Here is a 144,179-nt window from a genome sequence, read left to right on the forward strand (position 1 = left end):
CTAGAGGGGTAGGGGTAGTAGGGGGGGGGGTGTAAAAATAATTTTTTTGATATGGGTATCAATCGATAGCTAATCAAAAGATCTATTCAACTGGAGGTCAATCCCTGCCCCATAATTGGCGGTCAAAGGGGGTGGGGGTGGGGGGATGTGTAAAAAATATTTTTTTTTGATATGGGTATCAATCGATAGCTAATCAAAAGATCTATTCAACCTAAGGTCAATTTCTGCCCCATAAAGGGCGGTCTGGGAGGTGTGAATGGAGGGGGGGGTGTAAAAAATAATTTTTTTTGACATGGGTATTATCGATAGCTAATCAAAAAATCTATTCAACTGAAAGTCATTTTCTACCCAATAATGGGCGGTCTGGGGGGGGGGGGGTGGTGGTGGTGGGGGGAGGTGTAAAAGATAATTTTTTTTGATATGCGTATCAATCGATAGCTAATCAAAAGATTTATTCAACTGGAAGTCAATGTCTGCCCCATGATAGGTGGTCTAGGGGGTAAGGGTAGGGGGGGGGTGTAAAAATAATTTTTTGGATATGGGTATCAAATAAAAGGTAATTTTAATATGGTTTGACTGAAAGTCTTCATTCTTGGTCTTGATAGGTATGACTTGGTCTGGGGGGGGTCAACATATTAACAAAATGTCTAGTTGGATAGAATTTACAGTAATAAAAGTGAATGAAGATAAAACAATTTTTTAAATCTTTTTTCGGTTCCAATCCTGGACTTGAAATATATAATATGCAGTGTTCTATATTAGCACGATATTCCATAGCTATTTTTTTAGTATCGATATCTTTAGCGTGCAACATTTTTTTAAAAAGAGAGATAACGGTAACTCGTTACTAAGTAAATAGCAAAAATTATTATAACAATTTTATAATTAATTCTAAAATCATAATCTTTTAATTTAATTTTATTTTAAAATTTAAATTTACATTTAAAAATATGCAAAATATATTTTTCAATAAATTAAATTTTTTAAATGTCTACAGTATGGAATGATAATGAAAATAATTTTGGTACAGATCATATCGATAAAGGAATATCCCTTGAAAATGATGATGATATAAAATTTCCTTTTCCTTAATTCACAAATCATTTTAATATCGATAAAAAAATTAACACATTATATAAATTTTGCTGTAAGATGTGGCCGTGGTTTTATCATCAAACAAAACTAGTTGCTTCAACTTGAGAAAACATGGTAATATATCAACCAAAAATTAATATCAATGTATAGCTCAATTCTTAATCTTTAAAAAAAATAGAGCATCTATAATAGTTTTTGAGTTAGATGAGTTTAGGTGAAAGTTGATTTTCTAGCTTAGTCTAAACATACTATATTTCAACTGGCCATAAGATAGTGAATTTTTATGGGTAGACTTCATTATTAAATACAATTATAAGCAGAGGTTTAAATATAGTCACTGCTATTTATAAACGCATTGTAGCCTAATGATAAAATTATTGGCTAGCAACTTACTAATTTGTAATATTTTTAAATCTCAAAATTTCGGCTATATTTGAGACCATCGATTCACAAATTTTAAAATGACATTATAAATTTTTCTTATTGCAGTTATAAATTATTGCACTTCTTTATAAGCAAATCATCTATATTATAATATTTTTTTTCAAGCCATATTCGATAATTAATTTAAAATATATGAACAATTATTTATTATTTACACAAATAATATTTAAGTGACATTTTGTGGAACAATTAATGCCATTTTTAAAACATTGACACCTCTTATTGTTGCAACTTTTTTGGCAATTGCAAATTGATTTAAACTACCATAAGATGTTATTCTTGATGCTGTTATTATGGAGATCTTCTTATTAGGAATGGTAAAATTGGTAAATTTTATTGATTTATGAATGTTCGTTTTTAAAAATGGGGAATCAATTTTTCCCAAATTAGTTCTAACCCATAATTTCTCACCCTCCATTTGTATAATTTCGGTCTCAATATTTTTGGGGCATAGATTATATCTATCATTTTTATTTATTGGGATCAGTACGTGATCCCCAATGCAAAATTTTAACTTTTTAATTTTTTTCTTATAAGCATTCTCTTGCTTCTTCCTATCTATTGAATATGAAATGAACGAAGGTAGTCTGGTTAAAATATTTTCGATGCTGTTGCCAATTGAGTTTGTAGTATAATTATCTTTCCATAATATTATATTTTCAAATACCTCGCAATTTTTTATATAATCTTTGAGCTTATTCACTGGGACAGTTGCATATATTGTTTCAATCTATTTGATAGTTGTGTTCACTCCTAAATATTTGGGAAAAAAGATTACTAGTTTTTCTTAAAAAATAATAGGCCCGGCTGAAGCCCGTTCGGACCGGACACATAATATATATATATTTTTTAAATTAAAGCATAAACTAATATTTTATAGGGCCTAATATTTTTAAAAATAATTCTCCCTGGGTCGGGCTGTTATTATTCAATTTTATTAAATAAATTAATATATTTTAAAACTTGCAAGAAATAGGACGTAATATTTTTATTTGTAAATTTATTTTTTACAATTAAAAAATTATTAATTTCTTCTATATTTAAATAAATTAGGACCAAGCCGGGCGGGCTAATAATTTTTATATGGGGTTGCGTTTTTCTGGACAAATATATGAAAAAATTGAGGATAGGGCAGAGCCTAACAAATTTTTAAAAAAATGGATCATGCTTAAAATATTAATCCCGAAGCAGATCACTAATTGATATCATTCATTAAATTTAAATTCGATGAAAAACCCATATGGAAAAATAAATTTCAGACAAACCGAAATAAAATAATCACAATTTGACGGGTTGGGTCGGGTTTAACTAACATCAAATAAACTACAATATGAAAATAAAATAATATTCTAATATTTTTCAACTATGCTAATAATTAGTGTTGTTAAACGGCTCATTTTGAGCCGATTTTTTAAAACGGCTAACTCAATATTTAGCCAGAAAAATATTGCCTAAGTCTCGAGATTTCGATAATATATGCCTAGACCTTTATTCCTTCTATGAGCAAATTCTTGAGGCTTGCGTAATATTTTTCTGGACAAAATATTGAGTTAGCCGTTTTTAAAAATCGGCTCAAAACGAGCCATTTAACAACACTACTAATAATATACTAGTGAATATTTATTTAATCAATCAAATTATTCGAATACAAATAAAAAGTAATTCAATAAACATTTACCTGTATGATTCTTATCATTGTGATGTGTCTTAAATATTTCACCCAATTCGGACAATATAATAATAGGCTTGTTTTTCTTCGAACACATTATAGTATTATTTTTTAAATAAAAAAGTCCTTTAATTTTAGATTTTAGTTTGGCATCTATTCCATCAATATTTATATAATTTTTCGTCATGAGAATTTGTTTAAAAATATTATATTCAGTAAGATTTTTAGGTAACTAATTGGGGCATTATTAAAAATATTAATATTTTGAATTATAAATATATAAAAAAGAAATTTGAAATTAAGCATTAACTTGAAAAAAAATTCTAAATCTTAACTTTTTTATTTCCTTTTATAAAAATTTTTTTTCTTTTCCTTTTATTATAGGAAAAAAAATTGAAAGAAATTTTTGTTTGTAGTATTTTTATCATTAATCATTTCCTAAAAAATAAATCTTACTATATAATGAACATTATATTAAATGAAATAAAATGGAAAAAAATTATGACATTAACATTACTGAAAATTAAATATTTTAAAATTGAGAAGGAGAAAGAGTGAGATAAGAAGAAAGGAAGCATTTTATAATGTTGTTAAAAGCTAATTTAAAAATAGCGTCCTTTACCGCTATTTTATAAAAAGGTGCGTTATCGCTATATTTTCAAAAATGTAGCACACTATCTTATGGCCAGTTGAAATATAGCTTGTTTAGACTAGGTCATAAAATCACATAAACTCATCTAACTCAAAAACATTATAGATGCTCTAATTTTTTTTAAAGATATATTTTTCTTTAATATATTACCTTTAAATGTTTTCTCAAGTTGAAGCAACTTTTGATGATAAAACCTCGGCCACATCTTACAGCAAAATTTATATCCTGTGTTAATTTTTTTATCGAGATTAAAATAATTTGTGAATTAAGGAAAAGGAAATTCCATATCATCATCATTTTCAAGGGATATTCCTTTGTCGATATGATCTGTACCAAAATTATTTTAATTATCATTCTCTATTGTCGACATTTAAAAATTTTTTTTCTTTTGAAAAATATATTTACAATGCATATTTTTAAATGTAAATTTAAAATTTAAAATAAAATAAAAATATTATGATTTTAGAATTAATTATAAAATTATTATAATAATTTTTGCTATTTATTTAGAAACGAGCTACCGTTATCTCTTTTTAAAAAAAATGTTGCACGCTAAAGATATCGATACTAAATAAATAGGTATGGAATATCGTGCTAATATAGAACACTGCAAATTATATATTTCAAGTTCAGGATTGGAACCGAAAAAAGATTAAAAAAATTGTTTTATCTTCATTCTCTTTTATTTCTGTAAATTCTATCCAACTATACATTTTGTTAATATGTTGAGGGCCTGGCAGTCATACCCATCAAGGCAAAAAATAAATACTTTTTTCTAAAGATATTTAAATGAGCTTTTATTTGATACCCATATCTATTATGTTGATAAAAATATTCGTAACCCTCCAAGACCTAGACCCGCCCTCTATAGTGATTATTATTATTACTATAAAAAAAATATTATAATTACCTTTTATATAATACCTATATCAAAAAAATTATTTTTTACACCCCCCCCCCACCCCCCAGACCAAAAGACTTTCAGTCAAACCATATTAAAATTTTATTTAATACCCATATCAAAAAAATATTTTTAAGACCCCCCCCCTTTCCCCCGCATACCCACCCCCTTAGACCGCCCATTATGGGGCAAAGATTGACCTCCAATTGAATAGATCTTTTGATTAGCTATCGATTGATACCCATGTCAAAAAAAAATATTTTTTACACCCCCCCCCCACCCATACCCCCTTAGACCGCCCATTAAGGGGCAGAGATTCACCTCCAGTTGAATAGATCTTTTGATTAGCTATCGATTGATATCCATATCAAAAAAAATTATTTTTTACACCCACCCCCCACCCCTACTAGACCGCCCATTAGGGGCAGAGATTCACCTCCAGTTGAATAGATCTTTTAATTAGCTATCGATTGATACCCATATCAAAAAAAAATATTTTTACACCCTCACCCATACCCCCTAGATCGCCCATTAGGGGGCAGAGATTTATCTCCAGTTTAATAGATCTTTTGATTAGCTATCGATTGATACCCATATCAAAAAAAATTATTTTTACACCCCCTACCCCTTCCCCACCTAGACCGCCCATTAGGGGACAGAGATTCACCTCCAGTTTAATAGATCTTTTGATTAGCTATCGATTGATACCCATATCAAAAAAAATTATTTTTTACACCCCCCCCCCCAACCCATACCCCCTTAGACCGCCCATTATGGGGCAGAGATTGACCTCCAGTTGAATAGATCTTTTGATTAGCTATCGATTGATACCCATATCAAAAAAAATATTTTTTACACCCCCCCACCCCCCCCCCCCACCCCTACCCTCCTAGACCGCCCATTAGGGGGCAGAGATTTACCTCCAGTTGAATAGATCTTTTGATTGGCTATCGATTGATACCCATATCAAAAAAATTATTATTTATACCCCCCCCCCCCACCCCTACCCCCCTACATTAAACCACCCATTAGGAGGCAGACCTCCAGTTGAATAGCTATCGATTGATACCTTATACTTGACATATCTTATATCATAAGGCCAAAGAAAACAAATTGAAAATTAAAAACGCAACGAAACTCGTGGAAAAGCTTTCGTGATACCGTATTATCATTCCTTAATTGAAAACCCTAATTTTTTAGTTATCTCTTTAAATCTCGTGAAGATCCCGGATAGTTCTGATCCCTTTAAAAATTACGACATATATATGGTGATGTTTAAGATGGTAATGGTTTTATGTTAATTCTAATATATATGCTTATGATAATATATGGTATAATGGAAGATGAATTGATTCTATGGTGATTTTTATTGGACGAATATTTTTTAAAAGATAAAAATTTTTAAATATAAGAATACCTATTTAATATTTTTAATTTTAAAGTAGCAACAAACTTTGATTCGTATCTTATATTTATAATTTTGCCAGATTAAAAAAAAAATAATTAATTTTGCCAGATTAAGAAAAAAAAAAATTTGCTGGGATTCGAACCTAAGTCTATCATATTTGTAAGCGACGTTCTTGACGATTGGGCCATAGACACTTTTCATAGTTAACGATTTTTTAAATATATATTATAAATTGTGACAGTGTGACTATGACATTGTGACAAGGCTTTTATATTTATTATTATAGATATTGCATTTAAAAATAAGACTAATATTTATAAAAATGGAATAAATAAAATTTTGAGAATATACTATATTATATTTTGCATTATAAAATAAAACTTTTATTTATAAAAGGAAGTAAATTATAATCATTAACCATATTTAATTGTCAAATATAATAATTCATGATGTATAAATTAAAAAAAAAAATTGACGGCCCGGCCTGAGTATATTCTAAAAATTTAAAATACGGCCCAATATTATATCATATAGAAAAATATTATGTATTTAAAAAAATTATGAACATGGAATTAATCAGCTCTGGAAAAAAATTATTAGACATCTATGTTTTTATAAATGATTATAAGTTATTTAGAAATTGAAAAATGTTATAGAGCCTTGAAAATTTATTCTAATTTAATTTATCATTTCTTCAATTTTTCTTCATATTAAAATTGAAATTAAATTAAAAATAAATAGCAAAATACATTTCTGAAAACTAGAGGTCTGCAATGGGTGGGTTTTTAGCCTAATAGCCCGCCCACTCATTGTTTTAAATTTTTTAATCCGCCCGCTCGCCCATTTATAATTTTTTTAAAAAAATTTACCCGCCCTACCTCTCATTTATCTATAAAAAAATATGGGTGGGCGTGGGTTAGAGGGCTAAAAATTCACCCAATGCCGACAACTGAAAACATTACTTAATTAATGTATCTATGTTACTTTTAGATTACTATCTAAAAATAGGAATGACCTAACTAGTTACTCTTCAGAAACTTCGTGACATGAGTTCACGATTCGAACACAGCTCGTAAAAATGTAACGACTTGAATCTATTATGACTATGGGGGCTTGTAGATTTGAAACACTATAAATTTTATATAATACAAAATAATTATGGGTAAAAAAACTCGTTTAATCTGCAGAAAAAATACTCAGTATAACCTATATTCTAAGATAAAATCTCATTTCTCTGTATAACCAACGTTCAAAAATGTCATTTTCTTGTAAAATTGGTTTAAAAAAAACAAATATTAATATTGTGGCAAAATTTACAAATCTGGTAAAATTTTACATTTAATACAAAAATATTATTTTTTTCGTTGGCTATGTTTTTTTAATAATTATGACAAGAAAACAAATACTATAAGAAGGTTAAACTTTTCTATATACAATCCTCACAAAACATCAATTAATTTATCCAATAGTATTTTTAGGAATATTCATTCAATGGTATTCTTTATACCAATATTTATCCAATGATTAATTCAATAATATTTATTTTTCATCATGTGACTATGTATTAATCAATTTTTTATGTATATTTGGAGATGGTTTTGGTATTATCAATAATGGATTATATTGGTTTTATTTTTGCCAGAGTTGGGCAGGTTCTCAAAAAATCTAGATACAATTACAAATTCTTTGTAAAATAAAAAATCTTAGGTACATATGCTAGTATCTTATTAAAAATATCAAAAAGATACATGATATAAGATACCTGTATCATTTAATAGGATCATTACCTAATTGGAATAGTTAAGTATAATTAAACATTTTATGTAATTTATTTGTGAAGAATAAACATATATATATGATTAGGGAATAGATTAATTTAATCGAGATTTTTTTATATAAATATTTAATTATTAATTATTAGTTTTTATATTTTATTCTATAAATCAAATTATTTTATTTTTTTAAATAATCAATTTTCAAATAATTTATCATTAAGCCTTTACTGTTTCAGAGTATTTAATATCGTGACAAAACTGAATAACCTTTCAAATGGAGCTGATAAAGGTATTGCAGTATTATATTTTAAAAAAATCTTTATAGAAGGATAATAATTAAGTGTTTCTAGTGCATTTCAAATAATATAACCCCTATAGCTAATCTATTTATTAAATTCAGAAACATTTGTATCACTGTAAAGCAATCTGTTTATTAGACGTTAAAATGGATTATGATTATGTACTATAATTCAATTTAGAGCTCCTCTGTCTGTTTTATGATTGGTATTTAGGATTTATGCTAAGAAATCATAATCTCTCCTTAAGATCCTTATTTTTTTATGTCCAGAATGTTTATTAAATTAACCAAAATTAAGTTTTAATTTATATATATAATTGGATTCAATATATAAGTATTATGATATTTTGAACAATAAAACAATAAAATTATTCTATACGAATTTTAAATATTTAAAATTTCAAAAATGATTGATAAATATTGATATATCTATAAAAAAAAATATATACACTAGTTTTCATCGAAATAATTTCATAATATGCTCGTGAGATCACTTAGAAGACTTTGCATTTTAGACCTCATAAATTCGCCATGTTTAGGGTTTCTCAGGGACATAAAAAAAATTTTTTCATATTTTTCTTTTCCAGTTTTGAGGTACAATGTCTAAACTATATAAAAACCCTTTTTATTACTTTTTAAAAAAAAATTACTATGTTTAAAAAGGATATATATGAGGTGGTGTATATATGCACCGTTAACCAGTAATGGGTAATATCATTTTAAATAATTTATTAGTTGTAGACTTGATTCGCCACTCGATTTCAAGATTCGAATTTATAAATTGAGTTTACGACTAGAGTTCATAACTTGAGGACAAGACTCAAGTTCATAACTTAAGTTAATAACTTGAGTTGTAAAAATGAGTAGAGCAAATTTACTACTGACTCTGAGTAGAAGTTAGATAAACTCGAATATTTATCAACACTACCGTCGACTAAAATTGTATAAGCAATTCCCCAATAACATGACACTTCATTTCATTTTACATTGTGTTCTGCATAGATAACCATTAAAAAATTTTAGACCTTGAATAAAATATATCTTCAAGTCTTATATTTCAGAAAGAATAATTTTTCAAGTATGTTTCTGGGCCATAAATTTTTTGCGGACGTGTAAATTTTGATATCCAACTTATCATCTTTCTGAACTAATGTGAAATATATATAACTTCTTCTCCTATATTTATCCGTCCACATGTCAATGTTATCGCCCAAATTTAGGAATATTTAGTTTTTAAAATTCTTACTAGTCGTGGTTACGTGTAGCAACTCTCTTTCCGAAATATTTTTCAACAATCAGGCTAATTGTTAAAATATAGTGTTTCCTTAATTTGAATAAAATTATATTTAAAAATCAACAATCTTAACCATTCCAGTTTTCTTATATTATTAAGGTTAATTAAAGGCTTGGCCTGAGTAAATCATACATTGAATTTATTTCAAGTAAAACACTTTCCATGTTCTTATGCAATACCCTCAGTCACTTCCCATTGATGGCTTATTCAATCTATTTACAAATCTTCTAAAACCTACTATCGGTAAAACTTTACTAGCAAACATAACCAGTCTTCTAAACAAAATCTATAAATGTGAGACCCAACCTGAGGTCAGACCAATTTATTTGGAGCACTTCTTATAGCTCTACACCAAGAAATTTGGTGCATACGGCCAATTGCCATAGGATCCGTCATCTGTAGAATAGCAGCAAAAATAAGAAGTAACTGTACAAAATCTAAGCTCGGTGCTTTACTACAAAAGCCCAAACTCACTCCACCCTTATTATCCTCAAAAATTGACAACCTATACAATTAAAACTAGATTTTATGCTTTTAACAGTATACATAGAAATTTATCATATCTGCTTTCACTCTAATTTATCCCAAATATACATAATTTATTAAACTGCTTTGGATCTTAACATCTGGTATCTAGATGATAGCATTGTTGTTGCTCCATTATCCGAAATCATGAAGATCTCTATTTAAATTAAAAAATTAGAACCAGTCACACGTCTATACTCAATAAGGCAAATGCTATCTATGCTCTCCATTTATAATATCCCCTCAAGATGATCCTTTCATACATATTAACAGATCCGAACTCACAAATTTAGGAGCCCATATTAGAGGAAATAAAGCAGTAATACCCTTTTAAACAGATTTATTTATATCTACAATAGAAGACCTAAATTACTTCTATTGCTTCTACCCCATCACTCATTCTTCCTAGTAAAAATTTATTTATACCCCAAATATCCTTTGATCAACTTATCTGTCTAGAAAAGTTAATTAAGGATTGTTTAGTATACATTTTAAATATCAAATTTTCCCTCTTATCATGGATGCAAGTATCTCTTTCTTCCAAATTTGGAAATTTTGGCATCCAATCCCCAATTTCTTATCTATGTTTTTATAGTACGAGCCTCACATCCGAGAAGTTAATAAATTAATTAACACTCTTACCTGATCTATATCTTCAGACAGCTCTCAGACAATAATATTTTAAATAACACACTTCGTCCAACAAGCCTTTCCAAAGGGATTGGGATTCTCTTCTAATTACATGTTCCGTTGATTTTCTCCTTTTGAACCCGCAATCAGAAGAACTTAAGAAATTTTTTTATCAACAACCATAACGGGTGTGAATGGCTCTATGTCATACCCTATCAGAACTTAAATACATATCTCGCACCATAAGAAAGAATGTCATTAGGGATCCGTCTAAACAATATATTGCATTCCACAATCAGGCACTCTTTAAAAAATTCCTATTGTTAGCAACCGCCATCATTCAGTAAACTGCAAATATTCTAAGGATTAGCGTTCTCGCCATCGGGCAATTAGTCATCTAATTCTTAAAGCGCTATTATCAGCCAACATTCCTTCCAATTTAGAATCAGTTAGTCTAAACATTTGTGACAATAAAAAACCAGACGGTGTCACTCTAACGCCTTAGCCGAAATGACAATCTCTGTAACGCGTATATACTTCTATATATATGTTATCTAACGTTCAATATGCATTAATAGCGGCTGCCGAATTATCCAAACGCATCAAATATCAACAATTAGAAAAGGTAGCGTTTTACCCATCGTTGTATCCACTTTAAGAATTTCGGCTAGGAAATGATCCTTTGAAAAACATTATGTAAAAATTTAACATCAATCACTGGAGACCCCAAAGAAAATATAGACAAAGAATATCTCTAGAGATATGCAGATCTAATTCCCCCCCCCCCACTCCATTTTTAATATTAGGTATAGATTATTATTATTATATATTTATATGTATTTATACCACTTCAGATATATTTTTTAAGTAATTTGGATATTGGTATACATAATTAAATTTAAATAGTGCTTTTAACATTTTTAAAAAATCGAACGCGATCGCGTTCATTGACAAAAATCGAACTCGTTTTTTTAAGTTTAATAAATAAATGTCTTATATTTTTTAACACAATGTATTAGCCATGTTAAAAATAATAATTTTATTTTGATAATATAATTATAAATACAATATAATATAGCGAATAAAAAGATTTTTTATTTATAGAAAATTTTTCATATTAATTATTAATAACAATTGTTTTTCAAAATTTTTATCTGAAAGACAGGAACGCTTGGGAGTTAATACGGCATTAGCTATACTAAAACGCGTTATGCAGGGGCAGATGAGGGGATTGCGATATTATACTTTTTTTAACGAGGGGAATTTAATAAAAACATTTATTGTTTTGTCTTTTGCTTCAAAAAATTGAGATAGGTTATCCTACTTCAATTCATCCTCTACTTCCTCGTTTTATATTAAATATTTTTATAAAAATATTAATTTTTAATTTATAGCATTTTTATATAGTAAATAAAAATATAAAATCTTAATTATAGTAGATTCAAAGAAATCATTTTTATATTAAAACTTTTATATTAATAATTTCTACAATATATAAATTAATAATATAAAAGTTAATAATTTCTACAATATATAAATTAATACTTCAAATTGTGCTCAACAATTAAAATATAAAATCCTTGATTAAAATAATATTGATTAGATTATAATTTTAAAAAATGACATTAAAAATAAATTCTTAATGTTATCAACCATTTTCTATCTAAGTATATAATATATGAAATTAAATGATTTTTATTTAAAACAATCTAAAATAAATTATTATCTGGCTACTTAGTTATATTATATAAAATAAAATAATTAATAAAATCAAATGTAGTAATTTGAAACTGATATAATACTTTTTGGGGACTATTAAATATGTTCCTTCAATAGAGGATGTTACTATAAAATATTTATCATATTTTGGCGGTAATGTTAATTCATCTGAATTTTCAGAATCAGATGATGTTGATGAAATAATAATATCCATGCTTATGCTAATCCATTAAATTAAAATATAAACAATAATATTTAAATTAATAAACTGTGACAATTGCTTGTTAAAAAATTGAAATGTGAAAAAGGAAAAAAAACTGATTAAAAAATATAAGACTTTTCTTAAAAAATTCGGATTAATATTAAATTTTTCAAATAAATAAAAATAAAAAGTGTTTTTAAAATTGAACGAACGTTAATTCCCAACGCTTTCACTTTCAAAGATTGTCAAAAATAAAAGGAACGCCGTTCATTTTTTTCATAAAAAGCGAACTTCGTTCACGAAAGATATTTCTTATAAAAAAAAATGAATTAATATTTCATATTTAAAATTTAATCAAATTTTATATTTAAAATTATAATGTAATTTATAATTATAAATATTAACATAATCTTTTTATAATTATGAATATTTATAAAATTATAAATATTATTAATAATATAAAAACTAAATTTTTTAATCGCGGATATAATAAAATAAATTTTTACCTTTAATTTTGTTACTTTAAATTAAAAAAAAACTTTTTAAAAAATTTGCATAAAAAAATTAAATGGGTAAATTATCAATGATTAAAATATTAATACCAATTCCATTTTTTCTATTTTATCTTAATTTTGTTTTGTTATATATCAAAATTTTCATAGCAAAGCAATAATCAATATCAATTTTTTTTCTTTTATGTTAGACACACTGATACCTTTTTAATTTTAAAAAGAAAAGTAGACTTATAAAGTTTAAAAAATTAATATTTAATAAGCTGCTAATTTATTGTAGAAAAATGCAAAAAAAAAGGAATATCCATACTAGAGGTCAGAATGACCTAATTCTGCAGCCAGTCCAGCCGGCTAAAATTTTTGGGCCGAGCTCAACAATTTGTGAAAATTTTTTAAAGCCTAGAATTAGGCAAATATAAGTTTATCTCCTTAATAAAAAATGATTATTGCCGGGTCTAGGATCCAGACTGAGCCAAAAACTTACGAGAAGGGCCTTCTATCAGAAATCTAATTCAGTCCCCTGCGCCCTACAGGTAAACGGAAAAAAAGATGCCCCTAAAAATTTTGGGTACAATACATAAAACTATGTTATTTCCAAATTAATATTATACGAAATAAATAATTAATCAATATAATATTTAGGTCTAATATTTGATTATGCATTTGTTCAAAGTATTCCTTCATTTAGTTTGCCTAAATGATTTCATATAATGTAACATTCTTCTTTGTTAAAATTTTTGTTAATTGGATCCGTTTGGTCATGTGATTATGTATATTTATACCTCGGAAGCCATTCCTTACTATGTATACCAATCTAAATATTTCCCTCTCTTGATAAATTTGACCAAAATAAATAGCTAATTTATATCCAACATTTTATTTTTATATGTATTCAAACAGCAATTTTATCGCCTTCCAAAGGTCATAGACTATGGGAATTCATCAGGGATATATTAGCTTGCCCAAAATATTCTTCGCTAGTGAAATGGGAAAATGAAACAGAAGGGGTATTCAGATTCATAGATTCAGAAGGGGTGGCTAAATTATGGGGCCGAAAGAAGAATAACATACAAATGACATATGAAAAATTGAGTAGGGCCATGAGGTTATTATATAGTACATTCTTAATCTAATTAATGTTCTTAATATCAGAAGAGTATAGCAAAAATATTCCCTCCCTCCAAATAATAATAGAAATATGGGCCACTACCCAAAATTTATGGCCTCTCGAGGCCATTGTATATTTAAAACTTTGACTTTCCCCTATTCGCATCGTGGAGGTATCTATTATGCCTCTGCTTAATGTGTCTTAAAATTTCATTCTCAAATTTCAAAAGTCATTATCAGTTAAAATGAAACATACTAATTAAATTTTGCTAAGATTTACCGTTCTTAAAAACTCTGCTAAAAAGAAGTGACTGATTTCAATATATTTTAAAAATTTTATATAATATTTAAGTTTCTTCACAAATTTTATTGAAATCGGTTTTCATAGGCATATAAATGACTTTTAAAAATGAGTACTAAAAATATTTATTATATTTTTTTCATAGTATTTCCAATGAGCATTCTATTTTCCTGAATAATTCCTTCGAACCTATATTTTTGACTTTAGAGTCTGTTGGTCCTTATACATTGAAATCAGGAGAATCAAGTGATTTTGATATTAATAAAACTCTTACAATTAGCAGAGAGAAGATATTAGGTTATTTTATTTTAGCATCATGTGATAGAGGATTATCATTTACAGACATCTGATCTATTAACAATTTATGAATACTTTATTGTACTCGTATATAATATACCTGTTTACACAACTAATTATAATAATAATATTAATAATATTAATAACAACAAATCATAATTATCCTTTACAAGGTTATATATAATTTGGACTATGTAGATTACTAAAACTAAACATATATTCATTCTATTACAATATCAAGTTTGAACCACATAAATATTTACATTTGGGGTATTCGTTTACGACGCAATTGCCAAATATAAACATGAGCATTGACTTTTGTACGATGTGGATTAATAATAAATAAATGTTTTATAATTAAAGGAATCACCAAATGAAATCATAAGTTTAATAGAAAATCCTGGAATTTCATTGTAGTGTCTGTCGCAAACGATAAATGTTATTTTTAATATTTAAGAGAAAACCGATTATTTTGCCTATTATTAGCAGTGCTGTTTAAAACTACTTTTAAAAGTAGCGTGCTATAGCTACAACTAATTCCCTCAAAATGTAGCTTCGATGTAGTAGAGTTACCTTCTCAGAAATATAGCGCGCAGCTACAATTTAATAGCTACTTTATAATATGCTTAAATTTTTTTTAAGAGCTGGTAAAATATTGCAGCTCCAATTAAATATTTATTTTAATAATCGTAAATGAGAGAAGAGTCTCTGAAAAGTTTCCATCTAGCAAAGAATATCTTTTTTTTCCGAAAACATCCCTTGCTAAACTACATAGTCTATCAACGCAAGAAATGGATGGAATAGAGGTATTATATTTTACAAAAAGGGGTTTTAAATGAGATTTAAATATATAGTAAATGTGATCTCAAAAAATTAGTTATATAATTTATATTATTTATAATTATTTCATGATTATTTATCTTCGTCGAAAACACCATAAAAAAACTCAAAACGCAAAATCTTCAATCAATTTATAAATTGGTATATTTTTATTGTATTAAATGGAACTATAAATTGCAAGAGAAAGTTTGTCATACAATAATTACTTTTATATCAGGAACTTGTTTTATAATTTCTCATTATAGTTCCTCCTCTTTGTTTTCCCTTTTCCTAAGAAAAATATATAAATTATAATTCTTATATATGATTTCGATTTCAAGTATTGAATAAATGTAGAAGAGATTAAAAGATTTGCATAAATTTTCCTATTTATTGAAATTACAAAGGATCAGCATTTTTAAATATTAACTTATATTTTTTTAAAGTAACTAAATAAATAGCTAATTCTATCTCTAGCTATTTGAAAAAAGGAATGATTATTAATTATTTTAAAAAAAATTAGTGCCACTATCTATGTCTACTTAAAATTATAGCGTGCTACTTTTAATAGCTACTTTAATAGAACTTATTATTAGGTTCATATAACATATAACTGTTTCGCCTTGATAAATTGTGCAGAAAATGTGTTTTCTGTATAAATTTTCGTTTCAACCTTTTTCTTTTTGAAGCTTTTGTGAAATTTCTATGAGTTTGTATGATTTTAACATTCATAATTCTTTGGATACTTCTACACGAGTCTAACAATTTTTAGCGATTTATGGGTACCAAGTTGGCTTTCATCTCCTCAGCGCAGATAATATTTTTTCAGTCCTTGCTGTCCCTGATCTTCAACTACGAGATTATTAGAAAATTAAGCCAGAATTGTATAATCATTTAATAGCTATTTGAACGGTTTGAAAATTCAAATTCATTTGAAAAATTAATGAACATATTGCTCTTCGAGACAAATTATAAATAAAATAAGATAAGATAAATTTCTTGGTATAGTTATAATAATTAAATAAATTAGTCTGAATTTTACCAAAAGAGTTAGTGTTATAAATGTTTAAAAAACACCTGTATTTCCTGTAAAGAAAAAAAAAATTCTATAAAATTGTCAAATTTTATTGAAATCGGATAAGCCATTTGCTAAGCAACGTTTTCAAAAAGGGTGGGTCACCCGCTATTGTATTTATTTAAATTTATTAAGATTGAATGTTTCAATACCGTTTTTACAATTTAATGATATGTTAAAAAAATAAATATAGAACTTACTACGCGAGTCAAATATTGGTTCCAGTTCCAAAAGATGGCAAGTATCCCAAAAAATTGGTTTATAAATTTGGTCCAAGAGCCTATGGAATAATTGCTGCGTCTACCAATCGTTAACAATGCTTCTAAACTTAATTGACTAACTTATTTATTTAGAGTAAACTAGCCATTTGCCCCTATCAATCCTCTCATTTAATGCAAAGAAATCTTTTATTATATACTATAAAAAACTAATTTTTGACAATTATCCCACATTATTTTAGAATCATGGGAAAAAAAAGCTTGAAAAATGATTCGCATGATATTATATCCCTGAAATAAAATCCCTAGGAAAAAAATTCATCGGAAAATTACTCCCCTGAAAAAATTCCCCGGAAAAACATTCCCCTGGAAAATAATTCACCGTAAAAAAATTCATGCAGAAAATATTTCCCCGGAAAAATTTCCTTGGTAAAAATTTTTTTAATAGAGGAAAAAAATTACTGGATTCCCGTTAAAAATGTTCACAAATAAAATATTTAAAATTGAGAAAATATCAACAAAATAAAATAAATTCCTGGAACACTCACTTAAAAAAGATTTCTCGAATAAAATTATTAACCAAAATTCAAAACAATAATATTAAATTTTGTAAATTAGCCCTAAACCATATAATTATACCGAACCTATCTTCTGTGATGAGCAAAATATTATCATAAGTTAACATTTAATTGTAATGGCTCGGTCCAGAATTTTGAACAAATAATTTTTTGGCTCTGACAAATAGATATCTATTATAATTAAAGAAAATTCGCTACTAGAAGTTTTTAGGCGTCAAGTAATTAAAAGAAAATCAAGATAATCTTGATTCGTCTTTAAAAACATTTTTCTCAGCTTTAAACATTTTCCCCAACTTTTAGAAATTTATGGGAAAGGCTTATCATGAATAGAAGAAATTTATTAATAATTACCTTCATATCAGTTTTTTTTCATTTAAAAATATATTTATTTCTTCAATCTTACAAATTTTTAGACTCTCCTTTTTAAAAAAATTGTAAAATTATTAATCATTTCCATTAAGTTTTTAGAAATATATTAGAAAATTTTTAAATATCAAATTGGGAGATTTTAATTGAAGATTTTCACAATAGCTTTCAAAAATAGTTTGTTATACGAACCTTTTTTCAATCAGTTGAAAGTAAAAATGATTCGTTTAGCAGGAATTTACTCCTCATATTCTCAATCCCTGTTTAAAAAAATATTCATCCTTATAATTTTTTCTCTGAGTATAAAAAATTATCTATTGTAATCGTTTAATTTTCATAGTTTCACATTTTCTTTCCAAAATGTCAAAAATTTATTTGAATACTTTTTATATATCTCAGCAAAATTATTAAGTATCAACACCAAGTTTATCGAATCTCATATTTTTAAATTAATCTATTTAATCGCTCAGAATTAAAAGTAAAATAAAAAAATCTTTAAAAAAAATCTTTAAAAAAAATATTTCTTAATGCCCAGATATAAAAATTTCAAAATATAAATCGTTCAAAAAGATATATGAAACAAGAAAATAATTTTATTTTAGTACTATTGATTTTAAGAATACTTATTATCAGCAATTATTGCATGCTTTCACTCTTTATTAGCAATATTGACTTCGCGTAATAAATTGGTTATATATGATTCGCAAAATAGTTTTCATTAAATTGTCTTCGCGATTTGGGTTTCATTTTCGCTACAAAATTTTCACTATTATATATTCACGAAAAAATTATTGCTATTAGTCGCTCTAAAGAGTTCTCGGTAATGCTATAAATAATTCTCTATATAGTCCTCTGAATAGCATGTGTGAATGTGGGTTTGCGATTAAAGTTTCACTAAATAAATTCCCTAAATGGCTATGAAGGATTCGCAAATATAGGTTTTATGATTAAAGTTTTGCTATCTTAACTGTTTGTTAATTTGAAAACTTCATTGATTTTAAAATAGAAATTTTTTGAACAAAAATTTTTGAAGATTTATATTTTGAAAAAAATGTGATATTTCATCTTGAAATATTTATTATGCATAAAAATTACAAAGATTTAATTATATATAAAGTATGTTTTATAAAAAATATTTGAAATATTTTATGTATAATTTGAGCAAAAATCTAGCTTCTTTAAAAAAAATTTCTGACTAGAAAATTTTTGAATATTAAAACAGTTAAAATTTATAGATAAGTTCAAATTATTTTTTGACCAAGATAACCATCAAACTTTTGGAATTTTCTAAAAAAAAATAGTCAGAAATATTTTCTTTTTTTTGGCAGCGGAATAATTTTTGATAATTTAAAAAATATATATTCAGAGACTTTTTACAATGTTTTTCTACTTAATATATTTTAAAATTTAAAAAATATGGAATTTGTTTTCGGGGAAATTTTTTCCTTAAAACTATTTTCTTTGTGATTTTTATATATAGAGTTTTTTTCTAGGGAATTACTTTTCTGTGATTTTTATCCGTGGAATTATTTTCAGCATATCATTATATTAAAAGAATAGCAATATACCACTTTAAATACATCTAATTGAAAAAAGTGTTTAAATTTACATTGGAAATGAAGGCATGGCGAAGATAAAAAAGATTTATGTTCGATTCATTTAGTCTGGTATTAATAAGATAAAGTGCTATTTATCAAATGCAGAGTTGTTAAAGTAGCGCGCTAACTTTTTTGGTAGCTATAGCTAATAGCGGCTACTTTTTTGTAATTATTTAATTTTTTTAGCGCGCTACTTTTTTTGAAAGTAGTTAAGGCCGCTACTTCGCTACTTTTAAAAAATATAATGGTGTAAACATGAAAATTTAAATATAATATCATAATTAATTATAATTTTTATGATTTATTATTTAATTTTGAAATTAAAATATAATTTCAATATGTAATTTATATTTTCATTTGTATTATAAACCTAAATCACGTGCTAATAATTTAAAATGTCATTGCCTATGGATATCCAAATCGTTGAAAGTGATTCAGACAATGATATTAATGAAATGGAAGATACCAGGGAAGAAAATGTTCTTAATAGCTATAATACAAATTTCCCATTCCCTAGTTTTGAAAATTTTTTAAAAAAATATATAACCAAAACTGGTTTCAAATTTATTTGTTTAAAATATAAAAAAAAATATTTCCTCAAATCAATCCAGTAGCTATATTGTCATTTTTACATTTTAATAATATTTATTTTATAAAACTGTTCATGAGTTTTAAGGAAATGGAGAAACATCTAAATAATTTTGGTATAGGCAACTCTACATCCAAAAAGACTATTCAAACCAAATTAATTAATAATGCAAATGACAATATTTCTCAGAAATTGGCTGATAAAGTTATTTTTGATTTTATAATTTATACAGTTCAGCCAATGTCCTTAGTTGATAATCTATCATTTACCATGATGATTAAAACTCTATCTCCTGGTACAACAATTTTATGCCGCCATACACTAATAAATAAAATAGCAGATAACTTTAAAATGATGAAAGATGCTCTAATAGTAGAGTTATCAGAGATATCATATATATGTACAACGAGAGATAGTTGAACACATAAGAGAAGGTAAAAACTTATTTATATTTATAAATTGATCTGATTAAATATTTTGAGCTTATTTGGGAATCACAGGCCATTGGCTAGACCCTAGAACTTTAAAAAGAAGATCTGTGGCATTAGCCCTCAAAATGATAATAGGATGCCAGACATACGATGTACTTGCAAATAAAATTATTGATAATCTATCTTATATTAAAAAATGTATATAAGATTAAATACGCCCTTACCCTCAAGTGCTAGTGTCGAGAGATTATTTAATAAGGCAAAACTTATACTTTCTGATCGTCGCTCTAGACTTGGGGATGATAATATTGAAATGATTTTATTATTAAAATGCAACAAATTACCATAAATATTTATTTTTATTACATAAATTTTTTTATAATCAAAACTAACTATATTTTAATATTTATAAATGTTGATTTTTATATATTTATTATACAATAAGAATAACATTATAAGCAAAAAATAAAAAATTTGTTTTTGTAAATTTTTTTTATAAAAAGTAGCTAAAGCTACTTTTAAAAAATAGTAGCTAAAAGCGAGCTACTTTTTTTGACAAATAGCGATAGCGGTAGCGCGCTACTTTTTTTTAACAAATAGCGATAGCGGTAGCGCGCTACTTTTAAAAGTAGCGTTTAACAACTCTGATCAAATCCCATCTTAAACTTTCTTCTACATCTTATTCTCTCCCTTCTATCCTTATACATTTGTATGTATCTATTAATATTTTTATAAAATCTTATATCGCGAGTGTCGCTATTTTTAAAGGGATCAGAACTATCCGGTATCATCAAGGGTTTTTAATGGATAACTAAAATATTAGGGTTTTAAGTTAAGGAATGATAATTGGTGAAGAAGGGGGAGGGGGTTAAAAAAATTGACATGTGTATCAAATAAAAGGTATAAAATCTCTTTTGATTGTAATGTTAATTATTTATCTAATAAAGCCGGCCTAGGACTTGGGGAGTATAAGGAATTCTTACCAACATCAAAAGTTGATATGGGTATCAAATAGTAGCTAATTAAAATATCTGTTGACTAAAATAAACTCTTGGTTCCTTCAGAGGCGGACTGGCGAGCAACGGCCTCGTGGGCAAATGTCTTCACAACCCCAATTGCGGGTTTTTTGTCTGCTTTTACCCGGCTGAAGGCCGGGACTCCTTTAATGGCTTGTTCATTATATATGTTTATTATTTCTTATATTTTTGGACAAAAATGTCTAAAAAAATGGGTTAAACTCAATATTACAGTTATCACATTTTTATTTAAAAAAAAACACTTATATGAAATGATAATCCCATATTTTATTTTAAAAAATGCTCATATAAAAACATACTTATTGCAATTGCTCATAATTAAAATATATATTATACATAAAAATAATATTAATTGCACATATAAAATTATTACATATTGCACTATAAAATCTATAACTTACTGATACATACAAAATCAAGCATATTGCAAATATAGTTTCCCAAATAGAATTAAATAATGAATTAAGCGATATTATATAATTTTTATTAACGCAAATAGTCAAATATTCGACTTCTATTCTCATCAACAATTCTTTTTCAACGGGCATCAATAAAAATGCTTCCAATTAATCATATCCCATATTTATTCTTAGACTATTTTTTGTAATTTTAAATTAACTAGATGTTCTTTCACAATTTACTAATATGTTGGCAAAAAATAGATTAATTTTTGCAGCTGCAAGCAGATTTGGGAAGAAAGTTACAATCAGCGTTAAGGTACATAGTATCTCCCATTTTAAGAGGTCCTGTAACCATTATATTTGTTTAGGTAAAAAGTAACAATTTTCGTTACTTTTAAAATATTTGTATGATTTTTCAAACAAAAATATATTAAACTTTATAATGGAATGTTTGATTGTATTGGTTAAAAGAAAACAAGCGATTCTATTAGAACTACCAATAGGATTCCTTCAATTTCAAATATTTTCATTGTGGGATTTATTTATATTTTTTTTATTTTATTTAACAATGACCATTGAAAAAGTGATTATTTCAGCATAAAAGGACGATAATAAAATAATGTATACTATAGGTGAAAAATAAATTATTTAAAGTTTCTTTTAAAAACATTTTCACTTTTTTTTTCATTAGACATTATATATTAATTTACAATATAGAACCGATAAAAATAAATTTTTTTCACAGTTGTAGTCTACAAAGATAAATTGAAAGAATATCTCGATCAATCATTTGAAATAAATATACATATCCAATAATATAAATATTTATTCATTACAATACATATTTATCAATCCCGTATAGCCCCTTATTTTTATTTGCAAATTTAAAAGACCATACAGGAGACAAAAAGGAGTTTATATGAAAAATTTGTCCTTTGTCAAATGAATGCTTTAAATTGATCATCTTTGATTTTTATTAATTAGACAATAAAATATTAATAAATTATTTCGTTTCTTTTTTGAACTGCTTTTTATTTTAGACTTTACAGAATAATGAATAAATTAAATTCTTTATCATTATTTTCTATTTTCATTTATTCTTATATTTAATTTTGTAGCGAAGTTTGTAACTGTTACATGTTCTAAATAAAGATAACATAATTGATAGCTTTTTTTGAAGCGACGATGGTAACATAGTCTTTATATTTCATAACGGCAACCGTTTACTTTTATTAAGCACTATTCCCAGCTCTAGTTGTTTGCATATCATAGAATCAAATAATCTCATAGATACATATTAAGCTCTGATTACTTGTTCGAAGATACTACTATAGTTTTATTAATCTGACTCCTAAATCTTTGAAATCAAGCAAATGTCATGTCGTAATTTGCCACTGAATACATTTTCTAATTCTGAATCTTCTTCAAGGCCGGAAATACCTTAGAATTTATTTCATCAAATTTCTTCGGATACAAATATTCCACATTTATTATAAGCTCTTTATTCACCGAAAATTTTATGGTTTTAATAGACTATTTATAATTTGATTAATGACGAAAGGCTTTAAAAATGTAGAAATTATTCAGATTTTTGAGCGTTCATCCTTGCATTCATAACTATACATCCTTCTTGTTAGACTTACTCGAGTTTTTAGCATTTAATTTTGTATAGATGTTATCTGACAGCTTTAAATCAGGAATTTTTATTTAAATTTTCAACCATTTATAAATGGAGGTGAAAATTATAAAAGATACAGAAGACTTGGCATCTTAAATCATTTTCTAAGCAGAAAAATTTTCAAAATTTTAGTTTGGAGATATAATGAGAGCTGTCTTAGTTTCACCTGTTTTTTTGGAGACTTAGCAGGCTCCTTTAGCCAGATAAATTATTTTCACCAAGATCAGTTGCTCTCTTGTACTATATATTTGCAAACTAATAGTTTGTTACCTATCCCGTTTTTAATATTAAATTCCTAATTTTACATAGAAGAGCATTAATAACTAACGGTTGTGGTCTTTGACATAAAATTATTAGAGAAATTCTTCCCTTGGATTTTGATTTATCGCGAAGTTTCAGCTTTTTCTACTTTTGCTCCTGGAAATAGGTTTTTCTAAAATGGTGTCTACGTATTTTATCATTTCCTTTGATTTAAATTATTGAAAAGTGTTTAATTAAAGTCTGATCCTCTACAGGATTTGTTTATAACAACAATATTATCATAAATATTCATATTGTAACATGGATAATATTGCATTTCTTGTTTTAAATCTAATTGAATTCTGTTTAAATAATAAATTATAAAATAATTTATAGAAATATAAATCAATCAAAACTTAACTTTCATTTAAGCTGAAACGTATTTTATCCATATAATACATCCTCAAAAAAGGTATTAATATGATATTTTAAATGCTAAAAAAGGAAAAGATTATAACTTAATATATAAAATTTATGATTATGATAAACGAAAAGTCATAATCTTTATGATTTGTTGAACCGGTCCTAAAAATATTTTTGCAAAAAAATACCCGGGCCGGTCCAGGCCTAAAAAAAAATTTGAATACTCGTGTCGAACCGGCCCTAAAAAAAATTTTTTGAAAAATACCCGGGTTTAGCCGTAAATTTTTAAAAAAAAATTACCCAGGCTGGGCCATAAATTTTTTAAATAAAAAATCCGGGTCGGGCCATGCAAATGGTACCTCCGCAGGTGTTTCTGATAAAAAGAAATAATATGTATTTTATATTTTTATCTTGAGCGGCCTCATTCTTTCATTTTTTTACTGATTGGTCTCAAAAATCTATATTTCCTTACGGCCTCATGAGCAAAGTGCCCACTTGATCTTATGGCCGCCCCTGTGTTTTTATATTAATATGATCTGTTGGTAGCTCCAGTTATTACTAATTTTATTATCAATAGAGTTATCCGGTGGTTTAACGTGTAGGGCCATTAAAATAAAGATAAGTTATGTTAATATAATTGAAATGTAATATATAATGTATGAATGAATGACTATAAATGATACGTATCTATTATATACCAGTTCATATTATAATTATAATTTATTAATTTTAATATTCAAATTAAATTAATAATTTATATAATAATATTTTTAAAATTTTATAAATTGCGGCGAGCCTAGCAGCGCCATATCTTAATCGGCGACTTTTCCGTCGTAGTAATAATTGCCGTTGAACAGGGCATGAGCTGGCGGGGCCCAGTTAGTTAAGAAAGAGTTTAAATTGATGAAACAGAACGTTTAAATCAAAATACTAACAATTATAAACTGTAATACAAATAATTTATTACTACGTAGGGGAGACTGGGGTTAGGTAAACCCTGGGGCTTGGCAAACCACTTAATCTCATCATAAAATTAAATACACCAGAAGTTTAAAATCTTATCCTAATATAGTTTTTCTAAGTTTACATCTTAGACAAAAAATCTTTTGAAATATTTAATTATTAAAAATTATATTTAAGAAATAAAATTTTGATGAAATTTCCAAAAGATTATTACATGACAGAATTTCAATTTTTATTTAAATATATAATAATTTATATGTAAATTAAATTTTATAGCAAAGTTTAACACTCTTCTATAATTTGGGAAAGTTTTATGAGTATTTATTATATCTAGATATTATTTCAATCATAATTTCTCAATGTCAATTATGGTAGTTGATAATGAAAAAAATTTCAAAACCTTGAAATGGCAATTTCATTTAGGATTTATGCTAAGAAATCATAATCTCTCCTTTAAGATCCTTATTTTTTTATATCAAATGTTTATTAAATTAAATAATATTAAGTTTCAATTTTTATATAATATTTGCTTTCAATTTATGAGCATTATGATAATTTGAGCAATAAAAAAACAAAATTATTTTATATCATTATTGATAAATAAAAATATTATTCCTAAAAAAACCAATGGTTTAGGGAGCCTCTTGAAGTGGGTTGCCTCACCCCGCTATTGGGGCTTGTTGAACAAAATTTTGACTTTTACAAAAAATAAAATTTTTAAAAATAGATTATATTCTTAAATTTTTTTATAAGGTACCTTTATAGAGTATAGTTTTAGGTATCTAATCATATATTATTTTTTATATTTTCTAAAAAATACCAGGTGATATAGCCACTTTTGTATTGGTTCGACTAACCCCAGTCTCCCCTACTCCCTAATTCTCTCTTACTTCAGAAACAATTACAAATTTATCTTATCATATAAATATATTTTTTAATTTATTTTATTATAACTTTGTAGTTATTATTTATATAAATTCCGAAGTAACCAGAAAGGGGTGGACAAAATCTTCAAATTAATTAGAGTCAGTAAGTTTCGCTGTGCATTATGTAAAAAAAAAATTTTAGGAAGGCTTTCAAAAAATGATGAATTTCTATGAAATTTGTTTTAAAATTCATATTAGACGTTAAATATTAATAATCAGGTTTATATTATTCAATTGAAATTTATTTTAATTATAAAGAACCTCTTGTAAAACGTTTAAGTTCCCAGGGTTCAGTGATAGAAATAACAATTTTTTATAGAAATAAGATTTTAAAAGAATATGATTTTTATCTTATTTATGCAATAATTTCTATAAATCATTTTTTAATATTTTAACTTTCAAAAAAAAATTTACTCGGAAAAAACAATAAAATTTTTTTATGAAAATTAAAATTTTGAGTTAGCAAAATCATGTATGATTTTTATAAAAAAATCTGAAAAAATAAATCACTTTTATTTTTAGTTCTGAATAAGTAAAAAAAAATTAAATCACTTCAGCTTATTTAGTAAAATTTACTTTGAAGTGACAAGTGCTTTTATACATTTTCAAAATTTATGTTGAAGGGGGTGGTGTGATAAGTTTATTGGGTAAAAATGGACCCAAAATACCCTCTCCGAACTTATGACAGGAGTGAGAGAACTCAAGAAGAAAATTGCATAGTATTTTTTATCACATCAGCTAATTTGAAATTGTTGTTCTTAACTAGGGAAATTTCATATCATAAAATTAAATATAAATAAACTTAAATTAAATAATATATAAAGTAGAAAAGTATTAAACATAAATTCTATAACAATAGTATATAAAATAGCTGACTAGATAGAATATGAAAGAAACAAAAATTCAAATAAATATAAAAATTTAAGTGATGATAAATTTTCAAACGTATGGACACTTGGAAAGCTATAAATGAAAAAGAATTTAATTTTAGACTGAATTGAAGCTAACATTGGAGAAATTAATATAGATTACAATTTCGATAACCGCAGAGCAACCCCTCAAGAAAAATAAAGAATACTACTAACTAAATATCCTAAAATATATTTAAGTAAGAATGAAACTTTTTGGGTTTCGATAACTCATATCTAAAGATGTTTGATAAGATTAGCAAGTGGAGGTAACAATGCTAAACCACTCCTAGCTAACCTCGCAAAAAATGAAAAAATTTCTTTCTATCAACAATATATATATATATAACAATATAAGCCGATAAAATATAAACTACAAAATATATCTTCGGAGGAGAAAAATATACAATAAAATGTGATATTTTACTAAATATGCCGAAAGCTTATAACAATAATAATAATAATCATGCTAGCTAAAACTTCAATATTCCGCCTCGAATTTCAAGCTTGCAAGAACGATTGAGGATTCTAAGAGGGAAAAGTTAAAGGCAATATAAGAAAAAGGTTATTTATTATAAACTTTAATAAAAAATTACAAAATTAAATTAAAATAAAATTGAAATATTTTAAATAAATTAAAATAAAATCAATAAGTTAGTATAAAATCAATAAAATATATAAAATCAACCAATTAATAATAACAACTAAAACATCTTAATATTATGATGACTAGTCTTGTTAAAACGCGGCGAGTCGCGACCCCGACCCAAAGCTCGGGTCGTTTTATTCGACTCCGACTCAATGTTTGGGTCGTTTTTTTCGACTTCGACCCGAGTTCAAGCCGAAAAAACGACTTCGACCCAAAATATAGGTCGTTTTTTTCGATTCCGACCCAAGTCCAAGCCGAAAAAAACGACCTCGACCCAAAATATGGGTCGTTTTTTACGACTCCGACTTAAAATTTGGGTCGTATTTTTCGACTCAAACTTGAAATTTGGGTCGTATTTTTCGACTTAAACTTGAAGTTTGGGTCATATTTTTCGACTCAAACTTGAAGTTTGGGTCGTATTTTTCGACTAAAACTTGAAGTTTGGGTCGTATTTTTCGACTCAAACTTAAAGTTTGGGTCGTATTTTTCGACTCCAACTCAAAGTTTGGGTCGTTTTTCTGACTCAGACTCAAACATCGGGTCGTTTTATTCAATCCGACCCAAAATATGGATCTTTCTTTTTAAAGACGACTTAAAGTTAGGGTTGCTTTTTTTCACCCCTAACCCAATATCTAGATCATTTTTTTCGACCAAAAGTCAAATAACATTTAGTATATATTAATATTATAGGCGGGAAAGTTACTTAAAGCTTCTTTAAATTATAATGCTCTGATTAACTATTCATCATAGTTATATTTTATAATTTTTAAGTGATGTACCATAGAAAAGTGCCATTTGTCATGATAATTATTTTTGAACTTTTTTAAATGAAATAGATAAAAATATATATTGTAGACATGTTAAATCAAAATTTCAGTGATGATGTACCATAGATAAGTGGTAATTGTCATAATCGCTATTTTTGAACTTTTTTGACTTTTTTTAAAGCAAATTGCTAAAAATATATATTCTAAACATGTTAAATTAAAAATTCAGTGAGGATGTATCATAGATTGGTGACAATTGTCATAATCGCTATTTTTGAACTTTTTCAAATTTTTTTAAAGGAAACATCTTAAAATATATATTCTAAACATGTTAAATTTAAAATTCAATGAGGATGTATCATATATAGGTGACAATTGTCATAATCGCTATTTTTGAACTTTTTCAAATTTTTTTAAAGGAAATATCTAAAAATATATATTCTAAACATGTTAAATTAAAAATTCAGTGATGATGTATCATAGATAGGTGACAATTGTCATAATCGCTATTTTTGAACTTTTTCAAATTTTTTTAAAGGAAACATCTTAAAATATATATTCTAAACATGTTAAATTTAAAATTCAGTGAGGATGTATCATATATAGGTGACAATTGTCATAATCGCTATTTTTGAACTTTTTCAATTTTTTTTAAAGGAAATATCTAAAAATATATATTCTAAACATGTTAAATTAAAAATTCAGTGAGGATGTATCATAGATAGGTGACAATTGTCATAATAGCTATTTTTGAACTTTTTCAAATTTTTTTAAAGGAAATAGCTAAAAATATATATTCTAAACATGTTAAATTAAAATTTCAGTGAGGATGTATCATAGATAGGTGACAATTGTCATAATCGCTATTTTTAAACTTTTTCAAATTTTTTTTAAGGAAATATCTAAAAATATATATTCTAAACATGTTAAATTAAAAATTCAGTGAGGATGTATCATAGATAGGTGACAATTGTCATAATCGCTATTCTTGAACTTTTTCAAATTTTTTTAAAGGAAATAGCTAAAAATATATATTGTAAAGATGTTAAAATAAAATTTCAGTGAAGATGTACCATAGAAAAGTGACAATTGTCATAATCGCTATTTTTGAACTTTTTTCAATTATTTTAAAGGAAATAGCAAAAAAAATGTATTCTAAAAATGTTAAATTAAAAATTCAGTGAGGATGTATCATAGATATGTGACAATTGTCATAATCGCTATTTTTGAACTTTTTCAAATTTTTTTAAAGGAAACATCTTAAAATATATATTCTAAGCATATTAAATTTAAAATTCAGTGAGGATGTATCATATATAGATGACAATTGTCATAATCGCTATTTTTGAACTTTTTCAAATTTTTTTAAAGGAAATATCTAAAAATATATATTCTAAACATGTCTAATTAAAAATTCAGTGAGGATGTATCATAGATAGGTGACTTTAACATGTTTAGAATATATATTTTTAGCTATCTCCTTTAAAAAAATTTGAAAAAGTTCAAAAATAGCGATTATGACAATTGTCACCTATCTATGATACATCCTCACTGAATTTTAAATTTAACATGTTTAGAATATATATTTTTAGATATTTCCTTTAAAAAAAGTTCAAAAATAACGATTATGACAATTGTCACCTATCTATGAAACATCCTCACTGAAATTTTAATTTAACATGTTTAGAATATATATTTTTAGCTATTTCCTTTAAAAAAATTTGAAAAAGTTTAAAAATAGCGATTTTGACAATTGTCACCTATCTATGATACATCCTCACTGAATTTTTAATTTAACATGTTTAGAATATATATTTTTAGATATTTCCTTTAAAAAAATTTCAAAAATTTCAAAAATAGCGATTATGACAATTGTCACCTATCTATGATATACTGAAATTTTAATTTACATGTTTAGAATATATATATTTTAGCTATTTCCTTTAAAAAAATTTGAAAAAGTTCAAAAATAGCGATTATGACAATTGTCACCTATCTATGATACATCCTCACTGAATTTTTAATTTAACATGTTTAGAATATATATTTTTAGATATTTCCTTTAAAAAAATTTGAAAAAGTTCAAAAATAGCGATTGTGACAATTGTCATCTATATATGATACATCCTCACTGAATTTTAAATTTAATATGCTTAGAATATATATTTTAAGATGTTTCCTTTAAAAAAATTTGAAAAAGTTCAAAAATAGCGATTTTGACAATTGTCACATATCTATGATACATCCTCACTGAATTTTTAATTTAACATTTTTAGAATATATATTTTTTGCTATTTCCTTTAAAATAATTGAAAAAAGTTCAAAAATAGCGATTATGACAATTGTCACTTTTCTATGGTACATCTTCACTGAAATTTTATTTTAACATCTTTACAATATATATTTTTAGCTATTTCCTTTAAAAAAATTTGAAAAAGTTCAAAAATAGCGATTATGACAATTGTCACCTATCTATGATACATCCTCACTGAATTTTTAATTTAACATGTTTAGAATATATATTTTTAGATATTTCCTTTAAAAAAATTTGAAAAAGTTTAAAAATAGCGATTATGACAATTGTCACCTATCTATGATACATCCTCACTGAATTTTAAATTTAACATGTTTAGAATATATATTTTTAGATATTTCCTTTAAAAAAAGTTCAAAAATAGCGATTATGACAATTGTCACCTATCTAGGATACATCCTCACTGAATTTTAAATTTAACATGTTTAGAATATATATTTTTAGATATTTCCTTTAAAAAAAGTCAAAAATAGCGATTATGACAATTGTCACCTATCTATGATACATCCTCACTGAAATTTTAATTTAACATGTTTAGAATATATATTTTTAGCTATTTCCTTTAAAAAAATTTGAAAAAGTTCAAAAATAGCGATTATGACAATTGTCACCTATCTATGATACATCCTCACTGAATTTTTAATTTAACATGTTTAGAATATTTTTTTTTAGATATTTCCTTTAAAAAAATTTGAAAAAGTTCAAAAATAGCGATTATGACAATTGTCACCTATATATGATACATCCTCACTGAATTTTAAATTTAACATGTTTAGAATATATATTTTAAGATGTTTCCTTTAAAAAAATTTGAAAAAGTTCAAAAATAGCGATTATGACAATTGTCACCTATCTATGATACATCCTCACTGAATTTTTAATTTAACATGATTAGAATATATATTTTTAGATATTTCCTTTAAAAAAATTTGAAAAAGTTCAAAAATAGCGATTATGACAATTGTCACCTATATATGATACATCCTCATTGAATTTTAAATTTAACATGTTTAGAATATATATTTTAAGATGTTTCCTTTAAAAAAATTTGAAAAAGTTCAAAAATAGCGATTATGACAATTGTCACCTATCTATGATACATCCTCACTGAATTTTTAATTTAACATGTTTAGAATATATATTTTTAGCAATTTGCTTTAAAAAAAGTCAAAAAAGTTCAAAAATAGCGATTTTGACAATTGTCACCTATCTATGATACATCCTCACTGAATTTTTAATTTAACATGTTTAGAATATATATTTTTAGATATTTCCTTTAAAAAAATTTCAAAAATTTCAAAAATAGCGATTATGACAATTGTCACCTATCTATGATACACTGAAATTTTAATTTAACATGTTTAGAATATATATATTTTAGCTATTTCCTTTAAAAAAATTGAAAAAGTTCAAAAATAGCGATTATGACAATTGTCACCTATCTATGATACATCCTCACTGAATTTTTAATTTAACATGTTTAGAATATATATTTTTAGATATTTCCTTTAAAAAAATTTGAAAAAGTTCAAAAATAGCGATTATGACAATTGTCACCTATATATGATACATCCTCACTGAATTTTAAATTTAACATGTTTAGAATATATATTTTAAGATGTTTCCTTTAAAAAAATTTGAAAAAGTTCAAAAATAGCGATTATGACAATTGTCACCTATCTATGATACATCCTCACTGAATTTTTAATTTAACATGATTAGAATATATATTTTTAGATATTTCCTTTAAAAAAATTTGAAAAAGTTCAAAAATAGCGATTATGACAATTGTCACCTATATATGATACATCCTCATTGAATTTTAAATTTAACATGTTTAGAATATATATTTTAAGATGTTTCCTTTAAAAAAATTTGAAAAAGTTCAAAAATAGCGATTATGACAATTGTCACCAATCTATGATACATCCTCACTGAATTTTTAATTTAACATGTTTAGAATATATATTTTTAGCAATTTGCTTTAAAAAAAGTCAAAAAAGTTCAAAAATAGCGATTATGACAATTACCACTTATCTATGGTACATCATCACTGAAATTTTGATTTAACATGTCTACAATATATATTTTTATCTATTTCATTTAAAAAAGTTCAAAAATAATTATCATGACAAATGGCACTTTTCTATGGTACATCACTTAAAAATTATAAAATATAACTATGATGAATAGTTAATCAGAGCATTATAATTTAAAGAAGCTTTAAGTAACTTTCCCGCCTATAATATTAATATATACTAAATGTTATTTGACTTTTGGTCGAAAAAAATGATCTAGATATTGGGTTAGGGGTGAAAAAAAGCAACCCTAACTTTAAGTCGTCTTTAAAAAGAAAGATCCATATTTTGGGTCGGATTGAATAAAACGACCCGATGTTTGAGTCTGAGTCAGAAAAACGACCCAAACTTTGAGTTGGAGTCGAAAAATACGACCCAAACTTCAAGTTTGAGTCAAAAAATACGACCCAAACTTCAAGTTTTAGTCGAAAAATATGACCCAAACTTCAAGTTTAAGTCGAAAAATACGACCCAAATTTCAAGTTTGATTCGAAAAATACGACCCAAATTTTGAGTCGGAGTCGTAAAAAACGACCCATATTTTGGGTCGAGGTCGTTTTTTTCGGCTTGGACTTGGGTCGGAGTCGAAAAAAACGACCCATATTTTGGGTCGAAGTCGTTTTTTTCGGCTTGAACTCTGGTCGAAGTCGTAAAAAACGACCAAAACTTTGAATTGGAGTTGAAAAAAACGACCCAAAATTTGGGTGAGCTCTGTTCGAGCCGACTCGGCTAAGCCGATTAACAACACTAATGATGACTATCAACACTATAAGCAACCTATATTGATATATTAGTTGCAGACTGATCAGGATCGATGACAATCAACACTGCGACTAACAAATTTACGATAATCAATATAATTCGATATTAACAGAGGAGTTTATTCGATAGAGGACCAGATATTCCTACAATCCTTTTTTATTTTTAAATGATTCTTATTTAAATTTTTGATTCATCTTTTAAAACCTAGCTTAATATTTATATTTTTTTTTCATTTAGAAAATATTTCTTTACTTTGCATGAGCATCTTATATATATTTTCCTTAATTTAATTTTCCTTTATTTTGGTAAAACATGTTAGCAATAACAATAATATTTTAACATAGGGTGTAACCATGGGCATATTGTGAAGGGGGCTACGGGAGGCTAAACCCCAGGCTAATTTTTTTTATTTTCTTCACTCATTCCAAATTTGAAGAGGGGCTGAGCTCCCTCGCCAAAAAATTTAATATTTTATCAAATGTGTTAAATATGAATCCCTTTTCTCTTTATATTATTTTTATAAATAGTGAAATTTTGATATAGAAAAAATTATTTTTTTCTTTCTTTTTCATATCTTTTTTATAGGCATGTAGGAGATAGCGAAACTAAAAATTTATTTTACAATATTTATTTCTCAATACTTTAGTTTTATATTTCTTCCTAAACTAAAATAAAAATTTTAAATTCCCTCAGTTAACAATTTTAATAGATATTACACAAGGGGAGTCAATTTATCAGGATAATAAAAGGTAAAAAAAAATTGAAAATGATAATCATATAGAAAGGTTAACAAATGCTGTATTGGTTGAAGAAGTAAATGGAATAACATTCAACAGTAATGACAGGTTTTAAACGTTATTTCAGTGGAGTGCAGAGGATCATTGGAATATTCTATAAAATAGAAAATTATAACTACCATAAAATATTTTATAAATCGTCCGCACTTCTGCTTAAAAATATAGAATAAGGCTGGCCATCAGCAAGTAGCGAATAAATGGCTCTATTTTTTGCATGTCTTGAGCTGAATCTAAAAATGCTAAACCATAATTTTGAGCGAAAACTATCATCATGCCTCAAACGAGGTTTAAACTTAAAAAAGAGCTAAATCTTAAGAAAATATACTCTTGCCTCAAGTCCTAGAAAATTCTTTTGACTATTAAGATTGAGCTTATTTGACGCAAATAATAGTCCAATATGATATTTAAAAAAATTAAATCATAGGACAATGTTGACAATAATATTTAAATATTATGTATGTTAATATTTACAGATGTCGCTCGATTTAGAAATTAAGCTTTTATTCAAATATATACAATAAAAATAATTCAAAACTTGCAAAATTAAAAATCCAACAATTTATTTCTTTAGAAAGCATCATGCCCATCTAATAGATAGCTTTAAAAACGAGGATAAAATGACTTGAATAAATTTTAATAAAAATATTCTTTTATTTTTAGAATATTTCCCCGATATATTCTTCATTCAAAGTGGTGTTGTTAAACGGCTTGTCTTGAGCTGATTTTTAGAAACGGCTAACTCAATATTTTATCCATAAAAATATTACGCAAGCCTGAAGATTTTGTTCCTAGAAGGAACAAAGGTCAAGAACATATATCGAAATCTCGAGGCTTAGGCAATATTTTTCTAGCTAAAATATTGAGTTAGCCGTTTTCAAAAATCGGCTCAAAACAAGCCGTTTAACAACATTAATTCAAAGAGCATTGGCCTACGTAAGAACCTAGATAGGCGATTAGGCGAGAAGCAAATAAAAAGAATCCAAAGATTTAAATTAAATAAATATATAACAATTGCTGGCATCGACAATATATATGAAGATATTCCATAAAAAGTTAAAAAAATTCTTAAATGCTTGAACACTTTATCCTACAAGGCGGTAGCCACGGGGAGGGGGCGGGGGCATGTCCCCCTCAAAGAATTTTTGGTCCCCAAACCTGGCCTCCAGAAAAAATTGCTGGCCCCCAAAAATGGCCCACATAAATTTTTCCGGTCCCTCCCCCAAATTTAAAAAAAAATTTTGTAATATTTTATTTTTATATTTTTAAAATAAATTTTAAATATTTATTCAAAAAACATGTCTAGTTTGTAAATTTCTTTCTATATTGTGTTATTTTATCCAATATTAATCATCATTCCTTCATATTTTATCATTTACATGTGTGTTTGTGGATGACCTTATATAGTAGCTTAATTACGTTTAAATTGTATATATTTCATGATAATTATTTTATTTATTATGTTTCAATCACAATATTATTATATAACCAGTTATTTAAAACAGCGGTGAATATTTTAGAATTAGGAAGAAAATACTGAGATAACAACAATTTTGGGAAGCCAACAAATTAACCAAAATAATGTTACGTTTAATCACAGGTGATCTAAAAGTAGGCTTTTACCTTCGACAACGAATATCATTTGAAATTTGTCGATCCGATTCCATATCCATACATGGGTCATTAAGTCCCGCCGACCATACCTAAATATATTATTTTAAATTATTTTTTTAATTTCTCTTCTTTTAATTATATATTTTTATTAGAATATAGATGTAGTATGTTAATTATAATTTTAATATTATTTTAAATAGTATTTTCATCATTGTTTTGTTTTATTTTTATAACTGTGCACTGAAGTTTTTTAAAAATAAATGTGATAATATAATTTTTACTATCTTAAATCAATATATGATTTGTTGCTATTTTTTAGCATACAGGAGCTACCTTTTAGTGGTATTTATTCAACAAAAATTACGGATGCTGCAACTGATGAAAACACAATTTATTCTTCTGGACTATTTATAGCAATGTTTTCATACACCATCCAAAAAGATCCTGAATTAAATAAAATTATAAAATTTATACCCAAAAAAATATACATCACCCCAGATTCAAAACGAAATAATATCTATTATAGCAGATATGGTGCTTGAATATTCAGATAAATATAACAAAAGTGAGATGGCTTTTATTTGTCTTAAGGAAGATGAGATAAAAGATGCTTAAGGTTGTGAAAACCTGAGCATAATTATTCGCTATATTTTTTCTAGTAAAGTCCAATAAAAATTCAATATGAATTATTAATTTACAGTGTCTTTCTGCTTAAAGCATTACTAATTGCATTTTAAAATCCTTCAAGTCCTTCCCTCCCATCAAGCTTTCTTCCTTCTCAAAAACTTTTTCTTTATCCCAAAAATCCAACATGCCTTCCGCTCTGCCCCACTTTTCTTATACCCGGAAATTCTCGCCCAAATAGTATCAACAATCAAAGACTCTTTAGAAGGCATCCTTAATATAAAATTCAGCCCTAATTCTTGGATGCAGGCCTCCTTACCCTCGAAATTTGAGGGTCTTGGCTTAAGATCACCCGCGTCACTCAGCCTTGCTGCCTTTTTAGCCTCAAGCTCCCGCTTAATTATGCTATCACTTAACAATAACCCCACAGACCCCCACTTTCCCCACGCCCTAGCAATCTGGAAAGAGAATTCCTCCTCCGCTCCAATCCCCACATCACGAAAGCAACATGACTGGGATCTTCCCTTAATACGCCACTCCGTTGAATATCTAATATCAGGTGCTGCTTCTAAGGGATCCCCATCAATCATTTCACATTTATTATCTCCCATTACAGTTGATGAATCCTTAACAGTTGATCATCTCTCTCTCCCACAACTGCAAGTTCCACAACTTTTGCCTTCCCTATCGGGCTATGAATGGTTAGAAGCTTTGCCCAGCTCAAACTTAGGACTTCTCTTAACAAACGAAGAACTACGCATAGCAATAAATCTCCGTCTTGGTTGTAATATACTGGCCAACTCCACATGTACATTATGTTCCCAACCCGTTGATTGTTTTGGACATCATCCTTATCATTGTCGATTCTCTAAAGGTAGACATTCTCGACACAGTGCAGTTAACGGCACCATTCTCCATGCTCTAGGCTCAGCTCAAATTCCAGCAACCCTCGAACTCTGTGGCCTCTCAACTGAGAATAATATACGTCCAGATGGGCTGACATTAATACCATGGAGTACTGGAATTCCATTAGCATGGGACTATACCTGCATCGACCGATTTGCTCCCTCCTTTAATAAGAACTCATTCATACGAGCTGAAAACTCGAAAATTAATAAATACACTTCCCTAACAAATTGCAATCTCATACCAATCGTATCCGACACAACCGGGTCTTTTGGCAATCATGCCCTAACCTTCTTCAAATCCCTCGGTAAAAAAATCCGCGCCATCACTGGTGACCCTCAGGAAGGTTTCTATCTCAGACAGCGCATATCTATTGATATATGCAGATCTAACTGAATTGCCATCCATGTCTCTCTTTCTTGACCTCCTCCCGCCCAACATACAATTTACTATACTAATTATTTTATTTTATTTTTTATTATACAGTTTTTTATATAGATTTTATATAAAGAGTTTACATGACATTTTTAATATATATATTTTTTTAAATTACGTATATATGTTTTACTTTTAACGTTCAATGTATTAAATATTATAAAATTCTTAATAAAAGGTTGTTATTTAAAAAAAAAAAAAACTTAATGAGTTAAATATTAATTCAACGAATATGATAAGTCAAGCATATGATGAGACAATCGTTATTTCTAGCCGAAAAGAAGGAGTGCAGACCCTATTTCCAAAAAAAAATTAATAAAGAGGTTCTTTTTATAAATTGCTACAACCATATGTTGCATCTTGTTGTTAAAAATAGGTAGAGTAATTTTGTTATCATCTCTAATTTTTTTAATTTATCCAATGCGTTGTATAATATTTTAGGTGCTTTAACGTATCCTGTAAATATGGAAACCATACTCTGAGACTTTTATACTAGAGGTGGACTGGTCATTTAGAAAATCTCACATCATTTATGAGAATTTTGAGGCTATTGGTGAAGTATTATTAAACTTTTCTAATAGAGCTCTTAATTCAGAAATTTCTACTCATGATTCAGTCGAAACCTCTGGTCTTTTATATTAATGGGTTAATATAAATCACGTTATTTTAGCCATTTATAATAATAATATAGTCACAAAATAAGTAACTACTATCAGTAGGTACTAATCTAGTGGATGCTAGAAATTTTATTGATTCCACTATCAATATATTAAAAATAAGAGAAACAATAATTCTTTTGATTTTATTAGAATTAAGACTGAAAAACATTTACTCCCCACAAATCAACAAGGGCACGTATAACGCCCATAAATTTTCAAGATTTTTTAGCCGAGACCAAATTACAATTTATGAAAAAGAAACCAATTGGAGTTCTTTAAAAAGGAATTATTATGAAATTATTGATTACTTTGTGTTGATCGTTTTTTAGATAGATTTACACAAGATGATTATAATCTTCTATCATGTTTTAATATTGCTCCTGATTATTTTATATCGGATAAAAAGGCCCGATTTGAATCATTATTAAACTTAAATATGAAACTTATATCATGAAATGGAAATAGCTAAAGATTTTTAGCTGCAGAATTTAAAGAAACACATAATTTTGAAAATATCCTAAATATTATATATAAAAATAATAAAGAGAGTATCGAGTATGAGAGTCGATGAAAGATCAACGTAATCAAAATTTAGTATTGATGGCTTATGGAAAAATAATAATACAAAATTTATAGTTTTATTTTGTTCATTCATATTATAGTATTATTTTGTATTTATATTACATTAATAAATTTTTTATAAAAATAGCAAAAAATTTCTATGAATGCTTAATTATTTGTTTTATTTTAAAAAAATAGTGGCCCCCTCAAGTAAGAGGCTGACCCCACTAGCTGAAAATTCCTGGTTACGCTCCTGCAGTTGAGTGTGAAGAGTAATTAATTTGTCAAATTTAAAGTTCATACATATTAATATTCTTAACAAGTATAAGAAATTTATTTATAAAAAGTAAGTAGTCATATAGTTGATATTCCTCTATTATACATTAGTTACAAAATACTAGGTAAAATTTCACTTTCACAGACATATTTGATAGTTAGAGAATATATTACAGTTAGTATTTTAACAAATTAACTAATCAATGCTCTTGATAATAAATATAGCAACAATTTGCATTCAATTATTTAACGCCATCGATTTATTTTAATTAAAAAATGATGATATTAAAAATTAATCTTCATATTATTTATCTCACAATGTCTTTAAAAGATATTTTCTGATGTCCTAATCAATATTATATAATTTTCTGTAAAATATATGATTCCCTATATTGGTAAAAATTACTTGATTGTCATATGATAATTGATAAAATTAGATATATTGTAAATGTAATCTAGGACATATAATATTCCACTGTTTGTATTGTGCTTTAATTTTTTTATTTAATTTATGATTTAATTTCATCATTAGTTTTATAATTATATTTTACTTTTATTAAGATAAATAAATTAAAATTACTCACTTTATAAAAAATTATATTTGATATCTTATATTATTTAGTAATTTTATGGATCTATTATTAATAATTATAATACATTTCACTTTTGCCTTTAGACTTATCTTTGGCTTATATTCCATTTCTTAAAAACATTTTTGGTTCACTTTTTTTATAAATAAATGCTTTTTTCCAAAAATGTATAAATTATGATGAATAGTTTATAAAAAAAATATTAACTTTTACATTCTTTCTTTCGAATTATTGTTTAAGATATATGCATACATTTTTGTGGGTCAGGGAGTGGGGGGAAGACTAAGGGGGATATTTTTTATTAGTTTAAAATGATATTCACAAAGTGATAAATTTCTGAATGGGGGGGGGGGGTTTCCCATTGTCCACCCCCCGGCTACGCCTATGGATTATTAATTTATACAATTTTTGTTACTTGAAACTGAAGTATAAAAGTTATTTCTGGTAATTGGTGTAATTTTTGGGGCTGTATCTGTTGTGGTTTTATTTGTTGGGTTGTATTAGCTTGTTTATTCAAAAATAATTATTTTATTAGTTAATTATTGATTACTAGATGAGCTACTGGGTATGTTAGTATTCTGATCTGTACAAGATATACATCGAGAATCTACCTAAATTAATGTAAGTTATCTAGATAGGCTTAGTATTAAATATACCTTCAGCTGTTAGATGATTTTGTGTCACTTCAAATTAACAACCTACTAATTTACCTCTGCCTTTACAATCTCTCCTTCTGCAGCGGTGGGGACAACTAAAGCATGGTTCTACCACTGTAGGCTCAGCTTTTCTATGTATGGTATGGTATATTGCAATAGGTTATAGCAGAGTATATCCTTACGTTTATTAGATTTGATATATTTGATTGGGTTATCTAAAAATATTTTTTTTTAATCAATTTAAATTTAATATAATATATCATACTTTGCAATGATGCATTTCTTCTTTAAATAAATTGTCTTAAATTATCAGCTACAATATTAAGCATAATGTTTTATATGATTTTATCCTTTGATTTTACAAAAATCTAGAGTCAATATTACGATTTTGGAATTCAATGTAAAAGTTTAGGAAATAATTCTAGGATTTATGGGGCACTATTGACTCTAGAATGACAAAAATAATTAAGGTAAAAAGAAGGTAAATATCAGACAAATTTAGTATGCTCTTTAGGATAATGGGTCAGGATTTGGGATTACAATTACATGGAAGTTGGATGTCTCCGGAATAGAACACGTTATATAGATATAATGTTATCTTATAAGGATAAATTACCTAACATAAGAATTACTTTTTTTCCATCTCTTAAATATCTTACCAGGCGTCAGGTACATTATTATTGATATTGGTTACAATTCTTAACACTATCTTGCCGGTAACGGAACTAATAGATCCCCTCTTTCTTACTCCTCTCTTCTTTACTATGCTAGCTGACTAAATAGTGGTACCGTCCACTATAATAAAACGGGTATACATCATGTATAGGATCTATATACTAGTGAATATACTTGGTGCACGCTACAACTCCTGGTGGGTGATGAACTGGCGTAGTAATGAATGAATGAATGAATGAATTTACCGCGATTAAAATAGACCAATCAGAAAAAAATGGAATAAATTTACGATCATATGACTTTACGATCATATGACTTTACGATCATAGTTAGGCAAATCCAAAGAACACCTATCTTTATTATGGCTCTACAATTTAAGAATTTTTCATTATGCTATATATATAAATGTGTTAATATCAGAGGCTTATTAGTAAATTCAATTGCTAGTTATACAACATCATCTTCAGCCATTACACATGATAAAAATCCAAAGAAAATATTTTCAGTCTATCGCTGGGTTTATATTACATTGTAAATTTTGTATCTAATAAATATTTAAAGAATCCAAGTATAAAGAATACACCATATATGCAAAATTATGAGCTGGATTTAAATAAGTAAATAATAAATGGAATTTTATTGTAATACTATACAAAGATGTGGGCCTATGGTCCTTGATGCATTGATTAAAATTAAAAATGAAATTGATCCAACACTAACTTTTAGACGTTCATGTCGAGAGGGTTCTTATTCTTATTTATTTTACTATAAAATTTTAAAGGTATATGTGGCTCATGTGCAATGAATATATCAGGATCCAATACACTTGCATGTACCATGAGTATAGATAAAACTTATAATGTTACTAAAATATATCCACTTCCACATATGTTTGTTATTAAGGATTTAGTTCCAGATATGAATAATTTTTACCAACAGTATGCTTCTATTGAACCTTATCTTCAAAGAAAGGAATTGCCATCACATAAACAATTATATCAGAGTCCTGAAGATAGAGCCAAATTGGTAATATATAATAAAATTTAGTTTTATTAATAAAAAGCTTCTTAATGATTTCTTTTGAAATTTTTAGGCATATAAAGCTTAATGATGTAGCCTTTATAAATTTGTTTACATTTTAATACCTTAATCCTTTTATTCTAAATAAGAATATGTAAGTTCCAATTATATCGAAAATACATACTATTATATTATTTATAATAATAATATAAAATAACAAATACCATAGGTTAATAACTTACTTTTATATTATAATTGTGTAATAAATTGTAATTTATTATTAAAACAAACAATAAATAATAATATAAATAAAATACATGAAAATAACTAATAATTAAATGCAAGACAAATAGTTAATTAATGTAATCAATTACATAAAAATAACTAACAATAAATGCATGATAAATAGTAAATATACAGTTACTATAGTAGCTAGAAGTCTATTTTTAACTTAAACTTGTTTAAATTTTCACAAATTTCATCCTTTATTAATTAAAATTTAATAAATAGTAAAAAAAATTCCAAAGCCATTTCATAGGGTGTAGAGTCATACAAATTCAATTTTATTTAGGCCCATAATTTTTATTAAATTTAAATCCTAGCCTGACTCTTACTTGACCTGATCTAACCCATAGTTTTACTTGGGCCTTGCCCAAAATTTATAAGTCCTGACTCCTGCCAAAGAATTATTAAAAAATATAAATAACACATTTTTATAAAGATAAATCAAAAAATTCTTTTGTCTTAATTCCAGTGAAATTTTAAATATAATTTTATTATAATATCAAAATTAATAATACATTTTCAATTTTATTTTTATAAAATATTTTTTGAGCCCACAAAATTTAAGAAAAAATATGACCTTATACTTGACTAAATTTAAAAAAAAATTAAGCCTGAACCAAGCCCAATGTTTTTAGAAATTATAGCTGGGCTTTGGACCATCTGGCAGGGTGATGGGACAATATTTGAGACCCAGGCCCTCAAAATCAGCTCCCCCCCCCCATTAAAAATAATTTCTTAATGAAAAATTAATACATAAATATGTCATTTACTTAAATTTTTTAATTATATACTATTGTTTTTTTATTACTCTCAGACAGAGGTGTATCAATATTTTTTATTAGATTGGGCCGATTATTTATCTTTATTATTAAATTTGCCAATACAAACTATAAAATGGTGTCATGGTCAATGGACAATGGTGTATTGCTTAAGAATTTGATGGGGTGGGTGGCTACAATTTTTTAAAATATATTATTAAATTTTTTTATTATGAATATGAATAAATTATTTATTTATATTATATTTTAAAAATAATTAAATTTAATCACACCAATATATTTATAAATTAAAAATACATATAAATATAAATTTTAGAAAATTTCCATTCTCATTTCTTCATTTGGTTGTTTTTTTGAAAGATTATATTTGCTCCACAATGATTCCTTTCCCATATTTTGATGCATGGATCTGGAATCCATTCCAATATTGAAGGTCCATTAATATTTATAAAAATTAAATTTGGCAGATCATTTACTTTTAAACTCTCTCGATTATTTACAATGATTGAAATCATAAGATGAAAGTCCCTTTCAAATTAGACAGTAACTGCTAAGGAATTTTTTAAATTTTTCAATAGGAATATCTTCATCGAAATATGGTCAAAACTCAGAAATATTTCATATTCATTTAATTTGAATATTTGGCTGATTTTTTTTGTATTTGCTTCCCGCCAAATCATACTTCTAAGTTTATAGGCCAAGTTTCTTTTTTATTTAAGAATATATTGGAAATATTTTATATAAAAAAATAATTTTATTATTCAAGTCATTTTACTCTCATTTTCATATCTATTCATAAGACAGGACTGCATGTTACTAGTTTTGGATATTTTTAAATAAAAGTTTAATTTTTGAATCGAGCAACATCAGTAAATTTGGACTATTTCTGGCCTGTAATGTTGTTAATTGGCTTAATCCCATCAATCGAAAAAATTCACAAAACCCATAGCCGAGAGTATATATTTTTTTCAAGATTGAAGTATCCTTTATGTTTAAATCTTTATCGAAGATAAGATGAAAGTCTTTGCTTAAAAATTTGGTTTAACCTTTTTAGAGTTAGCTCAAATACTAAAAAAAAGGAGCTATTTATCACTACTATCTATTAGTGGTGAACCTCAGTCTATATGTTAAAAATCAAGAAAATTAGCAGGGAGAGGGTTAGACCCCCCTCTAAACATCTCTGGTTATAATTTTTATAAAATTTATAAAGGTATCCAAACTATGAAAGATGCAATATAATACTAAACGTTTTTCTTATAATTATAGTTAAATTTACTTCCTAGGAACAATTATGGATCCTCTATTTGAAGCAATCCTTTTTTAAATTTAATCAATACTTTATATTAGCGATCTGCATCGGGCCTAATTTTTCAAGCTCGGCCCAGTCCGAAATTTTTTTAACAAATTTTGCCGGCCCGAACCTGAAATTATTTTTGAAAAAATTTACCGGCCCGGCCCGAATTTATTATAAATATAGAAATTAATTTTTATAAATAATTCAAAATAAACGATATATGTTATATGGCTTCAAGTTTCTATAAATAAAATTAAATATTTTTATTTTTCATAAAAAATTCAACATGAAATTGATAAATTTAGATATATTTAAAAAAAAATTCTAAGGCCTGGCCTGAATCTTTTTAAAAAATAATAGACGCGACCCAGCCCGAGCCTGATTTTTTTTAAAAAATAGGGCAGATCTCTACTTTATATACAATAACTATTTACAGGGTTTCCCATTCAAAAAAAGAAAAGTCCCAATTTTCTCCTTATAATGTTATCTTCTACATATTTTTAACTTTTTTAATCTCTTAACCCTTTAGGTTCCCTCATAAAATTAATATGATGCAACACGATATTTACTAATTTTTTTATTGATTCTAATATAATATAATATAAAACACACAAAAAAAGTTTTTTAAATTCAAAATGGCGGCTCTCCCTGGTGGTTTTAAATTCATATCATTGACACCTTATGGAAACTTTCAAAACAATTTCTATTTTTATTTAGACAGAGTGGTACGTTGCATGATTTGCACGACCACCTTGTTCTTCTGGGATTTAACTTTGTACTACAGAAGGTACACCTTCGTGAGGTTCCTGCCTGAGGTTGATGAGCTGAATTTTTTAGTCTAATTTCTGGAAGGATATAAGGTTTATTATTTTTTCTTTGCATTGATATATAATTATTATCATTATGAATATTATCATCCCTATTAACATTTTTACAGTATGCCAATTCGCTAGCAATTATTTGTCTTCGGAATTCTTTCGATGAGAGTTTATTATCTGTAAGAATATTGTATATTATGAATGAATTGATAATCGCCGCATCTATCAGCCAAAAGAATATTGGTAGCCACCATTTTCGCCACTTTCGCGAAATTTCATATAAAGACTTTAAATGGTCGAAATGGTCAACAGACCCCATATATTTATTATACATCTTTATCATTATTGGACATTTTACGTCAAAAACTTCCCCTTTTTTATTTTTTCTCTTCACAGTATCCACTGATCTCGGATCAATATAATTGGACATTATAAATACGTCACGATTATCTCGCCATTTAATTATACTTATATTATTTTTGTCACTTCTCCAGTCAAACTCACCTCTTTTTAATTTTGTTTCCATATTCTTTATGGGCAAGTATCTCTTATTTTTGTTTAGTGTTCCGCTAGCATATATACCTTTCTTTTTTAAATCGGCCATTAGAGTATAACTCGTAAAATAATTATCGAAAAATATTTTATGATTTTGAAGTCCTTCACAAAACTTTGTTACAACATTATAACCAAGATTACTTTCAACCTCTTTATTTTTCCCAACATAGATATTAAAATCATTCATATATCCTGAATTATCGCATCTCACCCAAACCTAAAAATATAGTTTAGCCGAAATAAATAATGACAAAATTTACACATTACCTTGAAACCGCGTTTCGTGGGTTTCTTAGGCATGTATTGCCTAAATCCTATACGGCCTTTGAACCTAATCATTCCTTCGTCAATTGCTTGATATTCCGAGGGAAGAAAATATTTCAAGCAAGAGGAACGGATATTATCAATGAATGGTCTTATTTTGTATAATTTATCATAATTTTCATCATTTCTCGATGGTTCTAAGATATTGTCATTTATATGGATGTGGGCCATAAGCCAAATAAAACGTTTTACTTTCATTATGGATGAAACAAAATTGTCATGGAATTCTGGTTTAGAACTCCAATAATCTTTGTAATTTGCCATAGTTTTAATTCCAAAGAGTATATGAAGACATAAAAATTTTCTTATTTCTGTAGGATTAGTTGGTTGATATTTAATATTTTTTTGTTGGGCATATAAATTGGTATTGAATGTAATTGTATTTATTAGAGAATCATTAATAAATTTCTTATATATATCTGATGGATACAATGGGTCCGTTTTTAAAGATGATATTGGACCTGATATTTTATCAAATTCTAATGCTGGTTGTGAAGAATATTTCTTGGACCAGATAGGATTATTATGGTTTGTAGCAGATTGATCATACGCATCTTGTTCAGAATTGTCATCAATTTCAATTTGATAAGGTGTATCCGATTCATAATCATCACTATCAATTTGGTAACGTGTATCCGATTCATAATCATCTTCGGAATCAGTGGATGAGTTGTCTAACGAAGAACCTTCAGATGGAATGTCCAGATAATCATCCATATATATAACAAGCTAAAATTATTGCGAAATGAGTTGGCAAAATTTATCAATTATTTAAAAAAATAAATATTAAAAATATTGTTGTTAAGTGGCAGTGGTTAGTTTAATATACCACATTAAAAAGATCAAAATAATATATAAATATTATTTATTTGAGCAAAAATAAATATTAGAAAGATAGATAAAATAGTGAGGAATATATATATTTAAAAATATTTGATAAATATACTTATAATTAAAATTGGAATTTTAAGAAAAATCACCGTAAAAAACGTATTTTGAAATAAAGGCGCGAAAAAAAAAATTAAAAAATAACTCCTCCACAAACATATGAAAAAGAATATCTTTTAATATATATTCGTGGTGGTTTCATTTTATATGATCAACTCCTTTAGAAGATATAAAGGTTAAAAGGTGGTTTTATATTTGCACTACCGCGACCGAAAGGGTTAAAGCTCTTTTAATCTCTATTTTTCTGATCTTTTCTCAATTTATTTTCCTTTACATTTTTGATTCTTTTTTGCTTTTTAAAATTATTTATTTATTTTTAATTTTCCCCTAATTGACAATTTTTTTAGGTTTTTTGCATATCAAATTATTTAATTATAATTACGATGTATAATACATAGGAAACAAAATTATATAATCATTAATAATTTTCCCTCTTTTATATTTTGGAATATAAGTCTCCATATTTCTAAAATAATTCTTTGCATTTTCCTCAGATATTCCTCTCTCTCCATGCTCTATTAAACGAATTACCTCCTCTTATTGAGATTTTGATTGACAAAATCCTTCCAATGAAAAATACATTTTCAATGGGATTAAGAGATGAACCGTAAGGTGATAAATATTTTATTGTATGCTCTCTTCTTTCTATCGATTCCTTAATTGTATGGTTATGATGAATTGGAACATTATCCATCACAAAAATCATTCATCATGTTATCTTCTTCAAAATGATTTAGAATATTTCATTTGCAAAGTTGCTAAAGTGTATAGCGTTGCCGGGGCCATCAAGAACCTTGAATCTGAATATTCCCGCAATCGTGAGAGCAGCAATGATAGTATAATTCATTGTCTATCCCTTGGACATTTTTATTTATTTGTAAATATCCATATAACCGCCTCATTGATATTGAAAACCCACTCACATCGATAAAGATAAATTTTTCCAATTTTTTTATTTTATTTTTATTCTCTTCTAATATTTTTATTTCGATTTGGCAATCAAATTTTTTAGCTCTAATAATTGACGCGTTAATAAGAGAGTGTGATATAGCATCATATTTTATAGTAAGCTATAAAACTATGACAAATATAAAGTACTTTCAATTCAAGAATGGAATAAAATATAGTTTATCCAAAGGAGGCTCATATCCGCACAAGAAATTAAATAAGAATGTATATTGAATTGTATAAATTTGGATTGCACTTTATTAAAATGTCGAAGAGATAAAGGCAATGGATTGTATTATCATTGCTGCTTTCACAATTGCGGGAATATTCAGATTCTAGATTCTTGATTGCCCCTCTAAAGCTATGCACTTTAGCAACTTTGTAAATGAAATATTAAATCATTTTGAAAAAAATAATAAAATGAATATGATTTTTGTTTTCATAAATGTTCTATTTCATTTTAACCATGAAATTAGTGAATCGATTGAGAGGAGATGGCTTAGAATAAAATATTTACCACCATACATCACTTATTTTAATATCATTGAAAATATGTTTTTTCAATGTAATGATTTTGTCAGAAATAAAAATTCTAATAACAAGGAGGAATTAATATAGAGAGCGAGGAATATCTGAGGATAATTCAAAGAATTATTTTAGAAATATGAAGGCCTATATTTCAAAATGTAGAAGAGGGGAAATTATTAATGATTAATATAAATTTTTGTTTCTTATGACTATATATGTTAGCGTCAGTTTGTTTTTTTCCGGCAAAGTGTTATTTTTTCAACTTTAAATCATTTTATGAGCGAGTTTTTTTGAATTTAAAAATCTGATTTTACCCGAAATGTAATCCAGAATGTTTAGAATACTCTTATGAATTGAAGATAATTATATCGTTAATTTTTGAATCATTTATAATTTATATGAAAAATCTATGGAAAAACGAATAAATTAAATTAAGCTCAAAAATTTATGGCAAACCTATCTGAAATTCATAGGGTAGGTATTCGAAAAATTATGGAATACATTTTCGGTAAAATCCGATTTTTAAATTTTAAAAAAAAACTAGCTCGAAAATGATTTAAAGTACACATTGTCGCTAACATCTATACATCGTAATTATAATAAGATAATTTTATATGCCAAAAATAATAAAAAGTCAAAAAATTATTATGTAGGTTAAAAAATAAAATTATGTGATATAAAAATTGAAGAAAAATGAGAGGGAAGATCAGGGCTGTAGCCACGGGGGGAAGGCAGGCCCTCCCCAAAAATTTTTTGGCCCCAAACCTGGCCCCCATAAATTTTTCCGGCCCCCAAATTTAAAAAAATTTTTGTAATTGATTATTTTTATATTTTTAAAATAAATTTTAAATATATATTCAAAAAACATGTCTTGTTTGTAAATTTCTTCCTATCCTGTTCTATTTTTATCCAATAATAAATCATCATTCATTCATATTTTATCATCATCATGTGTGTTTGTGTATTACATTATATAGGCGCTTAATTATAATGTTTAAATTGTACTTATTTCAATGACAATTATTTTATTTATTATGGTTCAATCAAAATATTATTATCTTTTGAAAGTCTCTGATATAGATCTGGGTGCAAATCATAAAAAACCGGAATTTTCTGAAGCTAATCAAGTGGTTACTCAAGACTTGATATATATATATATATATCAAATCTAAGGAAACAGATTGATACCGATTAGTAAATATTTATTAAAATAAAAAAGGTTCTTATTAAATTTTTATAAAATTTGGTAATTATTGTGCAGTGTTGCTAAACAGCTCGATTTGGGCCGATTTTTAAAAATGGTCCGATTAAGATCTTAGACAAAATAATATTATCTAAGCCCGATATAACCAGTTATTTAAAACAGCGGTGAATATTTTAGCAATATAAAGATAATAGTGAGATAACACCAATTTTGGTAAGCTAACAAATTAACCGTAATTTTTACGATCTTAAATCAAGCATGATATTTCTTAACATACAGGAGCTACCTTTCCGTGGGACTGGTTCAAGAAAAATTACGGATGCTGCAAATGTAGAAAACATAATTTATTCTTTCTGGACTATTTATAGCAATGTTTTCATACACTATCCAAAAAGATTCTGAATTAAATAAAAATACGAAATTTATATATTAAAATACGTGATATACATCACCCAGATTCAAAAATATCTATTATGGTAGATATGGTGCTTGAATTATTTCAGATAAATATAACAAAAGTGAGATGCCTTTTTTTGTCTTAAGGCTGATGTGACAAAAGATGCATTAGATTGTGAAAACCTGAGCATAATATTATTTATATTTTTTCTGGAGAAGTCCAAGAAAATTTAATAAGAATTATTAATTTATAGTGTCTTTCTGCTGAAAGCATTACTAATTGCATTTTAAAGCAACTTAATGAGTTAAATATTAATTCAACGAATATGATAAACCAGGCATATGATGGTGCAAACGTTATGTCTGGCCGAAATGGAGGAGTGCAAACCCTACTTCAAAAATAAAATTCATAAAAAAGTTACTTTTATACATTTCTACAACCACATGTTGCATATTGTGGCTCAAAATTGGTATAATATTGTTATAATTTATAATTTTTTTAATTTATTCAATGCATTGCATAATTTTTTAGGCGGTTTAACGTTACCTGTAAATATACAGGCCATACTCTTAAGAGACTTTTAGACCAGAGGTGGACTGGTCATTTAGAAACATCTCGCATAATTTATGTTAATTTTGAGGCTATTGGTGAAGTATTAGTTTACTTTTCTAATGGAACTCTTAATTCAGAGGTTTCCACTCATGATTCTGTCGAAACCTCTGGTCTTTTATCTCAATACGTTAATATAAATTACGTTATATTAGCCATTATAATTTATGATATTAATAACAATATATCCACTATATGTTTCTACAGTCAGTAGGTACTTATCAAGTGGATGCTAAAAATTGTAATGATTCCACGATCAATATAATAAAAAAAATATAAGAAGCAATAATTCTATTGATTTGATTAGAATAAAGGCTGAAAAACTTTTAGTAAAATTTAATCTCACTCCCCACAAATCATAAAGCATAGGTAAAAAGGCTATAAATTTCCAAGATTTTTTAGCCGAAACTAAATTACAATTTGATTACATCGGAGTTCTTTAAAATGGAATTATTATGAAATTATTGATTACTTTGTTGATAATTTTTTAGATAGATTTACACAAGATGATTATAATCTTCTATCAAGTTTTAGTGCATTGTCCCCCTTTGATAGTGATTATTTTATATCGGACAAAATGGCCCAATTATTATAATTATTAAACTTAAATATGGAAACTTTACATCATGAAATGAAAATAGCCAAAGGATTATTAGCTGCAGAAGTTAAAGAAACACATAATTTTGAAAATATCCTAAATATTATGTATAAAAAAATATCATCATGCATCTAAGAGAATTGTATAAATGCTACTCAGCAGTCATCATTATTGGGGTACTAACGGCTTCTTGCGGGGCTTCTTTCTCTATAATAAACAGAGTTCTATCGAGCACTAGAGGGTCGATGAAAGAAAAAGTAAACAAAATTTAGTATTGATGGCTTATGGAAAAAATTTATCCTTTAATTTATTTATGTTAAAATTTAAAAATAAAAATCGTTATATTATATTATAGTATTATTTTGTATATTCATATTATAGTATTATTTTGTATTCATATAACATTAATAATTTTTAAATAGCAAAAACTATGAATGCTTAATTATTTGTTTTATTTAAAAAAAATAGTGCCCCCCCCCCTAAATGAAAATTCCTGCCTAAGGCCTTGGGGAAGATAAATAAATTATTTTTATAAGGCAAAAAAGAATGATTAAAAATGAGAAGAAAAAAATTGAGAAAAGATTAAGAAATAAAAAAAATTAAATCTCAAAAAGTTAGAATTAAAATAAGAGGAAAAATTTTAAAAAACTAAAATTTAGAAAAATTATTTTTTAAATGGGAATTTTCTTTTTTTGATTGACACTTTTTCTAAGCCTTTGGAACTTTTCCTTTTTTGATTGGACATTTCCTTTTTTTTATTTAACACTTTTCCTTTTTTGTATGGGAAACCAAATATATATTACATTAACCGAAACTCTTGTTAGGAAATTAATTCATTCACTCTACGTCAAAAATTAAATTTATTTAAATATTGTTTTTATTATTTATAGTATTAGAAAATCAAAATATGGACATAGAATAAATTCCATCCATATTAGAAAATAATTCAACTAGTATATTTAGTTTGTGGGGAGCTTATACTGTGATGTTAAAGCAAATAAAGAGTTTAATTTAATTAGCAATACCATTGAAAATTTCCTGTATTCTTTTGAAACTGAAAATTATCTCAAGGAACCAATATTTGAAGTAATAAATGATAATATCACAACAGATCCTTTCAAATATTGGGCTGTGATCCATAAATATTCCACTCTTTCTAAACTTGTTTTCTTATGTTTCTCGACATAATTATATACAATTACCTCCAAAGACCTTCTAATTTCCTCCCTTGTCTTGGACAACAGTTCAGACTCCTCCCTACTGTTGATTCTGGTAGGCAGAGGTATATCCTTTACTTCTAAATATATTATCCTTGCCCTCTATTACGAGCCTTTTCCCACCTGGCTGTTTGCACCTTCTTCAAATCTTCCGGACATCTGGGGAGTTGGTGTCATCTGTATTCTAGTAGATCATTCCCTCGGATCTTCCGGGTCCTCCTGCGTCTTTATCTCATTTGTTGGCAATGGAACTTTATATGTCCCCATTCCCTACACCAGAAACAACTTACATTCATTGAAATACGAAGCTTGACCACATGGATATCAAATATGTGGGAAGTCGGTTATTTAACTATAAATATTTTCTATATATTTATTATCCCCGGGGTGGCCTAGTGGATTATGATGTTGGCTTGGAAACAGAAGGTCCCAGGTTCGATCTTGGTAAGGAACGTAAAAATATTGGTCATTTCATAATTTATAATAAAATAATATAGTCAATCAAGATTAGTTTTGTAGCCAAAAATTGACTTTCACCTAAAACTTTATATAGATCATATTTTAATCTATTAATGGTTGAAGTTGGCCTACTAATTTGAGACCATTTTATTGTATACTTATTCCTAAGCACTCATCCAAATAAAAGCACATTTCTGATTCACACTTCATAAGATAGGCTGTTATCTATCATCAAATAAAGGGGGATTCATTCATCACCAAATTAAAGATAAAATTCTGATTTCCTTTTATACTTGACGGGCTATCAGCTAGTAATATATAAGATCATCATTTTTTGTAAATAATATACAAAAATATATACACAATGACTTATTTCTTTAATTGTTTATTATAAAAATTGTATCTTACTCTGTAAAGAAAACAAGACAAAATACGATTATTCTCCACTACATTAAATGTAAATAAAGATAAAGCATCTTCACTAAAACTAATGATTATATTAATATCAGAGACAAGTAAAAAAACCATTAGCACGGCCCGACCCGAATTCTTTTAAAATTATATTACATTTATTTTTAATTTTTATAGCTAATAATGTAATTTAAAATATATGGCCCGGTCCGGGTATTAGAAAATTTTTTTAAATGTTTAGGTCCGGCCCGGGTAAATTTAGAAAAATTAACTTAGAGCCAGGTTTGCAGGCCTCTAATTATTATCGATATAACAATTACAATATTTTTAGTTTATTTTAATCTGCTTTGATGAATTATTGTACTAGTACTGTAAGCATTTCTAAAGAAATCAAACGCGTTCAACCTTCGTTGACAAAAATCGAACTCATTCGCGTTCAACGTTCACCTTCAACGCATGTTCATAACTTTATGGATAAATTTTTCTTAAAAAATTCATTTACTATTTAATTTAATATAAATAAATGCCTTATATTTTTAACACAATATATTAGCCATGTTTAAAATTAATAGTTTAGTTTTGATGCATATAAATACAATATAATATAGTGAATAAAAAATATTTTTATTTATATAAAAATTTTTAAAATAATAAAAACACCTTTAAAATTTAATTATTATAAATTAATAAATATTACAATCAAGTGTCTCATTAAATTAGAACTTGAAGATTTTGAAGCTGATTTTGGAACTTTAAGTTTGGTAAGGATATTAGTTCCTTGAATATAGAAAGTTACTGTAAAATATTATAAATGTGATAAAGGAAACAGCTGATTATTTTTCTTAAAAAATTCGCCATAATTTTTTTTCCAAAAAAAAACGAAATTCGCTCACGAATGCGATCAACAGCAATCCTAAGTCTCTATTAGATTTTACTAAACTACGCAGTTCAGGCTAAGGCCTGATGCCAAACTTGTGGACCACCTTTACTGATGCAATAAAAATTAGGGTTAGTGTTTATATTGACCAGGACAAATACTATTTTTTTTTACCAAATCCGGTACATTCTGTAAAATCTAACAAAAATTGAAAATAATTTTATTTATAACTGAAATTAATTATTATAAAACTGCGAGAACGTGATTTAAAAACTGAACAAATTAATTCAAAAACCGTAAAATCAATCATTATAAAACTGTGAAACTAGTTAACCAAAACGGACCCTTTCTTTGAAAAAAATACGTTCACGTTCAAAATTATTTCAACATTTTTTTAAAAACGAGTTTTATTTTAAAACACAATTTTTTAACGATCGATAATATATTTTTTTGTGATAATCATTTTATTTATTTTAAAAAGGTATATTTGAAAATAACATAATTATGTTATTTATAAATGGACATATACTATATAATAGTTAGTGTTGTTAAAACGCCGCGAGTCGCGACCCTGACCCAAAGTTCGGGTCGTTTTTTCGACCTCGACCCGAGTTCAAGCCGAAAAAAACGACCTCGACCCAAAATATAGGTCGTTTTTTTCGGCCACGACCCGAGTCCAAGCCGAAAAAAACGACCTCGACCCAAAATATAGGTCGTTTTTTCCGACTCAGATTTGAAGTTTGGGTCGTTTTTTACGACTCAGACTTGGAGTTTGGTGTTTTTTTCGACTCTGACTTGAAGTTTATTTTTTAAGGCAAATATGTAAAAATATATTTTGAACATGTTAAATTAAAATTTCAGCTAAGATGTATCATAGGAAAATGACAATTGTGATAATCGTCATTTTTGAATTTTTTTTAGACAAATGGGTAAAAATATATTTTGTAAACATGTTAAATTTAAATTTCAGTGAAGATGTACCATAGGAAAGTGACAATTGTCATAATCGTCATTTTTAAACTTTTTTGAATTTTTTTAAGCAAATGGGTAAAAATATATTTTGTAAACATGTTTAATCAATTTTTCAGTGATGAAACCTTGAAAAAATTAAAATAGCCATGTTGATAATTTATTTGGAATATTTTAAGAAAATGGTTGAAATATAAATTATAAACTAGTTAATTAAAATTTCAATAAAAGCCATAGAAAAGTGATAAAAGTCATAATTATTTTTAAACTCTATTTAATCAAATAGTAAAAATCTTATTATTTTTACCCATTTGCCTTAAAAAAATTGAAAAAAGTTCAAAAATGACGATTATGACAATTGTCACTTTCCTATGGTACATCTTCACTGAAGTTTAAATTTAACATGTTTACAAAATTTTTACCCATATGTCTAAAAAAAATTGAAAAAGGTTCAAAAATGACGATTATGACAATTGTCACTTTCCTATGGTACATCTTCAAAGAAATTTTATTTTAACACATTTGCTACCCATTTGTATTTGTCTAAAAAAAATTGAAAAATGTTCAAAAATGACGATTAAAATAATTGTCACTTTCATATCGTACATCTTCACTGAAATTTTAATTTAACATGTTTGCAAAATATATTTTTACACATTGGCCTTAAAAAAATAAACTTCAAGTCTGAGTCGAAAAGTACGACCCATATTTTGGGTCGAGGTCGTTTTTTTCGGCTTGGACTCGGGTCGAGGTCGAAAAAAACGACCCATATTTTGGGTCGAGGTCGTTTTTTGGGTCAGCTCTATTCGAGCAGACTCGGCTAATCCGATAAACAACACTAATAATAGTATTAGGATATATAATCCTTGGGGATTTGGAACCTCGATTTTAAATTATTTATTGGGGGATATTTTTAAATTGGAAAATGAATCTCGGAAATATATCCCATCTATAGTACCCTCTCTTTATATTTTAGATAGTTTTACCATGAATTTTGTTGAATTTTTTAACTTATGAAAGGTATATATAAGTTTTAAGTGGCTCAAAAGTTCACTGCGAAATTGTCCGAAACTTATATACGTGCTGCATATATGCTGGAATTTCCTGTAAAATTATATTTAATTTAAACAAATGATTTTAAATTGTGAGATTCCGAATTGCAATACTACTTAATATAATCTCCGTAATCAAGAAATGAACGTTTTCATATAATCTGAATGTTATTTTTATTTTTTCTATCAACTTTCCTATTATCTTAATGTTTATTATATTTTTTCTAACAACTTTCCTATATTAATGTTAATAAATCTAAGGAGACTATATACCTTTTTAATATTAAATTATTTTTAATAAAAGGAAATTTTTTTTACATTAATGAGATTCGATCCCCAGACTTAACATTACATAGGCAAACGTTCTTTCCAACTCAATTTTATAATACAATTCTTCTTATATATGAAAACATATTGATAAAATAATTTAATTATATCTATATTTTTTTTAGGCTTGGGAAAAAAATTTCAAAATTATTACCTTTGAGAAGAATCTTTTCAAATTATAATGGGTCAGGCTGGGCTTGGAAAATATTTCCATAAATTATATTGAGCTGGGCTTGGGTAAAATTTTTCTAATTATTATGCTTTTTATTATTAACTATGGATCAGACATTGACCTAAAACAAATTTTTTTTGCAGGCCTGGGCTTGGCCTGATCAAAAAACCAAGGCCCATATTTTATTCTAGTTCTCAACTACCAAAATTATTATGATCTTTGGTTGGGGCTGAGGAAATTTTTCCAAAATTATTATGGCCTTGGACCTTGCTTGGAAATTTTTCCAATATTAAAATATTAGGCATAGGTGATCAGTAATACCTTAACAAATAATATTGATATGGGTATCAAGTAAAAGCTTTAAATATATTTTGACTCAAAACATAGCATTTAGACTTAGTTTTAATGGATTAGACCTGGCCTGAAGGGGGGGGGGTTATAAAGAATAAAAATTGGATATTATTTTAAATAATAGGTAATAACTATCATAAGAGTAGAAAATTCTCATTCCCCGTCAATTATGACGGGTTCAGCAATGCTGACTAACGGGAGCTCTGGTACTCTTAGTTATATATTTTTCATTTTGATTATCAAGAAAGATTGGTCATCATAATTTAAATTAAGAATATCTTATGAGGTGTGATTCACAAATTTACTTCTTTTTCTCCTAAATTTTAATATTTTTATAAAATATATTAATAAAGTATATTTAGTACCATATACACAAACTAATTACTCCTCAACTCCGTCATTCTTGACGGTTTATTAGTAAGTATTATATAAGGAGAAACTATTGCAAAATAAAATATATTTTTTAAAAAAATAAGTATTTTGAAAAAATATTTAAAATGTTGATTTATATACATACTGTATGTCCTACATATCTCAAATGAATATCTGTTGATTGATGTAAAAAAAAGCTTCCTTGTGATGATTTCTAACCATACTAGCCTGAGCTCAAATGGTAAATTGTTGATGTTATTTATTTATTGGAGAAAGGGCTATAGATAGAGGAAGAGCCCTTCAAAACTAAAGTCCCATGATTTTCCAATCATTAATTGTTATTATAATTTAAAAAAAATTATGAATCGGCCCAGCCCATAAAGACAACTCGGATTCGTAATTTTTTTAGGAATTATAATATCTAATCACTTTTGCATTAAGAAAACAATCATGCGTTATACAGAAATTTATGTTTTCGCGAATAAATTCTATGTAAATATAGAATAAGCTAATTTGTAATATATAGCAATTTCTTATTTGTTCACAAAAAATAATATATATCCTTTAATAATGTAGGATGGATTGTATGAATGTATTCTTTGTGCTTGTTGTTCTACCGGGTGCCCAAGTTATTGGTGGAATAGTGACAAATATCTAGGTCCGGCCACATTAATGCAGGCATATAGATGGATAATTGACTCACGCGATCAAGCTACGCATGAAAGATTAGCAAAGCTTGAAGGCAAATGGAAACTTTTCAAGTGTCATACCATTCTTAATTGCACTAAGACATGTCCAAAGGTAAATAATTTTGTCATATTCATATTAAATTAATATAATCGCTTTTCTCATTTTCCCTTTCCATACATAATTCACATTTATACTTGTATGTAATCTTCAACAGGTTATTGAAAGTAGAAGTCTGCATCGCGCCCGATATACCCGATTTGGTCCGTATTTTTTAATTATTAGTTTGTCCCATCCCAGATAAATAGGGTAATAGGTATTGCGCCAGGCCCGATCCGAAAAATTTACGTGGTCTTAATTTATTTGGAGATTAGTAATTAAAAATTCTTCAATAAAAATCGTTTTTTTAATTCTTGGCTCTCCGAGATTAAACGATATATATACCATATTATATGTTAAAATTATATATTCATGTAAATACTTCGAAAACTAAAATTTGAATAATTTCAGAGTTGCACTGATTCCATATTTAGACACCTAGCATCGATAATTATAGTACAAATAAGTTACTGAAAAAAATATACACAAAAACTTAATCATATTTTATTTTAAATCAATTGTTATTTTTTAAAATTCTTACTAAGTAACACTGTGATATTGATTGATTTTTTTACAAATTTTGAAATATTGATAAATTCTATTCAATAAATTTTTAAAACTTATTAAAATAAAAAATGAAGAATTTTAAAAAATATAATTGATGGAATAAGAATTTGATATTTTTTTTTCGTTTTGCATTATAGTTTCTCTCAGAAGTTTTACTTTTTTTTGTTAGGATGTCTTAAAAGCTATATTTTTTAATTATAAAATTATAAAGATGATGTTAAAAGTTTTTTTAAAATTAAAAAAAGATGAAAAATTTATCCATTCCAGATCCCTGTTTATTAGGGTAATATTTTTGCTCCCCCTCCTCCACCGATTAAATTAACGTTTTGGGCTATTTTCATACAAAAAATATATATTACATAAATTCATTAATATTGCATAAATTATCCTTGATAAGAAATTATGATTAATATTACCTAATTTAGTCCTTTACCAATTCTTTATATTTTTCAATTTATAATGTCAAAGAAGGGCTTCAAATTTTTTATATAGTAGAAGAAACCTTTAAAAATAATCTGTCAATAAGGTTACATGTCAATACCGCGAAAATTTTAGCGCGAAATGTATTATCGCGAATGCATTACAGCGAATGTCGATTAACGCGAAATATTATTATAGCGAATGCATTACCTAGAATACATTATCGTGAATATAATATTGCAAATGCATTACCGCTAATGCATTATAGCGAATATAATACAGCGAAAATATTAAAGCGATTGCATTAGCGCTAATATAATACCGCGAATGTATTATAGCGATTACATTACAGCGAATGAATTATCGCGAATGCATTGCAGCAAACGCTTTACCGCAAATGCATTATCTCGAAAATGTGAAAGCTTATTTATTATAGCGAATGCGTTATCGCAAGTGTATGATCGCGAATATATTATCTTAAATGAATTACATCAGTTGCAATATCGAGAATGGAGTTTGATAAAAATTACAATTTTATATTTATCGGCCTTTAGACAGATTTGGTTGAACCTGGAAATTAAGTTAAACATTTTTTTTTGAAAATAGGGCTAAGGCTTTTAATTTTTCTTAACTCAAAATATATAAAAAAAATTCTAAGCAATAAAAGAGATTTCTCTAGGATTAGGGTAAAGAAATTATTTTTATATTAATTTTTCAATTAAATTTTGGAGTAGACAAAGAATTATCAAAAATGAGAAGAAAAAAAATCAAAAAAAATAAAGATTAAAAATGACCTAAAGAGATTGAAAAGATTAGAAATGTATGTAAAAGATTACAATACAAGGAGAAAAAAACATAAAAAATCAAAATAAAAGTAAAGAATTGTTGAAAATATGGAGCAGAGAGGTGAAGAAAAATAACGAAAAATTTATAAATTATTTTTAAAAAGACAAAAGAATCATCGAAAATGAGAAGAAAATTGAGAAAAGATATAGTAAGAAAAATAAAAATTTATAATTTTTTTAAAAAAATAACTATTTTCCTTTTTTGATTGAAACTTTTCTTTTTCGATTGAACCTTTTCCTTTTTTGTTTGACACTTTTCCTTTTTTAATCGGACTTTTTCCTAAGCCTTTAGGACTTTTTCTTTTTTAATTGACACTTTTCCTTTTTTGATCTGACGTTTTCCTTTTATGTTTGACCCTTTTCCTTTTTTGATTGGTTTCCTTTTATGATTGAACTTTTCCTTTTTTGATTGGGACTTTTCCTTTTTTGAATGGGAAACCCTATAATTTTAATATTTTTTAGTAATGTTATAGCCCGTTCCAGGAGGATTCCGTTCTCGTTCCATAAATTTACTAAACGTTCCGTTCTATATTTCTGTTTTTTTACTTTATCAGATTAATGTTCCAATTTAAATTTACCAACAAAACCTTAAAAATGTTATATTCATTTTTTTAAAAGATAGTATTTTTTATTTCAATTATTTCTTTTTAATAATATACAATAGGCATATTCAAAAATAATTCAAATCTAATCAAATAATTACGAATACGAATAATAAATTATTTGTTTTATCTGAATACGTAATATTTAATAAATTGTTTAATAAATATAACATTTGTCATTTCTATTTGTTGACCTGCCAATCTGACAGGTTATGTGTTTGTGTTTATAAAAATTCTAGCAAAAATTTAAAAATTTCTGAAGTGAAAATTTAATACCACATTTTTTGAATCTCACCAAAAGTTTATTTTTTGAATCTCATAATAAATTATATTAAAAATTACACAAACCAGAGGTATATAAAAATATAATACATCTCTACATTAATTATGTTAGCTTGCCTAATTATGTTAGAGGAGAATGCTTCTGATAAAATTATGCTTGATGTTGAATATGAGAAAATTTCCTCACAAAAGAGAGCAATCATATGGGATCAATATTAAATCTTTAAAGACGGTGAAAAGGCTGCTTGCAATCATTGCAAGAGTATTATAAAATGTAAAGGCAAAATAACATCTCCTCTTATTAATCATTATAATAGGTTTTATTCACACCTTAGTAAAAAAAAATAATATAATTGACATTTTTTTAAAGTCTACACCAAATTCTTCAAGAAAAATTAATTTTAAGGATAATTTATTAAAATTATATAAATAATAATATACCTTTTAAAATTATTAATTCAAATGATTTTAAAAGTTTTATAAGTGATCTTGATTGTTCAGTAAAATCAATATGCTCCAATACTCTTAAATTGCACATGTATAATACATTTGCAGAAAAAGAACAGTTGGTAAAGGAAATAATATCTAAAAATAAAAGTCAGATTAATTTTTCATCTGACATTTGGACTAGCCCAACACAGGTTCCTTTTTTAGGGCTAACAGCCCATTATTGATGATAATTTTAAAATAAATAACATAATTTTGGATGTCAGTCTAATAAATGAAACACATTCAGGTGAATAAATATTTAAAGCCTTTGTTAAAATAATTAAAAATTATAATTTAGAGAATAAAAATTTTTATATAACTTTAGATAATGCAACTAATAATAAAACATTTATTGATACATTTTCTTTAAAATATCCATTAATAAAAATAGGGCACATCCGATGCTTTGCCCATGTAATTAATTTAATATCCAAATAAATTTTAAAAATTTTAGATCCTTCAATTCTAAAACTAAGAAACATTATTAGAATGATTCATAATTCCCCTAAAAAATTAAAGTTATTAAAAAATATAAGTAGTTCCCTACACCCTCCCCTAAATTTTTTAAAACCAAAATTGGATTGTGAAATAAGGTGGAATCTACCAAATGATTGAAAGGGGCTTATTGCTAAAGCCTGCTATAACAAAATTAGTTAATTAATAACTAATATTAAAATTCTTCAAGAAAAACAAATATCAGAAGTAAACTAAAATTTATAATTAGGTAATAATATAATACTTTGATAACATATAGGAAGAATGGGAGGATCTTCTATCCTATTGCCTTTATATGAAACTACAAATATGATATGTGGAGAGAATTATCCTACTTATAATTTGGTTATACCTTATTATATTTTAATTCTTGAATATCTAAAAAATGAAAAACCTGGTTTCCATAAATCCTTTAACAATAGTTTCAAAGTAGCATGTGATAAATTGTTGGGCTATTATAATTTAATTGCCGATGATGCAATAATAACCACAATATTAGATCAGTTCCAACTATAGAACATTGGGAGAAGGTATTAAAAATTTAGATAATAATATATTTTTAGATTGCACAAGAATTTTTGAGAAATATGGATTTCCAAACTGCCTTGGCTCATTGGATGATAAGCACATAAAAATATAAAGTCCTCCAAAATTTGAAACCCTTTTTTACAATTATAGATTTTTTAAACCAATAATTTTACTTGGTTTTTCTGATAGCAATTGCCAATTTATATATATAGATGTAGGATCTTATGGAAAACAAAGTGATGGTGGCACTTTCAGAAATAGTAGTTTATATTAAAGTAAATTTTTAATAATAATAAATATTTTTTAATTATTTTAGAATTAGAAAATTAAACACTTTTTATTCCTCCTCCTAAATATATGTCAAATAATATCATTGTTCCACATAGGGATCTACAGGTTCGGATAAAAAAATGATTCAGGTTCTGTTCGAAATAAACATATCGGTTCGATTCGAACCTCTGAACATTTTTGTATTCAAGCCTACATTCGAATTATGAATAGAGAAGAATATTTTTTTTATTTCATCATTAAAAAAAACACATACATAAAACCTTCATTTTTATTAATTGCACACTATAAAATAATATTTAATTATTTAACTTTATTTACCTAAAATTTTTTATTGAGCCGTTCAATTTATATATTTTCAAGATTCGTCTCACTCAAATTACATCTATAAGGAGATAGTATAAATTTAATTGTTAAGAAACATTTTTCCACACTAAATTAGGTAGCCGGCACTGCCAGTATGATATCAGATTTGATGTATCATTTATAATACTATATGTAAATTATTGGTTAAGGATGCTTACTACCTAAAGCAATACCGAGCGAATTGTGATTTTACAATTTTTATTTGATACATACTATTAAATTTATTAAAATGTTTAACATATATTATAACGAAATCACGTGGTCGAGTCCGGTCGTATATTTATCATCCCCCCAAGGACGGAACCAACAAGTTAGATTAAGAAAAAATATATGATCATTGCTGGGATTCGAACCCATAAAAATCGGATTGGTAAGCAATGTTCTTGCCGACTAGGCCAGAGACGCTTTCCAAAATTCACGACTTTTCAAATATATATTATAAATATATTTGGTAGTGCCTATCCAAATATAAAATAAACAAAATATAAATTTGATAGTTAAGGTAGTAAGCATCATTAACCTGAATAATTTATATATTGGATTTAATATTTCTCTAGGCATTATAATTTATAAGCTTAAAATATTTAAAAAATGTTGTAAAATGCAACATACTTAAGTTCATAAAAATTATGACGCTTCAAATGTGATTGATAATTATCTTTAAATTCGAATATAATTAAAATGTTTGCATATATTAGTAATAACGTACACATTATTTTATAAGCATGAAATCATGAGGCTCAAACCGGCTCATTCGGTTCAGGTTCAGCTACAAATTTTTTTGGTTTAGATTCGATAAAAAATACCGGTTTTTAGCGGTTTAATGGTTCGGTTGAGGTTCGGTTTGGATCTAGGGTTTCACATTTAATTATTGCTAATCTAGCGTTCTCCCTAAAAAATTATTTTATGAAACCTTATCCTATGAAAAATACCAGTCCAGGAGAAAAACATTATAATTATAAGTTAAGTAGATGCACATTTGGTATAGCAACTGCTAAATTTACCATTCTTTCTAAAGCTACAGAGTGCTCATTTGATAATGCTGATAAAATAATGTGTGCAATTACTGTATTACTTAATATATTGATTATGATAAAATTGATTACACACCTAATATTATGCCTATTCCTGAAAATTTAGGGATTAGTAGAACTTTAAATGCATCAAGTACCAATTCAAGAGAAATAAGAGATTTATTTATATTTTAATTCTTGAATTTATGTATAATTTAACATTTTATATAAATATACATCTATTTTGTATGTGTATGGAAATCATTTATTTTAACTTTAGCTTAACTATTCTCTTATATGCCAGTACAATATCAATAAGGAATAAATTCTTTATTAGTATTTTATTAAATAAGATATGTGTATAAAAATTAAAAAATATAATACAAAACTATTTAATTTTTCTCTATAATAGCATCAACATTTTGTATTATAATATTATAATCAAACTATCATTTATAGTTTGATAATTCTTTATTTTTTCCTTTCGTGTAAAATAATACATAGCGTTAAAATACTAAATTAAAATAATATAAAATAAAATATTATATAAAAACCGAGGTGGGACTACAATTATTAAAATTAATTTATAGTTTGAACATTTATTTTCATAGCTAATTTCACTTGGTACTTTATTTATACTATCTACCAAAGACAAGCACGATATTCTATCTGGATCATTGTCGATTTCCAACATTTTATCAAAATATTTTCCCACAGTATCTTTTTTTACCCTAACCTTTTTTGTAGGTCTTATATTCTCATTATTATTTGTGATAAATCATACCATTTTAACAGAGTGCTAGATTTAGTAGTATCCCCTGAATGTATTTCTTCTCTCTTTCTCCTTTCCTTTAAAAAAGAAGCCCTTTGGGGGTGAATTAAGTCTATTAAATAATTAATAATTTATATAGAAAGATAAATAATTTTATTTAAATAAAAATATATATTGTCATGATTTATTAAAAGAAATATTTTATTTTATATATTATCAAAATTCATATTCCATATTAATGCTTACTAATAAATAGTATTTAATTAAAATGTCTATTGATTTTATAAAGTAGTCAACATTAGGTGATTCAAAATAGTCTTGTTCTACTTTTTAGCATATAATGTCCTTAGTTCATCGATTTAGAAAAATTATCATTACATTGGTTCCATAAATCTTCATGAGCCTCTACAAAATTTATCAAATCTGGTACAAAATTTCCCCTAAAATCATTTCATTTATTCAATATTATTATAAAAATAATTATTTTTCATTTCAATCGTATCAGACGTCACTTAATCGTTAAAAAAATCAAGCTAGTTTGTTGTTAAAATAAACGTAAAATCGTATGCATTAATCAAACGTTTTGTTTGGAAGCACATAACTATTAAGCATTTGTTATTTATTGCTTTGAAAAAAACGTCGTGTTTGGAAGTGGCCTAATGATAATTTTTCTAATAGATTAATAGTCGATGAACTATGGACATTATGTGCAAGTAAAACAAGACTTTATTTTGAATCACCTAATGTTGACTACTTTATAATAATAATTTTTAATTAATGGACTTTTTAATTACTATTTATTAGTAAGTATTAATTTGGAAAATGAATTTTAATAATTTATAATATATAAAATAATTAATATTTCTTTTAATAAATCAAAACAACATAAATCTTTATTTAATAAAATTATTTATCTATATCCTATATAAATTATTAAATATTTAAAATGCTTAATTCATCCCCAAATGTATACAAATTAAAATGGAAGAATTCAATGTTTTAATGAAAATGAAAAAAAGAGAAGAAATAAATTCAGGGGATGCTGCTAAATCTAGCACTCCATGGAAATGGTATGATTCAATATCATTTATTACTATTTCCATTATTCCCCAAAAAACGTTTAACAGAATCACAAATAATAATGAGAATATAAAACCAGTAAAGAAGGTTAGGGTAAAAAAAGATCCTACGGGAAAATATTTTGATAAGATGTTGGAAATCGACAATGATTCAGATAGAATATGGTGCTTGTCTTTGGTAGATAGTGTAAATAATGTACCAAGTGAAATTAAAAAACTATGAAAATATATGTTCAAACTATGATTTATAATTATATAAATCAGTGACGAAGCGTCAAGTTTGCTACTAGAAAGGCAATCGAAAATTTTTTTCATTTTTATTTAGTCAAACCATAAAAAAATTAAAATATATAAACAAGTAGAATTCGTCTTTGTTTTTGAGTAAAATGATCAATCAAGTTCTGAATTATAAAAGTTATTGTTAGATTTTAAATTTTTTAATAAGTTTTTTTCAATGAAATAAAAATAGATTTAAAATTTAAAAAAATTTTTTTACATTAAACTTATAATGTATTCATTAAAATTTAACGTAATATCTATATTTTACAAAATTCTAAATAAATTTATTTGCTTAAAATAATTTTGTGCGTCAATAGTATTGTTTATATTAATAGGCGTCATGGCTAAACAAGGTATAAATTCCTTTGCATGATATAAATATCCTTCACAATCTTGAGCTGATATCTATAGATATAATTGAGAAAAAAAGAATATTTATATCTTTTTTTATATAAGTTAATATTATATATACTAGTTGATAGCCCGTCAAGAATGACGGGAATTAATGTTCTTAAATATTGGATATTAAAATTGTACCTTATAAAATTTATAAAATATTCTTAATTTCTGATTTAAATATTGGGAAAATATTATTACCCGCCTTTCTCGAAGGGCATAATAATAACTAATAACACCAGAGCTCCCGTTAGCATTGCTGTTCGCTCCCCACCGCGTGAAGGTGGGAGATGGGTTTTAGGGGAGCAAAGAGATGAGCAAAGAATGAATAAAAGAAGGTAGAAATATAGGAAAAAGAGACAAAAATGTGAAAAAAAATATATAATAATTTACAACCATATACTATAAGCGCGGAATTAACGCCGCGTGCCGGTATCGGTTCTAAATCGCTAAACAATAAATCGCCAAAAAAAGGGATGTTCCCAATTTTGTTACCAGTAAAATCCCAAAAATGGCTATTAATGTTTTATTTAAAAAATGAAGATCCAAACCGTAGCAAAAAACATAAATAAATTACTTAAGTATAGGAAAATTAAGTATTTGAACTAAATTTGTAGTGTCTGTTTAATAATATAATTTATAAGATATATATTTGTATTATGTATTTAATATTACGATGTTTTATTGCCATTTAAAATATTTATTAAATTTCTAAAATTCTATTTTTAATTATATACTAAAATTTATTATAATTTCACATATAGATATGTAATATATTCGTATTAATCTAATATAACTATTGAAGAAATTTAAAATATGCCATTTAAAATACTTATTAAATTTGTAAAACGTTTTCTTAATAATATAATTTGTAATTAATTTATGTTGAAATAACTGGTAACAACTACCATAAAAGTAATGAGAAAATTCTCATTCCCCATCCTCTGCTAAAAGCTAATCTATATATATTTTTACTCAAAAAATAGCATTTGAATAGCTTTAAATGTATTTTAATGGATTAGACCTGGCCCAAAGAGCAAAGAAGGTTATCATAATATTTAACACAGAATATTTATAGGGAACTCTGGTAAAAGTCTATTAAAATATTTTTACTCAAAAAATAGCATTTAGTCATAATAGGTTGGCTGAGCTTTGGAAATTCAACTTGGACGTTTGGCAATTTTTTTTTATTAACTATGGGTCAGACATTGACCTAAAACAAATTTTCTAACGCCTGGGCTAGCCTGATCAAAAAATCAAGGCCCACGAAAATCTGATTTTGATTGTATTTTTAAATTCATTAAGATTTTTTATATATTTTATTCCAGTTCTCAACTACCAAAATTTTTATATCGTTGGTTGGGCTTGGGGGTTTTTTCCAAAATTATTATGGCCTTGGACCTTGCTTGGGAATTTTATGTATTAAATATATTTTAGCTTAAAGCAAAGCATTACATTTAATGGATCGGACCTGGCCTGAAGAGAGAAGGGGGTTATATAAGGAATAAAAATTGGATATTATTTTGAAATAACTGGTAACAACGACCATAAAAGTAATGAAAAAATTCTCATTCCCCAACCTCTTAAAAAAGACTATTCTTAAAATATTTAAAAAAAACAATTATTACCTGAAATAACTGTTAACACAACTACCGTTGATTTAAATGTTTCCTTAAAATAGTTAAAATATATTAAATAAAAATTAAACTTGTGGTTGAAAATAGATTGCTATTTTTAATATTCCATTTTTAAAAAATAAAATGGTCGTTATAAATTAATTAAAAATGGAATAATTAAAAATATTTTATTTTAGCCAATAAAAAATAAAGAAAATAAATTTAAACCAATAGTATGAGAGCTTAATAATCCAATGGAAAAAATAAATATTGATTAATTTTAGTTAATTTTAAAAAATCAAATATAAATAAAGATTTTTATAACAAAACATAAAGCTTAAAGGGGCTGAACGGTAAGAACGTTTGCCTTACGGTATGAACGTTTGTCTTTGAAATTAAGGCGCGAGTTCGAATCCCGGAGTAAGAAAAAAAAATTTTAAAAAAAAATTTAACATTACCGAGATAATAAAAGCCCTCGATTTATTTAAAATTAAGAAGATAGGAAAGTTGATAGAAAAAATAAAAATTAACGTTATGATATGAAAGTTGATACAAAAATTAACGTTATAAAGATAGGAAAACGTTCATTTCTTGAATATGGCTAAGTGTTTTGTAGATTTAATTCATAATATTTCCATATTTTATCTTCTTAAAAATCATTAATTAAAAAAAGATCGATAATTAAAAATGTTATTAATTAAAAACAAAGAAAATAAATTACAACCAATAAAATAGATAGAAAATAAATTTAAACCAATGAAATAAGAATAAACCAATAAAAATAGATAATTAGCCAATAAAAATATAAAATAATATCAAAATAATAAAGTGTTCGAATCCCGTTACATACAAAAAATTTTCTTAAAATTTAACATTAGAGAGATATAGTCTCCATCGATTTATTTAACATTAAGAAGATAGGAAAGTTGATGAGAAAAATTAACATTAAGAAGATAGGAAAGTTGATGAGAAAAATAAAAATCAACATTAAGGATATACGAAAACGTTCATTTCTTGATTACGGTGATTATATATATAGATATTTATTATATTATTCTTAATATTTTTATAATAATATTTATTATTTAAATTATATCCTCATACATATGAGATAAAATTTGAAACTAAATATTTTATTTTTTAGATAAAAAAGCGTTAAATAAAAGTATATCAAAATGTATCTTAAAAATTATATAAAGATACAGATACATTTGAAATAGTATATAGATACAGATACTCTTTATACAACTCTAATAATCTTAATAAATTTTCAATAATATAATTACAATTGTAACTAGAGGTTGGCGCGGGCACGCGTGACCCATCGTGTCACGGTGGGTCACGGCGTGAGTGTGAATAAATTTTAAATTATTGGGCGTGACGGGCCTTCCCAAAATTTTTCCCGGGCGTGAACATAAATTTCCTGTGAATCATGGAAATTTTAATTTTTTCTTATAAATATAAATTTGCAATTTTATAATTATAATTAGTGTTGCGAAATCGGCTAAAAACTACGCCTAAGCCTAATTAGGCTAAGCCTAAAAATCGGCTAAGCCTAATTAGGTAAGTCTAAAAATCAGCTAAGCCTAAAAATTGTCTAACTAAGCCTATATAAATCTGCTAAAATTAAATTAGTCAAAATTCTGCATCGATGCTTAGTATTAAATATTATTTATTTATTTTAGTAAAATAATTTATTTTATTTATATTTAATGTAAATATTTTATTATTATCAACAAATAAACATGATATGATTTAATATCTCTTCTCCTCTTCTCTTCTCTTCTCTGATGTTATTTAATATGCTGCTATATTATAAAAATGTAATATTCTTTTTAATATAATTTATTAGTGATTTTCACAATCTTCTTTGTAAATACATCTTTTATTGAGGAATTATATATTGTAAATTTTATTAGATAAATAAACAATCTTTTAGGTGAAATCTTTTATAATTTTTTTATCATTTTTTTTAAATTATCTATTTTTTGTTAAATTAGGTGGATTTTATGAATTGATGATTTTATATGATCTTTTTAAGGATAATATTTTAATGTGACAATTGTCATAATCGTTATTTTATAAGTTTTTTGAAGAAAATAGGTTAAAATAAGTATTAATAACATGTGTAAATATAAATTTAGTGAAAATGTACCAATGAAAAGTGACAATTGTCATAATCGTTATTTTTAAAGTTTTTTGAATTTTTTTGACGACAATATGTTAAAATAAGTATTAATAACATGTTTAAATAAAAATTTAGTTAAGATGTACCATAGAAAATTGACAATTGTCATAATCGTTATTTTATAAGTTTTTTGAATTTTTTTGAAGAAAATATGTTAAAATAAGTATTAATAAGATGTTTAAATAAAAATTTAGTGAAAATGTAACATAGAAAAGTGACAATTGTCATAATCGTTATTTTATAAGTTTTTTGAATTTTTTTGAAGAAAATATGTTAAAATAAGTATTAAAAACATGTTTAAATAAAAATTTAGTGAAGATGTACCATAGAAAAGTTTTTAAATTCAAAAATTTGTTTCTGATTGACTGTATCATTAAACATATCTTGTGTCTTTGGCTCTAAATCCTAAGATATAGATTATTATATAGTTCTAATTTAATGTTGTAATATTTGTACATTTAACATATCTTGGATGTTTGGCTCATAATCCTAAGATATAGATTATTATATAGTTCTAATTTAATGTTATAATATTTGTGATGATATTTGTACATAAACATATCTTGAATGTTTGGCTCATAATCCTAAAATATAGATTATTATATAGTTTTAATTTCATGTTATAATACATGTAGAGATATTTATATATTAATAGCATCCTTAGATTGTTTCAAACTGAAACTTGCTTCAGTGTGCTTACATATATCCTCCGCATTTTCTTTTAGCCAGTAAAAATCTTCAACAAATTTAAGGTGCTTGCTGTTCATCATAGCAGCTCCTGAACCTAAAATATAAAATAATATTTATATAATCTCTCCCCATTTGACTTTACTTGCAGCTGTATCTCTATATTTAAGGTCACTACACCACTTATGTCTATAAGGTCTTATATTTTCCATCAATTGATATTCGTTCGCCATTTTTATTCCCTCAATTTGCAAAAGTTTAATGATAAAATGATTAAAGTTTTACGAATCGTAAAATTTTTAAGAAGCACGTCATTTGCGCAAAATCGAAAATATCATTTAGGCCAACATTTTAATTTTCCATCAAAAATGGCTTATATTTTTTTTTTGTTAGATTCGCGCAAATTGCGCGATATAATTTTTATGTAATTTTTAATATTTAGGACACAGCCTTATATATTAAAAAAAAATTAGCAATATTAAATTTGCCTCCCTCATGTATATTTTTTTTATCGTAGTAAATATAATAGTAAATTTTTTAACGTAGTAAAAATAATAGTAATTCTTAACATAGTAAATAATATTAATATTTTTAACGTTATAAAAATTATATTAGTTTTTTTTACGAAGTCAGATTAGTTTTTTATAACATATTATATATATTAAGTTTATTTAAGAATTTCGTCGAAAAAATTTTAAGAGAATCAATTCTTCCCTTGCTTCTATGGAAGCTTCATCATACAAAATGTTGATGATATTATAAAAAAAAATTAAATAGCTTTGTAATATATTTTTTATTTTTTATACACATATCTTATTTAATAAATAACTAATAAAAAATTTATTCCTTATTGATATTGTATTGGCATATAAAAGAATACTTAAGCTCAAGTTAAAATTAATGATTTCTATACACATAATGATTTAAAATGTTTTAAAATAGTCTTTAAATAAATCTCTCTTATTTCTCTTGAATTCTTACTTGATGCGTTTAAAGTTCTCTGATCCCTAAATTTTCAGGAATAGGTATAATATTAGGTGTGTAATCAATTAAATAATCAATAATAATATTATGTAGAGTGATTGCACATATTATTTTATCACCATTTTCAACTGAGCAATCTATAGGAATGTCAAATTTAGCAGTAGCTATACCAAATGTGCATTCAATGGACATTTTAGCATTACTTAGCTTATATTATAATATTTTCTTATGACCTGTATTTTTCATAGGATATATTTCATAAGATAATTATTTAGGGGGGAAGACTAAATCAGCAATAATTACACGTGGAACAATGATATTATTTGGCATAGGTTTAGAAGGAGGAAAAAAGTGTTTGATTTTTAATTCTAAAATGATTAAAAAATATTTCTTAATATTAAAAATATACTTTGATATAATCTACTATTTTAGAAAATGCCGCCATCACTTTGTTTTCCATAAGATCCTACATATATATATATAAATTGGCAATTGCTATCAGCTAAACCAAGTAACACTATTAATTTAAAAGATCTATAATTGTGTAGTTTTCTGAAGATTGAACATAAGATTCGGAGGAAAATAAACATCAAATTAATTTTGATAAAGAATAAAATTTATTTTTCACTCAAAATATAAAAAGAAATTAGATCTTTTTATATAAAATTTGTAACTAATATAATGTCATTCACAATTAGAATTAGTGTAGTTCAAAAAAAAAGAAAAACAATTTAAAATTTGAATGTCATTACCAAAAAAACAAGTAGTTTAAAAGAAGAATTATAAATAATAAAAAAAACAATTACAACTACTTAACAAATTGTAAAAAAGGGTTCCAGATTTTGCAGGACTATTTTTTATGTGCTTATCATCCAATGAGCCAAGGCAGTTTGGAAATCCATGTTTCTCAAAATATTCTTGTTCAATCTAAAAATATATTAATTTAAATTTATAATACCTTCTCCCAATGTTCTCTAGTTATAACTGGCATATGAATATCTTTTATAATTTTCCATATAGCATCACATATCTCTAGAATGATAGTAGCAATGCAACTTTTGCTTATTCTGCTGCTGTCGGATAGTTGAGAGTAATTAAGGCCTGTTCTTAAGTATCTTAAATGGTTTATATATATTAATAACTAATTATATCACCTTAAAATAACAAATAGATTTTTTTCAGGAGATATTGTTGTTTTTGCATTTCTTTATATATGCCTAATTTTATTTTCAATTTTGTTAAGTATTTAATAGAAAACATTCCTGGATAGTTCAAGATAGTGAAAGAATTGGGAATCATATAAATTAATATAGATCATATACAGATCTCTTTCTTTGTAGACTATACTTACTTTTCGTTTTATGTCTCGAAATAAAATATCTTGTTATAAGTTTAATTTGTATAAAAAATCAGCTGTATAATATAAATCGTTGCTTGTTTTTCGTAAAAAATATTACGAAAAACATGCTTAGAAAAAGTTTTAAACGTCATGCTTGGAAGTGGCCTTACATTTGTTCCATAAATTGTCATGAGCCTCTATAAAATTTATCAAATCTGATACAAAATTTCCCATAAAATCATTTCATTTATTGAATATTAATATAAAAATAGTTACTTGAAAAATCAAGCTAGTTTGTTATTAAAATAAACGTAAAATCGTATGCATTAGAAAAAATACCATGTTTGGAAGTGGCCTTAAAATCGATTGAAAAGACTAGCTTTACTTAATATACAATGAGATTTGATCCTCATTCATAACAAATTATTGAAGCGCAATAGTAAAGTTTTCATTTATAACCGATATTTTGATTTACTTTTAAATCATCATATAATGTTTGACTCTTTATTTACTGTGATTTGCATATCGGTCTATTATAATCATTCTTTATTTGATATTTTCCAATATTTTATTATTTTTGTTCGAAATTGTCATTTTTTATATGATTGGTTATTAAATTTTAATTGATTAGTTCTACTAATACATTTTTAATGTTCAAAATTATTTCAATTTAAAAAAAATTATCCACCCTCCTCCCTTTCCGTAGAAAATTCCTTACTATATGCCTGAAAAATATAATACCAATCACATAATAATATTAGCAAACTTAAGAAGTTAAAAAAAGTAAAATCATTAGGCCAGGTCTGATTTAGGTTAAGATAGTCTATTATGTTTCAGTTCAATTATAATTTACCTAATTTTGGCTTAGATTATAGTGATGAGTTTTCCCTGAATACTCTGTAAAGAATCAATTAATACCCTCCATACCATATAGCTTAGAAAATAAATTTTTGCTTCAATTTTTATTTATTGTTTAAAATCGTAAAACTTAATATAGATAAAATTTTTAATATTTAATGTTGATGCTCTTTTACACTTAAGTAAAAGGGCGGAAAAAAATGTCCGTAGTGACAAAGTTAAAAGAATTAACAAGAAATCATTCAAATGAATTTTTTTTTAAATATACTATTGAAATTTGAATCTAAATATATAAAGAATATATTTTTAATAGAGGTGACATGATTAAACCGATCCACAAAAGGTAAAAACTCTCGATGTATATATCCTATAAAATGTAGGTAATTAAAAGGACTAATAAAAATAATAAAAATAGTTTTACTCAGATCAGAGATATGAACCCTTGACGAAAAAAAGGATCCGTGTTCAGGAATTTTTATTTAAAAAAAGTTTAAGTTTAGGGTTTGGAGAACATTAAGAAATATTGAGTCAAAATAACACAATTATTATTTGATTTATTTATTTTACACTCCATCAATCATAACATCTTCTAAAATATCATCTTTGAGATTTCCCTGCAAATTTGACAATATAAAAAAATATACTGAGTTAGTCATTTTTTAAAATGGCCTCAAATCGAGCCGTTTATTAACAATAACATTAAATATTGTTATGTAAATTAAACTGGAATTAAGGAAATAAAAATTAATATTTATGAATAAACCATTATAAATGTTAATACTATATTTGTAATAAATTATATTATAATTTTTATTTTATTTTTTGGAACTTTCTGTTCCGGGAACTTAACTTATTTTACTCAAGTTACATGTTCGGAATGTTACGTTCCATGTCCATACCTTTATATGATTTATATTTAATATTTATAAACTTAGAATAAATAATAGTTTTTTTTCATTTTGGTGTCTCAAAATGAATATTAAAATAATAGGGAAAACTCTTAAATTAAAATTTACCTTTATATTTATAAAGAAATTAAACTAGTTTCATATTTATCCTGATTTTCAATCTTTAGATAAGCAAAATTAAAATATTAGTATAATATTTATCAAGTTTATAAAATTTTTGAGATATCCATTTCTAGGAGAAAAAAAAAAGATATTTTCATGGAAATTTCTAATCATATTCCATCTTAACCTTGCTTCAAAAAATAAAATAAATTTAATTCGAACACTTAAACATTTTTTGGGGGAGTAAAAAATCTAGCAAAGATACGTTAGTTTTCCCTAAAGTTTTAAAACTCTTAAACAAGTTTTAGACAACCTAATTTTCTATATATAGTCTTAAAAAAATTATTAATAATGTATTTTATTTAAATAATATCAAAATGTTTTTCTAATAATTACAGCTAGTAAAATGACTATGTAAAAATGTTTTAAACATGGTTTAACCTAATTTTAACTTTAGACAAAAAATTAATAGAATTAATGTTATATAATACTTTTGTTTTAATATTAAATGTTTGAAAAATTTCTAAAATTCAGACCCGATGTAGTATTGTAAAATCAATACCATCTAAAATAAATATGGTATTGATTCTAAAATATTTTAAAATCAATATCGTCCGTATTGATAATTTATGACCGAGCCTTAACTTTTACGAATAAAATCTAAAAAATAATTTACAAATCTTTGAATCGACAATTATAGATTATCCCATCATAAAATTTTATAGATTCTCATTCAATCAATAATAAATAAATTCCCTGAAAATTATATAAAAGAATAGATCATTTTTATAATCATTTAAACGTTACTACAAAAAAGAAACGCGTTATCGTTACTCGTTACCTTTTAAAAAATTACTGACTATTCAAAAAAGTAACTGATTACTCGTTACTTAAAAAATTAAATATTATATACAAGAAAAATATTTTTTTCCTACAATATATTTTTTTTTTCTCTTTAGCTTTCACCTTTTCTGGTGGTAAGCTCCTTCAACATCTCTCTCCACTTTATGTTATGCATACAATCTCTTTTATCTAATTTATACTTCTCTATATTGGCTCTAACTTTATGGCCCCATTGAAGTTTTGGCCTTCCTCTTTTACGTTTGCCCATCACTTCCAAACTCTCAACTTTATTTCCTATGTAGTTCATAGGCCTCCTCATTGTGTGCCCATACCACCTAAGTCTGTTTACCATTAACTTAGTCTTAATGGGCACTATCTTTAAACTACTTAGTATTCTTGTACGGCGCACTTTATCTTTCTTGTTACCCCAGCAATCATCTTCAGCATTCTCATCTCCATAGTTTGTAGACTTCTCTCGTCTGATTGTTTGGTTGGCCATGTTTTCGAACTATATAGAATAGTTGGTTGTACTATGGAACTGTAAATTTTTCCCTTTAATTTGTGTGGGATTCTTTTGTCAAATAGCACTCCAGATAAAGATCTCCACTTTAACCACCCTTGATTAATCTTACTCTTTATCTCTTTTTCTATTGTGCCGTTTGTTTGTATAGTGGAGCCCAAATATTTGCAGCTTTCAATTGCCGATATCTGCCATTCATTTATATCAATACTCTCTGTTTCATCTCCTCCTATCACCATATACTCCGTCTTTTCTCTATTTACTTTTAATCCGCGCGTTTCTAGGATATTTATCCAAATCACTAATCTTTCTTTCATTTCATCCTTATATTCGGCAAATATCACTATCATCTGCAAATATCATATTTCACCAGACTATTTGAGGTATAGACTGTGCTAATACATCTATTACTGTAATGAAGAGAAGTGGGCTGAGAGCCGACCCTTGATGAACTCCTTCGGCTATTGTGAAGTCTGCTGAAGTACCTGTTGTGCTACGGACCATTGTTGTATGGCCCATATACATATCCTGTATTGTTCGTATATATTTTTCGGGAACCTTTTTGTGGCGTAGCGCCCACCAGATAGGTTTTCTTGGGATTTTATTGAAGGCCTTTTCTAGATCGAGAAAGATCATGTATAGCTTTTTGTTCTTTTCCCTATATTTTTCACTCATTTGCCTAATTGCGTGGATAGTATCGGTTGTTGATCTTCCAGGCATAAAGCCAAACTGAGTCTCTCCTATTTCGATTATATCTCTTAATCTTTTTTCTATTATTTTTTCGTATAGTTTTAGACAGTGTGACATTAGTTTTATGCCCCTGTAATTTTGACAATTGTGTGGATCCCCTTTATTTTTGAAGATAGGAACTAGATAACTCTGCCTCCATTTTGGGGAACCTCTTCATTTCCAAGTATTTTATTGTACAGATTTGTGAGGAGATGTATTCCATCATCTCCTAGTGCTTTAAGGCTTTCTATTGGAATATCGTCTGGACCCCTAGCTTTGTTGTTTTTCATATGCTTGAGGCATGTGATTATTTCTTCTTCTGTTATAGGTTGTACAAGGTTTTGACATGGGTAGTGTCCGTCTAGATGTAGTATGTGGGCATTACAGAGCTCCTGAAAATATTCTTTCCATCTATTCATTATTTCTTATTCTTTTATTATCAATTTCCCATCTTTATTTTTGATTACTTTCTGAGCTCCGTTTATATCTCTAGAGTTCTTTTCTCGCTGTTTGGCTAATCTGTATATTTTATTTTGCTTTTTGGTATGTAGATCTTCGTACATGTCATCGTATGCCATAGATTTGGCCATAGCCACCGCCTTTGTAGCTATTCTCTTGGATTTTTTGTAATTAGTCTTGTCATCTGGGTTTTTGGATTTTTACCATATTTTATAAAGGGCTTTTTTCTCCTTTTGTACCTCTTCATTCCACCACCATAGTTCTTTGTATGATTTGTTATCTCCCCTTGTCAAGCCTAGTGTCGATTTGGCAGTGTCTATTAATCTGGATGAAAGGTCTGTCCACTTTTTTTCACTGACTTGTAAGGAATCTATTGTTTTAATGTTTGTATTGATTGCAAAGGCATCTGTCATTGTTTTTAATTTGCCCCATTTGATGCATGGTTCCAGTTTTATCTTGTTTTGAGTCCTTGTTCGTACTTCTGTTTCCAAGCATACATCTAACCCATTAGGCCACCCCGACGATTTCCTACAATATATAATATAAATAAATAATATATTATAAATAAGATAACATCTTTTTGTAATAATTTTATATTTATTTTTATCAACTTGAAAATCTTGATCAGACAAACAGCTTTCACTTTGCTAAAAACATGTTCAATTGGCGCAGAGAGTGGGAGAGTTGTATTATATTTAATAAATAAAAATTTTAATTCGGAAAATTTATTAAAAATATTAAGAATTATCTTTTTTTGAAAAAAGACATCTTCACAAGGATTTCATTTATTTCCTCATCAAAAAAAATTTGTCTTTATCAGAAAATATTTTGGTATGTATGTTGGATAAAGAAATTAAGTCTGCTCTTTCTTTATCGAGATCTTTTTTCAAACTGAAAATAAGTTCTAACACTTCCTTTTTTGACCTCTAATTTTATCCAAGGCCACTGCAATTTAAATAATGGGTGAATTATTGTGGATAGTATATATTCATCTTTATAGATGTGTTTGAATATATTGGAAATAATAGATATTCAAAATATAAATTTTAAGCAATATTTGAACTGTAAACATTTTATCTATGCCTTCCAAGATTGAATAATAAGTGGCTTACAAAACTTGAATTTATTTAAAGTTTAAGTTTTTATATTGAGAGTGAGATATATCAAATGCATTTTTTCTTCCCTCTCTAAAATTGAAAGAGCCGTAGCAATCTGTCCATAACCTATAAAATCATATATATCATATTTCTTAATTAGCATTAACCATACAATATTCACCTAAAGTATCTTAGAATATATGTGTCATCCATAAAGTATTTTTGAAGATTAGTTTATATAAAAAAATCGTTTATTTAAACTATTTATATTTTACATTCTCTTTTAAACTAAAGACTTTGAAAAGGTTGCAGAAATCAAAAGCAGAAAATTTATTGATATTTAAATTTAAAAAAAAATAATGATCACATATTCAAAAATAGTTTGCTATATATATTAACAATGTAATTTATCATAAATTGATCTTTTTTTAAAAAGTTAAAAATAAAAAATTGAACATTAGTTTGTTAAGTAAATTGATTTATAAAATATAAAATTTAATATTAGTTTATAAACAAATTGATTTAAAATAAAAAAAGTTGTTTATAACAAAAAGAAAGAAACAATTTTTATTACATTTGAAATATTTAAGTTACGCCATAAATGACTTAAGGATAAAAAAAAAAAATTTTTAAAGTTAATATTATTTAACATTTCACACTTTTTTTTTATTTTTTATTTGCCCTCTGTCTATAATTTAGTTGTATGTCATTCTTGCTCGTTAACCCCTTCGTTGATCTTTTGTACGTTTTATCTATTTAGTTCCACACACAAAAAACTAATTTTGTTTTAATATAAGGAAAAGAAAAAAAATTTTATTATCAAATTTAATTCATTATAAAATTTTCTAGGCAGCACACTATTTCTAACTGGTCTTTGAACGTTGCGATTCTGATCATTTACTTGTACGTTTTGGTTTCTTGGTTCATCACCTCCCCTTCTAAAATTCAATGTATAAGGTGATGCATTATTATTAACATTCGCTTTAAAAACTGTTGCACCATTAGAAGAAAGTTCTACATTAGTTGATCTTCTTTTTATTTGGTCCAAGTGTCTTTTTATAATTTTGTTCCCAGTATCTATATCATACAACAAATTTCCGTTTTTGCGCATTATTGTACCTTTTTCCCAATTATTATCTTTAAAAGTTTTATACCATATGCTGTCTCCTATTTCTATATCCCTATCTATTGATATCTTGCGATTTAGTATATGATCTCTTTCATCCCTAGGTTTTATCAACTCCCATTTTGTCCTAATCATTCTGGGGAACATTACTTCGCTTGGTATTTTGTTGGTCGTTGCGTTGGGTGTATTACGATAATTAAAAAGAAACTTTTCTAGAGCTATGTCTACGTCTATTTTATTATTATTTTCCATATTCCTTTTCATATTCATTTTCATTGATCTAATCATACGCTCACATTGGCCATTGAACTGTTGGTGGTGAGGTGCGGTGAGCAAGTGTTCGATTTCGTGATCTTCACAAAATTTCTTGAATAATTTACTGGTAAAGTTAGTTCCATTATCACTTACTATTCTATTAGGTATACCAAATAAACTTATTATTTTCATCAATTCTTTAATCGTTGATTCCGTAGTTGTGTTTCTCATTCTCCTAATAATAGGAAATTTGCTGAAGGCGTCAACACATACCATAAAATTATTATCTTTGAACTCTGCAAAGTCTATGTGTACGCGCTCGAATACTTTCGTTGCTGTTTCCCATGGGTTTTGAATATTATGAGGATTGTCTGCGTATTTATTGCAAGCATCGCAATTCTTTACCTCCTGATCTATTTCTGCATTTAAACCAGGCCACCACAGATACTCTCTCGCTAATGATTTTGTTTTTCCAGCACCGAGATGCCCATTATGCAACTCTTGCAAAATCTCTTTTCTCATACCTTTCGGTATTATGATCCTATTCTCTTTAAAAAGGCAACCTTTGATTAAACTCAATTCCAATACCATATTTTTATACGTTTTGTTCTTTATCTGCTCATGATTCCTTATATCATTAATTACTTCCATTAGTTCTTGATCAATATTAGTTTCTTTAACTATTCTTTTAAAATTTATTGGTGTGTCCCAAAAATTGTCATCAATTATTTCGTCATCTAACTTTTGTACCATCTCTTCTGTATTCATTAGTGGTAATCTGGACAAACAGTCTGGTACAATATTTCGTTTCCCGGGTCTGTGAACTATCGTAAAGTCATGCGCTCCCATAGCCAAGTTCCATTTTTGGAGTCGCATTGATATGGAAGAATTGTCCTTGAGTCCCTTCGTAAATATATACACGAGTGGCTTGTGGTCGGTAATTATTACAAATCTTGTGCCTATTAAATACTCCTGGAATTTTTTAACCGCGTAAATTACCGACAAAGCTTCTCTTTCGATATTGGTATAATTTAACTCTGATTTCAATAGTGCTCTTGACGCGAAAGCGATGGGTTTTTCTTTGCCATCACCCTCAATATGAAATAAAACTGCGCCTAAACCTTTCTTTGAAGCATCAGTTGCAATGCCCACTGGTAGATCCGGGTTATAAAAATTTAACGTAGGCGGAGTGCTTATGAGTTTTTTAAGGTAATCAAAGCTTTCTTGATGTGTACTATCCCATGACCACTTGTCTTTATTTACTATTTTGTATAAGGGATCGGCGATGTCAGCAAAATTGCACAGAAATTTTCGATAATAGCTCGCCATCCCCAAAAAAGTTGCCAACTCTTCTTTTGTCTTAGGTTCGGGCATATTAGAAATAGCCTTTATTTTATCTGCGTTCGGATGGATTCCATTGTCGTCTATATCGTGACCTAGAAACCGTAGTTTTTTTTTAAGAAATATACTCTTTGTGAAGTTTGGTGTAAGCCCATACTTTGATATTTTGTCAAGTACCATTTTTATGTTGTTCACGTGAGCTTCATCATCCTCCCCAGTAATCAATAAGTCATCAATATAAAACACGACGTCTTTCATGTTCCCGAAAATGTTATCCATGGTTTGTTGGAATATTGCTGACGAAGTTTTTAATCCAAACGGAAGTCTTGTAAACCTGAAATAGCCTTTATGAGTTGAAATAGTGAGAAAGTCTCTTGATTCTTTGTGTATTGGAACTTGAAGAAATGCATTTTTAAAGTCGATCTTTGTAAATTTCTTGCCTTTCGATAACTTTGCCATAAGGTCATTAATGCGTGGAATTGGGTACTTGAAATCCTCTAACGCAGGATTAATAGTATTCTTGAAGTCAACACATAGCCGAATTGAACCATCGCTCTTGACAACAGGAGTGAGAGGACTGGCCCATCTTACCTCTTCAACAGGTTCGATTATTTTGTCGCTTATCCACTTCTGTAGTTCTTTTGTAACCAATTCCATTCTAGAATAAGGTACACACCTGGGAGGTATGATTTTCGGTGTAGCACCTTGTTTTAGATGTAGTTTGACATAATTGCGTAGTATTGGTTTCTTGCTAAGTTTTGACTCGCATTGTTTGATCAGTTCTTGAATAGTATTGTCATAATCTTCTTCGACTAAGTTTACAAATCTATCTAGTATATTTCTAAAGACTGCTATCCAGGTCCTTCCTAACAGTGCAATCTTATCACTCTGGACTACATAAGCAGTTAAGATTTGACTTTTGTCTTCGAATTTTGCCTTGACTTTGGTAATTCCTAGAACATTTATTGTGTTTCCATCATAACCAGTTAATTTAATGTCTGATTTATTTAAGATTTTTACTCCAATCTTTTTCACGATATGAATCGGTAGAATACTATACTTTGACCCGGTGTCGATTTGCATCAAAATAGGCATGTCATTCAAATATACCGTGACCTTGTAAGCATCGTTAGCTGTGTAATTATTATCGGTATCCATATTGTTTATGTCTAAATTGTATAAATTATATTCTTTTCTTTCTAGTTTGTCATTATCATCTTCTTTTATCTCTTCTATATTTACAGTGTTTACTTTATTTGTATATCGTGATTGATTATTGTCGTTGTTATGATATTTATAATTGCATACTTGATTAGTTCCTCGATTCCCAATATTATGATTATCATTATATTTTTGAATACATCTTGAATCGTTATAATGTCTGTTATATCTGTAATTATAATCATTATTAAATCTATTATTATTATAGTCATTTTTAATATAACTAGCTCTATTATCAAATCTCGAAGAATTATTGTACGATCCTGGATAGTTTGCTCTGACGTTGTAATAATTCGCGTTATAATTCTGATATCTAGGGTTGTAATTATTTCCTTGGTAACTGGGGTTATAATTATTTCCTTGATAAATATTTCTTTGAAAGTCATGGCCTCTTGCTGTCCATCGTTGTCTGTTATCGTAATTAGATTATAAATTTTGTCGTTCATCATGGTCTCCATATCTCACCAATTGTTTATTTTCTTCTGTTTTCCTGCCTCTTAGCCTTTCTACATGTTTCACGGTTGTATCATTTTCTGTTTTTTCGTTTAAAGAAATATTTTCAACTTTAGCAATTATATTTTCTTTCAATTCTAACTCTTCAAAATCATCTCTTAAAGTAAGAACTTCTTCTAATGTAATGTTTTCTTTTATTGTAATTTTCTGCCTAATATTTTTGCTGATTGACGAAATTTTTACTTTTTCAATAACTCTACTATCACTTAGCAAACATTCATTTTTTATCATTTAAAATTGTATGAAATTTTATCTTGGTAAATACTCTGTGAAAAAAATAGTAAAAACAAAGTATAATTAATTTTTGTATCAAATATTTGTTATTTGTTTAAATTATAAATATAAATTATTACCTGGCATTAAAATGCGTGGAGCGATTTAGACAAATAATAAAGAATTGTTTCTCCATATCTCACCAATTGTTTATTTTCTTCTGTTTTCCTGCCTCTTAGCCTTTCTACATGTTTCACGGTTGTATCATTTTCTGTTTTTTCGTTTAAAGAAATATTTTCAACTTTAGCAATTATATTTTCTTTCAATTCTAACTCTTCAAAATCATCTCTTAAAGTAAGAACTTCTTCTAATGTAATGTTTTCTTTTATTGTAATTTTCTGCCTAATATTTTTGCTGATTGACGAAATTTTTACTTTTTCAATAACTCTACTATCACTTAGCAAACATTCATTTTTTAAAATGCATAATCTACTTACCCAATCGATGTAACTTTCATTTTTACCTTGTACAGCTGCATTAAATAATAATAAGTTGGAACTTGTAGATTTCCTCGGGTGTAATAACCTGAATTTTTCAATCAATATCGATGGATTGATGAAGTCGGTAGGTGAACATATCGATTTAAGCTTGATGTATACCTCATCTGGTAATTTTCTTGTAAAGGAACCCGCTTTTTCGATGTCCGATATCTGATTGTCCTTGAAGATGTTTTCAAATCTACTCAAAAAAGATCGCCATTGCCTGCGTATATTGGAAATTCAATATTTATATTAACATTATTATTGGGAATCTGTTTCATATTTATTTATTTATTTACGACTTCCTCGAATAAGTAGCGGAACTGCCACCATATAAAGTATCTTAGAATATATGTGTCATCCATAAAGTATTTTTGAAGATTAGTTTATATAAAAAAATCGTTTATTTAAACTATTTATATTTTACATTCTCTTTTAAACTAAAGACTTTGAAAAGGTTGCAGAAATTAAAAGCAGAAAATTTATTGATATTTAAATTTAAAAAAAAATAATGATCACATATTCAAAAATAGTTTGCTATATATATTGACAATGTAATTTATCATAAATTGATCTTTTTTTTAAAAAGTTAAAAATAAAAAATTGAACATTAGTTTGTTAAGTAAATTGATTTATAAAATATAAAATTTAATATTAGTTTATAAACAAATTGATTTAAAATAAAAAAAGTTGTTTATAAAAAAAAGAAAGAAACAATTTTTATTACATTTGAAATATTTAAGTTACGCCATAAATGACTTAAGGATAAAAAAAAAATAATTTTTTAAAGTTAATATTATTTAACAACCCAAGAACGACTTGTCGTTATCTGAAAATCTCTATAATTTAGATTTATCACAAGATTCGTCAAATTTTCAATTATCCTTAATAAGACGACAATTAATTTCACGGAGTTATAAAAATAGTCAATCTTGTTATAACCGGTTAAATCAGATGTCTTCCGCTGCACATTTTGAAGAATGCCCATGTTTATTCCACAATAGCCTATATTTAGAAAATGTAATTTTTGAAATGGTTTTAAAATGGAATCATTACCTACCTTTTCAATGTCAACACTTGCAATGAGATTTAAAGTCTGTGCTGAACAGTAATGATGCTTAGGTAAGTATACAATACTATCATTAGTATTTTGATTTTCATATAGATCAAATAATGGCAGAGGAACTATTTCATCTTCTTATTCCTCTCCTCGTTAATATACTCTAATAAATTTTTATTAAATATATATAATTTTTTTACTTGAAAGTATTTATATAATTTCTAGCATCGTTGGTCATTCTATTTTGTATCTTATATGTCCTAAAAATTTCAAAGATGATTTGGAAAACGATGTATGTTTTTGATTTAACCTTTTACAAGCTAAGCTGGCTGAAACCCTCTCAAGAGTGTTTGGGTGTAACCAGTTTACCATCATCCCTAAATAAGAACTTTTTTAAAAGACAATATTATCAATCTATAAAATATGTATTATATTCATAGTTGTACAGACAATTTTTGGGATACACAATAAATCCATTAATTTCTTTGCCATGGTGTCATACATATGCTTTGTTAATTTTTAATACGAGGGTAGACCTAGACATCACATTTTTAGTTGCTGCAATTTTTTTATAATATTAATAAATGCAGTGCTTTCTACAATTGAAAATCTTCAATTAAAAATTAATTCATCAACAGCTGATTGTGCTATTTTTATCTTTGATGTAGATGCATTCTGCATCTGAATGAGTGTAAGTTGATTGGCTTCAATTTTTTTTACTATTCAAATGTTCATTAATCTCTTTTATTTCTGAGGAATGTACAGTCTATAATCTTTTAAAAATATTATTAATTACTGAATTTTTTATTAAAAATAACTTAGCTTTTTTAATAATTGAATATCAATCTTTTAAAGATTTAATTGCATTATTTAATCCCTCACTAAGCTTATTGCCAAGGAAGACATTATAAATTGAAATTATGATTGCCAAAAGATAATTTTTCAATTTCTTATTTAGAAATATGATTAAAAAGGAATCAGGAAAAATATCTAGATTCAGTTCTCTTAAAACAATATTGCTCCATAGTTTTATTCCACATATAAACTTATTTAAAAATACATATTTATTTAAGCAAAGTTTTTTAAAATCACTATTTTATTATTTAAATTTATTAACAATTTGAAGTTAAACCAATAGTAATACTTATTGTTTAACCCCAATATAATATTTAGTTAATCTTGGGTTTTCAATGTTGGCTCCCAGCTCTATATTATACTATAATTCAGTGACGAAGCGTCCATAGAAGCAAGGGAAGCATTGCTTCCCTTGAAATTTTTTTTTACAAAATTTTTAAATAAACTTAATATAATCTTTTTACTATGCTAAATAAACTAAACTGACTTCGTTAAAAAAATTAATATTTTTATAACGTAAAAAGATTAATATAATTTTTATAACGTCTACGTTAAAAAAGTTACTATTATTTTTACTACGTTTGGGACACTTTTCGTTCAAACCTTAATAATTTTAATATTAGTAGACTAATCTGAATAATTAAAATATCTTCTGAATCCCAAAAGTATAGGCTATTTGAAATAATTAATATATATTTTATGAAGATTATATTTTTTTAGAAAATTGAATTTAAAAAAAAAATTTTTTTTGTCCCAACTATGACAGACTCTGTGTACGTTGGGACACACATATGTGATAGTTGGGACACTCGTGAAATAGAGGTCTAAATAAATTTAAAAATTTAAAATCAGTAATCCAGTAAGACTAGAGACTATGACACATATGATTTTATTGATTATATTATAATTCATAATCAATAACTATATAAAAAAAATTTTAGCAAAATTTAGGAAATTTATTTTGGCGAAAAAAAAATTGTAAAGAAAAAAATGTAAAAAATTTTTTTTTTAATCATAAACATAGTGAAAGATAAGTATTTAATTATTTATTATTCACAATACTAAATTAATAATAAAATTATAAAATTGTTTATAAAATGGCGTGTCCCAGCTATACTATGACCAACTATGACCGAGCCCACTAACTTTATAAATATCATCCAAAATCATATTAATTCATGTTTATTGATTCTGAAAGTTTGCCAGATTGGAAAATAGGGTTTAGGCTTTCCTAAAATCTATTTATTATGATTTTTGAAGCTTTATTTATAAATATAAACGATAAAGTTTGCAAATATTTTTTATTACTTTTGGTATGCCAAAACACATTTTCTTCTGTAAAAATTAAAATACTAAATATTTTTCAAATCTTTTTTAGCCAATCATGTATGACAAAATTATCTATGTTAGGCTCAAATTTCCAGTCTTATAAAATAATAGCTCAAATTATAATTAGAATGTCCTAACGTTCCCCTGTACTCAATGTACCCCGGTCTCCCCTACCTGAGGGAAGAAAATTTAATATTGCTTATTTTTTTAATAAATAAAGAGAAAATCATGCCATGGTATTGTGTAATTTTACCATTAAAAAATAAGCATTGGGGAAGCAAATAAAAAAATGCTTATTTTTTTAATAAATAAAAGAGAAAGAAATTTTTTTTATAATATTTTTTCCTTACTTTTTGAAAATAAAAAATTTTTCGTTTTTAAAATCCTTTATTAATGTTTAATAATTGTAATTGTATTATTGAAAATTTATTAACATAGCTCAAGATATTTTGATGCTAAATTGATTATTGAAAAAAGAAGATTAAAACCAATTTTACAAAACTTAAAAAAAGAAATCAAAACTTTCATAAGTAATTTTTCTATCTATAAATATGAATGGCTCACTGGATGTGAATTTTATAATTCTCTATATTGTTGGTCATGCCTATTATTCCCAAAGGAAAAATATGTTTGGTATGATAAAAGATTTTAGGATATGAATAATTTTTCAAAGCAGTTAAATGGCATGAAGAATCAACCGCTCATTTGCAGTCGATGATTCAATTTAAAACATTTGGCCAAAATCATATTGAAATATCAATCGAACAGCATAATTCTTAAGTCAAATTAAATAGAGAAATATTGAAAATATTGATCAACTCTATATGTTTTCTTGGAATCCAGGAGTTCGTATTCCATGGTGATATTGAATCTTCTAATTCAGTAAATAGAGGAAATTATATTGAATTAATTTATTTGCTCGCGGAAGAAAATTTACTATAGGTAGTGTTTCGGGATGTTGAATTTAGAAAGAAAAAGAATGTTAAGGAAATACTTGAATTTTAATATGCACCGATTTGATGAAAAGTTTTAAAGAGTTTTTTAAAATATGCAAATTCATCTTAACTTTGGCTTCAACAACAGCAAGTGCAGAACGGAGTTTTTCATCTTTAAAAAGAATCAAATCTTATTGCAGAAACAGGATGAGCCAAAATCGATTATTGAATCTATTGGATTTCGATTGAAAAAAAATTTAAAATCTAGCAATAACTTTTATAATGCAGCACTATCATTTTACTCAAAAACAAAGACGAATACCATTTATTTATAAATCTTAATGTTTTTATGGCTTGAGTTTGACCAAAATATAAATCTTTTTTGATTGCATCCCTAGTAGTGAACTTGACGCTTCGTCACTGCTATAATTAAATTGCTTATATTTTAATTTCATGATTAAGCTTTAAAAAATTATGGAAGAATAATTTATTTTAGTGGTTATATACTCATGATTAATTCTATTATTAAAGTAATGTTTAAAATAATAATATATTAATTCATCTTTTTACTTTCATATGCTTTTTTAAGTTTGAACTGCTTGACATTGAAGTTGAAATATTTGCGTTAGGACATAATTTACATTTACAAAGTGTAGACTTTATACCCTTAATTTTCTTTATTGGTGTAAAATATGTTTCAAATTGGGGCCAGGGACGGGTCAAATCATCTTCATCTGAAGAAGTAAGTACTATGGATATAATATTCTTAAAATAACTTATAAAATAGAATAATAATAATATTATTAACATTTACTCTGAATTTTGATTGAATATTAATTAGATTAACATTCGACTGAAAATTTAACAACGAGAATTTAAAATAAAAATGAAGTAATGGTGGTTGATATGAATTAAAACTTGGCTTAAATTATTTTTTAAAAATAAATAAAGGTAAATTTAAAAATATGCTTTTAATATTTTTTATAGAAGAAGGTAACGAATGGCGTTCTTTTTATTCAAAAAAGGTAACGTCGTTAATAACGACATTACCTTTTTTGACGTTACTTTACAGCACTATTTAAAACTTAAATCTAGTGTTGTTAAACGGCTCGTTGATTTTTAAAAACGGCTAACTCAATACCTCATCCAGAAAAATATTACCCAAGCCTGAAGATTTTGCTCATAGAAGGAACAAATGTCTAGACATATATTTTCGAAATCTTGATTTTTAAAAATCGGCTCAAAACGAGCCGTATAACAACACTACTTAAATCCATTTTAAATAAATTTTTACAAATCGAAAATGGTCGCCAATATTTTTGAAGCGATGAAAAAATATATAAGAATAAATATTTTACAATTTTAATGGCCGCCAATTTGAAGCGATGAATAAATATATTCATTCATTTATTACCACGCCATTTCATCGCACACCAGGAGTTGTAGCGTCCACCATGTATATTCACTAATATATAGATCCTATACATGATGTACACCCGTTTTATTATAGTAGACGGTACCAATATATAGTCTGCTAGCATAGTAAAGAAGAGAGGAGTAATAAAGAGGTGATCTATTAGTTCCGTTACTATCAGGATTGTGTTAAAAGTTGTAATAATAATGTACCTGTCGCCTGGTTAGATTATTTAAGAGAAGAAAAATATATCCTTGGAAGATAACGCTATGTCTATATAGCGTGCCAGAGGCATCTAAGTTCCCTATAATTGTAAAGTTGGTCCCTGAAAACCATTATCCTAAGATGCTTATTATCGTTTTGTTTGTTTTTCTGTTTTCTTTTTTCCTTCATTATTTTTTGTCATTCATTAGGTGTCCCCATAAATCCTTGTCTGTACTAAGCAAGCGATGCTCGGGATCCTCATTTTTATAACATTATTATAGTGAACGGGAATCGTTATCATTTTTATTATTCACGCTTCCATGGTTATCATTGCCGTTGTCATATCTTTCGTCCAGTAGAGAAAAGAAAAAATTATCAAAAATAAAAAATTACCATCAGCCTTATCATACTTCATTATCCATAGTTTCCAAAATAACCTCTGCCGAAAACATAAATTATCATTCAACTCCGGGAGAAGAGGTGAAGGAAAGGCTGTGCGAGGGTAGTCTCATTCCTCCTAACGATTCCTGTTCTAGTTCAAACCATGTCTAAGCATGTATTGTAGGTGTTCCTTATGTTTTTTGTTTTTGCTGGCCAAAAAATGTAAACCAAAGATTTATCAAATCCATGTCCTTCAGACATTGGCCAGCCAGTAGTATTTGCGAGTTCTCTGCCTCGTATAATCTGGGGTCCATTTCATAGACGAAAATATCATATTTTCTTGAGAATGTCTTAAGCAATGACTAAATAATTCTAATCTTCTTAAAAAATGAATCTATTGTTTGGCAGGATGTCGCATCTATTTCATGTTGAGTTTGAGGTGTGTTTGGATAGTATATTTTAGTAATTCTTCTTAGATATTTGTTTATAAAGGTCTGGGATGTGTTAATATTGCTTTTAGTGTCCTGCGCTATGATTGTAAATTATATATATTAGCGATATTAGACGCTTATCTATTCGTATGCCTTCCAGTAATGGCCAAATCTTATGCTGTATAATGGAATCAAAGGATTGAGCTAAATCAATTATAGGGCAAAAATGGGGGACTTATGCATTCTAGCTTTTTCCAGAATAACCTTCAACGCCATGGTTAGTTCCGTCGTGTTTCTACACTTCCTTTACGATGTGATAGCGTTTGAGAGGTTCCTATCGATGATTGGTTTGATCCTGACTGCTATAATATATGTGAACATTTTTAGGGTAATCGTGATCAGTGCAATACCTCTATAGTCCTTCAGGCTAATCGAGTTCTTATTTTTGCTCATTAAAAAGTGGAAGCAGTAGACTAGCACTTAGATCTGCATCTATCTTCCAGAGTTCCGCAAAGATCCAATCGATTCCAACAGCTTTATGCGTTTTTAGTCGTTTAATGGCACTGATTATATCCATTTTGCTCAGGTTCCGATTAGGTGGTTGGAAAGGATAATCACATATCGGTCTTGGCCATCTAGTTCTGTAAAGATTCATGTAATGATCTATCCATATAGCTAATTCTTCCTTGTGGTTCATTATAATTTTATTGTTTTCTATGTGTAATCTCGGTATAGGATTGGATTTAAAGGTTGAGTCGTTTAAGAGATTGGAAAGCCTTGTATATATTATTGTTGTCAAGATTTAATTGTGTAGAACTAGATAAGTTGGCAATAAAAAGCCTTTTATCGTTCTTATGCAGTGCATAATGTATCTTTTGTGGTGTTTAGCATATTGATTGTAGGAGATATTTATTGTTAGATTTTTTTATTATCTGTATTGCTGAAGGGGTGATAAATATTTTACAATTTTAATAGCTGCAATATATTTAAAACTATGAAAAAATATACAATGAATACGGTATTGATTTTACAATACCAAAATATCACTACGGTATTAAATCTTCAATGATAATATCAATACAGTTATTGATTTCACAATCCTACACCGGTTTAAAGTAATATTTTTTTCAATTCGGGCTGGTCCTCAAGTTACAATAGCTAACTACCGGTGCTAACAAATAGATGTTGGCCTGACCGAACCAACCGGCATAATATTTATCGACCCTATCCATAAATTTTTTGGCCGATCCATAATAAATTATACAAGAAAACATAAATTTGCCTAATTTTAAGCTCAAAATTTTTTAGAACGTTTGACTCCCAGTCAGAAAATCTTTTTGCCGACCCGGTGGTGCTGTCCTCTGATACTAGTTATAGGAAAAATAAATATAATTTTTTGCGATGTGCTCTATGTTAGTATCATAATGTAAGGTAAATAACAAATATCAGTAAAGGTCTTTTTTGCCTAACAAAATATTTGAACTTTAAATTTAATTTTTTTTTTAACTTACTACTCTACTAGATTTTACTTATAAAATTATATCTTATCTCTTTCTCTTTTTTTAACATTTTATGTTCTCATTATTTTCAGGGGCGCTCGCGGGATTTTTGTTAGGGGAGTGGAGTTAATTTTTTTTTAAATATTCTAAAAGTTTAGTAATTTTTTGGTCAAAAAAATAATTCGAAACTATTTATATTGTTTTATTAAAAATATAGTTTTAGATTGCAGTAAGTAAAAATATAAGATTTTATTTTAAAATTTGTTAAAACTAATTGCCTCCCCAGCCCAAAATCATATATTTCAAATAATATAGCCATCATCATCCAATAAAATAAACTAAATTTACATAAAATACGAAACGGAAAAATATTCAAATAAAAATACAAACTAATATTTAGAAATTCATAAAATTAAAATATAAATATTACACAATTTGTGTATATAATGATTTTTCGGGGATCAATCGCTATCCATTGCCCCAATCTATACCAGTTTTATGCTGCTGGAGAAATATTCATTATTCTTTTAAGCTCAAAAAAATTATTTATTTTAAATAATTTTAGCATTTAAACCCAGCAAAAGCGATATCAGAACTCAAAAAAATGATGACAGGCTGGACAAATAAGCAAGCAACACCAACGCCTCCTAATTTCGATAAAAATAATTCAATAACCGGCTAAATAGCATAATATTTTTAGGTAATTAATCCAGAATCATTAATCATCCTCTGATAATATTAATCTTTATATACTTCTTAAATCTATTCATGATTATAATCTTATATTACATTTTTTAAATATAAAATTAGTTGATAATAATTGATAAGGACAGTTTATAGATTTACCATATGCTATACATTAGAGATTATTTAGCTTTATCTATTTATAATATGAAAACGATCTTTACGCATGTTTCACAAATAAAATTATTCTTCAATCTATAACTTCTTAACGCTAATGTTTTATATTAATAGTCTAACATAGGGAAGCAGAGTTGGGCAGTACTGCGCATACTTGTATCTAAGATACAAGATCCTTTTGTATCTTGTACTCAGTATCTTATTGACTATTTTTAATAACATACTAGTATCTGTATCTAAGATCCTTTATTTTGAAAAGAATCTTGTATCTTTTTTATTTTCTTTAAAAAATACAGATACAGATTCTTTTTAATATTATTGTTTAAAACATTTGCATATCACACAATGTAACTTTATTTTCTTCGTGAAATCTTGTATTATTTTCTTTATTTTTTCCCGCTATATTTTAAATATATTGAAAACCAAAATTAATTGGAAATTTTACAGGTCACAAAGATATATAGATTAAAAATAACAACACCAAACCTAAATAAGAAAAGGATATATTTTTTAATTTGTAGAATGTTTAACATTCATAGTAGTGAAGATGAAATTATGGAGATAGGTTCTCCTGAATCAAATCCGAATCTTAAAATTCTAGATGGTATAAAGTAATTCATATGAAAAAGCACAAGGTACAAGCTGAATGAAAATTGCACAAGAAAGGTTCAACAAACTCCTCTACAAACTTTTAAACATATTAAAGTATATCATACATTTTTATTTTATAATTATTGATATATTAAATTTTTTTATAGAAGATGGTTGATTATCAAATTAAAATCATTTTGGATATATATTTTTTTAGGGGTGTACCGATACCACTTTTTGGAGGCCGATCCGATATTCCTATATTAAATTGATATCGGCCGATTACCTATCCGATATCATATCTAATTTTGTATTCTGTAAAGATACCAATGGTTTTAATTTTTAATATACTTTTTATTAGTATAACATTTATAATTTAACTATACCATAACTTATGTCATTTAAATATATTATAATTATCAGTTTTAGTTTATATAATTCAATTGCAATTCTAAAAGTATATAAAATATTTTTATTGTTAAATCACTTTTATATAAATAAATATTTAACATTAATATATGGAAGATTTCTTTTTAGAAATACCAATATTTCCAATTTACCAGAGGTCAGCTTGCGGCGATAGTAACTGTCAATATCACCAGCTTCACTAAAAACAGATTCTGAAGAGAATATCGCACACTTTTATAAACAGAATGCGCAAAAAAAATAACAATATGGCAGAATAGATAATTTTAAAAGGCTCTAAATAAAATAATTATAATAATTTGAATTTAACTTTATAAATAAATGATTTTACAAGAAATATATAAAAAAAAATTGAAAAGAGATTTAAATGATATTTATGTATATGATATTACAAACTCAAGAATTAATAAGTCATATTAGAAAATAAACTAAATATTTGTTAATATTTATTCCTATCTCATATATATATATTTAATTACATTTATTTATCACATTCATCTACTAAGTTATTTTATCAATTAATTTCGATTTCAAGTTTTCCTTGGCGTAATTTACCTATTATTTTCAAATTTTAGTGGCTTATTATTTATCTAAATTTCTAGTCAAATAATAATTATTTCTGAAATTGTCCAACAGGGAGAAAGAAATTGCAACCTTGTCCAACAAGATAGAGTATCCGCCATCAAGCAGTAACAGCTTTTATGGAGTTAGAAGAGCCGATTATTAATTCTATTACTGAAATATCACAATGACCTGAAAGAAATATTTCCTCAGAAGCAAGAAAATTATTCAATGCTTATTCCAAATTTTATTTTTCATTAGAATGTATTATTTAATTATACAACTATTTTAAGTATTACTTTTCAAAAACATAACATTGACTTAATTAAGAAGTTGAGAATAGCGGAGAGCATTTTATCAGAACTCAAGGAAATTAGGGCTAAAGTTGATGAAGAATTTCATATTTTATTGTTGAGTCAAAAGCAGAGCTATACGTGTTTAATATTTGTCTCCCTCGACTTATAGCAAGGCAAGCTCATCGTTAAAACATTAATATAGGATCAGTAGAAGAGTATATCTCAAATACAGATACATTTATAACAAAATAAATGAATTTTTAATTCATCATGCAGCACTTACAAATCTGCAAATATTACTTCCACAAAAGCCTTCCCAATCTTTTTCAGATGGTGATGGAAAAAAAAATATTTGTTAGATTTTTATTATGAAGATGTTAAAGTATCTAATGATGCCTTACTAGCTGAATAACTATGTTTATAAGATTAACTATGGTTGATATAGTCCCATAATGCTATGGATGCTCTGATTATTTCAAACACATTTTAGATTAAATTCTCAATGTATTATAAGGGTTTATAAACTCTTCCCATTCGTAAACTAATGAGAGAACATTTTCTTTTTTAAGAAGAATAACAGAGGCCTGCAGAAGTACCATTTGCAGGGCACGGCCCGGATTTATTTTAAAGATTTTTTACGGCCTGGCCTGGGTTTTTTTTAAAAAAATTTTAAAATAAAATTTACAGGCCCGGCTCGGATTTTTTTAAAATAAATTTTATTTATTTTTGATTTCTATAGCTAATAATAACGATTTCAAATATAGGCTGTTTTAAAAAATACAGCCCGGATTGTGTGTTTTTTTAAAATAATTCAGGCCCGGCTTGGGTGTTTTTTTTAAAATTTCGAGCCCAGCCCGGGTATATTTAAAAAATTAAAATACTGTCCAGCCTGTCTGAAATACCAAGAAGTACAACATCTGAAAGTAGATGGAAAGGTTTGGATCTTTTGAATATTCATAGGCATTTGACGACAAGCAAGGATGAGATAATTGAAAAATTAGCTCAATCACAACGAAGATTGGATTTTACATTGTAAATATATAACATACAAAATGCAATTATTCCTAAGAAATTTTTTGTGTAAAGGCTCAAAAAAATCAAATTTCTATTTTGGGTCATTTAAGTGATTCTTTACATATAATTTTTTTTAATTCACATAAATTTAAAATTGTGTATTAGAAATAGTTATTAGTCCTAATAAATTTATACTTTATATTTTAAAAAAAACAATAATATTTCTTAAAAAATTTTATTATCCCCCCCCCCAGACCAAATTCTTGCGTACGCGCCTGCATTTAGCCATATACTCCTAATATTAGCTATATTTAAAACAACACAGAAAAAAACCTGCAAATTCTAATAAATCATTTGATTTAATTTTTTTTCTTATTTTCAACTACCATTAAATATACTACTCTCCCTTCCCTGTTTAAGCTATTAATGGGCAAAAACTAATAATAAAATCCCTGGTTATAATAATTAATTCATTAATAAATGTTTTATTAATTATTGCAAATATTCATTCTTATATGTGTATGCTATGTTCTTCACAAATAAATAATAAAAACTGTATTTTTTAAACTAATCTAATTTAATTGATAATGATAATTTAAAAGTATCTTGTATTTAAGATACTCTAATCTTTTTGATATTTTGAAAAAGATACTAGTATCTGTATCTAAGATTTATTTTTTATTAAGAATCTGTATCTAGATTTTTTTTCTGGAGGACCTGCCCAACTATGTAGGGAATGTAGAAAAACATACAGTAAAAATTGAATTCGTCAAATAAAAAATTTAACACCATGTATAAAACTTTATAAGAAAGTGAACTTATGAAAACAAGGTATTTAAATATTCTAAATTCAGAAATCCTATATATTATAAAAATGATAGGCTTAAATATTTTATTTGATCTTCAGTGTTGGAGATTTACCATATACTTTTCATTAGAGTTTATTTAGCTATATCTATTTATATCCTGTATCACAAACAAATATATAAGACTCTTTATTTCTTAAACCTAATATTTTATGTTAACAATCTAACATAGGGAAGATAAAAAAATATCGACTAGAAAAGTTGATTTTATCAGTTAAATATATCATGTATAAAACTACATTAGAGGAATTTAATATGCACTTTTCAAAATGAGGGAGTTTTTAAATTTATTTGATCATTAATGTAGAATTACTACTTGCTTTTTTCGTTATCATGAATTTAAAGTAGGGGTATGCCGATACCACTTTTATGAGGCCGATCCGATATTCCCGATATTAAATTGATATCGGCCGATTACCGATCCGATATCTTATATAACTTTGTATCTGTAAAGATACCAATGGTTTTAATTTTTAATATACTTTTTATTATTATAACATCTGTAATTTAACTATACCATAACATGTCATTTAAATATATTATAATGATCAGTTATAGTTTATATTCTTATAGTTTATATTCAATTCAATTGTAATTCTAAAAGTATATAAAATATTTTTATTGAAAAATCACTTATTTATATAATAAGTAATAACATTAATCTTGTTGAAATTAGATCCACGTTTTATTATAGGTAGATAATTATATCACATTTTATATTGATTATAATTTTATTTTTATAATAATTTACATTTTATTATCTTTTCGTCCTGAATTACATTTTTTATTCTCCTTATATATCTTTTTTTAAACAATAAAAAAAATAACTAATTCTTTGATATACAAATTGACATTAAAAAAATCTAACGTTAAAATGTTAATATAAAATTTTCACCGATTAAATTTAAATACAAATTGATATATAATAAGATAAATCAATTGCCAAAATAAATAATAAAATAACGTCGATCAACATATTCAACAAATCTATTACATAATAAGTAATAAACAAATATATTATAAAATTTGAAATAAATATTTAAAATTAATATATCGAAGATTTCTTTTTAGTATACCAAAATTTCCAATTTATCAGAGGTAGTCTGCGGTGATGGGGACTATATCACTAGCTTCACTAAAAAAAAATCTGAAGAGATTATTGCGCACTTTTATAAACAGAATGCAAAAAAATAACAATATGGCAGAATGTTTATTATATTAAAAAAATTAAACATAAAAATGGATTTCGATTTTATTTATAAAAATAAATGGTTTTTAGATATAACTTTTTTAAAAAAATTTGTAATATTATAATTTTGTTAAAAACGCCATTTTGTATCGGGTTGAAAAATTTTATAATATTTGCCAGAGTTGTTAAAAGATACTTTTTAAATGGATCTAGATACAGATACAACGTCTAAAATAATATCTAGATACAGATTATTTAATCAAAAATCTATCTAGATACAGATACCACATTTTTATATCTAGATACAGGATCTAGATACTTGTATCTAGATTCTTTAACAACTCTGATATTTGCCGATAACCGATATTTTAAAATAGGTAAAATATCGATCCAATCCGATATAAAATATCGGTACATCCCTAATAAAAAGTAACGCGTTACCATCATTCGTTACCTTGTGAAAAAAAAGTTTTACTCGTTTCTCAAAAAAAGGTTACTCATTATTAAACAAAATAATTTCTTTTATTTTTTTCTTTATAGATAATAAAAAATTTACAAAAATAATATATTATAAGATAAATTTTTTTTTATATTTTTGACAATTGATTTATAAAATTTTGATCAGATAGCTATTTGATGAAATTTAACATAAATATATAATAAATAAAATAAAAATGAAGAACTCTCGGGATTAGCAGGTTATGTTCTCCTATGAAAAATTTAAAAATATTTAAACTCTTCTCAAGAATTCATGTAATAAAATTTATACTGTGATTATTATAAGTTATGATTTATATATTGTTTTTTAAAAATATTAATTGCTTAATAAAATATTACAATAATTCTCGACATTATATTCTGTTAGCAATTTCGATTAAGATAATTGAATCAAATTTGAAAATGTTAAGTAAAGGCCAAAATTAATTAGATATTTAGAATGTTTATTTTATTTTTTAATATAACATAGTGAATTGTAATAATATTTATATAGTACATATTTTAACAAAATATGTAATAAAAACAATTTATAATAGGCTGTTAATGCTATTGGGTAGAGCCCTGTAGGGCCAGTCGCCATACAATTAGATATAGGCTGGTGCCCTATAAAGTTTATTTTCTTTCTATTCTTTCCCTTTTCAGGTTAAATATCACAATTAAAATAGATATTAAAATGAGAAAGGTAAAAAAATGACGCACTAAGAACTATTTTAAGTAATAAGTAGCTAAAAATTATCAAATTTATTGCTGAATATTTAATATTAAGGCATACCTTTAGAGAATAAAATAAATATTTTGAGTTTAAGATATAATTTATAATCCTGTTTATAAAAAGTTAGAACAAACCTAAATTTATTTATCAGGACTTTCGGCTTAGATTGAAAATTGATTTTGCAGGTTTTGTGGGCAAGTGTTTCTATTATAAAATACAATTATATTTAAAAAATTTATCAAACATAAATAAGCTGTTAGAGGTTTTTCTATAAATGATAAAAAAAACAATAATAACGCTTAAAAAATATAAGTTGTTCAAGTCTTACAAAATATTAAAATAAGAAATCTAAAATAAAAAATTTAAGGTTGAATCTATATATAACTGTTTTAGACTTTGGTAATTGAATTATATACCAGACTAATCTTAATGATAAATAAATTCTTTGAATAATATACAAGACTAATCTTTCTAACGATACATTAACTCTTATTTCATTATCATTTCCATATTTTCTAATATAAAAATTACTTTACATGACTTATCTTTAAACTTTATAAAAATCATTACGAATTATATGTGACAGGTCTAAATAATAGTGTATATATCGATAATCATATCAACACATTAACGCTTTCAAGTTTCAATGACTTACAGGTGCCGAAAATTTAATTCCGATAATTCTATTAAATAAAAATATTATATAAATTGTACAGCTTTTCTCTTTTTAGCAATTATCTGATATTGAGTATTTAGAACAGGATAGCTGACCAGCAGATTCTCACATTTGTTATGAGGAAGAGCAAATTAGACGACTTTGCTTCCGTCTAAAGCTCAATGTGACGGAAAAAATTGATCGATTATTTTGGCCAAACCTAAGCCGATTTTTTTGGGCTAAGCCTAAGCCATTTTTTTTTGATTATGTCTAAGTCGATTTATTTTGGCTAAGCCTGTGCCAATATATTTTGGCTTAGGTTAAACTTAAACTGATTTTGATTGGTTTAGATTGAACTTAAGCAGATTTTTATTGGCTTAGGTTGAGCTTAAGCAGATTTTGATTGGCTTAAGTTGATCTTAAACAGATTTTGATTGGCTAAGGTTGAGCTTAAGCAGATTTTAATTGGCTAAAGTTCTGCTTTACTATATTTTATAATAATTTTATTTAGAAGAATGACAATTGTCATTTTAACACATTTTCAGTTTTATAAACCATTTTTTTGTTGAATTAATAAATTTTAATAGAAATTTTCGTCATTATAATCAATATAGATTTGAATAAATTGATTTGTTTTATAAAAATAAAATCTAAGCATTGCTTTTATTCTAAATTTGGAGTGGAATGCTCTCCTTTTAAAAACTCACTAGTGGAAGTTAACCATGAAAATATTATGACATCATTAAAATAACGTTTTTTTTATCACTTATCTCCTGCCTATTTTTAATCAGCAGATTGGTTGAAAAATATACACAAATAAATTTCCCTTTTTTGTACAAAATTACGTTTTGTAATTGGTTTTGTTAAAACTACACATAAATAATTATAAAAGGTATAAAAGAGAGGAATTTTTATTGAAGAAATTTTCTTTTTATTTTGGCAAGATAATTTTATTTTAATTATTAATTTAATTTAGCATAATAAAATAATGATAAATTCTCGTGTCACTGTTCTATATCTATCTATTTTCTATGTAGATCCTTAAACTAACTACTAATTAATAAATTGACTGGCACCTTTTGTACTGTCAAGTTATATAACTAATTTCAATTTTCCAAATTTTATTTATTCAATTTCACTTTCCAAGAATAATTGAATTATTTCCCTCATTCCATAACTTTTTAAAACAAAATCACATAATAAAAAAAAACAATAATCTTTCAATCGAAATTAAAAATAATCAAAAAAAATAAATTATTGATTGGCATTCTTTTTTTAAAAAGAAAAACATTTTTCTCCGTCTTTAATTCAACATCTGCGACACGCCCACCCTTCATAAGCCCAGATACCATCTAATTATCGTAATTTGAGGGCATTGATCATCTCTTTTGTCATTATCGAATCGTACCTTTGAATTTTATCGACTTTTAACCTGGTTAATTACACTTTTAAATTGCAATTTGACATATGAAATGTGGGTTATAATACATGTATTTATATGAAATAATTATAATATTTTTTTAACAAGTGTTTCATAATACATATACTCTTATAATTTTGATTAAAAAATCAACCATCAACATAATTTTTAACCACTTATTTTACTTTAATAGGTCAATACAATAAAGAAAATTACATACAATAATCAAAATAATAATGCCTAATAATCATTTATAAGTTCCAACGATAATTTATTTTGTTGTAAATTTCAATCAAACAACACATGAGGTTTTCTAGCTCTTTTATCTTTCTTTATTTTATTAATGTACTATAAATATATATAAAAATGTAATATCTATCAGTATAAATAAATCCTCTTTTCAATTTTTTTATAAATTGAACAATTAATTTTTTCTTTTTAATTTTTAATTATGGACCACACAAAAAAATATAAATTTATAATTAGAACTATAAACATGGAATATAACCACATTCCATTTTTTGTAAAAAGGAAAAAAATGAACATACACATCGCTTTAATAATTAACATATGTTGTAAATTTTAATATTATACTTTCACATTTATGATCTTATCAAAATTACAAAAATAAAATCGTTAAAATTAAAAGGACATATTTAAGGAATACCCAGGCTTGTTAACCGATCTTTTTAAAACGATCGAATCCCGATCACGATCTTTTCAAAAAAAGAGGATCGAAATCCAGGATCGACCTTTTTTTCTATTTAAATTTCTGAAGGAAATTTCTGACCGATGCAAAATTAACTAATAATCATCATTTGAATAAAAATTATTTTTAACGGAACAAGCATTTTGTACAGTATTTTCCCCAAAAAAAGTATCAATGTCATCCATACATTCATATGAGGTATCCGCATATGGTTGTTCCTGCATATTTTCCAAATGGGCAATTAATCTTTCTTTTACCATCATATTTTGTGGCAGATTAATATAAGGCCAATTAAGTTTAAATTTAGGGTGAATCATGGCTGCCAAAATGTTACTGTCTTCATACAGTGAAGGAAATCTATATTATAAAATGATAATTAATTTAATATTAAATAAGTGTTCAATTTATTCATATAAATCAAATCAATTATCTGCAAAACTTAACCCTTTTAAATTTTACAGTCATCTCTGCCACATCATCTGTATGGTATCTATTTATATTTGGGTCATATCATAAATATTGATTAAATGTAAACTTAATACTTAATATACAAAGAAATTAACATTGTAATTTATTTACAAAGAATATTAATCAAAATATTAGCTTAAAATTCAAATAATCTAATAAATTTTTAATGTCTTCAAAGGCCCATTAATATTTTACTAGATATCAGAGTAGCAGAACTGGCCTGTTAAAAATATTTTACTAAATTTGCCAGATCTTTGCAATTTTTTAATATTGCAGATATCTGATAATATAAAATAATTGCATAAAAAAATATTACCTTTTATCAATACCTCTAAGAACACTATCTACAAGGGGCTGACAATACCGCAGGCAGCTAAATTTCGTTAATTTATCTATCAATATCGATAGAACGGGAGTTAGATATCCCTGCTCCATATTATCCTTTCGTTCCAAGATTTTTAACGAGATCGCCAAAGGTTCCATAACCTATAAAATTTAAATTTATTTAGAGAATATCATTGTATTACTGTTGCATACTCTTTAACAAAAAAACATTCCTCTAACATTGCAAATCCAATTTGATCATACTTGTTCTACTTCTGAAAACTTTTCAGAAAGCATCTTATCTATTAATTTCATGGATTGGTAATAAGAATTCCATCTTGTCTTGTTGGGAGCTATTAAATATCTTACCAATTTCTCCAATAAAATATCCGCCATTTTTGACGACATATTTTGTTTATTAACTAAAGCAAAACATTTTGCAAAAGTGAATCTAGATTCGTTTATAATTGAGATCACTATCTGCCATCTCCGCATCTGTTGTTGCAATAATGTTAAGATTATGGCAACAACAACGTTGATGTTTTGGTAGGCTGATAGTAGGAATAATTGGGTCATCAACGGATAATATGTCATCCAAATTTATCAATTCCTTATCCTCACTACTATCTTCTTCATTTTTTCCAAAAACTCTAGAAAAAATAAATTTATTTAAATATTTTTTGCTAAATATAAATATTACTTAAATGCCTTGACAAAGTTGGTTCCATTGTCAGTCACCATCTTCACCACCTTATTATGAATTTTATAGAACTTGTGGATACCCATGATTTCGTTGGCCAAAACATCATATGTTTGCCTCCCAATTATCCTCCTCAGTGCCAAAGCGGCTGACCTTCTCTTGAGGGTTAACGGATCCAGCCAATGTGTAGTAAGTCCAATAAAAGCCCTAATAAAATAAACATTATAAAATTCATATAAATATAATATACCTTCGATGACCACTCCAACAATCAGCAGTGGTGCATACATAAGAAACTTCAGACAAATCTCTTATAAGATTTGTCGTCATATAAGAGAAGGAAGTAGATATCCTGTTGCCCAGTGTTTGGCGACAAATAATTTTTGTCGCAGGAGAAAAAGTTATAATCATTTTTTCAAATGAAGGATCATCAACCAGAGACAGTGGTTGGAAGGTGTCAATAATAAAATCCATGATAACCTTGTCTGCTGTTTTTTGCGATACAGCTGGAATGTTTAGATTGTTAAAATTTAATTTAGATTGTCTGGATTTGTAACCAGAACCACTTTGGTTTTGCAGTGGTATATTTTTTTGGGTAGAGAATTCGTTGAGGTGTTTGGTAATCTCATTTTTAAATTCACTGTGCTTTTTCTTTATAAAAGAAAAAAATAGTATGTATCAAAGTTGGATGAAAATAACTTCTCCTGAATCAAATTTCATTTTTAAAATTTTATATGGAAATTTAAAGTTAAAAAAAAACAATGTACAGGCTGAATGTAAAACCTATATAAACAAAAAAAATGATAAAGGGTTCAACACAAATTTTGTTAAACATATTAAAGTATATTATTTAATTTATATATGGTTAAAAAAGGGTCATATAGGTTATTTTAAGTTTACAATATTGTCTTTGTCTATCTATCATTATTAAAAGTTGCCCAAGATGATATGGGCTAAAGATTTTGATAAAATATTTTCCTATATATGAATATAATTAGCCTTTTTGGCATTTAAGAACTATGGATTAAGGGTTCAACAAATTTTGTTAAACATATTAAAGTATGTTTTATTAGTGGTTAAAAGGGGGTAGGTTATCTTAAAAAAGTTTACCATATTGTCTATCATTATTAAAAGTTGCCCAAGATGATATAGGCCAAAGATTTTGATAAAGTATTTTCCTATTATGAATATAATGAGGCTTTTTGGCATTTAAGAACTTATGGATTGAGTCAAATGATACAAAAAATACTTTCAATTCAAAATATTTTATTAAAAAAAGCCCTAAAAATAATGTCAAGAGGATTATATAATCAAGCTCAAACTGAAACTATAATACTAATTGATTAGATTTAACATATTATAATAAAGAAATAATAGAATAGATATTTATTTTTCTTTTGGTGAAACATTGCTAAGTTCAATACAAATAACATTGAACTGGATGTTTTAATTATATTAAAGAAAGTCAAAATACATTATAAAGGCTTAATTATTAGTTATTGCACTTCCATTTATTATAAATACTCTTCTTTTAAAAATTAAACTAATATAATAGTAATATTAAAAAATAAATGCCTAATTATTATATATAAATAACAAAACCAAGATTAACTCTTCATCAAATATTTATTAATTATACTGTATCTAATAATTCATTTTTTTTATAAAGAATCTGTATCTAGATTTTCTGTAGGACCTGCTCAACTCAGGAATGTAATAAATTAAATTTAAACATGTTCACATTAAGATTATCAAATAAAAAAATTTTAAAAGAATTACTTGTAAATGTCTCTTTAAGTTTGAGGGTGATATTTTGGAAGATGATATTATCTTCTTACAGAGACGGCATTTGGTGCTGATCATATTATAAGAGTTGCTTTCATCCATTTCACATAAAGTAAAATACTTACGTAATTTCAAAAATGGTAAAAGATTCTCATTCTCACTTATATCTGCTGTTACATCAATAGTAGAAGCAATAGAATCTTCTAAATCTATAATGGACATTTACATTTACCTATTTAAATAAATATTAATATATTATTATAAATTTATATATAACTTGTAAGAGCTCTAAATCTCGTAAAATTTAGGAAATGAATAAATATATTTATAAAATAAATGTTGGAATGGAAGTTGATAAAATATGAAGATAGATATTTTTTTTAAATATAATATTTTAATTTAATTTTCAGCATTTTTATTTTATTTATTGCTTTTTAAGTAAAAAATTAATTTTTAAAAAGATCGGGATCGAATTTTAAACAAAATGATCTCGATCCTCAATTTAAGTCAGAATCATAAATCTCGTTAAATTGACAAATTTGCGATCGAATCCAGGATCGTCGATCTTTTAACAACTCTGGGAATACCACTATATTAAGTACTATCCTTTTACAAAGTAAATCATGCCTGAAATTTTTTTCATTGTCTATTCAATATTTTCACTAAAAAAATTTTTTATAATAAATCTTTTCACTAAATTATTTATTTTTTATCCATAATTAATTCAGTATGTTAGGTTTAAGACTACCCATATATCAAGAAAAAATGTTATATCATTGAAAATCACTCAATTTTGTTTTACCCAAAATTTCAGACCCATCAAATTGTCTAACACACATTAATTCTTTCTCAAGTGTACCCTCAGGCCAATATTTATATTAATTTGCTCTAGACATTATTGAAATGCTTGCCCCAGTGTCAAACAACATTTCTATATTTTGTCTATCAATATATTCACACGAGGACATGTACACTGATTAACCTTTCTCTCAGTCATTAAAATTTTATTCATTCTAATCAGCTGAATTATATTTAAATGATCACTAACATCATTCATATTCATGCCTAAATTCAACTCTGAATTTAATGGCCTCTGAATATCAATAATTTTTTTATTAAATATATCAGAATAATTTTTAACAACACTATATATATTAAAAATTTTGTTATTAATATGATTTTCGATTTTTATATGATTCTCTTTCAAATCATATAGTCACTGTCACTGCAATCCACTCATGGATTGAACACAATTCATAGCAACACGACCCATTTTCTCACACTTGAAACACATTCGATCATTATCCATATTACCTACATCTTTTTCAGATTTGAATTAGTAGGATCTTTTATATTACGAACCACTGGATTTATCAATACTGCTGGTCTGTTAGGAAAACCATTTTTAAAATTTACTTCTTTTACCATACAATTTCTATTTATATGACCTGAGATACCACATCGATACAAATTATATTATTTTTATCATTCATTTTTACACTCACATTTTCATTAATTTTTCCATCATAGTGGGAAAAACAATTTTTACTATGACCTTTTCGGCCACAAATATTGCAATTTTCACTAAAATTATTATTTTTATTTCTAAGTGTATCTATATCTAGTAATATTTTTTAAACTTTCTCTAATTTCTTTGATTTCATTTGGAATTAAACATTCATTTTCACTTTGTTTAACATTGTTAGTAACACCATTACTTATAACCTCCACAGGTTCATCAATCACAATTTCAGATATTTGCTTTTTAATTTCACTCACAAATTAATTTAAACTATTATTTATATCTTTCGACATCATAATACTTTTACCAATAATAGGTACTCCACTAGTATTTTACTTCTCATTCCCCCTGGAATTATTTATTCTTTGAATATTCTAAGTTCAAGTAAAATCAAATTTAAACTATTTTTTATACCTTCAGAAAAATCTAAAGATTTAGCAGAAGTCATAGAATTTACATCACCAACATTTGAATCATCTAACTTACTCACTTTATTCGTGAAATATTTCCTTTTAATTATCTTAATTAATTGTATAATAAAAACAATGATATATATAAAATAAAAAAAATTAAAGCTGTAACCACACAATAGGTCACATCCAATTTATCAAAACTTGAATTAAATATTTTAAAAATATTATTCTTATAAAATTTGCAAAAGTAGGATTCCTATGAGTACTAATAAAAAAATAAACCATGTTCTCATTTAAATATTTATAATAAAAATTCTATCATTAAAATCGTACCATTGCGTTGTATATAAAAATATATTAAACAAATTTTCTTTTACCTTGAAATCCTGATACGAATGATCTTCTTTAGGAACCTTGACCTCGAATTTTGTTTTTCTCTATTCAAATATTTTTCCCAATTAAAATTCTGATCCTGATAACCACGGTCACCATTTATATAACTAATTCCAAATTTTATTTATTCAATTTCACTTTCCAAAAATAAATTATTTCCCTCATTCCATAATTTTTTAAAACAAAATCACATAATAATAAAAACAGAATAATCCTTTTCAATCGAAATTAAAAATATTTTAAAAAAATTATTGATTGACATTCTTTTTTTAAAAAGAAAAACATTTTTCTCAGTCTTTAGTTCAACATCTGTGACACTAAGCATGATAAAATTTGCTCTAATGTTATTAACTGGTTTGCCATATTTGTTGGACAATGATCCTCCCCTATCCATTGACAATCCAATTATAGCATTTGAACTAATCAGAAATACCTACAAGTGAAATTACCATATTTTCCTCCTTATTCTATGTGGTTCAAGTTACAATAATGACAAGGGATAACAATTTCCAAATTATGTTTTTAAATTTTAATAATCCAGATTTCACTTAATTTTTTAAATAGTTTTCAAATATTTGATGATTTTAATAATCATATTCATGCAAATCAAATAATATTACATTTATCTTTATTGTTGTGTTAATATTTTTTATGATTCATATCTAAGAATTAAAAAATTTATTATGCATATTATAAATTTTATATTTTAAAAGGCCATATTTCATTTATATTTCGAATCTTTCATATTATCAATTGTCTTATTAAATGGTTCTATTTGAGTTGATTTTTAAAAATGACTAACTCAAATATTACACAATCCTAAAGAATTTGTTCATAGGTGGTGCAAAGGTTTGGACATCAATTAAGCAAAATTTTGAGGCTATGCAAAAAAATTTTGGCTAAAATACTGAGTTTGTAGTTTTTAAAAATTGGCTCAAATCAAGCTGCTTACCAATGGATTATACGAAAAAAACTTTTCAATTATATATTTTTTTTATTAAAACAATTGTATTAATATTATTAACAATAAATTCAAGGATATATGTATACATATAATTTATATAATACATGAACATTGATTTGTTTTTCTAGCTGTTCTGTAAAAGGCTTTTGAATCAGCACTTAATTGGTCTGATTTGCTAACCAAGTCATCTAATTTTTCGCCTCTCTCTAAAACAGATTCAATGGTGTTGTGTAAGATAATTTTGGTTTCATCTAAATCATTTTCCAACCTTGTCAATACATCTGCCTCTTTTGGGCTTTGATATTTAGCTAGCATTTCTGTTAAAAAAGGATCAATCATTGGTTTATTGATTTCATTGTTTTCATAAGATTGATTTGAAAAATTATTTAGGACTTTAGTTAATAAAGTTTGAGCAACTCTTTTAGGATATTCATGATCAGAAAATAATATTGCCCCCAATTTATCATCACTTCTAACATATGTATTACATAGATAGTTATCTTGAGTAATAGTGCATCTAGATCCTTGTTGAGTTTTAGTAATGAGTAATTCTGATGTAAATTTTAAAAATTCTTCCACACCTCTTCTTTGAAAAAAGTTAAATGATGCAAGATTAAGAGCATATTTTATAATTTTTGCATTTTTGGAAGAATCATTATGAAAATCACTTATTTTAACTAAAATAAATATGCCATATAATTTCATATCCGCGAAATAATTTAGAATATGAATAATGTTGTAATTAAATTATAAGACATACAATTGCACGGTTCGGGGCCGAAATATTCCCACAGCTGTTTGGAGTCAAATGAAAAAAAGATGGTGAATACAAACAAGACACTTAATTAATATTGAATTTATGATTTTATTTTTATATTTAGTATTACATAAATTACTAACATCTTAAATGTTCTATTATATAATATTCTAACTGATTAATATAATATATTGTATTTAAAAAAAAAAAAAAAAAAAAAATTAACATTTAAATTTAAATTTAATAAATTTTAAAATTTTTATATTATAATTTATGCAATATATATTTATGAATATTTAATTAAATATAAAATATTTAAATATATCTAAAGTAATATATAAATATATATATAAGGTAATATTAAATTATATATAAAGTAATATTTAATAAATAATTAAAATATTAAATTATATATAAAGTAATATTTAATAAATAATTATATATATCTAAAGTAATATTTAAATATATATATATAAAGTAATATTTAAATATATAATATTAAATTATATATAATGTAATATTAAATTATATATAAAGAAATATTTAAATATAAATAATTAAAATATTTATATGATAATTTGTGCAATATATTATAAAATATTTAAATATATCTAAAGTAATATTTAAATATATATATAAAGTAATATTTAAATATAAATATAAGGTAATATTAAATTATATATAAAGTAATATTTAAATATATATATAAGGTAATATTAAATTATATATAAGGTAATATTAAATTATATATAAAGAAATATTTAAATATAAATAATTAAAATCGTTATATGATAATTTATGCAATATATTATAAAATATTTAAAAAGTAATATTTAAATATATAAATAAAGTATTATTAAAAACCTTAAATATATATAAACTAATATAAAATAAAATATAGGAAGAATGTATTTAAATTCGCTAAAATAATTGGTTAATTTATAATTAACAGTGTTGTTAAAATAGCGCGCTACTTTTTTCAGTAGCGGTAGCTATAGCGCGCTACTTTTTTAAAAAAATAGCGATAGCGGTAGCTCGCTACTAGTGGATGCTGAAGAAGCATTATTAAATGAGGATTTTAAAAGAGTATCAAGATCTACATTTTCTAAATGCCAAGCTCTTTGGAATAAACAAAATAAGTCATCAAAGACGTCTGATATTTTCAAAAAAAAATTAGGACGTTATTTATTGACACCAAACACTACAAAATGGAATAGTGTTTACAATGCTATGAAACTTTTAGCATTGTTTCTAAATGAGAAAAAAATGGAAATTTAATTATATATTGGCTCAAATGGGAATACAGTATTTTAATGTGGAGGAGCATACTTTTATTAAAGAATATACTGAAGTATTTTTAATTAACCTCTAGATGCTTTTTTTAAATCTAAAAATACTAATTTAAATGATTTTTTTCATATAAAATTTTGTTTATTAAATTTAATACTGCGTTGCCCTCAAGTGCTAGTGCTGAACGATTATTTAGTATGGCAAAGCTTATACTTTCTAAACGTCGCTCTAGACTTGGGGATGACAGTACCGAAATGTTATTATTATTAAAGTGCAATGATAAATAAATTATATATATATGTAACAAATTATAGTCATGTTTTTATATCAATATTTTATTTGTGGAAATAAAGTTACGTAAAAAAAAATATTTTAAAAAAAAATCAAAGTAGCGTAAAAAGTAGCTAATAGCGCGCTACTCATTTGAAAACGATAGCGCGCTACTTTTTTTATAAAATAGCGGTAGCGATAGCGCGCTACTTCTAAAAGTAGCGTTTAACAACACTGATAATTAATAAAGTTCTGCCACCATAAAGTTTTTTAGGATAAATGATGTAATGATACGAGTTTTCTAAATAAAAAATATAACCATAAAGTTTTCTAATATAAAGATTGTTTATTTTATTTTAAATTATTAATTTAATTTTATATAATTTTAAAATTTTACATTTTTTTTATCACAAAAAAATCAGGTTTATATAATAATTTTCATATTAATATATAAAAATTTATATAATAAAAATCAATCTACACAATTTATAAAAAAATCAATTTATATCAACATAAAAAAACAATTTAAAGGTTAGTATTAATCGGTCATATTAACAATAATAATTAATTAATATAAATGATTATTGTTAATAACAGAATGTAGACTATCTGGCTTATGTTAATTGTTAGGTATAAAAGATTAATCTGAAATTTCTGAACCCAAAAATAAATTTAACATAGTTAGTGGAATGTGTATATATTTATGAAGATCTTTAAGTGGATAGTTAAAAATTGAAAAGTTAACAAAATCCAGTATATCATATTAAAATTTTTTAATTACTTCTAGTGCTGTAAACGTTACTACAAAAAAGAAACGCGTTACAGTTACTCGTTACATCTGAAAAGGGAACCCGTTACGGTTACCTTAAAAAGAAACTCGCATTGAACGACTTGTCTTTATCTGAAAATCTTTGTAATTCAGATATGTAATAAGAGTCGTCATATGCAATTATCCTTAATATGACTATCTATTAATTTCCTTCTTTCCCATGCTTCCCTTAAAAATGGCTGCAGAGTTCAAAGATTGCCCCCATATTCCATAATAGCTTACACTTAGAAAATGTAATTTTTAAAATAATTTTAGAGTGTACATCGTTATTTCAATGTCAACAGTAATAAGAAATAAATAATTTTATAGTAAAATTAAATGTTTTTATTTTTTAAATATTTTAAAGAATATTTTGAGTCTAAAGCGGACACATAGTATATAATGAGAAAAGGGAGAGAAAAACGAATTTTATAAGATGCCTCCTCAAATTTAATCAATCAGGCAGATAAAAAAATATATTTTGAAGTAACTTTTCCCCTCCAAGCTCTTGTAGAAAATTCGAGCCGTGTTGCGTCTAAAATTTAAAAATGATTGGCACAAGTGTTGTTAATTTGCTTGGTCGTAAAATTTACGAACCAAGTTAGTGTTCAAGCCTAGCCTGCTATGAGCACAAACCCGAGGTTCAAATATGGGGTCCAGACCCAGAGTTGTTTATAATTTTTAAATAGCATAGCCCTGCAAGCAAGTCAGCTACGGGATAAAAAATCTTTTAATCAGGTTTAGTTATGATTTAATTAAATTGAATTTGCTTAGTTCTACTCTTGGGTAAACTAAGAAAAAATAAATCTCATTTACTAATCTTTCAAATTTTATTATACATTTAAATTTAATTATAAATTAGTAGGCTTTATTATTTTTTTCTACATTAATTCCATTTTCTAACTAAGCATTCAAATATTTGTTTAAATTGCGATGATTTTGGCTGTTTGTTTGATTTAACTATTTTTTCTCTTCCAGATTATGTTAAATCATCTTATATAATTATTAGTTTATATATAGTTACTTAACTATCAAAACAACACTCAGGTATTACAACAACAAACTACGTTTTAATGTATCTGTTTTTTTTTACTTACTTCAATTTTTTTTTCTCTTGAAACACGAAAATCGATAATTTTATTTCTCTATTTTTCTTTTCTTAAAATATGAAATCGTACATAAAAAAAAATAATTGTCTCCAAGTGTTTTATTTTAATTATTTTTGCAAAGAAAATAATTTTATATGGATAAGATAACATGTTTCATTAAATCATCACAACTAAGGGAATGACAGCGTTGCCTGTTTGTATATAGAAAAAAAAATGATTTTTTTTATTCTTTAACTTTAAAAAAAAAATTATTCTGTAAACATACTTTTTACCCTACCCATAGTGGCGCCACTATTTTATTATGAATAAAAATAATCGTAAGAGGAAAATAATTTCCAGGAAAAGAAAGAAAACATGATAAATTTTCCACAAAAAACCTAAGATATAGGAACTAATTGAAAAGATGATGATGGAAATAGCCGTCGACATGGACAAATCGGCCAATGGAGGAATCAGGCATACACTCCTAAAAAATTGTAGATAACATACAAAACAAAATATTTTGAAAAGATGATGATGGAAATAACAGTCGACCTGGACAAATCGGCCAATGGAGGATTCAGACATACATTCCCAAAAAAAATCGTAGATACCAAACAAAACAAAATATTTTGAAAAATTTATGTGATTTTTTAAAAGAGAGAAGAGACTTAGAACATATTGTTTCATTTGAATAATATAACTTATTTTTTTATATATCATTTATATATATTATAATAATTTCTTATCTGGAAATTTAAAAAAAAATTGATAAGCAAAATAATAATTGTAAGATTTGAAATATATAATATTCACTGCTTATAATCACCTCTGAAATAGATATTTTTATGAATAAAATTCAAGGTTACAACGTTAGTAACTACGTTACTTTTTTTTACATTACTTTACAGCACAAATTAATATATAAATATTTATATTTTAGAAGGCAGATTTTGTAATTTTTATTCTGATCATACTTAGGGTTGAACATCTATCGGTTACCGGATTCATTTATTAATCTATTTAATTAAAATCTATGATTGACCAAGACATATAAAAGTCTAATAATAAATTAATCAATTGTTTTAGTTAAAAAAATCAGCAATATATATTCAAAAATGATTATTTGAATAAAATAAGGATTCAAAATTTAAATTTTGTATTTTTTTTATCAATTATCTCCTTCCTTATACTTGTTTAGATGGACATGATACAAAAAAATTTGAATAATAAAATTTTATGTTACAAATTTTATAAATTATGGATTTTCTCAAATGACAATAAAATTTAAAATATCCTTTATTAAAATATAATAAATAATAAATAGTAATATGACATTTTAAAACAACAACAACTTAATTAATATGGAGAAAAAAATTTTATAGATGGAAAAGATGTAATCCTTTTCACCAATCTTTTCCTCACAGATATAACACCATTCAATCTCAATATAAATATAGAACTTCCAATATAATTTTACTTTCCCAAAGAATAATAAATTCAATTTTTATATGTTAGCATTTTTTACAATTAATAATAAAAATATCTAAAAAACAATTGAATTTGTAATAAAATGAAATTTACATTGAAACATATTCACCACCATCCTGATAAATCTAAAGAAGAGCATTATGCAATTATGAATAAACTTAGTACAAATTATCCCCACATCACTGTCTCCAACTTCTTGTGGATGATTGAACTTTTGACTTTCTTCCAACAAGTTCCCAGAAATTCCCACATCACTGTCTCCAACTTCTTGTCAAGGATTTATCAAAGGAGGCACTAATGTCATGACTTAAGGAAAAATATATTAAGAAAAATTTGGTTAAATATTTATAATAAAATTTAAAAATAATTTTGTAAAATACTTCCTCTTCTTCCACTCAAAATAATTATTGTTCTTCTAATGTTCTATTTCTTAGAAAATATAAATATTTCTAATTTTATCCATGTGTTCAAATGCTGTTAAAATTATAAAAGATATATGATAAATTTTAGAAAAAAAAATTTGCCATACATAATTAAAACCAATTACCTTGGCCTTGTTCAGAAAAATATATTCTAATAATATAGAATCTTGCTAATACTAAGATATAATCTTGCAAATACTAAGATAGAATCTTACTAATACTAATATGTTATTAATTAATACCAATTACCTTTGCCTTGAGGTACTGTATTTATATTTGATATTAGCTTTTAAGGTTTAGTCTTTATTTTATAATTTTCTACAAAAATGGTATGTAAATAGCTTTTGAGGTTTAGTCTTTATTTTATAATTTTCTACAAAAATGGTATATAAATAGCTTTTGAGGTTTACTTTATTTTATAATTTTATACAAAAATGGTATGTAAATAGCTTTGGTTTAATCTTTATTTTACAATTTTCTACAAAAATGGTATATAAATAGCTTTTGAGGTTTAGTCTTTATTTTATAATTTTCTATAAAAATGGTATATAAATAGCTTTTGAGGTTTAGTCTTTATTTTATAATTTTCTACAAAAATGGTATGTAAATAGCTTTTAAGGTTTAGCCTTATTTTATAATTTTCTACAAAAATGGTATATAAATAGCTTTTGAGGTTTAGTCTTTATTTTATAATTTTCTACAAAAATGGTATGTAAATACCTTTTGAGGTTTAGTCTTTATTTTATAATTTTCTACAAAAATGGTATGTAAATAGCTTTTGAGGTTTAGTCTTTATTTTATAATATTCTACAAAAATGGTATGTAATTAGCTTTTGAGGTTTAGTCTATTTATAATTTTCTACAAAAATGTGTATGTAAATATTAATTAAAACCAATTACCTTTGCCTTGAGGTACTGTATTTATATTTAATATTAGCTTGGTTTCGTCTTAATTTTAGAATTTTCAACAAAAATGTGTATGTAAATATTAATTAAAACCAATTACCTTTGCCTTGAGGTACTGTATAAATAATTTTAGAATTTTCTTGGCTTTATTTATGTCTACCCTATAAATGTAAGGATGCGAGAAAGATTCCGATTCCAAGCGCCGATATTAATTTTAGAATTTTCTACAAAAAAATAATTTTATAATTTTAGGAAAATTAATTTGCCATTTGACTCCAAATGGTTTGATGACAAAAGAAAGAAAAATGAATCGGACCGTTAATATCGTTGCTAATAAATTCCTAAAGACCACCGTACGAAAAGACGAAAGTGACCTTTATCTACCCTGTCAATTAACATCTGATAGATCACGTAGGTGCCAGTAGTCTTGGTTATATATTACTAAGCGTAATTTTATAAATTATATTTTAAATTCAAAAAACAAAGAATAGGTGATATAAATTTATAGTAATGCATAACAAATTAATTTTGTAATTATATATTGCAAAGAATAAGGATGGAGACGATATAGCGCGAGGTTCGAGTCAGTAAAAATATATTTTATTAACTAATTTCTTTTTCTTTTGTTAAGGTATTTATACATTTTCTAACATATAAATTAGAATATAAAACGAAATACAAAAAAGTAAAATAATATATAAAAAAGTAAGGTTACGCCGTTTATAAAATAAAATTAGATTATAACAAAATAATAAAAGTTCAAATGCAAAAAACAAAAAATAAGATAAAGGAATAACGCACCATCTCCCTCTTCTGATAATTTCATCGGAGAAGTCATAGAGAGTTTGTTGTTCAAGTGGTTTATAATTTTGGTAATCAAGTTGTATCACAAATCATCATAACGTTGGCTTGTCCAATCGTTGGTTTGTATAAATCGATTTTGCACGTTGTTTTGTTTAATCACAAGCTTGATATCCATATAATTGTCTCCATTAATCATAGCTTGTTTGATCGTACTCAATTGTTAATTATCATTTTTCCAGTTGAGGAATTTGGAATAAATCAGAATATGTAATTTGGAATAGTTGATCAAATCAAATATATGAATAATATGCACGAATAAAATTTTGAATTTCGGAACAATAAAATATGTAATAAGGAATGATAAAATATGTAATAAGGAATGATAAAATATGTAATAAGGAATGATAATTTATGTAATAAGGAATGATATTTATGTAATAAGGAATAAAATTTTAATCCAGAATAAGGAATGATAAATTATAATGATTATTATATTATTTTTCAGGTATTAAGTTAATCATAACGTTTTATACTTTTAGCGTTTTATGCGTTTTATATATTTAATTAGTAGCGTTTTAATATTTAATTAGTAGCGTTTTAATATTTAATTTATTTTTATTTATTTTCAATCTCCGAGGTTAAAATATGCAAATATTATGCACATTTCCCTCTCTTAAAAAAATTTAAATTTCACACAATATTTTTCTAAAATAATGATGTTTAATTTTTACATAACCTTTTGTCTTCAAAAGCTTTATTTCAAAAACATTTTTATCATTTTAAGTATTACTTTAAGGGTTATTTAAATCAATCCCTTTTAATTCATATGTTTTAATTACATTTTAACATATTTAAAATTAAGTTTTATCTTCTTGTTTAGGATTTTTAATGGTTTATTTTTAATTATATCTAAGAATTCATCTTTAGGTTTTGTTAATTAACAACAATTCGTCATCATTCAAGAAATCAAAAAATATCAATATTATCCATTAAGATTTTACATTTTAGTAATTTTAAAAATTTATAACATGCCTTTATCCTGGCATAAAATTTTAATTTATAATACTTCTTACGTGGATTAGAATAATAAGTAACCATCATTGGTCTCACAAATAGAATTCATAACCTATCGTTCAACTTCCATATCAGTTCTTCCTAGGTTGTCACATTAGGTTAGGTGCTGGCTATTATATTCCAGTCCAACATCCAGAGCCGGGACACCATAAAGAAAGAAGCTTTTTGCATGAAAGAACGTACTAAGGTTTGATTCTTGGTCATCTCAGTAGTTTAGGTAGTCACAATAGATAAGGTAGTCATAACATCACAATAGATAAGGTAGTCATAATAGGTAGTCATCTCCATAGGTTAAGCACAAGGTAGAGTCATAATAGGTAGTCATCTCCATAGGTTAAGCAATCAACACAATAGGTAGTCATATAAATAGAGTCATCACAATGGATTAAGCAATCGTCACAATAGGTAGTCATATAAATAGAGTCATCTCAATGGATTAAGCAATCGTCATAGATTAGATACACAATAGGTAGTCATATCAATAGATAAGGTAGTCATTTCAATAGGTAAAGCAGTCTCTATAGGTTAGATAGTCGTCACAATAGGTAGTCATCTTTTTCTAGTCCACCACCCAAGGGGCACCATGCAAAGAATAAGGATGGAGACGATATAGCGCGAGGTTCGAGTCAGTAAAAATATATTTTATTAACTAATTTCTTTTTCTTTTGTTAAGGTATTTATACATTTTCTAACATATAAATTAGAATATAAAACGAAATACAAAAAAGTAAAATAATATATAAAAAAGTAAGGTTACGCCGTTTATAAAATAAAATTAGATTATAACAAAATAATAAAAGTTCAAATGCAAAAAACAAAAATTAAGATAAAGGAATAACGCAACATATATTCTTTTAATCAAAGTTGCGTAACAAGGGGGATCGCTAGCTAAGTGCCTTGAATGCCAAAGCACAGCACCCCCTTTTTCGAAATAAGCACTAACTTTGAAAAATGGATCATCACCCTTTTAAAAAATTGACACCTGATTTTCATATAATTTGGGCTTATTTTAACCAGATATTGTTTTCCTTGTGATATAATCATTTTATCATAGTAATTTTCTTTCTTTTGCCTTAAACAAAAACATAGGTGAAATATCAAAAGATTTTATATTATGAAAAGAGCTCCTTAAGTTGGCCGAACATTTGGAAGCACTAACGATGAATCATAGGTCATTTTTTAATGCCTCGTTAGTGCTTATTAGTGCTACAATCCGTATAGTAGCCGAATTTAAGGAAAAAAGTTACAGGCAAAAATAAAAATTTGTGCCAACTTCACGCTTAAAAGTTGATTGAAAGCACCAACGATAAAACTTATATCATTCTTTAGTGCTTTCTTTAGTAGAGATTAGTGCTTCAATCACTTGCCGAATTTAAGAACAAGAAGTTATTGGCGAAAAAAACAAAAATAAACAAATATTGGCGACGTGACAAAACAAAAACTAGAGTAGTACTAAACATCCGGTTTTTGCCATTATTTAGTGCTTAATTAATGTATTTAAATTCCGTTATTATTTTGGATAACCGTCCTATGAAAAAACCGTAATACGCTAACGAAATATTTAGAGGTCAAATTTTGGCCAGAAAATTATGAAAGCACTAACGATGAAATTATATCCTTCTTTAGGGCTTCCTTAGTAGAGGTTAGTGCTTCAATTACTTTTGTAGCCAAATTTAAGAATAAAAAGTTATTTGCGAAAAAACAAATTATGGCGACGTGCCAAAACAAAAACTAGAGTAGTACTAAACATCCGGTTTTCGCCATTATTTAGTGCTTAATTAGCAAATTTGAATTCCATAATTATTTGGTTAACCGTCTTTGTAAAAATTATAATACGCTAAAGAAATGTTTAAAGATCAACTTATACCAGAAAATTATTAAAGCAATAACGATGAAATTTATATCCTTCTTTAGGGCTTCCTTAGTAGAGGTTAGTGGTTTAATTACTTTTGTAGCCGAATTTAAGAATAAAAAGTTATTTGCGAAAAAAGCGAATAATGGCGACGTGCCAAAACAAAAACTATAGTAATAACAAACATCCGGTTTTTGCCATTATTTAGTGCTCAGTTAGTAAATTTGAATTCCGTAATTAATTTGGTTAACCGTCTTTTTAAAAATTGTAATACACTAAGGATTATGAAAATTTATAAAATATGTAATAAAACCTAATTAAAAAATTATAATTTATATATTAATAATTATATAATTTAAAATAAAATTCTATAATTGAGTCCCCAAAAAGGAACCATAATTGTGAAAAATTTCTATTTGAATTTTTTATCGAATAAAAAGAAATTCTCAGGGTTCATTTGTGAAAAGTCGTATTTTATTACGCAGATTTTTTAAAAACATAAATGTTGAAGGCGAAAAATACCCTTTAGTAGAAGTCACTACTGGAGTGAATATGAAGTTTTTAAAATTTTTGTATTTATTAGTCTTTTTAATTTCTGCCTGTGTTATTAAATTGAAATTTATGTTTAAAGGAATGATGAGACACACGTGTAGTCCCAATGAGTGATTTGCCGAGGGCCCAAGGTATGGTTGTCATACTATCAGGTCTTAAACCATCTACTTGAGATAAATTTGATGGTTCAATTGTTTGTAATGTGTGCAGCTGTTAGGCATCTATTTATTATATGGTTTACAGCTGAGTGTTGATTTATTAATCACATGTGGGAAATTCTGTGGTTAATTTTTTATATTACTCAAAAAAATTTTGATTACTTGTAAATTTTTATAGTAAGTAACACATTTCCATAATGTGAAACATTCTTATATAGTTAAATAACTTTCCATAATTATTGTAAAAAACATTTTGATTTTGATATAATTTTTTAAAAAAATTTTTAATAAAACTTTAATAAAGACGAACGTCAAATTTATGAATCGAATATAATTTTTTAATGTTTTGGTCTAAAATTTTCTTAGGCGTCAAGAAAGGTGTCAGAATATTGAAGGATTAATATGGCAGTAATTTATCGAGTCAGGAACTCTCAGAATTCCTGTATAAGTATTAGTTATCTGCATCGGGCCTAATTTTTCAAGCCCGGCCCGGTCCGAAATTTTTTAAAAAAAGTTTTGCCGGCCCGGCCCGAACCAGAAATTTTGTTAAAAAAATTTACCGATCCGGCCCGGTCATGCCCGTATTTATTTAAATATAGAAAATAATTTTTAAAATTACTCAAAATAAAAGACATATGTTATATGTTGTCTAGTTTCTATAAATAAAATCAAATATTTTTATTTTACATAAAAAATTTAATATATAATTGATAAATTTAGATATATTTAAAAAAATTTATAGGCCCAACCCTACCCGGCCCTTTTTTTAAAAATATTAGGCCCGAACCCGATTTATTTAAAAAAAATTACGTCTGAGCACGGTTCGACGGGTACTTTATAATATTGTGATCTTAATATAACTAAAATTTATGATAGAAATAAATATATGCGTAATTTTTTTGAATAAAATAAAACTATGTAAAAAGAACAATTTGAATTAAGAATAAAAAATTTCTGAGAAGATTTTTAATCATATCATTCAATGATACCTCAGAATAATAGATGCTGGAGAAAAAATGTAGTTGTTACAATAAAATAATAAAAATTATATAATTATTACACAAGAATGGGGTTCAATGGACCCATTAAGGCAGTAGTGGAAATAATATTTTGTGACTTGGTTATAGCTATTCATGTATTTTCGGAACCTTAATATATATAAGCTACTGAAACATTATATTACTCAAATATGGCAGATGATCTTCGGAAACAATTGATAGGTTAAGTGCAAAAAGACAATATGCATTTTTTAATTACTTGGGGTTTTTAATCAAACTAATTAAAGTTTAAATTTTACAAAATAAGTACTAAATAATGGTGAAAATAAAATGTTTGTCGCTGATAAATTTTTTGTTTATTTTGTTAATAACTTTTTTATTTTAAATTAGGCTATTAAACTGATTGAAGCACCAACCTCTACTAAGGAAGCTCTAAAGAATTATATAAATCTCATTGTTAGTGCTTACATAATTTTCTGGCCAAAATTTGACCTCCTAAACATTTCTTTAACGTATTAGAATTTTTTATAAAGACGGTTAACCAAATTAATTATGGAATTCAAATTTAATAATTGAGCACTAAATAATGGCAAAACCGGATGTTTAGTACTACTCTAGTTTTTGTTTTGGCACGTCGCCATTATTTGTTTTTTTCGCAAATAACTTTTTATTCTTAAATTCAGCTACAAAAGTAATTAAAGCACTAATCTCTACTAAGGAAGCGCTAAAGAAGGATATAAATTTCATCGTTAGTGCTTTCATAATTTTCTGGCCAAAATTTGACCTCTAAATATTTCTTTCCGTATTACTATTTTTTCATAGGACGGTTATCCAAATTAATAACGGAATTTAAATACATTAATTAAGGACTAAATAATGGCGAAAACCGGATGTTTAGTACTACTCTAGTTTTTGTTTTAGCACATCGCCAATATTTGTTTATTTTTGTTTTTTTCGCCAATAACTTTTTATTCTTAAATTACCTCTACTAACGAAGCACTAAAGAATAATATAAGTTTCATCGTTAGTACTTCCAAAAGTTCTAACAACTTCACGCTTAAATCGTGACTAATTTTTATTTAGCTAATAACTTTTTTTCCATATAGAATATACAGATAAATAGGTTTGATTACATAAACCGATACTTTTTATTTAAAAAATTAGTTTTAAAAAACAATGTTAGAATATACAGATAAATAGGTTTTATTACATAAACCATACCTTTTGTTAAAAAAAAATAAATAGTTTTAAAAACAATTTTAGAATATATAGATAAATAGGTTAGATTACATAAACCGATACTTTTATTATTAAAACAAAATTAGTTTAGAATACACAGATAAATAGGTTAAATTACATAAACCGATACTTTTTAATAAAAAAACAAAATAAGTTTTAAAAAACAATGTTAGAATATACAGATATAAAGGTTTGATTACAAACACCGATACATTTTATGAAAAAAAAAAGTTAGTTTTAAAAAACAATGTTAGAATAAACAGATAAATAGGTTAAATTACATAAACCAATATTTTTAATAAAAAAACAATGTTAGAATATACAGATATAAAGGTTTGATTATATAAAACGATACTTTTTATGAAAAAACAAAGTTAGTTTTAAAATACAATGTTAGAATATACAGATAAATAGGTTTGATTACATACACCAATACCTTATATTAAAAACCCAAGTTAGTTTTAAAAAACAATGTTAGAATATACAGATAAATAGTACACTAATACTTTTTATTAAAAAACCAAGTTAGTTTTAAAAAACAATGTTAGAATATACAGATAAATAGGTTAGATTACATAAACCGATACTTTTCATTAAAAAAATTAGTTTTAAAAGACAATGTTAGAATATACAGATAAAAAGATTTGATTACATTAACCGAAACTTTTTATTAAAAAACAAAATTAGTTTTAAAAACAATTTTAAAATATACAGATAAATAGTTTAAATACAAAAATCGATACTTTTTATTAAAAAAACAAAATTAGTTTTAAAAAACAATTTAAAATATATAGATAAATAGGTTAAATTACTTAAACTGATACTTTGTATTAAAAAATCAAAATTAGTATTTAAAAACAATGTTAGAATATACAGATAAATAGGTAAGATTACATAAACCGATACTTTTATTAAAAAAACAAAATTAGCTCTAAAATAAAATGTTAGAATATACAGATAAATAGGTTTGATTACACAAACCGATACTTTTTATTAAAAAAAAAATTAGTTTTAAAAAACAATGTTAGAATATACAGATAAATAAGTTAGATTACATAAACCGATACTTTTTATTAAAAAAAACAAAATTAGTTTTTAAAAACAAAGTTAGAATATACAGATATAAAGGTTTGATTATAAACACCGATACTTTTTATTAAAAAACAATGTTAGTTTTAAAAACAATCTTAGAATATATAGATAAATAAGTTAGATTACATAAAAGGATACTTTATATTAAAAACACAATATTATATATAGATAAATAGATTAGATTACATAAACCGATATTTTCTATTAAAAAACAAAGTTACTTTTAAAAATAATAAATATACAGTTAAATAGGTTTGATTTAAACTGATAATTTTTATTAAAAAAGTTAGTTTAAAAAATAATGAATATACAGTTAAATAGGTTATATTACATTAACCGATACTTTTAAAAAAAACAACAATGTTAGAATATACAGATAAATAAGTTTGATTACATAAACCGATACTTTTTATTAAAAAAAAAATTAGTTTTAAAAAACAATGTTAGAATATACAGATAAATAGGTTAAATTATATAAACCGATACTTTTTATTAAAAAAACAATGTTAGAATATACAGATATAAAGGTTTGATTATATATAACGACACTTTTTATGAAAAAACAAAGTTAGTTTTAAAATACAATGTTAGAATATACAGATAAATAGGTTTGATTACATACACCAATACCTTTTATTAAAAACCCAAGTTAGTTTTAAAAAACAATGTTAGAATATACAGATAAATAGGTTAGATTACATAAACCGATACTTTTCAATAAAAAAATTAGTTTTAAAAGACAATGTTAGAATATACAGATAAATAGGTTTGATTACTTAAACCGATACTTTTATTAAAAAGCCAAATTTAGTTTAAAAAAAACAATGTTAGAATATAGAGATTTAAAGGTTTGATTATATAAACCGATATTTTTTATTAAAAAGTTAGTTTTAAAAAACAATGTTAGAATATACAGATAATAAGGTTAGATTAGATAAATTGATATTTTTTATTAAAAAATCAAAACTACTTTTAAATATAATGTTAGAATATACAGATTAATAGGTTTGATTACATAAACCGATACTTTTTATTAAAAAAACAAAATTAGTTTTAAAAAACTATGTTAGAATATACAGATAATTAGGTTAGATTACATAAACCGATACTTTTATTAAAAAAACAAAATTAGTTTTAAAAAAACAATGTTAGAATATACAGATAAAAAGGTTTGATTACATAAACCGATACTTTTTATTAAAAAACAAAATTAGTTTTAAAAACAATTTTAGAATATACTGATAAATAGGTTAAATACAAAAATCGATACTTTTTATCAAAAAAACAAAATTAGTATTAAAAAACAATTTTAGAATATACAGATAAATAGGTTAAATACAAAAATCGATACCTTTTATTAAAAAACAAAATTGGTATTAAAAAACAATTTTAGAATATACAAATAAATAGGTTTGATTACATAAATCGATACTTTTTATTAAAAAAACAAAATTAGTTTTAAAATTTTTTTTTAGAATATATAGATAAATAGGTTAGATTACATAAACCGATACTTTTATTAAAAAAACAAAATTAGTTTTATAAAACAATTTTAGAATATACAGATAAATAGGTTAGATTACATAAACCGATACTTTTATTAAAAAAAACAAAATTAGTTTTATAAAACAATTAATATACAGATAAATAGGTTAGATTACATAAACCGATACCTATATTTAAAAAACAAAATTAGTTTTAAAAAAACAATGTTAGAATATATAGATATAAAGGTTTGATTAAATAAGCCGATATTTATTATTAAAAAACAAAGTTACTTTTAAAAAACAATGTTAGAATATATAGATAAATAGGTTAGATTACATAAACTGATACTTTTATTTAAAAAACAAAATTTGTTTTATAAAACAATTTTAGAATATACAGATAAATAGGTTAGATTACATAAACCGATACCTATATTAAAAAAACAAAATTAGTTTTAAAAAAAACAATGTTAGAATATATAGATATAAAGGTTTGATATATAAGCCGATATTTTTTATTAAAAAACAAAGTTACTTTTAAAAAACAATGTTAGAATATATAGATAAATAGGTTAGATTACATAAACTGATACTTTTATTAAAAGAATCAAAACTAGTTTTAAAAAACAATGTTATTATATACAGATAAATAAGTTAGATCCGATACTTTTTATTAAAAAAACAAAATAAGTTTTAAAAAACAATGTTAGAATATACATATATAAAGGTTTGATTACAAACACCGATACATTTTATAAAAAAACAAAGTTAGTTTTAAATAACAATGTTAGAATATACAGATAAATAGGTTAAATTACATAAACCGATACTTTTTATTAAAAAAACAATGTTAGAAAATACAGATTTAAAGGTTTGATTATATAAAACGATACTTTTTATGAAAAAAAAAAGTTAGTTTTAAAATACAATGTTAGAATATACAGATAAATAGGTTTGATTACATACACCAATACCTTTTATTAAAAACCCAAGTTAGTTTTAAAAAACAATGTTAGAATATACAGATAAATATAACACCAAAACTTTTTATGTAAAAACCAAGTTAGTTTTAAAAAACAATGTTAGAATATACAGATAAATAGGTTAGATTACATAAACCGATACTTTTCATTAAAAAAATTAGTTTTAAAAGACAATGTTAGAATATACAGATAAAAAGGTATGATTACATTAACCGAAACTTTTTATTAAAAAACAGAATTAGTTTTAAAAACAATTTTAAAACATACAGATAAATAGGTTAAATACAAAAATCGATACTTTTTATTAAAAAAACAAAATTAGTATTAAAAAACAATTTTAGAATATACAGATAAATAGGTTAGATTACATAAACCGATACTTATATTAAAAAAAACAATGTTAGAATATACAGATTTAAAGGTTTGATTATATAAACCGATATTTTTTATTAAAAAACAAAGTTAGTAAAAAACAATGTTAGAATATACAGATATAAAGGTTTTATGAAATAAACCGACATTTTTTATTTAAAAACAATTTTAGAATATACAGATAAATATGTTAGATTACATATACCGATACTTTTATTAAAAAACAATGTTAGAATATACAGATAAATAGGTTTGATTACATAAACCGATACTTTTTATTAAAAAAATTAGTTTTAAAAAACAATGTTAGAATATACAGATAAATAGGTTTTATTACATAAACCATACTTTTTATTAAAAAACAAAATTAGTTTTAAAAACAATTTTAGAATATACAGATAAATAGGTTAGAATTCATAAATCGATAGTTTTTATTAAAAAAACAAAATTAGTTTAAAAAAACAATTTTAGAATATACAGATATATAGGTTAGATTACATAAACCGATACCTATATTAAAAAAACAAAATTAGTTTAATAAAAACAATGTTAGAATATATAGATATAAAGGTTTGATTATATAAACCAATATTTTTTATTAAAAAACAAAGTTAGTTTTAAAAAACAATGTTATAATATATAGATAAATAGGTTAGATTACATATGATACTTTTTATTAAAATAATCAAAACTAGTTTAAAAATAAAATGTTAGAATATACAGATAAATAGGTTTGATTACTTAAACCGATACTTTTATTAAAAAACCAAATTTAGTTTAAAAAAAACAATGTTAGAATATACAGATTTAAAGGTTTGATTATATAAACCGATATTTTTTATTAAAAAACAAAGTTAGTTTTAAAAAACAATGTTAGAATATACAGATATAAAGGTTTGATTATATAATTGATATTTTTTATTAAAAAACAAACTTAGTTTTAAAAATCAATGTTAGAATATATAGATAAATAGGTTAGATTACATATGATACTTTTTAAAGAATCAAAACTAGTTTTAAAATAAAATGTTAGAATATACAGATAAATAGGTTTGATTACTTAAACCAATACTTTTATTAAAAAACCAAATTTAGTTTAAAAAAACAATGTTAGAATATACAGATTTAAAGGTTTGATTATATAAACCGATATTTTTTATTAAAAAACAAAGTTAGTTTTAAAAAACAATGTTAGAATATACAGATAAATAAGTTTGATTACATAAAACGATACTTTTTATTAAAAAAACAAAATTAATTTTAAAAAACATTTTAAAATATATAGATAAATAGGTTAAATTACATAAACTGATACTTTGTATTAAAAAATCAAAATTAGTATTTAAAAACAATGTTAGAATATACAGATAAATAGGTTAGATAACATAAACCGATACTTTTATTAAAAAAACAAAATTAACTCTAAAATAAAATGTTAGAATATACAGATAAATAGGTTTGATTACACAAACCGATACTTTTTATTAAAAAAAAAATTAGTTTTAAAAAACAATGTTAGAATATACAGATAAATAAGTTAGATTACATAAACCGATACTTTTTATTAAAAAAAACAAAATTAGTTTTTAAAAACAATGTTAGAATATACAGATATAAAGGTTTGATTATAAACACCGATACTTTTTATTAAAAAACAATGTTAGTTTTAAAAACAATTTTAGAATATATAGATAAATAAGTTAGATTACATAAAAGGATACTTTATATTAAAAACACAATATTATATATAGATAAATAGATTAGATTACATAAACCGATATTTTCTATTAAAAAACAAAGTTACTTTTAGAAATAATAAATATACAGTTAAATAGGTTTGATTTAAACTGATACTTTTTATTTAAAAAGTTATTTTAAAAACAATGAATATACAGTTAAATAGGTTATATTACATTAATCGATACTTTTTTTAAAAAAAACAATGTTAGAATATACAGATAAATAAGTTTGATTACATAAACCGATACTTTTTATTAAAAAAAAAATTAGTTTTAAAAAACAATGTTAGAATATACAGATAAATAAGTTAGATTACATAAACCGATACTTTTTATAATAAAAAACAAAATTAGTTTTTAAAAACAATGTTAGAATATACATATATAAAGGTTTGATTATAAAAACCGATACTTTTTATTAAAAAACAAAGTTAGTTTTAAAAACAATGTTAGAATATATAGATAAATAAGTTAGATTACATAAAAGGATACTATTTATTAAAAACACAATATTATATATAGATAAATAGATTAGATTACATAAACCGATATTTTTTAATAAAAAACAAAGTTAGTTTTTAAAAACAATGTTAGAATGTACAGATAAATAAGTTAGATTACATTAACCGATACTTTTTATTAAAAAAACAATGTTAGAAATTACAGATATAAAGGTTTGATTATATAAAGATACTTTTTATGAAAAAACAAAGTTAGTTTTAAAAAACAATGTTAGAGAATATACAGATCTATAGATTATATTACATAAAACGATACTTTTTATTAAAAAACAATTTAAAATATATAGATGATTAGGTTAAATTACATAAACTGATACTTTGTATTAAAAAATCAAAATTAGTATTTAAAAACAATGTTAGAATATACAGATAAATAGGTTAGATTACATAAACCGATACTTTTATTAAAAAAACAAAATTAGTTTTAAAAAAACAATGTTAGAATATACAGATATAAAGGTTTTATTATATAAACCGATATTTTTTATTAAAAAACAAAGTGAGTTTCAAAAAACAATGTTAGAATGTACAGATAAATAGGTTAGATTACATAAACCGATACTTTTTATTAAAAAAACAATGTTAGAATATACAGATAAATAGGTAAGATTACTTAAACCTATACTTTTTATTAAAAAAATTATTTTTAAATAAACAATGTTAGAATATACAGATAAATAGGTTTGATTACATAAACCGATACTTTTTATTAAAAAAACAATGTTAGAAAATACAGATTTAAAGGTTTGATTATATAAAACGATACTTTTTATGAAAAAAAAAAGTTAGTTTTAAAATACAATGTTAGAATATACAGATAAATAGGTTTGATTACATACACCAATACCTTTTATTAAAAACCCAAGTTAGTTTTAAAAAACAATGTTAGAATATACAGATAAATATAACACCAAAACTTTTTATGTAAAAACCAAGTTAGTTTTAAAAAACAATGTTAGAATATACAGATAAATAGGTTAGATTACATAAACCGATACTTTTCATTAAAAAAATTAGTTTTAAAAGACAATGTTAGAATATACAGATAAAAAGGTATGATTACATTAACCGAAACTTTTTATTAAAAAACAGAATTAGTTTTAAAAACAATTTTAAAACATACAGATAAATAGGTTAAATACAAAAATCGATACTTTTTATTAAAAAAACAAAATTAGTATTAAAAAACAATTTTAGAATATACAGATAAATAGGTTAGATTACATAAACCGATACTTATATTAAAAAAAACAATGTTAGAATATACAGATTTAAAGGTTTGATTATATAAACCGATATTTTTTATTAAAAAACAAAGTTAGTAAAAAACAATGTTAGAATATACAGATATAAAGGTTTTATGAAATAAACCGACATTTTTTATTTAAAAACAATTTTAGAATATACAGATAAATATGTTAGATTACATATACCGATACTTTTATTAAAAAACAATGTTAGAATATACAGATAAATAGGTTTGATTACATAAACCGATACTTTTTATTAAAAAAATTAGTTTTAAAAAACAATGTTAGAATATACAGATAAATAGGTTTTATTACATAAACCATACTTTTTATTAAAAAACAAAATTAGTTTTAAAAACAATTTTAGAATATACAGATAAATAGGTTAGAATTCATAAATCGATAGTTTTTATTAAAAAAACAAAATTAGTTTAAAAAAACAATTTTAGAATATACAGATATATAGGTTAGATTACATAAACCGATACCTATATTAAAAAAACAAAATTAGTTTAATAAAAACAATGTTAGAATATATAGATATAAAGGTTTGATTATATAAACCAATATTTTTTATTAAAAAACAAAGTTAGTTTTAAAAAACAATGTTATAATATATAGATAAATAGGTTAGATTACATATGATACTTTTTATTAAAATAATCAAAACTAGTTTAAAAATAAAATGTTAGAATATACAGATAAATAGGTTTGATTACTTAAACCGATACTTTTATTAAAAAACCAAATTTAGTTTAAAAAAAAACAATGTTAGAATATACAGATTTAAAGGTTTGATTATATAAACCGATATTTTTTATTAAAAAACAAAGTTAGTTTTAAAAAACAATGTTAGAATATACAGATATAAAGGTTTGATTATATAATTGATATTTTTTATTAAAAAACAAACTTAGTTTTAAAAATCAATGTTAGAATATATAGATAAATAGGTTAGATTACATATGATACTTTTTAAAGAATCAAAACTAGTTTTAAAATAAAATGTTAGAATATACAGATAAATAGGTTTGATTACTTAAACCAATACTTTTATTAAAAAACCAAATTTAGTTTAAAAAAACAATGTTAGAATATACAGATTTAAAGGTTTGATTATATAAACCGATATTTTTTATTAAAAAACAAAGTTAGTTTTAAAAAACAATGTTAGAATATACAGATAAATAAGTTTGATTACATAAAACGATACTTTTTATTAAAAAAACAAAATTAATTTTAAAAAACATTTTAAAATATATAGATAAATAGGTTAAATTACATAAACTGATACTTTGTATTAAAAAATCAAAATTAGTATTTAAAAACAATGTTAGAATATACAGATAAATAGGTTAGATAACATAAACCGATACTTTTATTAAAAAAACAAAATTAACTCTAAAATAAAATGTTAGAATATACAGATAAATAGGTTTGATTACACAAACCGATACTTTTTATTAAAAAAAAAATTAGTTTTAAAAAACAATGTTAGAATATACAGATAAATAAGTTAGATTACATAAACCGATACTTTTTATTAAAAAAAACAAAATTAGTTTTTAAAAACAATGTTAGAATATACAGATATAAAGGTTTGATTATAAACACCGATACTTTTTATTAAAAAACAATGTTAGTTTTAAAAACAATCTTAGAATATATAGATAAATAAGTTAGATTACATAAAAGGATACTTTATATTAAAAACACAATATTATATATAGATAAATAGATTAGATTACATAAACCGATATTTTCTATTAAAAAACAAAGTTACTTTTAGAAATAATAAATATACAGTTAAATAGGTTTGATTTAAACTGATACTTTTTATTTAAAAAGTTATTTTAAAAACAATGAATATACAGTTAAATAGGTTATATTACATTAATCGATACTTTTTTTAAAAAAAACAATGTTAGAATATACAGATAAATAAGTTTGATTACATAAACCGATACTTTTTATTAAAAAAAAAATTAGTTTTAAAAAACAATGTTAGAATATACAGATAAATAAGTTAGATTACATAAACCGATACTTTTTATAATAAAAAACAAAATTAGTTTTTAAAAACAATGTTAGAATATACATATATAAAGGTTTGATTATAAAAACCGATACTTTTTATTAAAAAACAAAGTTAGTTTTAAAAACAATGTTAGAATATATAGATAAATAAGTTAGATTACATAAAAGGATACTATTTATTAAAAACACAATATTATATATAGATAAATAGATTAGATTACATAAACCGATATTTTTTAATAAAAAACAAAGTTAGTTTTTAAAAACAATGTTAGAATGTACAGATAAATAAGTTAGATTACATTAACCGATACTTTTTATTAAAAAAACAATGTTAGAAATTACAGATATAAAGGTTTGATTATATAAAGATACTTTTTATGAAAAAACAAAGTTAGTTTTAAAAAACAATGTTAGAGAATATACAGATCTATAGATTATATTACATAAAACGATACTTTTTATTAAAAAACAATTTAAAATATATAGATGATTAGGTTAAATTACATAAACTGATACTTTGTATTAAAAAATCAAAATTAGTATTTAAAAACAATGTTAGAATATACAGATAAATAGGTTAGATTACATAAACCGATACTTTTATTAAAAAAACAAAATTAGTTTTAAAAAAACAATGTTAGAATATACAGATATAAAGGTTTTATTATATAAACCGATATTTTTTATTAAAAAACAAAGTGAGTTTCAAAAAACAATGTTAGAATGTACAGATAAATAGGTTAGATTACATAAACCGATACTTTTTATTAAAAAAAACAATGTTAGAATATACAGATAAATAGGTAAGATTACTTAAACCTATACTTTTTATTAAAAAAATTATTTTTAAATAAACAATGTTAGAATATACAGATAAATAGGTTTGATTACATAAACCGATACTTTTTATTAAAAAACAAAATTAGTTTTAAAAACAATTTTAGATTATACAGATAAGTAGGTTAGAATACATAAATCGATACTTTTTATTAAAAAAACAAAATTAGTTTTAAAAAACAATTTTAGAATATACAGATAAATAGGTTAGATTACATAAACCGATACCTATATTAAAAAAACAAAATTAGTTTAAAAAAAAAACAATGTTAGAATATACAGATATAAAGGTTTGATTATATAAACCGATATTTTTTATTAAAAAACAAAGTTAGTTTTAAAAAACAATGTTAGAATATATAGATAAATATAAAAGTTACTTTTGAAACATAACTAGTTACAGTTACTAGCTACATTGGCAAAAACATAACTAGTTACAGTTACTAGTTACTTACTAGTTTCAGTTACTAGTTACTTACTAGTTACATTTTTACAAAAGTAACTAGTTATTAGTTACAGTTATTTTTAAAAGTAACTAGTTACTTACTTTATACATCCTTCATATGAGCTTATTTATTTATTGAATGCATTTATTTAATATAAAAAAAATTAGGATAAACAAAGTATAATCAGTTATTTAAATTAATATATAATTTATTTATATAAAAAAATATCGCAAAATTGAATATTTACATCGAATATAAAAATATATATTTGCATTGAAAAAAAATTTATTTTTCATAAAAATTATAATCTATTAAATGTTTATTTGCTTTTAACAACAAATTAATTTCAAAGTTATTATCTAGGAGACGTGCTCGTTTATCTCCAAAAATGAGCTTACCTAGACTGAATAAGCGCTCTACGGGAGCACTTGATGTTAGAACAACATTATATTTAATAAAGAGTAATTTTAACTTTGGAAAATCGTTATGTAAAGAAAAAATGTTGTTATAAGATTTGATAAAGTTTTCTATAAGTTCATTATCCAGAATATTTTGGCGCTTTAGGTCAAAATATCCAACTACATCAAGTGATGTTGGTTTTGAGCATGATTCATTCGTCTGGGATTCACTTTGAGGTATTAAGGTATTTATTAAATTTAAAATTTCCTCCTTTTTTGCTTTATTCCTTTCTTGCCTCCGACCCATAAGGTCTCATGAGCCGACCCATCATGTCGGCTTGGTGGGTCGGCCTGCTGGGTCTGCTTGCTGGGTCTGCTTGTTGGGTCGTCCTGCTGGGTTGGCCTGCTGGGTTGGCTAACTCGGTCAAAAAAATATATATTGAAAATTAAACCAGTTTGTTTTAATCCGGGTTCAATGTTTTTGATATTAGAAAGATGTTGAAAAATCTTTGGTTCTAGTAATAAATTGTCACTGTTTTAATATCTTATTCCACGAGGAAAAAATAAATTGTAAATTTTTTTTAAAACATATCTTAAGCCTAGTTAAAAGTTTTAGATACTAGAATGATGTTCTAAAACCTTTGGGACTAGTAATAAATGGACACTGCCATTATTCCACGAGGAAACAATAAATGTGTAAATTAAAAAAAAATTTAGGCCTAGTTTATGGTTTTTGATATTAGAAAGATGTCCTAAAACTTTTGGGTTAGTAATAAATCGCCACTATCATTATATTTTACCCCACGGGGAAAAATAATTATGAAAATTTTTTTAAATTTTGTTTAAGCCTAGTTAAAAGTTTTTGATACTGGAAAGATATCCATAAACTTTTGGGTCTAGTAATAAATTGGCACTATCATTATATTTTACTCCACGAGGAAAAAAATTTATGATTTTTTTTAAAATGTTGTTTAAAGCCTTTATGAAAGTTTTTTATTTATGGTAAAAACGTGTTCTAAAATATCAAGTCTAATAATAAATTGGGACTGCATTTTATTGTGTTCCTCGAGGAAAGAAAGAAATTTTTTAAAACGTTGTTTTAAGTTAAATTAAGCGTTTTTGATACTAAAAAGATGTTCAAATACCTCTGAATCTAGTAATAAATTGGCACTGCCATTATATTTTACTCCAAGAGGAAAAAATATGTTAAAATTTTTAAAAAAATTATTTTAAGGGTAGTTTAAAGTTTTTCATACTAAAGAGATGTTCTAAAACTTTTGGGTCTAGTAATAAATTAGCACATCCACTATATTTTACCACGAGGGAAAAAATTATGCATTTTTTTAAGTTGTTTTAAACCTTTAAATATTATGTATTAGAAAGATGTTCAAGAACCTTTGGGTCTAGTAATGAATGGCCACTACAATTATATTTTACTCCAGGAGAAAAAAATAAATGTTAAAATTTTTTTAAAATTTATTTTAAGCGTAGTTTAAAGTTATTTATACTAGAGAGATGTTCTAAAACTTTTGAATATAGTAATAAATTGGCACTTCCACTATATTTCACCACGAGGAACAAAATTATAAAAAAAAATTAAAATTTTGTCTTAAGCCTAGTTAAAATTTTAATGCCAAAAAATGTTCTAAAACTTTTGGGTTTAGTAATTATCACTGTTATTATAATTTAGTTAACGAGGAAAAAATTATGAAAATTTTATAAAACTTTGTTTTTATCCTAGTTAATAGTTTTTAATATTGAAAAGATGTCCAAAACTTTTATGTTTATAAATAAATTTATAGTGCCATTTTTCTAAACTCCATGTGTGAAATGTAAAATGATAAAAAAAACTATTTCTTTATGTTAGAACCCATTAAAAAGTTTCTGATATTATAAAGATTTTGTTAAACCTTTGGAGCATTAATATGGTGTCACTGCCATTATAATTTATTCGACGACGAAAAATTTTATTTTAGATCTTTGTTTTAAGTTTATTTATATAAATTTGATATTGGAAAGATGTTTTAAAACTTTTGGGTTAATTAAGTAATTTCTAATTTCATTACTTTTTAACTTCACGCATAAAAATCTAGAAATAAAAATACTTGTTTTGAGCCATTCAAAAAGTTTTTGATATTAGAAAAATATTCTAAGCCTTAGGGTCTCGTCAAATTTTGATACTGTTATTATTTTATTCTTTTTTTTTAACTTGGGTTGAGGGTATAAAATATGAGTAGTATATCATTTGAAACTATTTAGGAGATTGGTAGTTAATAAGAAAAGACGGGACATGTTCAGCAATGATCCCATTTTTTAACTTACGGCATTCGGATAAATGAATTTTCCCTAATTTTAAAATTTGCTAAATTTCTTTTATATAATTACTATAGATATTTTACATCAAATTTGGAAAATTTGAAACACAAGATTATAATTATTTGATTTAAGATCTTGGAAATGATTTTAACAAATTTTGAACTATTTTTTATAATTTATGAGTTTTACAAACATTTAATATATTTACATATTATTTAAATCACGAGTTGATTCTGCCATAATATGCCAATTTATATGTTTCATTCATTCGTAATATTAGTGTATTTAAATTACATACATGCAATTCTCGGACGTCACTTATTCATTCATATGAAGTTACATCATTAAAATAACAATGTTCCCCTTATATCTGTTAGGTATTGAACCTTACAAATTATTATATTCATAAATATCTATATATATAATCAATAAAAAACTTATCATCAATATCTATAATATGTAATCATAAATCATAATAAATTACCACTGCTTCATTATAAATTATAATTTAAAATTGATTTTTTTTCTTTGGTAATTGTGTGAATGACTTATCCAAAAGCATAGTATTCGTGCTTAAAAATATTATCATAGACAAAATTTTGAAACATTTAGATCTTAAGAGATGCTACTAATTAGGAATTAAATTATTATGAACCCCTCTCCCTTTCTTTTTGGAAATTATAATAACAATTTTTAATTTATAAGATATCTTTAGAATTATTTATTTATCGTAAATAGGCTCTTTTACATTTTATAAGTAAAAAATTTTCAAATACAAAATATATAATACGCCACATTTTCAATATCTTTATTATTTTCATAAATAAAAAATAAAAATTTATATTCATAAAATAAATTACATAAAATATACTTCGCGCAAATTTAAAATATCCCACGAATTCACACATAGACAATGTTTCAAAGTTGTCGCTGACATTCGATTCCTTTTCTTAGTAATAGTGGCGCCGGCCTTAGAAAAAATACGTTAACTGGCTACGGACGTAGATTGTTGGGATAAGTAATCTTTGGCCATTGTCAAGAGCTTTGGAAAACGTTTCGAGTTTCTACACCACCAATCCTCCCTACCAATTCGTATCTTCACTAATGAAAGATCTTTTTCAACTTTAAAAAGGTTAATCTATTTTAGAGATACAACCGGTAAAAAACATTTAAATGTAACCCTAGGAGATTATTATAGATAAAAATTTGATTCTAAATGAATTATTCATATCTCAAAGAAAAGTAACCTCATAATCAAATTTTTTCATAAAAGGAATTTTTAATTATAACATTTATATAATTTTTGTATTAACTTATAAAATTTATGAAATTAATCAGGGTTGGCAAGTCGGTCAATTGACCTGGTCAAACACTCTAAAAAAATCTGAAGAAAAAAATATTAAAAATATAGCTCCGTGAAGTTGGCCGAACATTTGTAAGCACTAACGATGAATCATATGTCATTTTTTAGTATTCGTTAGTGCTTATTTGTGCTTCAATCTGTATAGTAGGCGAATTTAAGGAAAAAAAGTTATAAGCAAAAATAAAAATTTGTGCCAACTTCACGCTTAAAAATTGATTGAAAGCATTAACGATGAAACTTATATCATTCTTTAGTGCTTTGTTAGTAGAGGTTAGTGCTTCAATCACTTTTGTTGCCGAATTTAAGAATAAAAAGTTATTGGCGAAAAAAACAAAAATAAACAAATATTGGCGACGTGCCAAAATAAAAACTAGAGTAGTACTAAACATCCGGTTTTCGCCATTATTTAGTAGCAAATTTGAATTCCATAATTAATTTGGTTAACCGCCATATGGAAAAAAAGTTATTAGCTAAATAAAAATTATGACGTCACGATTTAAGCGTGAAGTTGGCCGAACTTTTGGAAGCACTAACGATGAAACTTATATCATTCTTTAATGCTTCGTTAGTAGAGGTTAGTGCTTCAATCACTTTTGTTGCCGAATTTTAGAATATATTGGCGAAAAGAACAAAAATAAACAAATATTGGCGACGTGCCAAAACAAAAACTAGAGTAGTACTAAACATCCGGTTTTCGCCATTATTTAGTGCTTAATTAATGTATTTAAATTCCGTTATTAATTTAGTTAACCGCCATATGGAAAAAAAGTTATTAACTAAATAAAAATTATGACGTCACGATTAAAGCGTGAAGTTGGCCGAACTTTTGGAAACACTAACGATGAAACTTATATCATTCTTTAGTGCTTCGTTAGTAGAGGTTAGTGCTTCAATCACTTTGCCGAATTTAAGAATAAAAAGTTATTGGCGAAAAAAACAAAAATAAACAAATATTGGCGACGTGCCAAAATAAAAACTAGAGTAGTACTAAACATCCGGTTTTAGCCATTATTTAGTGCTTAATTAGCAAATTTGAATTCCATAATTAATTTGGTTAACCGTCTTTGTAAAAATTGTAATACGCTAAAGAAATGTTTAAAAATCAAATTATGCCAGAAAATTATCAAAGCAATAACGATGAAATTTATATCCTTCTTTAGGGCTTCCTTAGTAGAGGTTAATTCTTTAATCACCTTTGTAGCCGAATTTAAGAATAAAAAGTTATTTGCGAAAAAAACAAAAATAAACAAATAATGGCGACGTGCCAACGCAAAAACTATAGTAATACCAAACATCCGGTTTTCGCCATTATTTAGTGCTCAATTAGTAAATTTGAATTCCGTAATTAATTTGGTTAACCGTCTTTATAAAAAATTGTAATACACTAAGGATTATGAAAATATATAAAATTATAAAATATGTAATAAAACCTAATTAAAAAATTATAATTTATAAATTTATAAATATATAATTAAAAATAAAATTCTATAATTGAGTCCCCAAAAAAGAACAATAATTGTGTCTAAAAATTTCTATTTGAATTTTTTGTCGAATAAAAAGAAATTCTCTGGGTTCATTTGTGAAAAGTCGTATTTTATTACGCAGATTTTTTAAAAACATAAATGTGGAAGGCGAAAAATGCCCGTTAGTAGAAGTCACTACTGGAGTGAATATGAAGTTTTTAAAATTTTTGTATTTGTTTGTCTTTTTAATTTCTGCCTGTGTTATTAAATTGAAATTTATGTTTGAAGGGAATGATGAGACACACGTGTAGTCCCAATTATGGTTGTCATACCATCAGGTCTTAAACCATCTACTTGAAATAAATTTAATGGTTCAAGATTGTTTGTAATGTGTGCAGCTGTTAGGCATCTATTTATTATATGGTTTACAGCTGAGTGTTGATTTATTAATCAAATGTGGGAAATTCTGTTGTTAATTTTTTATATTACTCAAAAAATTTTTGATTACTTGTAAATTTTTATAGTATGTAATACATTTCCATAATGTGAAACATTCTTATATAGTTAAATAACTTTCCATCAATATTGTAAAAAACATTTTGATTTTGATATAATTTTTTAAAAAAATTTTTAATAAAACTTTAATAAAGACGAACGTCAAATTTATGAATCGAATATAATTTTTTAATGTTTTGGTCTAAAATTTTTTTCGGCGTCGAGAAAGGTGCCAGAAAATGTGAAGGATTAATATGGCAATAATTTATCGAATCAGGAACTCTCAGAATTCCTGCATAAGTATTAGTTATCTGCATCGGGCCTAATTTTTCAAGCCCGGCCCAGTCCGAAATTTTTTTAAAAAAATTTTGCCGGCCCGGCCCGAACCAGAAATTTTTTTAAAAAAATTTACCGACCCGGCCCGGTCATTCCTGAATTTATTTAAATATAGAAAATAATTTTTAAAATTACTCAAAATAAAAGACATATGTTATATGTTGTCTAGTTTCTATAAATAAAATAAAATATTTTTATTTTACATAAAAAATTCAATATATAATTGATAAATTTAGATATATTTAAAAAATTTATAAGCCCAACCCTACCCGGCCCTTCTTAAAAAAATATTAGGTCTGAGCACGGTTCGACGGGTACTTTATAATATTGTGATCTTAATATAACTAAAATTTATGATAGAAATAAATATAAGCGTAAATTCTTCGAACAAAATAAAACTGTTGTATGATACAACTTATATTATGTATTTAAAGTAGTGTTTTCAATTACATTTATATTTAATATTACTTTTTGACAAATGTTTCACTTAAGGCGAAAAGAAGATATATTTAGATTGTAATAATATATTAAAGGTTGTTAATTATATAACGTGATTGGAAACAATTGATTTTCGAGATATATAAAGAATGATTATTTTTGATATATACACAGATGAAAAAAAACCATTCATTTAATTTTCTTTTGTATAACCATATTATTCAATAAAAAGATCACTTGTTTAACCATATTATTAAATATATTATTCAATAAAAAGACCACATCACATTTAAGTTATTCTATATATTTATTCTTATTCATTAAAAACTATGTAAAAAGAGCAATTTGAATTAAGAATAAAAAATTTCTGAGAATGTTTTTAACCATATCATTCAATGACACCTCAGAATAATAGATTCTGGAGAAAAAATGTAGTTGTTACAATAAAATAATAAAAATTATATAATTATTACACAAGATTGTGGTTCAATGGACCCATTAAGGCAGTAGTGGAAATAATATTTTGTGACTTGGTTATAGCTATTCATGTATTTTGGGAACCATAATATATATAAGCATCTGAAACATTATATTACTCAAATATGGCAGATGATCTACAGAAACAATTGATAGTTAAAGTGCAAAAAGACAATATGCATTTTTTAATTACTTGGGGTTTTTAATCAAACTAATTAGAGTTTAAATTTTACAAAATAAGTACTAAATAATGGTGAAAATAAAATGTTTGTCGCTGATAGATTTTTTGTTTATTTTGTTAATAACTTTTTTATTTTTTTTAGGCTATTAAACTGATTGAAGCACTAACCTCTACTAAGGAAGCTCTAAAGAATTATATAAATTTCATTGTTAGTGCTTTCATAATTTTCTGGCCATAATAAGACCTCCTAAACATTTCTTTAACGTATTACAATTTTTTATAAAGACGGTTAACCAAATTAATTATGGAATCAAATTTACTAATTGAGCACTAATAATGGCAAAACCGGATGTTTAGTACTACTATAGTTTTTGTTTTGGCACATCGCCATTATTTGTTTATTTTTGTTTTTTTCGCAAATAACTTTTTATTCTTAAATTCGGCTACAAAAAAGATTGAAGCACTAACCTCTAGAAGGATATAAATTTCATCGTTAGTGCTTTCATAATTTTTTGACCAAAATTTGACCTCTAAACATTTATTTAACGTATTACAATTTTTTGTAATAAAGACTGTTAACCAAATTAATTATGGAATTCGAATTTACTAATTGAGCACTAAATAATGGCAAAACCGGATGTTTATTACTACTATAATTTTTGTTTTGGCACGTCGCCATTATTTGTTTATTTATATTTTTTTCGCAAAAATCTTTTTATTCTTAAATTCGGCTAGAAAAGTGATTGAAACACTAACCTCTACTAAGGAAGCCCTAAAGAAGGATATAAATTTCATCGTTAATGCTTTCATAATTTTCTGGCCAAAATTTGACCTCTAAATATTTCTTTAGCGTTTATAATTTTTTATAAAGACGGTTAAGCAAATTTATTACGGAATTCAAATTTGCTAATTAAGCAATAAATAATGGCAAAAACCGGATGTTTAATACTACTATAGTTTTTTTTTTGGCACGTCACCATTATTTGTTTTTTTCGCAAATAACTTTTTATTCTTAAATTCGGCTACAAAAGTAATTGAAGCACTAACCTCTACTAAAGAAGCCCTAAAAAAGGATATAAATTTCATCGTTAATGCTTTCATTATTTTCTGGCCAAAATTTGACCTCTAAATATTTTTTTAGCGTATTACGATTTTTTCATACGACGGTTATCCAAATTAATAATGGAATTTAAATACATTAATTAAGCCCTAAATAATGGCGAAAACCTGATGTTTAGTACTACTTTAGTTTTTGTTTTGGCACGTCGCCAATATTTGTTTATTTTTATTCTTAAATTCGGCAACAAAAGTGATTGAAGCACTAACCTCTACTAACGAAGCACTAAAGAATGATATAAGTTTCATCTTTAGTGCTTCCAAAAGTTCGGCCAACTTCACGCTTAAATCGTGACGTCATAATTTTTATTTAGCTATAAACTTTTTATCCATATGGCGGTTAAAATAACGGAATTAAATATATTAATTAAGCACTAAATAATGGCGAAAACCGGATGTTTAGTACTACTCTAGTTTTTCTTTTGGCACGTCGCCAATATTTGTTTATTTTTGTTTTTTAATAACTTATTATTCTTAAATTCGGCTATAAAAGTGATTGAAGCACTAACCTCTACTAACGAAGCACTGATATAAGTGTCATCGTTAGTGCTTCCAAAACTTGGGCCAACTTCACGCTTAAATCATGACGTCATAATTTTTATTTAGCTTATAACTTTTTTTCCATATGGCGGTTAACCAAATTAATAACGGAATTTAAATACATTAATTAACCCCTAAATAATGGCGAAAACCGGATGTTTAGTACTACTCTAGTTTTTGTTTTGGCACATCGCCAATATTTGTTTATTTTTGTTTTTTTCGTTAATAACTTTTTATTCTTAAAAACGGCTACAAAAGTGATTGAAGCACTAACCTCTACTAACTAAGCACTAAGGAATGATATAAGTTTTATCGTTAGTGCTTTCAATCAACTTTTAAGCGTGAAGTTGGCACAAATTTTTATTTTTGCCTATAACTTTTTTTCCTTAAATTCGACTACTATACGGATTGAAGCACTAAAAAATGACATATGATTCATCGTTAGTGCTTCCAAATGTTCGGCCAACTTCACGGAGCTTAAAAATATGTTTATAAAAAGAAAAATGATATAAATACATGTCATCATAATGTTTTATTTTTAGGCGAAGGTGGTGGTGACTAAATTATTTTTATAATTAATTTCAGAAGTATAAACGACATGTTTAATAGTTATATGGTAATCAGTAATTTCCGTAAGAAATAATCAATTCCGTTTGCCAACCATGCCCAATTAAGAGACTACCAATTCCTAGTTTTTTTTTGAAAGAAATAGGTTGATTTGGGATATTCTTACAAAAATAGAAATCGATTGAAGATCTTGACATTAGGAAAATCGATTAAAAATATTAAAGAAAATGATAATATTGAATATGAATCAGAACACTACTGAGAGATAAACGTTAGTTAAATGAATTTAAAAAATTGATAATATCGATTCATTCTACTATTATATTCAAAATAAAGTTAATATTGACTTAAAAAAACATTTATTTGAATTTTCGTATTTGGCCGGTCAAATACAAAGTACTGCTGTGTATTTATATTTGAAAATATCGTTTTATTTTTATCATTATTTGCATAAGAATCACTTATATTTTATGTAATTGTTAAATTACTTTTTTTTTAGAGTTTTTATACAGTAAAAATTTTTAATATTATAATCTGTATAAAATATCTACATTTTGAAATTTATTTTAAATAATAAAAATATATGATGAAATATTCTCTAAAATTTTGTTATATCCATATTTAAAATAAAAAATATATTCTATAAAGGATAATAGCGCCTGGCTTCTAACAAGAATTTTTAAAAAATAGGGTTCGGGCCAGGGGTATAGTGCCATCTAAAAGTTATGGAACAAATTTAGCTAGCTCACTCATGTTGCTCATCGAGCTAGCTTAAATTTTTTCCCTCAAAATAGAGATGGCACACTATTTCTACATAATTAGAATATTAAAATTCTTATT

General features: G+C 25.5%; 2 protein-coding genes and 1 long non-coding RNA gene across 5 annotated transcripts; 1 reads left to right on the forward strand and 2 right to left on the reverse strand.

Annotated features, from left to right (window-relative positions):
• The first annotated feature begins 41,773 nt into the window (after positions 1-41,773).
• Positions 41,774-99,314, forward strand: LOC135931521 (succinate dehydrogenase [ubiquinone] iron-sulfur subunit-like). 3 transcript variants are annotated; one of them, XM_065468694.1, is made up of 7 exons: positions 41,774-41,956; positions 42,001-42,056; positions 42,097-42,182; positions 42,221-42,465; positions 58,530-58,754; positions 93,372-93,506; positions 99,291-99,314. In XM_065468694.1, the coding sequence occupies exons 1-6, from the start codon at positions 41,801-41,803 to the stop codon at positions 93,486-93,488; spliced, it is 885 nt and encodes a 294-aa protein (XP_065324766.1). In that variant the 5' UTR covers positions 41,774-41,800; the 3' UTR covers positions 93,489-93,506; positions 99,291-99,314. The 3 variants fall into 3 exon arrangements, with proteins under 3 accessions (XP_065324766.1, XP_065324764.1, XP_065324767.1); XM_065468692.1 differs by lacking the exon at positions 99,291-99,314 and having other exon boundaries at positions 93,372-93,698; XM_065468695.1 differs by lacking the exons at positions 93,372-93,506; positions 99,291-99,314 and adding an exon at positions 58,858-59,174.
• Positions 99,315-109,183: 9,869 nt separating this feature from the next.
• On the reverse strand, positions 109,184-110,013 carry LOC135931304 (synaptobrevin homolog YKT6-like). The gene has a single exon (XM_065468321.1). The coding sequence runs from the start codon at positions 109,876-109,878 to the stop codon at positions 109,267-109,269; it is 612 nt and encodes a 203-aa protein (XP_065324393.1). The 5' UTR covers positions 109,879-110,013; the 3' UTR covers positions 109,184-109,266.
• Positions 110,014-114,878: 4,865 nt separating this feature from the next.
• LOC135931907 (uncharacterized) lies at positions 114,879-116,441 on the reverse strand. The gene is made up of 2 exons (XR_010573207.1): positions 116,306-116,441; positions 114,879-115,183 (listed from the first exon to the last, which is right to left on the reverse strand). It is a non-coding gene; the product is annotated as an uncharacterized LOC135931907 (long non-coding RNA).
• Positions 116,442-144,179: the final 27,738 nt, after the last annotated feature.

This window comes from Gordionus sp. m RMFG-2023, chromosome 1, assembly GCF_954871325.1.
Source record: "Gordionus sp. m RMFG-2023 chromosome 1, tfGorSpeb1-WG-v2, whole genome shotgun sequence".
Taxonomy (NCBI): Eukaryota; Metazoa; Nematomorpha; class Gordioida; order Chordodea; family Parachordodidae; genus Gordionus; species Gordionus sp. m RMFG-2023.

Bases quoted from the DNA above. Each gene is read 5' to 3' on its own strand.
- LOC135931521 (XM_065468694.1), top strand. From the start codon at position 41,801: ATGGCTCTACAATTTAAGAATTTTTCATTATGCTATATATATAAATGT. The intron at 41,957-42,000 runs GTTTATATTACA...AAATATTTAAAG, and splicing joins TATTTTCAGTCTATCGCTGG to AATCCAAGTATAAAGAATAC. The intron at 42,183-42,220 runs GTTCTTATTCTT...AAAATTTTAAAG, and splicing joins TAGACGTTCATGTCGAGAGG to GTATATGTGGCTCATGTGCA.
- LOC135931304 (XM_065468321.1), bottom strand. From the start codon at position 109,878: ATGAAATTATATGGCATATTTATTTTAGTTAAAATAAGTGATTTTCAT.